General features: G+C 37.2%; 7 protein-coding genes across 7 annotated transcripts; 5 read left to right on the forward strand and 2 right to left on the reverse strand.

The window, feature by feature from the left end:
- Positions 1-6,767: 6,767 nt before the first annotated feature.
- spopla (speckle type BTB/POZ protein like a) lies at positions 6,768-15,960 on the forward strand. Its single transcript, XM_042763482.1, has 12 exons — positions 6,768-6,934; positions 7,576-7,705; positions 8,319-8,455; positions 9,506-9,627; positions 9,708-9,859; positions 9,994-10,121; positions 12,134-12,311; positions 12,721-12,776; positions 12,874-12,996; positions 13,888-14,030; positions 14,129-14,182; positions 14,658-15,960. The coding sequence occupies exons 3-12, from the start codon at positions 8,378-8,380 to the stop codon at positions 14,800-14,802; spliced, it is 1,179 nt and encodes a 392-aa protein (XP_042619416.1). The 5' UTR covers positions 6,768-6,934; positions 7,576-7,705; positions 8,319-8,377; the 3' UTR covers positions 14,803-15,960.
- A 1,188-nt stretch (positions 15,961-17,148) lies between these two features.
- Positions 17,149-32,336, reverse strand: nxph2a (neurexophilin 2a). The gene is made up of 3 exons (XM_042763483.1): positions 31,663-32,336; positions 31,420-31,562; positions 17,149-20,251 (listed from the first exon to the last, which is right to left on the reverse strand). Exons 2-3 carry the CDS (start codon positions 31,462-31,464, stop codon positions 19,493-19,495), a joined length of 804 nt encoding a protein of 267 aa, XP_042619417.1. The 5' UTR covers positions 31,465-31,562; positions 31,663-32,336; the 3' UTR covers positions 17,149-19,492.
- A 12,137-nt stretch (positions 32,337-44,473) lies between these two features.
- On the forward strand, positions 44,474-45,489 carry LOC122146100 (UDP-glucuronosyltransferase 1A1-like). The gene has a single exon (XM_042763485.1). The coding sequence runs from the start codon at positions 44,578-44,580 to the stop codon at positions 45,427-45,429; it is 852 nt and encodes a 283-aa protein (XP_042619419.1). The 5' UTR covers positions 44,474-44,577; the 3' UTR covers positions 45,430-45,489.
- A 4,915-nt stretch (positions 45,490-50,404) lies between these two features.
- LOC122134091 (UDP-glucuronosyltransferase-like) lies at positions 50,405-55,572 on the forward strand. The gene is made up of 6 exons (XM_042763484.1): positions 50,405-51,324; positions 52,158-52,289; positions 52,517-52,604; positions 52,792-53,011; positions 53,363-53,741; positions 54,031-55,572. Exons 1-5 carry the CDS (start codon positions 50,422-50,424, stop codon positions 53,640-53,642), a joined length of 1,623 nt encoding a protein of 540 aa, XP_042619418.1. The 5' UTR covers positions 50,405-50,421; the 3' UTR covers positions 53,643-53,741; positions 54,031-55,572.
- Positions 55,573-56,366: 794 nt separating this feature from the next.
- On the forward strand, positions 56,367-62,506 carry prmt2 (protein arginine methyltransferase 2). Its single transcript, XM_042763486.1, has 9 exons — positions 56,367-56,601; positions 56,924-57,100; positions 57,237-57,398; positions 57,659-57,823; positions 58,661-58,836; positions 60,927-61,056; positions 61,146-61,282; positions 61,463-61,625; positions 61,841-62,506. Exons 1-9 carry the CDS (start codon positions 56,518-56,520, stop codon positions 61,871-61,873), a joined length of 1,227 nt encoding a protein of 408 aa, XP_042619420.1. The 5' UTR covers positions 56,367-56,517; the 3' UTR covers positions 61,874-62,506.
- A 24,254-nt stretch (positions 62,507-86,760) lies between these two features.
- On the forward strand, positions 86,761-114,995 carry LOC109096697 (UDP-glucuronosyltransferase 1A5-like). The gene is made up of 5 exons (XM_042763487.1): positions 86,761-87,719; positions 97,109-97,240; positions 111,524-111,611; positions 113,633-113,852; positions 114,219-114,995. The coding sequence occupies exons 1-5, from the start codon at positions 86,877-86,879 to the stop codon at positions 114,496-114,498; spliced, it is 1,563 nt and encodes a 520-aa protein (XP_042619421.1). The 5' UTR covers positions 86,761-86,876; the 3' UTR covers positions 114,499-114,995.
- A 13,543-nt stretch (positions 114,996-128,538) lies between these two features.
- Positions 128,539-137,989, reverse strand: ttf2 (transcription termination factor, RNA polymerase II). Its single transcript, XM_042763488.1, has 23 exons — positions 137,841-137,989; positions 137,516-137,627; positions 137,277-137,363; positions 136,737-136,806; positions 135,640-136,620; positions 135,377-135,497; positions 134,648-134,827; positions 134,389-134,546; positions 133,938-134,019; positions 133,320-133,418; positions 133,019-133,169; positions 132,386-132,491; positions 132,079-132,263; positions 131,178-131,347; positions 130,833-130,908; positions 130,650-130,729; positions 130,370-130,506; positions 130,119-130,289; positions 129,974-130,026; positions 129,574-129,727; positions 129,312-129,394; positions 128,994-129,068; positions 128,539-128,849 (listed from the first exon to the last, which is right to left on the reverse strand). Exons 1-23 carry the CDS (start codon positions 137,866-137,868, stop codon positions 128,705-128,707), a joined length of 3,504 nt encoding a protein of 1,167 aa, XP_042619422.1. The 5' UTR covers positions 137,869-137,989; the 3' UTR covers positions 128,539-128,704.
- Positions 137,990-144,179: the final 6,190 nt, after the last annotated feature.

The raw sequence follows: 144,179 nt of genomic DNA on the forward strand, positions 1-144,179 counted from the left end.
GGGAGAAGTGATTTTTACTCTTACCTGCTCAGTAGCAGAAAATGATAAACTGCATTGTGGCATATACAGTAAACTTTAAGCTGCCCCTGTTTGCCTCGCTCCAGGGTGGAAATACAGATTTAGACAAATAAAATAAAATACAGGCTCTGAGCTAACCTGTCATCATGTGAGATTAGAGGGAGAGAGAAGCCGACAGGAGCTTGTCAGAGTGTAGTCAACCTAGCAGAAAGCAGCTACATGAGTCAGGCCAGAAGAAAGGAACGTTATCTCTTGGTTCCTTCTTAAGTAATAAGATGTACACCTGCCACAGCTCTGATTTACCATCTTCTCCTCTCCAACTGCTTGCATTCCTGCTCCCCGAGTGCTGAATGTGGAGAGACTTTCAATTTGCAACATACTTAGAGATGACAAACTATCTACCAACAGAGGAAATTTTCCCATCTTTATGAAACAGTAAATGAACTGATGGATTTTATGATTTTATCCCTTTATTTGATCAACGGATAATGGATGATTTAATTAAACGTCAAAGTTTCTATGTTGCTTGTTTAAAAATTGTAATAGTTAATTTTCAAATCCCTTGGTGTTTAACCTAGTTCTCACTGCTTAACCTACGTCATTAACAATCCTGTTATATAGTGACATTGCTCATTTTTAAATTAATTCGCCTTCATTTCAATTAACTTGACAATAATAGTAATAAAAAAAAGTATTGATTCATCTTCCCTAAGTATGGGTAAAACTAATTCAGAAGTGCAGTACATTACTTCTCTGGTAATATCAACTGGGAAAAACGTTCTAGTTTTTTTCAGCATTCTAGTCAAATTAGAACCTAATTTCCATATGAAGCAGCTCTATTAATAATAGGGAGCAATATATGCAATTTCTCTCATCATTCTATGGGAAATGAGCTATGAAGAATGATTGTAATTGTCAGTGGACATCTCATCGCGGTAGAGCATCTGCTCTGGTTCTTCATGCTACATAATCAGCCCTGTTATACCCCGAAAGAGCTAAAGGTTGATGGGGGGGAGCACAGAAGAAAAGGGTTTGTGAGATGCCAGAGAACAGCATTTAAATTAAACTTTTCTTAAATAAAAGTCATATAAACTTTCTCATAAATTCCCTTTTTAAAAAACCACGTTTTTAATCTTTTGTGTCAAAACCAGCAGATTTCTTCTGATAAGGAAATCACATCTGACTGCACAATCCATTTTTGTTTACATTGAATTCCAGTTCTTATTTAACACAGTGCAGGACCTGGGTCATTTTGAAAGGGACATTCTGCAAACGAATCTAGTGAAGACAGCTCATCTTAAATGAATAGTTACCCAAAAATGAAAATTTGCTGAAAATGTACTCAACCTCAAGTCATCCAAGATATAAATGAGTTTGTTTCTTCATCTGAACAGATTTGGAGAAATGTAGTATTTGCTCAGCAATTGATTCTCTGCGTTAAATGGGTGCCGTCAGAATGAGAGTCCAAACAGCTGATAAAAGAATCACAATAATCCACATGTAACACATCGCCAGACCATCAATTTACATCATATGAAGTGAAAAGCTGTATGTTTATAATTAACAAATTCAACATTAAGGCATTTTGACTTTAAACCATCACTTCTGGCCAAAATAATTGTCCATAATTCATAATAACTTTTCCTCCAGTGAAAAAGTCCATCCCTTGTTGTCTTCTAAATGTGTTTTTAAGTTTTCAGGTCTATTTGCTCAAATCCATTGACATATTTGTTTGGAATGTTTTCATACTTCTCTCCTGATTCAGACAAGATTATTTTTTTCACAAGGCAAAGCAATATTATCAGGTTCAGGACTGGTTATGCGCACAGTCCTCTAGCAATAGTTTATGATTTCAAAAGTCTGTGTTCATGCATCCACCCATCCATCCGTATATTTTGTTTCATTTCACACCTTGTGTTTGTCCACTGCTTAAAATTGTCAAAATGATGTGTAATATTTGTTCAGTGGCTTAAACCCTTGGTTTGGTCGAATCTGTAAATGTTTCTAATGCTGAGATGCCTGGGTTCAACTGAGGAGTGGATTAGGGAGAGAAGGAAGACTCAGATGATCTGAACACTGGGCCAGTCTCTGCCATGCTTCTCCACAGCCAACACAGTTGTTAAAGAGATTAAAGGGGTTGCATGCATGGACTCTGGGAATGATAGATTTAACAGGATCAAGCTCATTATACATGCAGAGAGCTGTTAGTATGTGTGTGCGCAGCTCTGCTAGCTCGGGTGTGAAATGTTCTGTGTGGCTCTGAGAGGCTGCAAGGCTCCCACTGATCCAGCTGTGCACATCACTGCCTGTCCACACTCAAAAAGAAACATATTGCTGCTTTATTTGCATATAATGATGGATGCACGGAGACGACCATCTTAAATTAGATGTGTGTGAATTGGATAAATATATCAGCAGCTTTATTTTTTTCATCTCACCCATAGACAGCAGGTTATTTTTTTTTCCCCTAACCAGGACTGAACTGTGTTTGTGTCCTTCATCCTTAGCCTTTTTAAACTGAGTTTTGAAACTCCTCTTAAATGAATTTAAATTAAATTCAGCTGAGACTTTCAAAGGGACATTGCTGAAATCAGGGATAATGAAATGTTCCTTCCAATAAGCAGAATAACTTATTTTCCTAGATATAAGGTTACCTGTCATGACACCTGCAGTCTGCATCTGAGTCATACATTTGTAATGAATCAGACTGTTTTAAACTGATTTTAGGACTGTCAATACATAACACTTTTTATACAATTAATTACATGATATGCAGATTAATTCATCAAATATATTGCATTTATTTGTCAAAATTATGATCCTGTCAAAGACAATACTGTGGCCATTGTGTAAATTAATAGACAAAAAGTTACTTAGAACTGGTTAACTAAGTTACCTTATCATATATAGTCAAATACTTTAAATGGTCAAACATCACATTATATATAATTTTACTGTAAAATACTGTGAAATGTTTGGTTTTTGGAAGTAATTACCGCATATCATTTATGGTGTCAAACTGTAAAAAAGGACATTCCCTGCATGACACATCACATATGATGATATTTTATTTAAATAGTTATACTTATTTATTTATAAAATATACCATAACATTTAACACTCAAGTGCGCATCATGTATTCTTTACTTTTAGGTGGTACAGCAAGCTTAAAGTGCTCTGAAAATTCCTTACTATGGAATGTAGGTACAGGTCAGAGGGCATGAATGTCTAAATAAAAAATTCAACAGAGCTTTTGCTAAAAATTACAGTACATATTCTCTTTGTTGTAGCTTTTATGAATGTCAGAAAACATTCCTCATTGTGACTCACAGAGGGATTACAAATATAAAAGACGACAGAGAGAGAAAAGCATTCAGAATTTATCAATGTTCATTTAGTTGGCTTAAAAAAAACATCTGTATTTTGCTGTTGTCTGACATCTGTCTGTGGCCTGATTAGGTCAGTCTAGGGTCAGCTGGTCACAGTACTCCTGTTTTCCATGGTCATCAGTGTCATTCAGCCTGAGGGAGGCTTTTTGCTACATATCAAAAATAATTAATAGCAATGTCTTGATAGCGCTGGCGTCCAGTTTTGATGTGGCACAGATGTTAGATGTACTTTTTATTTAGAGTTGTCATTCTGTATAACTCCCAAAAAAAAATATATATATATTGGGCAACACAGCTGTTTTCAACACTGATAACTTTGCATATTTCAATGTAATTGGTAAAATATTGCCTCTATTAAATATTATGAGGAAAAAAACATTGGTAATAAAATATCACAAGTCCTGAAAAAAAAATATATATATATTGAACAACACATCTATTATCAACACACACAAAATATATTGGGCAACACAGCTGTTTTCAACACTGATAATATGAATTGTTTCTTAAGCACAATATCTGGATATTAGAATGTTTTTTGGAGGATCATCTGACACTCAAGACGAGTAGCTGTAAGTGTATAATATTAAAAAACACATAAATTAATTAAGAATAAAATATCTTTCTTACCATAAAATAATATAACAGACCTCAAACAATATATTAAAAAATCTTTCTGACCCCAAACGTTTGAACTTAAGTGTATAATATTAAATTATTCATATTTTTCAGTAAAGACCATTCAACAGCAAGGATGTACTAAGTGTAAATGTTTTAAAAACATAGAAACCCATCTTGGTTGACCACTAATCTGAATATTAGCTGAAAAGGTCGACTCATAAACTCTGTTGACTGTATATTAAGCTTTTTTTTTTTTTTTTTGTTAACTAGCAGCTCCAGTATACAGATTACTTCCCTTGTCTTAGGCTGTAATTACTACAGCACAAGTTTAAAGCAACATCCAAGAATAAAACACACAATTACACATTTTAGTGCCTGTCAAACTGTATAATAATCATTTAACTGTATTCATATCCATTGTGACCTTGGCCCTTGTCAGCAGAAGATCTTCATTTCAATCTGCCAAGTGTTCAAAAATGAATGGCTGATCTGTGCAATTAAGACATTATTCTTCATTTCTGTTGCTTTGATTTGCACTTGTTTTCAGTTTGCAACTTTACAGTATTGGTAGATACTAAGTATAACCACCATTCTGTAGGTGTTGATGTTTTTTTCTTCTTCACTTTTCCATCTCTTGCGAACCTTTTAAACTCATTGAGATTAAAAGAAAAAAAAATATGTTTGTTAAGGTTTGTTTTTACATGAAGACAACATTTTCACATGCCAATGTCTAATGTGTATATAGTGTGGAATCAATATTTCAAAGACTTTGCAGTCAGCTAGTGGTCATTTTATTATAGGGCTTTGTCCAGCCTGTGTTGAAATGGCGAATATCTCAGTCAGATATCTCTAACTTTCAGTTCATTCTCGAAATGTAATCTCTTTACTATTCACAGTTAACAAAGAACTCAACCTCATGATCAAGGCATATTAACCATGAAACACTAGCTTTGCAAACCACGAGACCCACGTGAAAATGGTGTATCATTTCAGCAGTGAGACACTTCTATGCTGATGTGAATGAGAATTAGTTATCACAGGCCTCCAGGGTATAATCACAGCACATTGTTTCAGAGTGGCTTACCCAAAGCTCCTTTTTGTTTGTCAGGAGAATGACATCAGAGCACTGCGGAGGACAGCGAGAGGGAAGAGTCATCTGCACTCAACTACTGGCAATCAAAGCCACACAAGCAGAGATTATTTATGCTTCTTATTTTGCTTTCAGAACAGATTATATATGTCATGACGCACATTATCAAAATTATATTATATTCACAATGTATATCCAAAATTGTGTTATAAACTATATAGTATATATGCTATACAAAAATAAAGGTTCTTTACTGGCATTGATGTTTCCTTAAGGAACATTTAACACCCATGGAACCTTTCGGTTACAAAAAAGGTTCTTTATACACTTTATAAAAATAAAGGTTATAAAAAAGGGTGGGTTTTTTTTAAGGCAATGCCATAAAAGAACTATTTTGGTTCCCAAAATACCTTTTCAGTAAACAGTTCTTAAAAGAAACACGGTGGCACTCTCAGAAAAGAGACATTTACATAATTAAGATATATTTTAACTGAAATGTTGAATTATTTTCTGAGGGCAATGATACTTTTCACAAGTTGTCACATTTATACAAATTATACTATTTATTAAAATATAACACATTCCTGCAGTTCCACAAATTATTTTTGTTTTTGATTTGTTTTATTTTTTAATGATTGCTGAAAATTAAATGGCAGGTTACATTGTGACAACTTACCCCATAAAGTGTGGCAACATACTTTTATGAATAAATGTTAATAAGTCATGTAATGCATCTAATTTGCATATTCTTGGGGCTAATCATAATGAAAAAAGAACTGTAATAATGAAAGTAATAAATTGGCAATATTTTCATGAGAAGATCTCATATATGAATATTGATCTAATTTCATTTCCTATAATGACTTGTTGTGTTTCCCCAAAATGCCTGATTAGCATGTTGTTTGTCCTGGTGTCCTCTGCAGAAGACATGTAAGAAAATTATGCCCTGTTTCGTAACAAAAAGTCATAATTTTTTTCTGAGATGTTTATTTACAACAAACAAATTGAAAAGTAGCCAGGTTTAAATTATAATTACAAAACATTATCATATTTCCCTAAGAGTGCTAAATGTGATAATTCTGTCAAGATCAGTCATATTTTAAAGACCAAGGAGAGGGAGTGTTTGTGATCAAACCTCCAAACATTTGAAATCTCTAAAAAGCCCTGAATGTGCTGCAGAACATCCAGAAATAAAACTGTGGCATGTATATGGTCTCAGAGAAATTCACTATAATATATTATGTCCTTTACAAAGGACAAAATGTTTATGCCTGAGACCCAGGAGGATATTTCTGAGTGGTTAAATGGAAGACTGTTGAGTGGATAGATGTTAAATCGTTGTGCGGAAGTGTTACTTTTCTCAACGCTTGCCATTTTGAGCCAATCACAACTGACTAATGCTAAGCGCTGAGAGATAATTCTGAGATTCCTCAAGTTTAACAAACATGATATACGCTTCCACAATATTTAGTTATATGGAGAAAGATGTATATTATAAAGTAGTAACATCTCTTCTCTCTAACTCGTGTACCAGTTCATCTGTAAAGGGCACGTCTTTGTTGTTGGGCCGAGGCGCGCCCCCGCTCGGCGGATCTACGTACCGCGAGAGACATGAGTGGCGCGCAGCCATGTCTGCTCCCGTGCTGTCGCTTCCTTCATTGGCAGGATAAGCAGCACACTGCAAGCTACTGTGATGGGCTGCTTTTGAAAAGACACAAATACACTTCAGTCTTAAATAGTGCCGCTTAAACTTAGCAGATCCTCAAGGACCGTCCGAACCTTAAATTTAACAGTATTGACAGAATGACGAGAAAAGGTTTGTGATCTACTTTTGTCGGTGTTGTGGATATAGTTTAGCTTGCTAACCACATAGCCAACTAGCCGACAAGAATCTGACTAGCTCAAACAAAAGACTAGATTCCTTTTGTCCCTAAAAGACCACATTGTTTCATTGATATACTGGGCTTTCAGTTAATGATATGTAGCCAGCGAAGAATTAAACATTAGAAGCTGACCAAACAATTCTTTTCATAAGATTTGGTGTTTGCATTATGGCTAACCAGTTTCTTTTTGCCATGTTGACCAAGCCCAGAAAACATTCCGATTTTAACATATGCACATAACTGAACAACAACAAAAAAATTAAAACATCTGTTATGTGTATAGTAAACTTTTTAATTTCAGTGGCCTGAGATGAAGATGGTTGTCCTCTCAATTTAGGAGCTCACTGAACTTATGTTGTAAATATCGTAATGTTTATCATAATGACAGTCTAGAGTTCAGTCAGTGTTGTTCAGAACTCAATATAGCTGTGAATGTTGTGTATATGTCATACTATATTTTTTATTTACAAATGTATTTTTCCTGATATCTTATTTTAATTAGGCACTGATTAATGGTTAAGTGAGGACTGATGGCAAAGTTTATTATATGAAATGTATGTATTTATATTCACAGGTTGGGATGAGGAGCTCTTGGATCATGCTGTAAAGTCTCAGTAAAACACAAACTCATTTCTTCAGTTTTACCTGATACATGTGTACAATGGCATCAAGAAATGAAATTCAAGATAGTTACTGAAGCTTAGGTGAGTTGGAGGGTGTTGAGCAGTTATCATTTTAACTCAGAGTTTGTTCTGCAAAGTTTTTTGGCTGTAATGTTTTTTTAATTGTTTGATTAAGAGTGAAATATAATGAGATGGATTTGTCTGTTGGTTTACCAAAATACAACTAATGTGCCCTTGACTATACCTTGTCAACAAGGGCAAGTTCAGACCTGCATATCAGGCCTGTGCCAACAAGCCATGTAGTCAGTACATTGGACTTAACTGATTCTGATGTTTTTTTGGCATCATCAAGCACACCGATATTTAGAGTGCTAGTTTCTCGTAAGCATTTTAAAACACATGTTTGAGTTGGTGTTCTGTCACACTACAGACTGGATTGTGATATTGCATGCTTCCGGTGTCATAGGGTTCATAAAGCTTATATTATTTCATTTCCTTCCTCCACTTTGATGCCTAAAAGCGTCTTGATAGATTCTGTGCCCTGAGTTGGGGTTAGCAATGATTCTCATTTGACCACAAAATGGCTTGCTGATGGCAAAGTCAAAGATTTTATATTTTCAGGTCAGGAGGAGAGGCAGAAATTGCTGCCGTTTCTTTTTCTTAAACGATGCCTTTGCTCTGTGTTTCCATAAAGGTTAAGTGGTGAAAGCTTTGGGACCATCAGCGCTTCTTGTAGTGGGGAGTGAGCTGGCCATGTCAGGGGTCCCAACCCCTCCTCCTCCAGGGGAGATGTCCAGTGGGCCTGTGGCGGAGAGCTGGTGCTATACCCAGGTGAGATGGACTGACAGCTCAAGTAGTCATGAGCAGACTTTGCTGAAGTATTTTAGAAGCTGTTTATATAGCAGATCTCAGCTGTGTAATTGTTTATATCTTTGCAAATCGTAAACCGTATTATCGCACAGCTCTGTACGAGTATGTAAAGTTGAATATACGTTGAATACAACTTCATCCACATAAATACAGTACACTCATGTGAAGCAATGTATAAATATGTGTATACATATGGTATAGCCAAATTTTTTTTTTTTTTTTTTTTTTTTTTTTTAAATTGCATCGCAAAATGTTATCGCCTCCTCTTTATATGAAGTTGGTTAAATAATTATGTCCAAAGTTATCTGCGTGCATACAGCATATTCACCTAGGGTTATATGTACAGTACAATATAGCAAACCTTTACTGCTTGATTTCTTGTATTGTTGCAAAATGTAAACTGTCTTCGCCCAGCACTAATCTGCTAAATACGACTTTAAGAAATGAAGATATTAAAATATTAAAACACGGATTTTCTGAAAAGCTGCTTTAAAATCATTGTGAAAAGCAATACTGATAAATTTGACTTGACTTGAAATTTGACCATTTCTTTCAGTCTTAATATGGCTCTCTGAAATGACAAGTGTAGCTTGAGCAAATGCATATATTTTGATCTCTTGTTATGGTGCTGTGCACAGTTTGATCTAATGGAGGATAATCAGTGCATTAAAGTAGATAGGGTGACACTTCATTGTGCAAGTGATAATGAAACTCAAGCAGTCATCATAATGTGGTCATGCTGGTTTATCAGATACGGTAAAATGATACTGAGACAAATTTCCGACGGGTAAGACTTAACCTCAGGCAAATGCAATGCAAAGTTGAATAGCAGCTATTTAGTTGCTTACAAATGAATCAGATGTTAGTAAAAAGTCACATTTGAAATTGAAAGCTGCCTGTTCATTTGTTCTTGTGACATTTGGCGTGTTGTCGTCTAGGAATGATGGCACATCGCTTTGTTTGTTGACGGCTATCAGTTTTCACTGATGGTAATCTTTGATGATCTTGTAGGTCAAGGTAGTGAAATTTTCCTACATGTGGACCATAAACAACTTCAGCTTCTGTCGAGAAGAGATGGGTGAAGTATTGAAGAGCTCTACCTTCTCCTCAGGGCCTAATGATAAGATGAAATGGTGAGGAGGCGTGCATATGCATGTGTGTGTTATAATGTTGTCATGCTCAAAATTTATAAGACATCTTTGTCTATCTTCAGGTGCCTACGGGTCAATCCGAAGGGACTCGATGATGAAAGCAAAGATTATCTATCGCTATATTTGCTACTAGTTAGTTGTCCAAAAAGTGAAGTCAGAGCCAAGTTCAAGTTTTCTTTACTGAATGCTAAACGGGAAGAGACAAAAGCAATGGGTGAGAACTTTGGAGTCATGTTGTTTTAAGTCCTGCATACATTTGTAATGTCAAGTGTCTTGAACTTAAGTCATTACTGGCTGATTGCTTTTGGTTTGTAATTTATTTACCGCTTACTTCTCTACCCAATGCAGAAAGCCAAAGAGCATATCGGTTCGTCCAAGGCAAAGACTGGGGCTTCAAAAAATTTATTAGGAGAGATTTTCTGCTTGATGAAGCAAATGGACTGCTACCAGATGATAAACTCACGTTATTTTGCGAGGCAAGTATGCGTTTTCTTCATGATCTGTCCGGTTCCTCAAATTCAAACCTTCCATGCATGAATGTCTATTGGTTTGGATCAATCCCACATGAGTAATCATTTTAAAATGCATTATTTGTCCTAAAGCATTTTTAAGTGTTATGCAATAATATTGTTTTCTTTAAGGTGAAAAAAGTGGTGTAACTGTCCTAACAGTGTAAGTGTTTTAATATGAAATTAAATTATTACATTTCTAAAAACTTTACACTTGCATTTTGAACTAGATTTTTAAAAAATCTCTCTTTATCATCTCAGACAACCTTAATTGTTTTTGATCCATTTGGGCATTTGCTTGATCCATTTTTACCTCCGTCTTTTAGTTACTTTGACGTAGTCATCCAGGTGATTTATTATTGATTTTTTTCATAGAATAAATGGAAGTGTGGAGCCTGCTAAATGTTTTTCTCTGAAGTAGATCGCAGATTGAATTTCCTGCACGTAGCATGCTCTGAGTAGCCGTTTGACAGCTCGCCCTTCTCTTCAGAACATAGCAGGATAGAGACGTCACCTAGAGCAGCAAATGAAATGGGTTGTCAAATGAATTTACTGTAACACAATTATGAGTCTTGCTTGAAAAATAGCCGACATGCCTGTTGAGATCCGCTGCAGGGTTTAATATTTGCAGGGAAATTGGCAATATCAGAAGGCAAAGTTGAAACTAAATGCAAATTGCAGCTGATATGTTTTCCCTCATTAATTGGACAGTTTTTGTAGATGATTATTGCCAGAAAAACTATTAAACAACTGCAGGACGCTTGCTTTCATCAGCTGAGTTTCTGATAGCTGCAGTTGTTTTTCATTTTGCATGAAAGCTTTTTCTCCCTCTTTCTTTCACCTCCATTTTGTTCAACACTCTTGAATATTTTTGTAGCGGGCCAGATTGCTAGTACTCTAAGTGTTTGTCAACATTATGTACAGAGACCGTATAAATTGGAGCACTTAGTCAATTAGTACTTAATATGACCTGCATTTTTGCTGCAGTCACATAATTAAAGCAATAGTTTGCTCAAAACAATTATTTAGCATTTGAGGCCATATTTTATCATGGATGACATCATTGCTTTGAGTTGGTTCAAATCAAATTTGGCATAACACACTTTTACATAGTTCAGAGAAGTAAATGAATCCTGCAAATAAGACTACATTATATTGGGGAAAACGTGGCATTACGATATTTTGTTTTCCTGCGATATAATGCGATATGGAATAATACAGGAATTTTCACCTGACGACTTCACCAGATTTGGCAAAAACTTTGGGGTTTACCTTTTTTTTTTTTTTAACCTTTTCCTTTTTTTTTTTTTTTTATACAAGAACCAGCTCAAACCTCTTTCAGTAACCATTTCAGAAATCTCTTTTCACTTGAATTTTCATAAGCCACATTCCCACTGCTTATGACCTATTCAATGACTATAAAATAAAAATCATTATTAAGAAATAAAAAATATTAAACAAAAAAGAAACCTTGACATAAAACTAAAAATTTGAATAATAAAAATAATTGTAACTTAATGAAAAATAACTGTATTCAATTTCACAAAAAAAAAAAAAAAAAAATACTTTCATTTTCAAACAGTAAACCATGATTGCAACCAAGGTTACTGCTGTTACGGTGTCAGACTGAAGCTCGGCATCATGTGTTGTTTTGCAGACATGCAGCCCATGAACTCAGCCTCTCTGAATTCGATTCATATTTAAATGAACCAAGCCCTTCTCAGAAGCTAAAAACACTTTATAATAAATCACACATGTAAATGCCACACTTCACTCTGACAGCAAATATTCATTTAATTAAATCAAACAAGCCATATTGTGATATTGATTTGCAGCCCTAACTGCAAAGTAACATGCATAAAATATGCATTAAAAAAACATGCTATAATAAATAACAGAACAGTATGATGGCTTTTCAGTAAATCACATTGCGTAACCAGACCAAGTGGTTTAATTGGACTTATGATGTGTGTTGTTAGGTAAGTGTTGTCCAGGACTCTGTGAACATCTCTGGACAGTCCAACATGAACATGTTGAAGGTTCCGGAGTGCCAGCTGTCGGATGACCTGGGTAACTTGTGGGAATGCTCCCGCTTCACGGACTGCACTCTATATGTGGGAGGACAGGAGTTCAAAGCCCACAAATCCATCCTGGCAGGTGAGTTTAATCCAGACCCCCAGCCCTGCTGACCACATCAGCTCCATGTCCTCCTCTCATCCCAGCGACGCTAGCTCAGCACGCACCCTTCAGAGGGGTAGTGTTTTTGTGTGGGGAGACAGTTTGTGTGACCTTGGCGGTAGTGTTTTCTCTCTTACTTTCTGAGGTCGTAATTCTTCAATATGACAGATCTAGATTCATCACTGAAAATCCACAGTGTGATCCACCGCTAATGTCCTCAAAGGACGACTGGGTTCATGAATGTGACTTTTTGTTTATTTTTGCTGTGTAGATTGACTCACAGGTCAGGAATAATCTAATGAAAACCAGACACTTGTGTTATTTGTTTTTGACTATATCGAGAGATGCTCATATAATGTGACTGACAAATGTATTGCTTTCTTGACAGCGAGGTCACCGGTCTTTAATGCCATGTTTGAACATGAAATGGAGGAGAGTAAAAAGGTATGCATTTGATGCTCTTAATATATTGCAGTATTGGTTTAGTTATGTTTGCCGTTGTGCAGCGTACAATTACATAAGCTGCTTTGCTTTCTTGCAGAACCGGGTGGACATCAGCGATGTTGAACCAGAGGTTTTCAAAGAAATGATGGGCTTCATATACACAGGAAAAGCACCAAATTTAGAGAAAATGGCTGATAGTTTATTAGCCGCAGCTGATAAAGTAAGTCTAAAGTTTTGTTAAATCTTGAAATAATGTTAAATGCATTGAGTTTACGTTAATGTTCATCATCTGTTGATGTGTTGTTGTTGTTTTTTTCCATATTGAGATGCACTACAATTCAAAGGTTTGAGGAGTTTGAAAAATGATTACTATTATTCAGCAAGGATGAATTAATCAAAAGTGACAATACATTTATAATGTTATAAAAGATTTGTTTCAAATAAATGCCAAACTTTCTATTCATCAAAGAGTCCTAAAAAAATAAAATTACAAATCCCAGTTTTCAAAGAAATATACACTACACTGATAATAAGAAATGTTTCTTGAGCTCCAAATCAACATATTACACTCATTACTGAAGGATCATATGACACTCAAGACTGGAGTAATGACTGCTGAAAATTCAGCTTCACCATTACTCTTTAAAATATATTGAAATAGAAAACAGTTATTTGTAATGCTTGACTATTGCTGATTTTATTGTAGTTTTAATCAAATACATACAGACTTCGATATATATATATATATATGTGTATGTATGTCACTTTAGCCAAGTGATTCACTAAAAAAATATTTTTGAGCTGGATTTTCAGCGAATAAAGACTTAAATTTTGCTCTGTTTGTCTCAGAATATAGTCATATGGACTATTTCAGTAATGCTTTTATTGTGCGTTTTCCTTTTTGAAGATTAAAATCTTCAGAAAATTGACCAGTAAATGATTACAAATGTATTATTTTGTGTTGTATGGAGGAAAAAGTCATACAGGTTTGGAACAACATGAGGGTGAATAAATGCTGACAGAATTGTCATTTTTGTGTGAGCTAATGCTTTAAATGGCATCACAAACCTTTCAGTGTTGTTCTGAATAAGTCATGTGTGTCATTTTTCAGTACGCTCTCGAGCGCTTAAAGGTCATGTGTGAGGAAGCCCTTTGCAACAGCCTCTCGGTGGAGAATGTGGCAGACACCCTCATCCTTGCCGACTTGCACAGCGCAGAGCAGCTCAAAGCACAGGCCATAGATTTTATCAACAGGCAAGCTCCGCCAAAGAAACTCTGCTTGATAGATTCCTGCTGCCATAGCTGTTTACCAGCCAGAGAATGAGAGTATTTTTCTTCTATCTTATCCATAGGTGCAGTGTCCTCCGACAGCTGGGCTGTAAAGATGGGAAAAACTGGAATAGCAAGTATGTAATTAGCTGATATGTGTGACACAAGATTAATACCAAGCTCTTATCTGCTCTCTTAGATGCATTAGAATTCATTGTTTTAGGTTCTGGGCAGCCCGAGCTGCTTGGCTGGTACCCACAGCCCGCATATCTCCTGATACCAGTTATTAATAGACTCTGACTGTCTGAAACGTCAAGGAAGAGAACATTTCTGCATTATAAACACATCACAAAGTCAGTATTATAGATCCCTGGCGCCCTGTTGATCGTACTTTTCAGAACAGCAATAACTACTGCATTAGTGCATGCCTATTTGGAGGTAAATGGCTCTTTGTATAAATAGACAGTTGCTTGAGTCTGAATATGCACCATTGAATTGAGCCTCTCTTACCTTATTTTTTTACTCCATTAGACTGGATTAATCCACAGTGCTGTTATCGATTTTTAATGTGTCTTGTGTTAATACTGAAACGTCTTCACCCTCTCCTGACAGTCACGCCACGGACATAATGGAGACCGCGGGCTGGAAGTCAATGATCCAGTCTCATCCTCACTTAGTGGCGGAGGCTTTCCGTGCACTCGCATCAGCACAGTGCCCCCACTTCGGTCTGCCCAGGAAGCGCCTAAAACAGTCGTGACGATGTTCCTGCTTCTCTCTTGGGCCTGTCCTGGGGGCAAAAGCCAGAAAACTGCAGAGTTTTGACTCTATCCCATTGTCATCCGACCCGACAGCACGGGACTGGGACAGGCTGATTTCTCGACGGCAGCGAAAGCTGTTCACACCCTTCCTGAGAGATGGGTTCGGCATCTGAGCTTTATTTTGCGAATCTTTCTGTCACTTCAAACAGCCTTAAACTATCTGCCATGACTCTTGTGTGGATTATTGAATTCTCTCAGTTCTACTCTGTGCCTGCCTTGTCCCATGAGACCAGGCCTCTTCCCTGTTGCACTAGTTCCCAAAGTCTTGCTGTTTTATATGGCGCTTCCTAGGAATGCGTCAGGAGTTCAATGCACGGGAAATAGTATATATTCCTAATGTTTAGTTATGCGACTAGACATTAAATAAATGTTAACACAATGAGTGCAAGGTCATTTCTTTACACTTTTTGAAAAGATAGCTATGCCCCATATTGATGGCACGATTTCTATGTAAAGACACAGTTTAACCATGGGGGGGAGGGGGGAGAGAATACTAGTACTATTCCATATTGTGGGAAAATATGCATTTCAGATTTGTATTGATGTTTGTAACCAGGAATTATTGTTTGTGTCCTGCCCCTTGACCTGTGATAACATTCAAAGTGTCATCTATTCACAAGTTTACAAACGGCTACATTTTTTAGACTCATTAGTGTTGCTTCCCTTAAATTGGTCTGCCATATACAGACAAGTAGTTTGAAGTTGTCTGGCCCATAATTGCATTTGTGTAACCTGATTGAACTTGTCAAGACAATCCATCTTCGAACACACTATCCTCTGTTATCAGAAAATATTTGGATGCTGAGCATCAGTGTGTGGCATTACTGTGCATGTCATATGGATGGAATGATGAATGTGTGTTTGGGAAGTACAGATAGATTGATTGTCATCGATCTATCAGAGTTTTGTTTTGTTTTGAGCTGTGGTGTTCCAGTCGAACTGACAGTGATTTGGACGACTCTCTACATTGTGTCATGCTAGACTGTCTTGTTCTGTTAAAGGACATGTTTTGTGAAGATTCTGGAATTTGTTCCATCTTTTAAAAAATGTTGTCTGCAAGAATGCCTGCATTAACTCATTAAAAAAGTTTTTCAGCATTCAGTGGTATTTTTATGTATGATTTCTATAATACACTTCCACTCAAAAGTTTGGGGTCAGTAAGATATTTCTTTTTTTTTTTTTTTTTTTTAACGAGTCAATTAAGCTCACCAAGACCGAAAATACTATAAAAGTAGTAAAATGATTTATATTTTAATATATTTTAAAATGTAATTTATTCCTCTGTTGACAAAGCTGAATTTTCAGCATCATTACTCCAGTCTTCAGTGTCACATGATCTTTCAGAAATCATTCTAATATGCGGATTTGGTGCTCAAGAAATATTTCTTATTAATATTGAAAACAGATGTGTTGCTTTCTTCAGGATTATTTGAATAAAAGTTTCAGAAATACAGCATTTGAAATAGAAATCTTTTGTAACATTGTCTTTACTGTCACTTTCGATGATGCATCCTTGTTAATTAAAAGTATTAATTAAAAAAATCTTACTGATCCTAAATTTTTGAATGGTATAGATGTATATACATTAAATGTAAGTTTATAATAAAAGTAGTCTCTAAATTGGCAGTAGCAGTTTTTAAGTCATCTGCAGGTTTTTTATTTTTTTATTATTTTTTTCATATACATAAGCAGTTTATTATAGTACTATATAGGGCTTATATAAGGACATTTTGGTTTGGTTACTTGTGTTTAACACATTTGAAGAAGGTAAAAAAAGGGGTGTTGCAATGGCCAAAAAGAACAATATAAGAACAACCGGCCATCGAGTTGAACTGCAAATTGCATTTTGCTAAACATAATAGTCATTTTATAATTGATTAAACATTGCAGTGTTATTCTAAACACTATACAGCATTAGCACAATTGTTCCTGGTTCTGTAACTGCAGTGTAAGTTGTGGTACCACGACCATTCTGATCTCTGCAGCAGTCACAGCATATTGCTCTCGCACCCTCCATGATGGGGAAATCAGGGCTAATTAAAGCGAACAGCATGCAGTCCGTAATCCGAGCTATCGAACACGCATCTTTTTCCCGTGCCAACATGCCGCTTCATGCAGACCTTTTTCTGCGGCTCCTAGGGAACTCTGTGATAACATCTCACTATTAGAAAACCTCTCTCACACTGCTGTCTGTCTGGAAGACAATTTTTAAGAGCACCACTGAGCTAATGAGACACTGCGGATTCATATAGTTGTTCTTTTTTCCATCATAGGACAATTCAGTTTTGTCTTTTGTTCTTTTCTTTTCTTCTGTGTGAATCGGATGGTAGGAGGCCGTCAGTGTTGAAAGCCAAAAACATGACAATCCATTTTTGAAAGAAACAAAAGGTTCACATTTGAGGAAGAGTATGCATACAAACTATGCACCACTGGTCCATACATCAGAAAGCTTTTTATTGAAAATGATCATGTATTAAAACTTGATGAAATGAAATATATCACATGATGTAATTTTTTGATTTATTGATTTGCAGGATTTTTTTACTGATTGAAGAATGAGTGTTTTATGCTGTAATAAAAAGAACAAAGGATATGCAAATGTTTCACTACAAATCTCACTGTCTGGATATGTTTCATGATTAAATTTGTGATAGTGAAAAAAATCAATAAATTAACCCTCTATGGTGCAATTTTTCAATATGGCAGCATCATTTTTCCATCACTGTAAAAGTTAACTATAACAAATGAAATAAAAATAATGAAATAAAAGGACATTTAAAGAAAACAATATAATGTTTTTAAGCCACGACATTTGATATTCTCACCCGCAGGAAGGCACATCGAAGTGCTTTATAAATTGCTTTTTTGAAGGAGAATTAACTTGTTTTTTAGGGAAATATTTAAGTATAAATAATAAAGGTGTGCAATAATTTATAAAAGAAAGACAAGAAATTATTCACACTGTAAAAAAAAATTTTTTAAAAGCATTTTACAAGACTATTTCTGTCTTTTTTACTTACAAATTATTTAATTTAAAATAATTTGTGAAATTATTTCTGAGTGAAAATTGTTTCATGTCAAATCAGTGCAAATGCTTACCATAGAGGGTTAAAAGAAAGCTGGAAGCTCTCAGGTATTTTCTTTGAGTTTTTTCTTTTCTTTTGTATTTTACAGATATTTAAGACAAACATAAAGCATACAATTTGCTGAGAAAAAAAAAAAGCTGTGACAAGCTAGATGACTCAGCTCTACTTGTTATAACTGTCAAACACCAAAAGTAAAAAAAACTGTTTATGCTAGATTGACAGATTTAAGAAACAAATTCATCCTTAAAGGGTAAAATACACACGGTTTTATAGTCACATTTATACACTATTCACAAAATTCCACATGGGATTATAAACTAAATACAATTATAAACAGCTATCTTCATATCGACATGTTCTTGATAATAATGTTTGTGTGACAGACAATTAGAGTATCAGTACAATTAATTATCCATCTGATTCTTCACTTCGAGCAGAACTGTGATCCAGATCAGTGGCTCTTGATATGGGAGAAATGTTTGGCACACACACACACTCACACATATGGAACCTGAGAAGTCCAGTTCTGATGATCAGACTGTGGCATTTCAACTGGTTCACTGTGACACACTGACATTTAGACTATAATGTGCAAACAAAAATGATTCCTTCAAATGATCTCCATATACTGTTTTAAATTATGAAAGAATCAATACAAGGTAGACTCGCATATTGTATTACTTTACCCTCATGTGCGTTTGCGTAAACATCTGTATTTACTCCTTACACATTTTCACTTTTCCAGGAACAGAGGACATGAAAGAGTTTGAAGTCACTGGCATGAATAGATGTTTGCTAGCTACATGACTGACACACTAAATTTCAGTTTCTGGCTCCGGTCCCCTTTGTCATGGTTTGTAAGTGAAATTTCCCACTATAATTAATGTTAATTAGAGCCTGGAAATGTGGATCTCTGTGGCGAGACCATGACAAAGGGTTGTTAACCGGCTGCCAGATTCACTAAATCCACCTGTCCAATGAATTATGCTCTCGTGAGACGTCACAAATTACTCTTTGAAATTATACACATCTCAATTCACACATAGATCTTTTGTGAAATGCTAAATAACTGAGAGTAATTTGTATGTAATGTCTTTGCAGAATGATTTAACCCGTTCGCACTTATCTTGACAAATGCTTCACACAATTTAGTGCTGAACAAGAGGCCACATTGCTCAATATAACAAACACATACTAACACACACATAAACCGCACAATAAAAAGGTGTTTCATGTGTAATCTATCCTCAGTAAGTCTGTGATTTATTAACTTGAGAAGTAGCGAACGATGATGTGTTCCCAATGGAACTCAAACAGTGGGATGTTTGTGGGACCGTGGGATGTTTAAAGCCAAAAACAAAAGTGTTGATCAGTTATTTTGCCATCAAACGTTGTGACTGCCATATCACAAAAGCCCAAGGCAATGCCAATAGTGTAGCCTAATGTGAAACATCTGGATTTATTTTAACTGCTTCTAAATCAAATAAAAAACACATGCTGAAAATGAGGTTGACAGTTCTTACTGTCTAGGATGGACTGGTTCTTAACCCGTGGATGCATACGGCATGTCACTGTGATAGTTGTAATCTGGGCAGATTTTCTGCACCAGTTTATAGTCAGTGCTGTAAAAGGCAATGTAGATGCATATGACTTTGAAGGGCTTCGAGCAGAGCCAGGATACGTGGCTTTGGGTGGATTCTTGGTAACACGTGTTGGACGGGTCATAGCTGCAGTGTGAAGTCTTTTTGCTGCGGTCTGTTTTCTGGTACTCGATACGACAATTGAAAGATTTCGAGTCTTTCGTCTCCAGGGTGGACTGCTGGGCGATCTCAAACTCCACCACCTTGGAAGGCGGCACCAGGCTTACAGAGACGTTCCCCAGGCCCGTGGAGTTGTGGCGGAAATAAACACTGAACGTGCCGTTGCCGTGGTCCACTATCTTGCCTGTAATGAGGAGATTTAGTTTCACAGTTTTGATGTTGGAGTTGAAGTCACCCCAGCCAAACATTTTTTTAAACTTGCCCGTTTTCACGATTGGTCTGCGTTTAGTCCTGCTCTGCGCCTCTTTGACATCTGTCTGGTTAGATAACCAGTCCCAAGAGTCCTCGATGTTTTCCAAATATGTAATCTCCCTCCTGTTGCTCTTGAACCCAAGGGATCCCCGGGCGAAAAGGCGCAGGGGGTTGAGAACGCGGGGGCTGGCGCTTTTGGGGGAGGGGTGCTCCTCATTTTCAACCTCCCCCCAGTCCACGAGGCCCACCTCTGGAATATGGACTCTTCTGCATGTGACCTTCCAACAGCACTGAAAAGCACAAACACACAAACATGAAAATCCATAATACTACTGTATATTCAACATATATAACATCTATAACCTACTTATCTAAAATTAGGATCTTTATTATACAACCATAAAGTGCAATAGTGGGAGTCCACTTTCCTTGGCCTTGGTTCCAGAATTATTGTTGTAGCAGTTCTCTCTGGTGGAGGTAAAATAGACCCACAGCTGGGTCACAGCTGTCAATGTTGTGTCTAAAATGTAAGTTGCTCAATATTACCTTCATGATTTTTTCGCTTTAACTGTTTTATAAAAGCATTATCACAGCAATACTGCTGGTATGAATATTAGCACAGCTATTATCTTCGCTCAAATCATAGCTATAATTTAGGTTGCAGTATAAAGAGGAATGATGTTAATCTTAAAAATCTTTTAATTTGTAAACAAAAATTAACAAATCATAAATAGTTCTATGTGATGCTGGTAATATATTTGTATCTTTAGTGTTTAAAAAACATCCAAATGATATGCAAAGGGTAAACATGAAATTATTTCTGCAGTACACTGCAGTGCTGATCCTATGTGCCAAATAACCTTTTTGCTCCAGGATTGAGTTCTGGTCCACTTAAGATAAAGTCTTAATAATTTGTAGAAATAAGCCAAACTAGTTTTGCTGGTAATTAGCACAGGCTGCCATCCTGAGGCACGGCTGAGAGGATCATTTGCTGAAGCAGATGTGAAAGTAGGGCTGTTTGAAATCGCACAGACGAGCAACCCTGTATTTTCTCTATAATTACTAATTTTGCTGTAAGCTTAACGGCAGCATATGAGAACTCAGTCAGGAAAGGACTACATTCATGAAGACATTTCCATCTAAAATGGTCCAGAGCATATCAGTATTTCAGAGGCTGTGCTTTATCAAATATGTAAAAATCATATGTAAACAAAATAATACTTCTGTTTATCTGTGTAAACTTTAAAATGGATGTAAAATGCTGTTGTCAAATAAAGCAACAGTTTGAGAACATCATGCACAATATTATAAATGATGCAAACAGCCAGTAATAGCCCAGTAATTGAAAATTCCCTGTATAATGTGAAATCAATGTGTCTCCCATGGATTGGGGAGTCTGTTCACATATCATTCTTCACAAAACTTAATTAAAGGGGTCATATGATGCGATTTCAATTTTTCCTTTCTCTTTGGAGTTTTACAAGCTCTTGGTGCATAAAGAAGATCTGTAAAGTAGCAAAGACTAGAGTCTCAAATCCAAAGAGATATTCTTTATAAAAGTTAAGAGTCAACCATTCCTACCTAAAACGGCTCATTCTAACACGCCCCCACATGTCTACGACACGATGTGGGAAGATTTGCATAACGCCGCCCAAATGTTCATGCAAAGAAAGAAGGCGTAACTTTTATTCTCACTGTTATTGCTGCTGCCATGTGGTGGAGATGCTGTGTTTCGTTGTGAAAGCGAAACTACTTTGTTTGGCCTTCCAAAAGAGGACACAACTAGAAATCATTGGTTAAGTTATATTTACAACACTGTTCCAAAACAGTTCAACCCAAATGTACAGATGTGTGCAGCACATTTTATGGAGGATTAGGACTGTTTCCTGAACCAGTTTGCTGGGAGACGGCACCACAGTATGGTAAGGGGCGTAACATTTCTGTTACATGCATGAGGTATTCAGCCAATCACAACGCACTGGATAGCTGGCCAATCAGCGTACACCTCGCTTTTTTAGAATGATGAGCTTTGTAAAAATCGATGCGTTTCAGAAAGGCGGGGCATAGAAGAGAAACAATAATGTATATTATATGGAAAATAATGTGTTTTTTGAACCTTAAACCGCATAAACACATTGCATTACACCAAATACACCAAATAATGTTCTTTTTAGCAACGTCATATGACCCCTTTTAGACAACACCTCCACGTAAAAACAGAGAGTGAAAGAATGCAGTGTAAATTTCCATTATGAATTTCTGAGCTGCAGGTGAAACTTTCCATCATCTTCGGAAAGTCCACTGAACAAAGATTGAAGATAACCCTCAATGTTTTTTGTCTTTGATGAAACATTTATTCACTTTGGAGTCCCCCTGGTCTTGTATGATGTTTGGTAAACTTGAGCGCTCATATCTCTGTTCTCGCTCTTGGGTGTGAGTCACTTCATTTTTCATTTTGCAGGACTCAATGACTTGACAAGGGAAGATGAATACCATTCGCACTTAGAGAAATTGTGGTGAGAGACAACTTTAGGTGAAGCAGGAAGGAGATGATAATGCTAATGTGGAAGCAGTTAAAGGATGATGAACAACTGGGGAAATTGCTATGACAAGTAGAGGGATCACAGGCAAAATAAAACGCTTTACTGCCTTGAGAGGAAAACTTAAAAGGTTGTGCTGACAATCAGTCCCAATCCTTTCCCTCTCTACCTCACTCATTCTCTCTCTCTCCTACACGTAGAGTGGCAGTAATTCTACACATATTTGTTATATGTTTGATGTCTAACTCAAGGTAAGGACTGAAGCTGTGACTTTGGTTGAGGTAAGGCATACAAGGTTTGCTGAGGGGGAAATCTAAGGACTTTAATTAAGACTTTAACTAAACTTCAGTACTGTCCTGCAGGCTAGAGTCAGAGTAATAGAAAGACATTTACCTTTCATTTTCTTTCACAAACAGCAGTTGTATACAGTACTTCCTCAAGTTCATACAAGTGTCCTAACAGATTAACCACAATTCATCACATTAATAATGATCTAGTGATACAGATAGATTTTGTTGTTATTTTAACTGTATACAATAGTTGTAATGGTAATTTTAAACCTAAACTTTATGTGTGTGTGAGTGTGTGTGTGTGTGTGTGTGTGTGTGTGTGTGTGTGTGTGTGTGTGTGTGTGTGTGTGTGTATGTGTGTGTGTGTGTGTGTATATTTATACCCTTTTAGTGCTGATGTCACAATTACATCACAGCATTAGCTGGAGGCAAAAACAAGAGATAACTGGAGGTGGCCAATACAAACCAGCACATAAATCGGCTACATAAGGAGCTTAAAATGTCATCTTGTTGTGTTGTTGAGTGTCAGAATCAATTGCAATTGTAGCGAGAGGGAACAGTGAAGGCCCATGTTATGTGTCAGGTGTGTTTTTAAGTAGTTGCATTTGCCTACAATTGCCACTGTTAGTACATATTTATAGGTATCTAAAGATTTATATGCCCTCAGTTTCTATTTACTATACACACTCGGTTTCTCTCTCTGTCAGGTGTGTCAGGCCACTCCTGTCAGATCATCCATCCATTGAGTAAGTATGTACGAGTCGGCCAATCTGGTTCCTTCCGTTAAAGTTAACATTTTCAAATAATAATCACAATCCCAGACAGTGAGTGAGACAGGATCCCGGACAGTGGGACATTACATATTAAGAAAAAATAGAATTTTTCCAGTCATTGTTAAAAAACAAGCAAACAAAGCCTGCCAGCTAGCGTTAGTGAAGCAGTCAGGGGAAACGTTCTGCTTCCACCTAAGCTCCGCCCATAAAAAAATGTTACAATGTGTACTAACTGAAAAGGGGTCTATATATATACTGTACATAAATATATTCATTTGGTCAACATATATATATATCATTGTTATGTGATTAAAAACATTTATTAAAACATTTATTGCAAATAATCGCATATGAAATATCAGAGTAACGCAATTTCGATTCTCTGTATGTATGTACTGTACATGTGGAAGAATTGACAATAAAGCAGACTTGACTTGACTTGAGATGAAATATCAGCCTCCAAATAGTCCCCCTACAGTCCACAGTAATAGATTTTACAATTGAGTTTGTATCCATATAGTATAACCAATCTATAATATAAAAAATATACATATGGTACATGTGTGTGTGTGTGTGTGTGTGTGTGTGTGTGTGTGTGTGTGTGTGTGTGTGTGTGTGTGTGTGTTCTGGTGTATATCTGGTTTATGACGACACAATTGTGTATAACATAGTATTACAACGTGAACATGGTTTTTACCATCACAAAAGTTTTTTTTTTATTTTTTACTAAACTTACGAAAGTTTTGTGTGAGGGGTAGGGTTAAGTTAAGGGGATAGAAAAAACTGTTTGTACTGTATAAAAACCATTACGACTATGGAGAGTCCCTGTAATTTTTTTATGTTTCTTAAAAGTCTCTTATATTGTCTTATAATGTCTGTAATTTGTTAACGTATTGTACAATGTGTCAGTCACCCACACCGAAAGCTGGCCTATAGTGACAGCGTCATAATATGACATCCACAAAGTGAGAAAAGAATCAGTCTAGACGTTCATCTGTAATGAGCATTATGGAGCAAGCTGTCTGCCAGTCCCTGGAGTGGACATATCTTTTACGGCTTGACATAAAGGTAATTGCCTTGGTGACCAAAACTAGCCCTCTAGAAAGTTATTAAGAAGTCAGGGACATCTCAGTGGCGGATCATGGATGAGCATGCTGTTGAAATGCGTTTGCTTCGTCTGGCAGTAGCACACCACTGATGGCTGTGATGGCTCTCCAGCCCCGGGGCATGAATCTGTTTGGATGTCAGACCTGCACCTTCTTGTCATTATCCATCCATTTCTCTTTCTTTTGCTGTCTCCCTATTTCTCAGTCTGTTTGTTCAGCATAGTAGTGCAGCTGTGATTTGTACCTTATATTGAGAAATGACTTCCTTTATATTATATTCTGCCTTTGTTTAAAGTGATAGTTCACCCCGTGGTGAAAATTATGACATTGTTTAAGGCTGAAATACATTCTGACAATTGCCCTGATTTTTGCTTGGATTTGCAGTCTGGATGAGTGAACGCTAGTTGGATAATGGGCAGTCTGAGTTAATAGATTTCACAGAAAATCTGATTTTTAGAACACATTCTTTTCAATGAGGCACACATTTTTGTATAAGCTGATTGTGTTCGGGGACCATTTAAAAGTCAGGTAGTGTGTAATCTTCATTTGTTTAGTGTATGATGCCCAGTTTTTCTCTGTAACCAGTTTCAAAATCAGGAAGTGTATGATGCGTAGTGTACTAAAATCTGTTCTGATTTTAAAAGACCTGTAGTGCATTCCAGGTTTTGCTCACCCTCATGTCATATGAAAGGATTCTTCAAATATATATATATTTGTGTTTCACAAAAAATAGCGGCATACAGGTTTGGTACGACTCACAGGTCAGTAGGACAAAATATTAATTTTTGGGGTGAATTATTCCTTTAAGCTATTATTGTTTTAATACACAATTCAAGTAGGATAACATTTTATTTCATTTCATTTTATTTCCTTTTTATTTTATTTATAGGCTTTTTTTCTTTACTGTATAGGCCAATGACGAGTAGTACACTGTGCACCTTAGTACAGTCATTAAATACACAACACACAATATCCAGGCCAAATTGTCTATTGCACTACACACATAAAAGAGCATTTGTTTTAGACAAGTCTACTATAATTCAACCAAACTGCAGTTTCTTGTTAAACATTACTGAACATGGCAGCAGCTGCCTCTTCATTACACCTGTCCAACCAACTGTTCTTCCACAAAGTCTCTGCCATTTTATTCCTATCTTTGTCTCACTCTCTCTCTCTCTCTCTCTCTCTCTCTTCATCTCCCCCACTGTTTCTCATGTGTGGTGTTACATGGCATTTCATTTGTAATGATTCACACAAAGAGCAGTTTCAAGAGAAGGCTCCAAAGGCCTGGAGGAGGCAGGTGGAGGCCTGAGTCTACACACGGCCACAGAATAGATTGCTACCCTGATGGGTGAAACAGCCACACACCCAAAACACATCACTCTTAATCAAGAGCCGGGCTGCTAACAAATGGCAGGTGTTCAGTGGAGAGGATCAAAGAGAGAAATCCTCAGCCGGGACTGATCGCTGTAGCACTGTACGCTGTGCTGCATGTCTAATGCCATATAATCCCCCCTGTCATTAGCACCTGACCCTTACAGCGCCAAACGCTCATGCATAGCTGCCTCAGTCACCGGACCCTTAAATCATGGGGTCAGAACTGTAGCCAATCAGAGGTACGGTCGCTTTCAATGACTTGCAATTAAAGTGATATAAGGCCAATGAAATGCATGCTTGCACATTTGAATGGACTTCAGTATTAAAATTTTAATTCTGAACATTTCAAAACTCATGCTCTTTAAAAAGATGAAGTAAAAAAAAGAAGGATTAGAAGACCCACACATGTGCCAGTTGTATTTCAGTACTTTCACTTTTTCTGTTTAATTTCTCTGGTAAGAGTGTCATGCGGTTATGCATCATAAATCTATAACTAAAAAGTATCTCATAAATGTGTAGATTTAATATTTTTATTAACAGCAACTAAATGCTGTAAAGCAGAGGTTCACAACCAGGGGTCCAGGGCCCACTAGGGGGCCTCATCATAATACAAAACTAACTTCAATATGACTTTATTTATGACATAACAAGTATTAAAATAAGCTAAAAAATTAAATAAAAAAATAGATGTCTTATTTTAATTCACTTAAGTCAAATTTTTCTTTCTTTATTTTTCTTTAAATTGCTCTTGAAACTTCTGTAATTATGAATATGAATAATTCAATTACATTTTAATTGAGAAACTTATGTTTATCTACTGTATGGACACTTCCAGTTTCTGTAAAAAAAAAAAAAAAAAAAAAAAAAAAACAGCAGTTTTACCAAACCAAAAAAACTGTCATTACAGCAGATGTACCAGAGAAAACTATAGGGAGGGGGGCCTTCAAATTTTGTTGTGGTTTTTTTTTATTTTATTTTTTTCTGTAGCTAACATTATCCCATTTAGTTCCTTCTTGAGGATTAAAAAATCTTAGCCCTTTTAATTAAAAAAAAGCCTGTTCTTTTTTTGTCAGTTTTCTCTGCACGCCAATCATATCTAACTATTATTATAGGACAATTAACAGGAAATTAACTAATTATTAACCAATTATTAATTATTAACCAATTATTTTTAGTCTTTGGTGTCTGCTGACATCAGATTTTGTGTGAAGCATTTTTGCCATAGGGCATGCGGTTGAAATTAACAATGAAATGAAAAAGTTAGAACGACAAATTAGATAAATGCGTTAACAGCTTTTAACATTTAATTATTAGTTAGGTGAGGAGTGATTCTTGTTCTTTTCCCCTTTAATACCTGTCGGTTCTTTGTTCCACACTCTGCTGGTGTAACTATCATCCTATCAACACCTCTACAATCCCATTATACCCATCTGTCTGATCTTTGTTCCTACAAATGTGTTTGACATTTCCTCAGCAAGAATAACAGCTATGATCACAAGTTTCACATGCAAAAACAGCACTGGAGAGAAGCTTCCTGATTGGGAGCACTTCTGATGTTCCATTTGCAACGGCACTTTGTTCACCTTCTTAATTCCCCTCTTTGCTTTGGATGAAGACCATACAAATATAAATAGTGAGAAGCACGCGTGTGATGTATGTAGCCAGCCCTTCCTATCTGTCAGCGCAGTGTTAGAACTGACAGTGCAGATGTCTTTGTTTTTTGATGAGAATGAATCCTAACTGTTTTTAGACATACCAGTCTCTTTTGAAGACAATGAAGCAGCAGCAAAAAAAAAAAAAAGAGAAGTCTTTTGGTTTCTCATAGAGATTATAGATTCCTTATTGAAGAACACTGACATCACCTAATCAAAGTGACATAATAAGGAAGTATGAATAAAAAAAATGCAGGTGAAGAAAATATTATGATGATCATGATGAAATAGCTGAAAGTATAAAAAAGAGAGAATAGAAAAATGTTTCATTCTTATGACATGATTAACAAATACTAAATCTGCAATCTTAACAGATAGTTTACCCAAAACATTCTAATTCTGTCCTCATTTACTCACCTTAATGTCGTTTCAAACCTGTATGACTTTATTTCTTTGTAACACAATATTTAGAAATATGTCTCAAGTGTTTTGTTTTTTTCACTGTCCATACAGTGAATGCTAAATACTGTCATTTGCATACTGCAAAAGAAAAAAAGTCACACAGGTTTGGAACTCTACTGACAGAGTGTAACAAAGATGTCTAAACAAAGAAATTAGTGAAGTAAATAAATGACCACAGGTTGTGGGTATATGACCATACTAATAAATAACACACAAACACAAGCCAGCCCTCGACGAACACACCGGGTCACAGAGATGCTTCACAACACATCTATCATGATAAAAAGGCTGAAATATACAGGCCTGTCCTTCAGCTCTGGAACACTCCGAAATCACAGTTTCCAGCCCATAAGTGGAAAAGCATTGATTTTATATCTCAGGTAATGGATGACACTGACATTACAACCATGACAAAAATAAAAGTCAGAACTTCAACAAATGACATCAACATAAACTGTCTGCTGTGTGAGACACACATTTAGGATTGAATTTTCAAATATTAAACCTTTCAGAGAAACTGAAAAGTGACTAATGACCCAAAATAACAACTTAAGATTTTTTTGTACTTCATTTTAATTTTTAGTTTCCTAAAGTAATAAATGAATACCAATTTATGGAAATCTATTTTAAAAATTACACCAAAAATTGCACTGCATGCTAATTTGTAGAGCCTTCATTTAAATGACTGGAGTAGTGAGAAGTCCAAAAACACTGACTTTGGTCATCATGTTTCTCTACAGTATACCTGAATGTTCTGTCTGGGTAATCTAATTGAATCCCACATGTCTGCCTTCTCTATTTATTCACAATAAACATATCTAGATCATTTATAAAAACAAAGCAAACTAAAAATGATGGTAATGTAAATGGCACCTGATCTTGAATGTTTTTCCACATTAAATAAGCAAAAATGAGAAACCACACACTACCCAACATCACTGCTTGTAGTGGTAAATGTCACAGATAACACTGTTTATGTGGGATTACTGAGGCAGGCTTCTGGAAAGCAACAATGACCCCATTATAGACACAGATACACATCACTGGCGTATAAGCGCAGCACTGATAATGCCAATCTAGAGCGAAACACTCATATTTACAGACATACTCGCTGAAACACTCATGTAATCTCTCTCGCAGGAATTTCTGGGTTACTGGACCTACAAACACATTTCACGATTCCATTTTGGCACTCCTTTTTCCTCTCATTTGGTGTCCTCAGCCCAATTCTGAGAGCCTGATGTACGTTCTGCCCTCACATGGCAAATCCAGCAAGGGCTTGATGTGAAGTCTCGGGCTGCAGCAGGTTCTGAAGAATATAAACAGCGTTTTTATTGTCCGGAGGGACGGGTGTGTGAAAGAGACGAGGGCCTTATCACAGCCCAGCAGCTCTGTAATTCGCCTCCGTGATACAGCACCAGAGCAGAAAACCCTACACGGCTGGCACAATCCAAAGACGGATTAGTTTTTCTGACATAAGCTTCCTGAAAAACTAATCAATCAGGCCATGCGGCATTATCAGAGGCAAAAGATTAAAGCGTGGCTCCTAATCCGAGCACTGTAAATTTTTAGTGAATTCTCCACCGCTAGTTTTCCTCCCGTAAATAAATAATGAAATCAAAGCTAATTGCACACAAAGACGGCAGGAAAGCTGGATGACCTCGTGATAGGGAATTCACTGCGAATCATTATTCCGGCTTTAAATTTGCTATTCATAAACCATTTAAGTCTGCGTATTCAAATGTGCATTCTGAGTAAAGATTTTGGCTGAGGCAGAGTTTCTGATGAAATAACTGTGAAGACTTCATCAAAATTAGAGACATTTATGTGGTATTCTTACTGACCGACATCATGTAAGTGTTTTTCAATCATTTGTATGATGAACAAACACCTGTGTGATGCTGGAGTCAGTTGTATGGACATTACACACCACCTTCAAACAACAAAGAGGCGCTCTGTAAAAACCTGAGCAGAGATTGATGGCTGTAATGCTTCTTATGCATGAACAAGAGCAAAGCACAACAACGAACAACAGAGGAAGTGTTAAAGAGAGCGGCGCTCTGGCAGCAAAGGCCAAATGTGCCAAACTTCAGCTATGCAGACAACAATCATTATGTGTCTGAACAATAGAGTCGTGGGGTTGTGCTCAAGTGGATTTAGTGCTGATCACATTGTTCTCTGTCCTGCTCTCAGAGGTTGACTGCAGCAGATGTCATGGAATGAATAGTTACTAGTGTAAAGGCTCTGACCCTCTTATCTCTCCCCAGGGAGCAGCACAGATGCTGGGCTACTTCTCCAGTATTTGAATCACTGTGTGTGTTAGAGACAGAGAGAGAGAGAGAGACTGTAGAGACTCTAATCCATCGGGACCCTGCCTTTGGAGGATTGTACAAAAGTGGATATACTCATAGACAGAAGCCATTCCCACAGGTACTGTTTCTCAAGAGTGCAATGGGCTGCCAAATCTTAAAAATAACTATTAACTGAAAATGTTATTTGCATGCAGTTGTGTGACACTGGTGATTTTGAAGGGATTTAGAAATTTTCTGTATTACTTTTCAGAGTAATAAAATTACTAAATTATTTTTCTCCAAAAAGCGCATATGACTTGCCTTCTAATCACAATCTACTTGTTACTAAAATAAAGCATGGCAAAAGATGAATAATGAATAATACACTAATAAACTTTAATTTGTCTCCATAAATAAAAAAAATTAATACATATATACTCAGTTGAAATGATTTATAAACTACCTGTAATATTACACTTATTTTGTTTTATCTATATAAAAAAAAAAAACATTTAAAATGTTTAAATTTATAAAGTTGGTGCATTCAAAATTAAATCCTTGCTTCAGTTAGTTTCCATATAGTCGACATGGTATTGCACATTTAAATTAAATATAGGTATATCACCTCAGCTGAAACAAATCCTTTTGAAGTCATTAAAAGTATGCTGTTATTTAATTCCAGTATCTGAATATTAATGCGACAGTATGCATGAGAAATAAAAGTTGATAAATGTGTCTTTCTGCTTTCTACAAGAAAAAGCAAATAAAAATAGATTTGAAAGACTATTGCATGACTGACTTCCCCACCAGAATTATGCTTATACTTTTATTTTATTTGAATTAAGTAGCCTAGTTTCACTAAAACAGACAAGTATAGTGTTCTACACTAAATTTGCTGGACTGGTTTAATTTTTTTAAAGTTTGAACATCATTTTTTAAACATGAAAACGGAAAGGATGGTACTCACCTTGTGCAAACAGAAAAGGAGTAAAACAGCTGAAAGAATCTGCATCTTGACTACAGAAAATGGTCTTTGACTCTTACTTGAGGTGGGAGAAGCAAATATCCAGTTCACAGGGTTTACAAGAAAGTGCCATTGCTCTCAACTACCTGAACACGAAAATGACACGAACATTAAGGCGTTAATCATAAGATTACTGTCTGAAGAGTTTAATGGCATCAGATTCCATAAAGCAAAGTGTTTGCTTACCCTTGGCAAAAGGTGTTGATCATGTTGAAAAGTGACGGTAACCAGCGGTTTATGACGGCACAGCTGGAGAGGGTCCCGGAGGCGTCAGTGATATTGATAAATGTGCTCGGGACAGGAAAGGCTGCTTTTAAAATAGGGTTTTATTGTAAAGTAGTGTCCGGGTGACTGTTCAATAGATCGACGGAACGCAGCGATGACTTACGAAACGCGCCGATCAGCGCGAAGGTGTGAAGCCTCGCAGCATTTTGCGTGATTGATGCGACTCCTCGCTCGCGCGCAGTCCGCCGTGTGTCTTCTTGTTTATGGCAGCTCTAATTAAAGTTTTATACAGCCCCAAAGTAGAGTCGATCTTTTACCAAAAGCTCAATATATTAGTTTGTTCGTCTGTAGTTTGATTTGTGAGTGTGTATGTGTGTGGTGTTGCGAATCCCTCTTTGAAGTGCTCTTCAGATTTAGCGCCTGCGAGAGACTCTCAACTGAGAGACGTCAACTTGTTAACCCATTGTGGACACGTCTTTTCTGGTCTTTATCTGAGAAGAGGGTTTCTTAAAGTCAGAATAACATGACAGCATCTCATATGTATTCGCCTATACAGTAGCTGTGTTAGTGTTTTTAAAGTTGTTTGAAGATTCCAAAAGCGTTTTGATTTGAGGTGACGAACTGGTGTCCTGCAAGCTAGATAAAACCGTCCATAGCGATTATAGCAAGTTTGTGGTCTTGTTTAATAGGTTTCTTATTTAATGAATAGCCTACTCTATGTTTCTGAAGGCTGTATAAGCTGACTCAGAAAGACTTGCTGATGCGTTTTACCCAAGGTGAAATATAGCCTTGTCTAACTAGTGCAAAACGACAGTGAAACATTACAGCTACACCCACACACAGTAAGATGAAAGTGTTGGCATTGCTAAAAATTGCATGTGTGCAATAAGACATGTCCTCTGACTGTGTCTGGAGTCATTTTGTACTTAAACTGTAAGCCGTGCAACTTCAATGCAGTGGACGCAGTACTACCGTTCACATTGATAAATGTGTCAATAGCGCCACCACGTGTTTAAAATGCATCAAAATTATTTACAGTGCTGTAATAATGTATCATTTTCAATATATCAATTGTTCTTTCGATTAATTAATTAGAATATGTACTAAATGTAAAGAATGGGTGTTGTAGTATTTAAATGGCAAGGTAGGCCTACCTGATAAGTGAAATGTTTCCATTCCTTTAGTAGCCTACTCAGTAGCCTATTCAAAAGATAAATCAAACGCATTTTCTTAGCTTTTGACATTTGCAATCAAAGAGAGTGGTGAGATTTTACTATCAGAGTAACCTTACAATTGTGTTTAGTTACTACCTGTTTAGTTACTATTTTCTCAATATCCTGACTATGTGTCTCAAGAACACAGATGATCATTGAACTTAATATCCCCATATCATATCCTGTTACAAATGCACTTTTTCCTTCATTTGTGAAGCACACATTATTTCACCAACAATAGAGTAGTTTAGCCATTTTAGTTAACTGATAACAGTTGACTGCTTAACTACTGTTTTCAGTTTAAAACAGACAGTAAATAAATTAATAAATACACTGTCACAGCAGTAGGTGATAACCAAACAGAAACTGACCTGAACAAATTAAATATGTAACAAATACATTAAACATATATAACCTGAGCTCTGCATTTATCTTAATGAATAAGAAAGCCCCATAGTATCCTTTCAAATATAAATAAATTATGTACTGGGCAGCTTTACACACGGTAACGGTTGCCAGTAATCAGGAAACAGATGAATCGCTAAACTTTGTAACCTTTTTAATGTTGACTGAAAATATTTACAATACTTATTTTATATTTCTTTTCTTGTATTGTTTTGGAAACATGTCAAATTTTGTCAGATAAACACATTGCAAAACATTTCAACCATTTTGGCTCTGTAGTGCAAGCATGATCATGCACATTCAAGGCGTAGTATGTAGGCAAGAGGTGACTGATACGCTTGGAAAAATTTGTTAAGCAGGTCACAGAAATTGGGTCTGTGACTTTAAAGGGGTCTTTTGATTACAGTCTCAATTAATAGTTATAAAATCTATTGGGAAAAGGTGATCTAAAGACAGTCTTAAGGTTTAACATTTTGCTTAGTGCATAAATCAAAGTAGCTGTGAAAGGTCCGCACCTACTGTAGACTAAACACCAGGGACTATCTCAACATGATACATCATGTCTGGCAAAAAGAACAAAACTGCAGTTCCCTTTCAAGGGAACTTCGAACTGCGTCCTCTAGGGGTCGCTATGGGGAACACCTCGTCGTGACCCGTGTCTGAAGCATACAAATGAAAAAACACCAACGAGTTGGCCGGCGACAGCCTCTGACGTCACTACTGGTGCGACTATAAAACAGGCACTGGGAAAAACACGTCATTCTCTTCTTCGTCTTCACTGACTGTTTTGTTTGAAGCGTGCATCTGAAAGAACCGGTAAGAGCGCTCTTTCTCTGTCTATCATGGCGACTACTAGCAAGCGTTTAAACAATGTATGCATCCGTGTCGGCATTATTTGACACCCGATGACACACACGATCTTTACGTGATTTGTTTGGGTAAAGAGCACGCACGCAATGTCTTTGAGGAGGCAATCTGCGTGCATTGCGAGCGTTTTTTCAAGGAAAAAGCTCCGCTCTCGTTCGTCTCTCTTTCGAAAAAAAAAAAAGGCAGCCCATCTGCTTCCCGCGTGTTCAGGACCCGCCGCTGCTGAGGCACAGAGGAGAATGAGCTCGTGAGAATTTCAGGTGGATCTGTCTGAATGGTTTAAAGAGGGACTTTCCCTTTCGCGCTCATAATGGCGTCGGACGAGAGAGAGCCTCGGGAGGATGATGTTATATCTTTAACACTTTCTGATACTGAGGTTAGTGCTCTGCTGGGTTTTTTACCCAGATAAAGCAGGAGATATTTGAGGATGGTGAAGAAGCTGAGGCTGAGCCTTCTCAATTATCCTGCTCTGCGTATGTAGAGCTGTTGCAGTTTATGGATCGCGACTTCGATGAGCGTTATCTTTCCGACCATAGCCCTCCAGCTCAGGTGAGCCTTTCATTTCTGCCTGATCTCCATACTGAGATTGAAAGGAAATGAAAGAGGCCGTTTTCTTCTCGCATCCATCGGTTTCAGCATAAGAGTTTTGCCGACATCGAGGCGATGCGCGAAAACGGCTATGAGAGGATGCCCCCTGCAGAAAGAGCTTTCATTCTGCGGGGGAGACATCCTCTCTTAATTTCCCTCCTTGCCATCTAAGCCCCTTCAAGCAATGCATCTTGCTTAAAGCAGGTCAGGCACGCAGCAGCAGCAGGTCAGGCTGTGGCTTTATTACAAAATAAATGCTTCAAGCATATCAGACTGATCTGCTAAGAGACCTGGATAAAGGCAAAAGCCTTTTTCCTGATCAGGTAGCTGAGCTGCGCCGCACCACAGGCCTCTCTCCGGGCTACCAAGCAGGCCGCCTCTGCCAAGCGCAGGACTATGGCGGCCATGGTGGTGGCGGAGAGACATCTGTGGATGAACCTGGCAGACATCGGGAAGAAAAAAAAGGCTTTCTTCTCGATGCTCAGGTTTCGCCTTCTGAACTTTTCGGTATTTCCGTTGAGACGGTAATCGAGAAGTTCGGGGAGACGAAGGCGCACTCCGCTGCTTTCAGATCCTTCGTTCCACGAAGGTCCAGGTCTGAGCCCGAACAACATAGGGGTCCTGGCCTGTCTCGATCTGAGGATCAAAGACGGGCACAGAAGGCTAGTGTCGCGACTCACGCTCCTCCCCCACCTGCGGGTAGGGTTAAGAGGAATTGTGGGTCACAAGGGGGTAAGCAGAACCTAAGGGATGTGATCCAGACGAGGCAGCGTTCTCGTCTGAGTCAGAGTGATACTGAGGTATCTACTCGTTCCCTTTAGGGATTTTTAACTTCTGCTTTTATCCTCCCCTTCCTAATTCCCCTGTAACCACCAGCTCTCCACCTGATCGAGGTTAGGTGGAAACCTCTAACGCAAAAACAGTCTCCTATGCTGGACCTATAATGTTTTTGGCTGGTTCTATGTTCATAGCAACCACCTTACTGATGGTCCGGACTAAAAAGAGGCGCCCCTTGAGCGGGGCTCCAGCGCAGGAGGGTGGGAGTATAAAAATAACCCTTTCTGTATATACTTATGTGTGTAAATTGCTGGTGGTTATGTCTACTAATAAACTCTGTGAGTTTCCTTTGCAGTGCTCAGTTACGGTGTTTACTAAACACTCGTCAGCACCAGCCATCCGGCTTCATGTTCCGGTATTAGGCGGCTGAGATCACAGGTTTCTGCGGGAGCCTCCTTGATCATCAGGCCTGGCACAGCACTGCAGGGAAATTTCATGGATGTCCAGCCAGGTCACCCTGAGGGTCTCCTGGCCGCTTAGGTGCTGTCGCATCCAGCGGGAAGTGAAGGTGGCAGTTACAGAAGTCTTCTTGTATATGCTGCCTCAGGTGATGCTCCCCTCGCTAGAGGTTTATAAAATTTGAGCTTGCCTCTCCCGTGCGGGTTCAGCGCCTCTGCGATGCTTTAGGAACCTTTAGGTACACACGCTGAGCTCTGTGTACTTTCCGAAAACCACATGGTGGTCAGAGTGCACGTGAACATTTGCGCACTTTCTGAAAGATCCACATATTGGTAAGTGTGCACGCAAGACTCTGCGCACTTTCTGAAATCCTGTATGGTAAGGGTTACGCGCTCCGCCTCGTTCCCTTTCTTGAGATGGATTTAGACCTTGGTTCCTTGGGCTCCATTCAGCCAGTGTGTATTTTGTTTTATACACTTCAAGCATCGCTTCCCTCAACATGAGGGGCTATTCGGGCGATTCTCGTGGTAGTTTAGCAGCGCTCCCCTTTTCCAAGAAGGGTCGCCTATTAGCGTGCTACTCTGGATTCAGGAGTTCTCCTCTCATATGAGACTGAGTTCACTGTTTTTCCCAGAGCGCTCCCAGCATTATTTTCCACAGATCGAGGTGTTGACTCTCAAACATATTTTTTTTGAGATGCACCATTCCATCTATGAGCTGCTCTGTCAGAGTGCCACGAGAGAGCCCTTCCCTAGAACAGTATTTGAAAATCCATGATATGGTAAGTGTGCACGTGAAGTCTTTGCACACTTTCTGAAATCCACACTGTGGTAAGTTCGCACGCTAGTACTCTGCGTTCTTTTTTCTAAAATCCCTATATGGTGAGGGCTTCGGCGCGGTTGCTTCGTGCCCTTTCTTGAGTTGGTAAAAAGCCCCGTTCATCTTGGGCGCCACTCCACCCATGTATCCTCAGATACCTATCTAAACAGGGTGTTGCTAACTGGAGATCTGTTGAGACAGCTCCTTCAGCAAGCTTTTGCGGAAGCAAGCTGTAGCCCCTGTGTGACAGGCAAGACCTTAGTATAAAATGCTAGGTTCCTAGCCGTATCCCTTTAAAGGAATCTTTCCTGATTCCAAGCCTTAGCTCTACCCACCGGGCCGAGGCCCTAACAATTAAGTTGGGTATGTACTTAGGCCTTTGGCCGTAAGGGGTATTGTCACAGACAGCCGTCTAAACGTCCCGGGGGCAAACTCCATTGAAAATGGTAGAGTTGGTACTTAGTGTTCGCCATGATTCTGGCCTGCACTCCCCTCAGCATGGCGGCGTGGGTATACTGTTTTCCCCATAGCGACCCCTAGAGGACGCAGTTCGAAGTTCCCTTGAAAGGGAACGTCTTAGGTTACGAGTAGGGAACGAGGTTCCCTGAGTAGGGAACGAGACACTGCGTCCTCTAGCTCCCTGCCATGCTTCGAACGCAAGCTTCAGACGAAGAAGTGAATGACGTGTTTTCCCAGTGCCTGTTTTGTGTCGCACCGGGTAAGGTGACGTCAGAGGCTGCGCCGGCCAACTCGTTGGTGTTTTTTTCATTTGTATGCTTCAGACACGGGTAAACTACGAGGTGTTCCCCATAGCGACCCCTAGAGGACGCAGTGTCTCGTTCCCTACTCAGGGAACCATGGTTACATTCGTAACCTGAGACGTTTTTAAAAAGTATTTGGACACTCCTTTTTTTTGGGGGGGGGGGGGGTTTAAAAAGAGCAAAAATCTGGGTTACAGTGAGGCACTCACAAAGACGTGAAAGGGGCTGTAAATTTTAAAATATATAATTAAATATAAAATAAAATATAAAATATATAAATAAATATATATCCATAACCATGTTAACATGATTTTAATATGTTAACATTTACCTTTTCTATCAAGTCATATATCATTTTACACCTTTACACCAGAAACCCTACAAATACTTTAAAATTAATGAAATAAAATGTAATCAAAATTATTTATTTATTATATCTAAAATGTATATCAAAAACGTTTGTTGGTTTCTCTCAATTTTTGTAACACTATAACACTTTATATAAAAACCTCATATATCTTCATAAAACGCCATATAATTTTCTACCACTTTTTGTTTGATAGCAACCCCCAATTTTTGTCTCACTCGTGACACTTCACACCCAGTTTTAGTCATGAAGCTGGTTGCCCCTTCGGCTCTATATAATCGGCTAATTTCTTTTTCGTTCTTCGTTCATGTGGTGCCGATGTTTGGAACAGACTTCCCTCATCTCTCTCCGTTCAATTTCTGAAGCATAAAGCATATAACCCTATAGCCTACTGTTTTCTAACAACACTAACTAACTAATAACAAACAACAATTATTCTTCCTTCTTCTCATAGAACAGGACTTACTGACTTATACCTAACACTTATTTTGCTTGCTTGTGCTCATAGTTTAGTTTATTTAGGCTATCCCTTCACAACCAGTAAATAATTAGTCAGCCTGAAGCTGTTCTAAAGCTATATTAGGCTTCCTTATTTATTTACAAAAAAAAGCTTGCATTTCTCCACATAAAGTGTTCTGAATGTATGAATAAAAATGTAATCTATTATTAAGCGAAAATCTCCATTGCATTCGCACATTTGAGCTGCCAACTCGCAAGTTCTGAGACACACGAATGTATGAAGCGTGCATAACAAAAGCAAACAATCAAGAAACATCAAAACAAAAAAACTAACGAAATACATAGGCTATAGTGCACGGCAGTTCGCGCCGGCGCGCATAGGAAAAGTATACAAGCAAGTCATTTTGAAACATCAAGACAAATAAAATTACGACTTGAAACACAATACTTTCTCTACTGAGGTGAAAATTTCTGTTCTGAGATAGTCAGCCTAGAATGCATGCAAAGAGCGCTCCTTCTATAATCACTAAATCTGTCACATTTCACTTCATCGCAAACTCAATCTCTCTACACTGCACAATGAATCTGTTATTTAGGCTACATTGTATTTACACTTTTATAATGAAAAGATTCGGGTGCCTTGAATGTGGCCCAAATGGTCATCACTATGAAATATCCAGTACCCTACACCAAGGCCCAGCTACAGGAGAGTATGAATGCAGGCTTAGAGAAGTTGTTAAGTGCAGATGTATCTACAGGTCTGGCCAGGTTTCAGAATTTCATCAACACTATGGATATACTTAAAGTTATTGTAACCCGGAGGGTCAACAAAGAACTGAATAAAGAAACTGCAAGACTACAAACAACAAAGAATTGATGAAGAAACTGCAAGACTACAACTTTGAAGCAATTCACAGATCCATTTGAGACTGTCGGAGTTATTGCTGCCAAATATCTCTCAATTCCTGCCATTCATATGCAAACAAGCCATCCTTGTGGTGTTGATGCTCTTGTCAGTCAATGTCCAGCTCCAGCTTCTTATGTTCCACAACCTTTAACATATTTTACTGACCGCATGAATCTCTGGCAATGAAGTGTGAACCTAGTATGTATTCTGCTTCAGCCCATGGCTTGTGGACATATGTTTGCTCATGCAGATGAGATCGCTTCACATGTACTTCAGAGAAAAACATCAGTGGTGGAGATCATGATCTATGGTTTATGCATGTTGACTTTGCCTAAGAATTCCTACGCCCGTTGATTCCAAACATGATTGTAGTCGGAGGAATTGACAGCAAGAAAGCAGAACCTAAGTCTCAATAGGTCTTCTCATTATAAATCTGCAGGGCTTTTTTTTTTTTTTTTTTTTTGGAATTTGAGAGATTTTAGATTATTTGTGAAAATCACACCAGTAAATGGGATCAAGTAGTTCATAGAAGATGTTGGGAGAAGGGGGACTTCTTTTAGCAATTTCACAGGTCTGTGAATGAACCGAAAACAATAGTTCTAAAACATGTTTGACTGTTTCTGAAATTTTATCATAAAACTCTACAAACCAGTTCTTCAGTTTCTGTATACATGGGCAAAGCACAGCCTGCCCTCTGTTCTGCTCAATAAAATGTGTATCATCACCAGAAACACATTTCCCTTTTCTTACTGCAGATGTCATTGTAACTAGGGTTGCAAAGGGGTGGAAAATTTCCGGTAAATTTCTTTGAAACTTTCCAAAAATCCCTGGAATATTAAAAAAAGAAAAAAAAAAAAAAATCCTGGAAAGTTTCCACCTTTTTGCAACCCTAAATGTAACTAATATTTTCAGTCATACCATCCATTTTCATGATTTATTTTGCCAAATCTTTGATTAAATCCTAAGTACTATAATGATTTACAGTAATTCCTTTAGCCGTGAACAAACTTACTTTAAAACTGATGCAATTGCCTTGCAATTCCTATAGAGGGTATTCTAAGTGTTGGAAACTGAACCATACACGGTTTTGCATTGTTTATTGTGTAACTTTGCCAGTCATGCAATCAACGTCATGATTTGCAGGATTAAAGGAATTGTTCACCTTTAGTTGCTGGTCCCCATTGACTTGCATAGTGTTTTTTTTTCTCTCCATATTATGGAAGTCTTTGGAGACCAGCAACTGAAGGTGAACCATCCCTTTAACTGTTCAAAATTGCTTTCATCTGTATAGTAGGTGATAGGCCAACATCTGAAGGGAGATTGTGTTTGACTTTTTATCTTCAAGCGTATACTCATTCTGTGTTCAAAAAGAAATGTTTAAAAGTTTGCATTAATGAAATTTAATTACGCATTTTTCTACAGAATTTAGTATTTAGGTTTCAAATGAAATAAAGCGCCTTGGTTTTTGGATAGGGGATGTTTAAGAGGTTATAGATTGTTGATAAATATTTATCGGCGTTCTATATCAACTTCTGGTAAAATGTGAGGTAAAATTGCAAATATAAATTTTAACATGTGTCCCTGTCTTTTTTAAAACCTAAATTACTCTACAAACACATACATTATTTTGCATATCTTTAGGAAAAAGTCAAAACGTACACCTATTTGAATAAGAACACCTTATTGCATTTCATGTTTGCAATGAGTCAGTTTTGCATTTGACAAGAAGAATTTATTAAAAAAGCATTTATCTTTATCTTTCCAAACATTACACAATAATTTTTCTCCAACCAAAAAATTCTTAAATTTCAAGGTATCTAACATTTTGATATTTAATTTACATTATGTAAATATTCTTAAAAATTTAAAGTTTGTTTTCATTTTGAAGTGTGTAGGCCTTCTTGTATTATTATGCTGTTACATTATGATTATATATTTAATGGCATATATAATCATGGTCTTTAAAATGAAAATAATATCACTTATCGCAATTATTTCTGGGGCAATATATCGCACAACAAAAAGTTGTTATTGTGACAGGTCTTTCTGTCATCATCATGGACTGTAAAAATAGCCAGCAAATGCATGAGCAAACTTTAAACCAGCACTAATACTCATAACATTTATAGTGGTTAGTTTGAATTAATGGCATCTAATGCGCTGTGGAATAACAAGAAACTTTTTTGGTCTTTTCTTGTTACAGGTCTGTAAGAGGACAGAGCAAAATCATTATAGAAATGCATGAATATTTCTTTTGAAACATCTCTACCTTCAATAATATTACCTAATAATAATACATTTGTCTATTTCTGTACACTGAGGCAAAGTACAGATTTGTTGAAGGCTGACACCACCTCCTTGTAATATGCTGAAGTTTAACTATTTCCTAACCTGAACACATGTTATCATTATAGCTGATTAGAAGCTCTAGCTGGAGTGGGACATATTAAATAACACACTATAGCCTTACAGCCCAGTGTTGTGGAAGATATATTGTGCAATATAATCACAGTTCTTTCCTTTATTCAAATCAGCATTTATAGAAAATGATTTAGTTAGTATCAGTCTTAAATGTATTGTTTCCTCTCATCATTAAAGCTAGATAAACCAAACAACTGAGCATCATGTTAATTAACTTGTTTTTATATTGGTTGTAAATCGAGACAAATAGGTTTGTTTTATTCTGGAGATTTAAATGTAGGACAGGCTAAGTTTTAAAATGAAACCACATACATATAAAAATCTCACACTGTGGCTTTGTTAATGCGTTAAGATGGAAAATATTTAAGTTAAGATTAAACAGATTTACATAAAACAACTTTATATATTTAATAGAGTAAGAGTAAAGGTGCATGATAGCTCAGGCTGTGAGATTTCTCTGAATAAAAATATGTACTAGGGATGCAACAATACAGTTAGCCCAGGGTTCAGTACAGTTTTTTTTAACCATGGTTAAACCATCAGTGTCATGAGTCCAGACCCGGGGTTTATCCCTCTCGCCATTTCCCATCCTCCCGGACTCCTTTACCTTAACGCCACACACCTGTTCACATACTCACACAGCTGTTGCCCATCCTGATGGCTATTTATTCTCCTTCCCCACCCTCCCTAGGCTGGATTATCAATTGTTTATATGTGGACTGATGCAAGCACTAAGTTGCCGTAGTTGTGTCATATCCCTGTTTCTGTTTTTGAGTCTGTTATCGGATTCTGTTTCCGTACCCAGACCAAATTTTTTTTCCATTTAAAATTTGTAAATTTTTAAAACAAATTTCCTGCATTTGTAACAACAATAAAAATGAACAACTCTACACTTCTGTTTTTTTTGCCATTTAAAATTTGTACATTTTTAAAACAAATTAACAACACCAAAAAAATAACAACTCTACACTTCTGTGCATGGATTATTATTTGTCTACTTTCTATTGAGAGAAGTATTTTTACCCAAAATAGGATGGATTGGCCATTATTGAGCACTATTAACACACACAAAAAAAATCCAATATCAACACATGTAATGTCTGTTTCATTAAAAAAAAAAAAAAAAAAAATCCCTCATATGCATCACAGAAGTAATAGAACTGATTGCATTCCAGGAAATCCTATGGCTGTAACTGAATAAAAAGAAGACAGAAATGTTTTGAATGATGAAACATATGGACAATTAACACTCAACAATTTATAGTTTATCTGTGTTCTTCCAACCATTTCGGTTATTTTCATAATTAAGTGTAGCCTATTTGTAATCCACTCCTAATCGACATATATTCAAACATTCAACTGATGTTATGGAGTAAAAACATGTTATAGTGTTCTCTTTTGTTAGACAACAAGTTTAGAAACACTTCTCAATATAAATCATTACAAGGGAAGATGTTTGGCGTGTGTTGCTTTTTCAAATGCACATCGGGGAGGCGTTTCCTCATCACAGCGGGCACACACACACAGGGCCAAGTTATTTAAACGCAAAACCGAAAAACCCGCAATTGGCAAGCGCATATTGAACCGGATGGGATGTCAGTTGTACCGATCAGTTAAATTTTATATTGAGAAGGCATACCTAATATATGTACAGCTTGGTAATGAGAGGTCCAAACTACAAGCACCTACAACAGGATAAAGGTGCTTCTTGTTTTGGGAGAGGCACAACTTGTCTGTGAGTGCTCCAATTGAGAGCGCGTATTTAGACAGCGTTATGTTTGCCGAGAGAGGCTAAACGTCGGAAAGCTCTTGTATGGAAATGTTTGGGTGTGCTTATGCAAAAAAAATATAGGGTGTGGATGCATTCTGTACTGCTAGCAAGGGTCTTTGAGTATTTATAACAATCTTTAACAGCACATTTTTAAGTACATTTTAAAAGAATATGCTAAAACCGTTGGTAAATATCTGACTGTTTCCGCCTGCATCATAAAAGTGCTTTGTGATATTGTAGGTGTTTTAATTATAAAAGAATGTACTCTGTAATCTTTCTCTCAGCACTATCCCTTACTCTGAGCACACGCTAATTGACATGTGTTAGAATTAATATCTGAGAGTGCACGATCTCCTATGTGAGAGTTAATGTCTTTGCGTGGCTGCCTTGTGTTCCCATGTGTATGGGGAGGAGCTGGGAATAATCACTGAGTTTGCACGAGATGTGAGGCAATCCTACTACTGCCAATTCATTGTGACTTGCAGAATTGTTTTGAGAGTAGCATACTATTTATGTCAAAAGGTAAAGATAACCAATAACAACTGGATGATACAACTGTGCTGTATCCATAATGTAGAATGAAAAGAATAAAATTCTTGAAAATTATTTTATTAAAGAAAATGCTTATTTTCAACTCATCACAAAACGTAAGTTCTTCTCTATAAGACGACCCCTGCAGACCCTCTAAATATCAGATAAGTTTACCTTTTTTATAAAAAGGCAAAGTTAGTTTAGTTCATGTGGTGCATTTCCCCAAATGCATGATTACCTTTGTTTGAATTAAGCTTTGTTTAAATAAAGCTATCTCTAGATAAGTCCCCTGACAGTATGTACGCTCCTGAAACCATTAGCATTTAACCCACTTGCCAGACTTTAAACTGCATTGCAATGATATCATGACAGAGAGTAAAAGTATGAGTTCATTTGTTCATTTAAATCATGCCAGTGACCAATCAACACTCACTCCCCTTTTGTCTAGTTTGGTCCCTCCTCTTTTTAAACATTGCCAGCCCTCTTAAATATATTGTATTTCTGCTGTCTTCTGTAAGAAAGTTAGAAGGATGGTGAGAGCCCTGACTGTTCATGCTCTGGGGATTCTAGCTTTACTATGCTTGTTCTCCTCAGAGACTGTGGATGGCAGCCACTGGTTGAGCATGAAGATCCTGGTGGAAGAGCTTTCTCGGAGGGGACATGAGATGGTGGTCCTGGTTCCTGAAACCAGTGTTCTGATTGGGAAGTCTGGTAATTACACCACTAAATATTTTTGTGTGCCCTACACCCTTGCTGAACTGAATGCTAACTTGGACCACATAAAGAATAATGCATTTGAGAAGCCTCCGCAGTTAACTGATATCTTTGTAAATTTGGGGAACCTGATGCGGTTCACAGATATGCAGGTGAAAGCCTGTGAAGGGCTGCTGTACAATGAGTCCCTGATGAAGAGTCTAAGAGAAACAGGATTTGATGTTGTGCTCACTGATCCTTTCCTGCCCTGTGGCACAATCATTTCTGATTCCTTCTCACTTCCTGCCATTTACTTCTTGCATGCAATTCCCTGTCGGCTTGATGAGGCAGCTGCCCAGTGTCCCTCACCTCCATCTTTTGTCCCGCGCTTCTTCACTGGTTTCTCTGATAAGATGACTTTTCCTCAGCGAGTAAGAAACACGCTTATGACAGTTTTCCAAAAGTATCAATGCCACCAGCTTTTTGCCAGCTTTGGTGAACTGGCCAGTAGATATCTGCAGAAGGACACTACATACAAAGAGCTATTAGGTAACGGTGCAGTCTGGCTTCTAAGGTATGACTTTACCTTTGAATTCCCCAAACCTCAAATGCCGAACATGGTCCAAATAGGGGGCATCAACTGTGCTAAGAAGGGTCCACTGACGAAGGTAAGATGTTTATCAACATAGTCATTCTCAGTTGTTCTATGTTGTCTGGTGCACAAAATGCAAATCTTTCACACTGTCACAGACATTATACAAAATGTGTAATGCACTTGCTGATAAAACTTTACAGTTTATGCAATGTGTGTGTGTGTGTGTGTATACAGGTCCTTCTCAAAAAATTAGCATATTGTGATAAAAGTTCATTATTTTCCATAATGTAATGATAAAAATTAAACTTTCATTTATTTTAGATTCATTGCACACCAACTGAAATATTTCAGGTCTTTTATTGTTTAAATACTGATGATTTTTGGCATACAGCTCATGAAAACCCAAAATTCCTATCTCAAAAAATTAGCATATTTTCATCCAACCAATAAAAGAAAAGTGTTTTTAATACAAAAAAAGTCAGCCTTCAAATAATTATGTTCAGTTATGCACTCAATACTTGGTCGGGAATCCTTTTGCAGAAATGACTGCTTCAATGCGGCGTGGCATGGAGACAATACGCCTGTGGCACTGCTGAGGTGTTATGGAGGCCCAGGATGCTTCGATAGCGGCCTTAAGCTCATCCAGAGTGTTGGGGTCTTGCGTCTCTCAACTTTCTCTTTCACAATATCCCACAGATTCTCTATGGGGTTCAGGTCAGGAGAGTTGGCAGGCCTATTGAGCACAGTAATACCATGGTCAGTAAACCATTTACCAGTGGTTTTGGCACTGTGAGCAGGTGCCAGGTCGTGCTGAAAAACGAAATCTTCATCTCCATAAAGCTTTTCAGCAGATGGAAGCATGAAGTGCTCCAAAATCTCCTGATAGCTAGCTGCATTGACCCTGCCCTTGATAAAACACCACAATTGGCTTTCATCCGAAAAAGTACTTTGGACCACTGAGTCACTGACTGTGGGTACTTGACACTGGACTTCAGGCATTTTGGCATTTCCTCTCTCCCCAGTCTTCCTCCAGACTCTGGCACCTTGATTTCCGAATGACATGAAAAATTTGCTTTCAGCCGAAAAAAGTACTTTGGACCACTGAGCAACAGTCCAGTGCTGCTTCTCTGTAGCCCAGGTCAGGCGCGTTCTGCCGCTGTTTCTGGTTCAAAAGCACACGCCTGTGCACGGTGGCTCTGGATGTTTTCTACTCCAGACTCAGTCCACTGCTTCCGCAGGTCCCCCAAGGTCTGGAATCGGTCCTTCTCCACAATCTTCCTCAGGGTCCGGTCACCTCTTCTCTCGTTGTGCAGCGTTTTTTTGCCACACTTTTTCCTTCCCACAGACTTCCCACTGAGGTGCCTTGATACAGCACTCTGGGAACAGCCTATTCGTTTCAGAAATTTATTTCTGTGTCTTACCCTCTCGCTTGAGGGTGTCAATGATGGCCTTCTGGACAGCAGTCAGGGTCGGCAGTCTTACCCATGATTGCGGTTTTGAGTAATGAACCAGGCTGGGAGTTTTTTTAAAAGCCTCAGGAATCTTTTACAGGTGTTTAGAGTTTAATTAGTTGATTCAGATGATTATTAATAGCTCGTTTAGAGAACCTTTTCATGATATGCTAATTTTTTGAGATAGGAATTTTGGGTTTTCATGAGCTGTATGCCAAAATCAGTAGTATTAAAACAATAAAAGACCTGAAATAGTTTTAGTTGGTATGCAATGAATCTAAAATATATGAACGTTTAATTTTTTATCATTACATTATGGAAAATAATGAACTTTTTATCACAATATGCTAATTTTTGTGAGAAGGACCTGTATAGATAGATAGATAGATAGATAGATAGATAGATAGATAGATAGATAGATAGATAGATAGATAGATTATTGCAAATCTGTTTTTAACATTTTCAAGTTGTAATGAATTATCAATGATCAAAAGTATACTATTAAATTAACATTAACCTAGATTTAATAAATGCTGTCATACTGTAAATGTTTATTGGCAGTTACAGTTTAAACTTTAAATAAAAATACTTGTAATAATCAACCACTGGATTCCTACATAGAAATAAATATATAAAAATAGCGACAATCTTTCAACTTTCATATTATATACATTTTTTATAACCGGAGAAAAAAAATAGATACTAGATTTGATGTTAAGTATGTACACATTCTGAATCTGTACTTCATGATAGCAGCAAGTATCTATGCATATTCATGACAACACTGAAATTTTTATACAGTCTATGGTTTGAACCAGATACTGAAGCAGTCACGAGGTTTTCAGACAAATGAAGTTTCAAACATCATAGATCACATGCTTCTGGTAAAACAAATCAAGCTCTGATACAGTGCTTTGGTGTGAAATGTGTTGCTTTTTTATATACAAGCTTCGGAGCTTCCATGTTGAGCGTAACCTCACTAGTGAACAGGTCCTCATGTGTTAAAACATGTGCTCTGTAATCTTTCTCTCAATTTCTTTCTCTCTAAATATTTATTGTCAGTTACAAATTAACCTTTTAATAAAAACACTTTTAATAATAGATCATTGGATTCCTACATCAGCACTATTGCATTTTCATGAAGTCCTAATAGTTAGAGATTTGGATTGGTAACCAGAAGGTCGCAGGTTCGAGTCTCGGTGCTGGCAGGAGTTGTAGGTGGGTGGAGAGTGAATGAACAGCGCTCTCTTCTACCCTCAATACCCATGGCTGAAGTGCCCTTGAGCAAGGCACTGAACCCCCAGTTGCTCCCCGGGTGCTGGATATAGCTGCCCACTGCTCCGGGGGTGTGTTCACAGTGTGTTCACTTCTCACTGCTGTGTGTGTGCACTTGGATGGGTTAAATGCAGATCACCAATTCCGTGTATGCTTGGCAAATGTCACGACTTTCACTTTCACTTTATCATGAGAAGGAGGAGGCGGATTGTCAAAATTTAACCACGTGATTGCTGTCTTTAATCTGTGATTCAGATGAAAATCATTTTGACTTAAAGGTGTGTTGGTCAAGTTGTGAAATCCGCAACCTTGCAGTACTTTAACAATGTTTTACTTATATTTTGCAAACTTATAACAATTAAAATGTTTTAAATCAAACCATAAAGTAATTTGCATATTTTCATTTCAAAGATAAAAGTACTGCTTTTGCTGATTAAAGACAGCAACTGATTCTGGGTTAAAAAATGTATTATCAGATGTGGTGAAGTCGTTACATAAATGACATTTACAACACACCTGTTAAAAAAAAAAAAAAAAAAAAAACAGGTGAAAGCTACACAAGTGTCTACTTTGTATAGGTGTTTAGGGATAGGCCTACTGATTAACACAGGCAAGCACATGTCATAGGATTTCGGTGGTATGTAATATCTCTTATGGATCTAAACCCCAACCACTTGATTGGCTCTATCACTCTCTCTCCTCTCCACCTGTAGCTGGTGTGTGGTGAGCGCACTGGTGCCGTTGTCCTGTGGCTGCCGTCACATCATCCAGGTGGTTGCTGCACACTGGTGGTGGTTGAGGAAAGACCCCCCACCCCCACATGATTGTAAAGCGCTTTGGGTGTACAACAATTCACAATAAAAAAGCGCTATATAAAATGCATCATTCATTCATTCATTCATTCATTCATTCATTCCTCTAAAACCTGTTACAAATTCCTATATGAACAACAAATGGCAAATAGAGTTTTATAAACCGCCAACAAACTCAATGAAATCAGTCTTAAATGTTGGGAGAAGAAACATACCTCCAAATCAATGGGATCAGATTGTTCATACCCATTGCAGAATAGGCCATTCAAGGATGACCCACATGTTTTTAATATGAGTAGAATATCCACCAACATGTTCTTTTTGCCAAAACCCTTTTTCCATCAAACATGTTTTATTAGGTTGTGCTTGGTTTGATTACCTTTGATTATCTTGATTCCAAAAGTGTGGATTTCAGGAACAAAATGTAGTAAAACTTTAAAATTGACCAAATAATATAACATTTGCATCATATACCTAGTATACGTGTTATTTATTTTTTGCATTTGATTTGTTTAACTATTACAGTGATAAAGTACACATTCTTTTGGTCATCATACAGTACACACAATCCACCATTCACTGCATCGGATTAAAAAAAAAAAGTTAATTCTGAGGACGTTTACCCATGTCTTCATGTATGCAATAGTGGCCTCATATATAACATGAGAAAATTAAAGTCTTCCACATTAGAAGTGCTTCTGCAAACTAGGAAAAAAAATAACAGGCAAAAGTGCAAGTAGCAAACTCTGATTTGTAACAGATACATTAATTACAAAAAAAGGGCTTCTCCACATCAACTGCAATCTGATCAGGCTGTCACTTCCATGTGACATCTTTTTAAGGAGCGAGTTTTAATATGCCACCATATATAGGCTACATACCTTAACGAAATAGTCTACTTTTAATAGCAAAACAGAGGAATATAAGAAAATATTTAACAGCTGTTGGCCCATTTATTTGTAACGATAAGCTACCTCTGGCAAATCAGAGGCTGCAATCGTTGAATAAACATATAACACAGGAAACAATTTATAACATTTTGTGCACAAATGAACAATTATATGCTAAGCTTTGTTCGGAGCTGAAACGTAATTACCTGGTTGAAAAGTTTTTATGATCCGGTGAAAACGCACTAATATTTTCAGAGTCGCTTTAACACGAAACAGGAAAAACATTAATATTCATGTATGCTCCGCCCAGTGACACCGAATACTTCAGAACACTGGCTTCGCTCCGTTCCCACGGCTCTCGGCCCCGCCCCTCTCGTCACAGAAATCCTTGCCAGAAGCCTGACAGGTTAGAGTTATAGGTGTAAGTCAATATACCCTGGTACTTTTGATGCCACGAATGCATTAATTTATGTTTAGTAATACTAGAACATGTATGTTCTTTGAAAGAGAAATTTTCCTGATATCATGACACAGCGTAAAAATCTGAGTTCATTTGTTGTGCTGTAGGAACATGCTGCCAGTGACCAATCAACACTCACTCCCCTTTTGTCTAGTTTTGAGGTCCCTCCTCTTTTGAAAACATTGCCAGCCCTCTTAAATGTGTCGTATTTCTGCTGTCTGCTGTAAGAATGTTAGAAGGATGGTGAGAGCACTGACTGTTCCCGCTCTGGGGCTTCTAGCTTTACTATGCTTGTTCTCCTCAGAGACTGTGCGGGCTGGAAAGGTGCTTGTCGCACCAGTGGATGGCAGCCACTGGTTGAGCATGAAGATCCTGGTGGAAGAGCTTTCTCGGAGGGGACATGAGATGGTGGTCCTGGTTCCTGAAACCAGTGTTCTGATTGGGAAGTCTGATAATTACACCACAAAGTCTTTTCGTGTGCCTTACACCCTCGCTGATCTGAAGGCCAACTTGGACAACATAGAGAAGAATGCATTTGAGAAGCCTCCAAATTTGTCTGACATTGTTGAGAATGTGGGGAACCTGATTCAGTTCTTGAATATGCAGGTGAAAGCCTGTGAATGGCTGCTGTATGACGAGACCCTGATGAAGAGTCTAAGAGAAACAGGATTTGATGTTGTGCTCACTGATCCCTTCCTGCCCTGTGGTACAATCATTGCCGATTCGTTCTTGATTCCCGCTGTTTACTTCCTGCGATTGATTCCTTGTTTGCTTGACGAGGGAGCCACCCAGTGTCCCTCACCTCCGTCTTTTGTCCCGCGCTTCTTCACTGGTTTTTCGGATAAGATGACTTTTCCTCAGCGAGTAAGAAACATGCTTATGACCATTTTTGAAGCTTTCCTTTGCCGCAAACTGTTTGCTGGCACTGATGAACTTGCCAGTAGATATCTGCAGAAGGACACTACATACAAAGAGTTATTAAGTCACGGGGCAGTCTGGCTTTTTAGATATGACTTTACCTTTGAATTCCCCAAACCTCAAATGCCGAACATGGTCCAAATAGGGGGCATCAACTGTGCTAAGAAGGGTCCACTGACTAAGGTAAGTATAAGATGTTAATGAACATAGTCATTCTCACTTGTTGACTGAAATTTATAGCATTTATTTATGCAAATTCATCGGTTTTAAACTTTGAGCAGTTAAAGTTTTTAGGCTATGTTTGCAGTAGGCTATTTAGACACTAAGTAAAATATTATCCACTACATTTTTAGAGCTGTTGGTCAAATTAGAAACTGTTGGTCCAGGTCAAGATAACATAATCCATGATTATGCCATGAATTTATGTGTGGGGTAATATTAGAACATGTGATGTACTCTGTACTTGGAAGTAGATGTGTTATATCACATGATGTTCATTAAACAGTTACAGTTACTCAGAGCTTGTCTGTACTGACATTGTTGAAGAGTGCCAACCTGCACAATCATGAACAATGTTTAAATATCTATTTGCAGTCTACTAGGTCATAGTCTTAGTTTTTAGTCATAGTTTTTTTTTTTTTTTAAATCGCTATGATCTTTAAGAAGAAGTGAGGTGCCTCTCTGTGTTTACAGCATGAAGCACCAGGGGAAAGGAGACACTTTTTGTAATGTTGTGCACTAAGGAAAACAGTTAATTATTATTTTACCAAGAGGTAGATCTATTTATATATTAATAACTAAAACAGTTGATCTCAGAGTGTTAGGTCAAAGAAAAGCATTGCTAATTGTTGCAGTATGCTTCTTTTGAACAAGTTTGAACATGCAAGTTCATGTGGTTATCTGTGTGAGCAAAACAATAGAAGGAAGGAAAAGGGGTGTTTACAGTGAAAGCTTGCTCCATTATGTCCTTAGAACATGATACTGGTGTTCAGTGCTGACATCTGTTCTCTGTGCAGGAGCTGGAGGAGTTTGTGAATGGTTCTGGAGAGCATGGGTTTGTGGTCTTCACTCTTGGCTCCATGGTGTCACAGTTACCCGAGGCCAAAGCCAGAGTGTTCTTTGAGGCTTTTAGGCAGATACCTCAGAGGGTAAGTGAGGACTGACTTTTAAAAAAATAAGAAAATAATTTGAAATACAAACTTTAATATTACATTATGATGATCATGTTTGAGTAAGGGTCATGTTGGGTCAAAGTAAGGCTAGCCATATATTTTTGTGAAACAAAATAATGTTAGGCAAATGAATGCATGTCAGCATATGTTCAGGATTGCATGGCTGCATGTTATTAACCTTCATGATTTTCTTTGATTTGTAGGTGCTATGGAGGTACACTGGACCAATCCCTGAAAATGCTCCAAAGAATGTCAAACTGATGAAGTGGCTGCCACAAAATGATCTCTTGGGTATGTTTATATTCTCCTTTGACCCTCCTGGGAGACATTTTATTTATAGAAATGAGATTTGTTGGCATTGCTGACAAGTGTCAGAGAATACACGACGTCTGAATCATCATGCCAGATTATAATTGACTACACAATCAACTGCTGCTAACACACTAATACACTGAATGTGTTTTCCTTTACGTTGTAGGCCATCCTAAGGTTAAGGCTTTTATTACACATGGTGGATCACATGGAATCTATGAAGGAATCTTTAATGGGGTGCCCATGGTGATGCTTCCTCTGTTTGGAGACCAAGGGGATAATGTTCAGCGCTTAGTATCTCGAGGAGTTGCAGAAACCCTGAGTATCTATGATCTGACCTCAGAAAAACTGCTGGTTGCACTGAGAAAGGTCATCAATGACAAAAGGTAAACAAAAGAAAAATGTTCAGCCTCTGCATGAAATCAGTTTATGCACTGATGCAATTGATTATATTCACGAAATAGTATTGAACTCAGAGTGGAATATTAGACTGTAAAATTATTTTTCATAGTTTTATAAAAGAATATTGCAGTATGTATTATATAAAAAAACGCTATTTCGTTTTATTTTTTATTTTTTTTCATGAATTTCCATTTCAATTTGCAATTTCTGAGTGAGAATCGTTTCTAAGTATATCATACACCAGTTTTCAGTGTGTAGTTTATTGTAAATACTGCATTCCTTTTGTAGACCTACCACAAAATTTAAACATAATTACTCCATCTTTGACTCCACAGCTACAAGGAGAAGATGACAGAGCTTTCAGCTATTCACAGAGACCGTCCCATTGAGCCTCTGGACCTGGCTGTGTTCTGGACTGAGTTTGTTATGAGACACAAAGGGGCAGCGCATCTCAGACCTGCAGCACACGAGCTGAACTGGATTCAGTATCATTCTCTGGACGTCATTGGCTTTCTCATTCTCATTCTAGTGACTGTTATTTTTGTGACTGTCAAAAGCTGCATGTTCTGTTTCAGGAAGTGCTTCAAGAAAACTCATAAAAAGAAGAAGGAGTAGATATATTTAGTCAATTTTGTGTTCTGTTTTTGTGGTGTGATTGTTTAGAGCAGGGGTCACCAAACTTGGTCCTGGAGGGCCGGTGTCCTGCAGAGTTTAGCTTTGACTTGCCTTAACACACCTGCCTGGAAGTTTCAAGTATAGCTAGTAAGACCTTGATTAGCTGGATCAGGTGTGTTTGATTAGGGTTTGATGCTAAACTCTGCAGGACAGCGGCAGAGGCGGATTTAACCATAAGGCAAAGGTAGGTGACTGCATTGGGCCCCCAAAAGCCAAGGGCCCCCTAAAATGCTTTTTATATATGAGATGCGTGTTCGGTGCGGCCGCAGAAGTGGATGCTTTGATTTTTCATTACCACAACAACCATCTGCGCGTCTGTATTGAATGTGCTTCTTGTAGTATTCATAGGGCCCTATGATTTCCGAGATGCAGGAAACAGGGACGGAATCCCAGAATCCATTCATAAAACGGAATTTACTGTGTAACGCGGAATGTCATGGAATGAATGGACAAACGATCTACAGAAACACATGTAATCCTTGACATTCTACGTTATACAGAAAACTTCTGTTGTGTGACACTTTGAATGTACAAAAATTATAGGGTTTGTTTAATCTCATTGGAATAAAAGATAGATTACTGTTTTTGCCTTCATTTGATTACCAGAAAAATTTAAATACACAACACAGAATTTCTAAAATATAAATAAATAAAAATAATAAATAAAAAATTCATAGGGCCCTATGGTTGTACTGTATAAATAGTAATTAAATTGAAGTTTGGGCTACTTTATTAACTGTAACTTTATAGTAATGTAAAAGAGCTCCCTATAGTTTAGAGCATAAGCTGAGGTAGTTTTTTTACCAAGAAGAAAATTTGAATTATAACTGAATTTATTTAAAGAAAGAGCAATTGTTCAGTAAAGAATTTTGTTTAGTTTTTCTCCCTGCTGTACCGAAACTGTACCAAAACCATGACATTAAAACCGAGGTACGTACCGAACTGTAATGTTTGTGTAGCGTTACACCCCTATTGTATACAAATTAATAAATTAAGTTGTTTTTATGAATTCAATTAATTAGTTATGTTTTTGATTAAACCATTAAAATGTCATTTTTGTTCAACTTAATAAATTGCTGTTAAACAAGTTTAATGATTTCAGTTAAGTAGGCATGCTTTTTGATTAAAATTTAATATAACCATCCAAAAAAATAAAAAAAAATAAAAATGATTTCATAGGGCACTACAAATGAAAATATCATGCATCTGAAGCTATAATTCAATACTAAGCAACAGTGTATTACATGTTTTAAATGGCGCTCACTTGTTTCTGTGAAGGATCAAAGTAGGGGACGCCTGCACAATTACTTTCCACACAGGCACATTTAATGTTTGGTTGAAATAATCCTTAAGCATGTACATATATAATTTCCTTCTGTTTAATTTACATTTGTATTTAAAATAAAGAAAAAATATATGGATTTTAAAATTTAGAATCAGACAGCCTTACGTTGTGTAGACAACTGCTTAGGGAAAATTACCCCAAAGCCCCACCTATTGTCTAACTTACTCTAATACTATTATAATTTGTTTATGTGAATAAGGGTCTACAACATGAAATACATCTTTTATTTATAACATGTAGGCTACATGAAAAAAATTAAATAAAATTGGACACAACTGTGGGACAGTTGTGCAGCAGCGAGCATCACAACAGCGAAAGGAACCTCAAAATTGTAAATGTGTGAAACTGTATAGGGCCCCATTCCTGTATTTTGTCTGGAGTTGGTGACCCCTGGTTTAGAGACTTAATCTGTTTTTATAACTTGAATACCTCCATGACCTAGATCAGTGACTAAAGCCTCACAAAACCTAGTGTCAGGTAAACATTTACTTTTTTTTTATGTTTTAGTTAGAACTGTCTATGTTATTTCAAATCAGAATAAACAAATTCATAGTTTTAGGAACAGCTAATTTTTTATTCTATTCAAACCCCCCAAACTTAACCAACCCCCTCCTTGCTGTTTTTACTAGAAATTCCCCTAATCCCGTCTTTGCCTGCCCCCTAGTGTCCTTTAACATGAGTGGGTAATAGTGAAGTCTAGGGCTGATGTACACATTTCAAATGTGTACACCGGTGTGATGCTCAGGAACATGCACTGCACCTTCAGTTTGATGATAAGAGAGCATGAAGTGATCTGCCTTTGCAACTGGTTTGTGATCAAACTTCCAGTTCTGAGGTAGGGTGACCAAATATCTGAAATGGAAACCAGGGACATATCTTTGGAATCACTTGTGATTCAAAAACAGGGACAGTATATATTATGTTTTTGTTTTCAACTGTTGTGGGTTTCATATATTAATATTATAATTAATAACTAAAGTGAAAAATGTAAAACAGTAACTCTTGCAAACAGCAAACAGATCAGTAGCCTACAATAGTATTCTACAATAGTATTCTTTGGTACACAGGAGTTTTAATAAGAAAATGCTCAGCTGATGAAATTTGCACATGGTTGTCTGTAAGCAATAATCATATAAAACACCTGACAGACATTTAAACAACGTTACAACTTTTAAACCATGACCTAGTTTATTTCTGACCATTTTCGTAACACATATGATCACTGCAATTACTAACTACCAGTGATTTTACACAATTATCACATTTCATCTAAAAACCTCTTAATCACATGTGCATCACATGCAGCATCGTTGTTTTCACACGTCACACACAGGCCTCGCAGCAGGACTTTGATTTTGAAAATCGTGCGGCGGGCGGGGCGCCGTGGAAATAATCAAACAGTTCCTGCTACTTTTTGCGGTAGCGATTTAGTAAGTTCGCGTTCCAAACGCAACGTTTTAAGCTGCTGAAATGCTTGAAAATGAAAACAGTGAGAGTCATGAAGCAAAAGAGTATGTCGGACTTGCAGATTTTGTGGCTGAAGGAGATGAGCAGGTACATGTTGTGCACATAATGATCGCCTTTCACATGAAACACTGATTTCACTGCCACTGAGTGAGTGAGTGAGTGAGAGTGCATTTACTCATTAATCAGAGTATTTTATTTTGGGGGATAGGTGACTGACCAAATGATCTGTCATCAACATATGATTTGCCCTATATTTTTAGTCTTCTAAAGCCATACAGTAGCTTTAGGCAGATCGATTAAAAATTACAATTACATGTCTTCACAAGATACACGAAAAACAAATAAATAATGAATAAACAGAAGTGTATTTTATTTTCTTTCTTTCTTTTTTTTTTTCTTGAATCAACAGCTTAGTTTCTCAGTTGGTGATAAACTGAAGGTCCATGACATGAGTTCAGACGTGTGGTGGTGGGCTGAACTGCAGGGTCACTTTGGGTACGTCCCATCCAGCTTTTTGCATCAAACAGCTGAGGGAGAGGAAGATGCATGGCAAGATGACGAATACTTTGGCAACTATGGGACATTGGTAAGTACTGAAATGTTAAGCTAGTCGGTCTAAAACCTAACATCAATGAAAAAAGGTTTTGATCATTAAAATCAAAGGATTCCTGATTCAGAAGCAAAGTTTTGGTTGATATGTATTATCTGCATCCTGCTGTCAGAGGCTTCATCTGGAGATGCTATCAGATAAACCCCGCACAGAAACATACAGGCAGGTGATTCTGAGTAATAGTGCCGCCCTGAGGGGGAAGGTGGTCATGGACTTGGGTTGCGGGACAGGAGTTATCAGCCTCTTCTGTGCCCGTCTAGCACAACCTGCAACGGTGAGACAAACTAAATATTTGCTTTCAAATCATTGAACCTTATAATGGGTGTAAATTCATAGCAAAGGTCAATAGAAAGAGCTTTTTTTTATCATTGTCACTGTATTGACATTTGTATCTTTATGGCTGTTTATATTTAAATTATAACACAAATAGGCTCTAATGTCTGTCATATTGCTGTTAAAACACCTGAGTCCATGTTGTGTCATGTCTGTAGTAGAATCACATGATGTTTAGTGCACTTGTTTTTGTTCCTGTAGGTATATGCTGTGGAGGCCAGCTCAATGGCAAAACACACTGAGGAACTAGTGAGGCAGAATGGCTGTGAGGGAGTCGTGACAGTGTTTCAGGACAGAGCCGAGAATCTCACTCTGCCTGGCAAAGTGGATGTTCTAGTGTCAGAGTGGATGGGCAACTGCCTTCTGGTATGAATATGGCTGTTACGGCATATTTCAGTTCAGGTTTTACCAACAAAAATCAAATGCATATTACAGAACACAGATAGTAGGTCTGTTGAGTGGATAAATAATGTCACTTTTCTCTGGGAAATTATTTTCACTTTAACTGTAATATGACTTTGCATTCTTCTAAATAATGGGTTTTAGTAAAGGCAACCGGCCTTTCTCAGTGGCTGCTTCTATGCTCTGGAATAGTATTCCCCTCCATATGTGACCCTGGACCACAAAACCAGTCTTAAGTTGCTGGGGTATATTTGTAGCAAAAGCCAAAAATACATTGTATGGGTCAAAATTATATATATTTTTTATGCTAAAAATCATTAGGATATTAAGTAAAGATAATGTTCCATGAAGATATTTTGTAAATTTCCTACTGTAAATATATGAAAACTTAATTTGTGATTAGTAATATGCAGTGCTAAGAACTTCATTTGCACGAATTTTAAGCCGATTTTCTCAGTATTTAGATTTTTTTTTGCACCCTCGGGTTCCAGTTTTTCAAATAGTTGTATCTCGACCAAATATTGTCCTCCTAACAAACCATACATCAATGGTAAGCTTATTTATTCAGCTTTCATGTGATGTATAAATCTCAATTTTGAAAAATTGACACTTAAGACCATTTGTCTGTTTAAATCCTCTTTGAAGACCCATTTTTATTCATGTTTTAATTATTTTTTAGGGTGTAAAAAACATTTCTAGATTTTAAATTTGTTTTACATTTCTTGTACAGCACTTTGGTGTCAACGTCTGGTGTTTTTAACTGTGCTTTATAAATAATCTAAACAAAACTCTGTTTCTCAGTTCGAGTATATGGTGGAGTCAGTGTTGCTGGCACGTGATCGCTGGCTGAAGGAGGGTGGAATGATGTGGCCGTCCTCTGCCTGTCTGACTGTCGTTCCTTGCCAGGCCTTCTCTGACTACAGGCAAAAAATGGAGTTCTGGGAGAAACCGTATGGCCTAGACTTCAGCTACCTACAGTGAGGCCTTACATATTGATATACAACTCTTTCTGACCCAATTGTAGTGTGTAGTTAAGCAGCTTGCCATTGCATTAGGTGACAAAATATCAATCAAGTGGGTTTGAAATGTAGGGCTGGGTATCGAGATACTTTTTAGGCACCAACCGAATTGCCTTGATACCATCGAGTATCAAAAAATGTTTTGTCGTTCTGTACCAAATTTCGATACCTAATCTCATCGACGACAGTGACACAGTAAGCATGCTGCATGCTTAATGTGCCTAAATCAAGTGCTGGTGATTGGCTCTGGTGAGGCATCAAGGAAAAACACTCGTGGCTCACACTTGAGGCTGTAGTGTGTAAGCATCAGACCCCCATAGATGTAAGGCTACGTTTACACTAGTGCATTTTAGTTTTAAAATGAAAACGATTCTCGTCCATACTGGCGTTTCCTCTGTGTTTGAGAAAAGATCCCCATCCACACTACATACGACCGAAAACGCATATCATGTGACCATTCATGCACATTGTAGCATCATGCTACATAAGACAATTTAAAGATTTATACTTCGCTTTTACTCACTTTAAACCACCATTGAGTGTTTGCAATAACTTCTGATTGTGATCTAATATAGGGGTTTTGGCCATATAATGTTGTTGAAATATTTTTATTTGTAGCCTTTTATATCAAACTAATCGCTGCACCTGCTTAGCATTTCTCATGTAAACACCCTGTATTGTTATGAAAATATGCAGAATCTCATGAAAATCACATACAGATCATATACTGTCGTAATCTTTTGTTTATTAGCTCCATGTTTAATCTGTAGAAATGTTTTCCTGGGTTTCTTCTGTACAGAACTGAACACGGAAGTGACATGGACGTTCGTCATCGGAGACAGGGCGAGATATGAACGCGTAATATGATTGACATAATCAACCGTGAGCAATAAAACAAAACAAAACAAAACAACACAGCAATCAAATAATCCAAATCACAAAATCAAATCAAAATAAAATGAATTGAAAAGACTATTCTGTCTAAGCCGGGGGGGACCCCACCCCTCCACATTTTGTATGTCACCCTCATTTATCACACCTGATTCAACTCATCAGCTAGTCAGCAGAGACTGCAAGACCTGAATCTGGTGTGTCTGATAAGGGAGAAATACAAAATGTGCAGGGCTGGGGTCCTCCAGGACAGCTTTGAAAACCCCTGGTCGAAGCTATGCATTTTAAAACGAAAACACACTAGTGAATGGAGCCTGAAAGATGTGGAAAAGATCAAAAGTGTGGCTGCATTTCACCAATGCTTGTTTGTCTCCTGAAAAAGCAGACACGCTAATTTTTTTGAAGAACTCTTGAGTGACTTAAAGATCTTAAGTATGCAGCTGCGAGCGTCACATACTGACTTGAAACTCTTCATTTTGCACTTAAAACTATTTGCACTGAATTATTGTGTTGGTTATATTTTGTTCATTTGTGCAGTGGCTCAGGAGATTAGACTTTGAGTCTGTAAAAATGTCAAAAAACTGAAAAAAAAAATAAACCCTTTTTTTTTATGTAATAGTTAAAATGTAAAATGTTGTTCATAAAATTGGTATAGAAAAGTATCATTCAGGAACTTGTATCAAAGTCAAGGTATTGGTTTTAAAAAAGCTAAAATTTTGAACAAAACCCAGACCTATTGAAATTATATTTATAATGAAAGATAAAATTGTTGTTAGACTTTGTGATTGTCAAACATTAGGGGAACATTTATTTATGAATGTTTATATTCAATGTGATGAACTACAACTGTGTTTACTCCGATAGGACACCAACTTCACATATCCACTAGAAATCAACTTGGGACCATTTGGTTAAAAGTCTTTGCAGCAATTATTCAGAAGTTCTTAAACTACTGCGCAATAAATACATATTAATTAATTAACAATTACATTTTGTATTTAATAAAAGTATTTAAATCAGTTGTTGAATGAATAAATAATTAAATAAGAGTAATTAAAAACTGTATTGTGATTTGTCACAAAGTGACCAAATTCATAAGCTATGTATATCTCTGTTATGATAACTGCTAAAAATGACCATTTGTTAATGTTTCGCAGGTCACTTGCACAGAAGGAGTTTCTCTCCAAGCCTACATTTAGCCATCATCTCCTGCCTGAGGATTGTTTGTCCACACCAGCCGATGTTATTACTCTTGATATGGTCACAATACAGGTCTCAGACTTGGAGGTAAATGTTAGAACTTGGGTTAGGTGAAATAACCATTATTTAAAAGGAAGCACATGTAAATTATGTTTCTTTTCCTGACTTCTGCTCAGAGACTCAACGGAGGGTTTAGTTTCAATGTTGAGAAGTCAGGCATATTTCATGGCTTCACTGTCTGGTTCAGTGCACATTTTCAGAGTTTAGAAGAGGATGGACCATCACTGGAGTTGAACACCGGACCATTTTCAGAGTATGATGCATAAAAAAATAACCAAATAAACATAAATGATAGCATACTTCATATTCATTTCACAATTTCAGATGTGAATGCAAGTTCTACTTTTAAATTTACAGTTTACAGGACAATATGTATGTAAAACATTAATCTGAACCCTGAAATGTAAAACCTTAAAGCCTTCATTATTCCCAGGATCACTCACTGGAAACAGACTCTCTTTATGTTAGATGCACCAGTGACAGTTGAGGAAGGGGACATTATAGTAGGGTCCATATGTCTGCAGAGAAATCCAGTCTGGAGACGTCACTTGTCAATCACATTTTCATGGAACATAAATAGCACAGAAGATAAAAAGGTGAGTTTCTACATGTATCATTACTTGATCTCCTTTAAATCAATCATATTACTTGTTTTACTGTTGTTTTGATTCATTTTGGCAATTGCTTTTTTTATATTTTTTTTTATTTAACATTTACCTGTGGATTTTTACCTGGATATTACAAAATCTCAGATGTAATACCAGCATGAACGTTTAAAGCCCTCTTCATTCAAATTCTAATATTTTTGCAGGTCCAGACAAAGTGTTTTCCTATGTGGAGATGACCCATGACCCATTCATTAACATTTTCAGTAAATAGAACCTTTTCTTTCCCTTTGCAGTAACACAAACAGCAGTGCACAAAACATGACACTACCTTCACCTTATAAAATGGATTTTCAGGTTTCTTTTCTCTCAAAACTGACAAAAAAAGCTGTTTTTATCAAATACTTGCTCTAAAAATCTTTGAATCCAACAAATATTATTAACAATTCTAGAAAACATGGATTTTTTGCAGGTCTCAGTAATTTTATATTTGCCTGTGATTTTTTTTATATAATAATGAGTATGATTATGAATAACAACAATGGAGTAGGGCAGAGTCACATTGTTCTGTAATTGTTATATCAGTGGCAGTTCAGCATTTTATGGAGCAACAGTACACTAGTGTGTGCTCATGAATACTTGATCTCACTGAGTGCATGTGCCAGATGAATTGCAAATTAAGGGCTCATAAATGTGGTGCTGCAGCTTTGATTACAATGTTTATGATTAGCTGTCTTATGGTGCTTTTCTACTGCATGGAGGTACACAGGGTTTTCTACTGTGTACAGTACCTGGTACTTTATTCAGTACCACATTGGCTGAAGTTCCAAGCGAGCCATACCGTTACCAAAATGTGATGTGTAAACCCTGCTGATCACCTATAGAAAATAGACAATACCCACAACACTCAACATTAAAACATCAACACGAGACACTAGGGCTGCGTTCCACTCCACTTTTAGACATGCACTTGCAAACATCCATAAGCAATTCCCCTCGGGGGAACCCCCTCTGCCATTTTGAAGTGCGTTCCACTTAGTGAAGTGGACGAGGGAAGTTTATATGGACAAACCCTCGACCCCTCAATTTTGACCGAGGGAGCGAGTCTGCTTCATATGCACACTTCAGGCCGCTCTATAGACCACAATGCAACAATAATATCATCTCATATCACATCAAATTTAACCAAACACCAAACAAAACAACAATATAAAAAATAAATAAAATTTTTTTTTTATACAACAATAACAACCAGAGCATACCTGTTTACATATAGAATGCTGAACCAAACAAATTCGTAAGGGGGAAAATGTAAATAATAAACCAACTCCATAGCGTATTCTAAGGCTGATGATACATGGTCCAACTTTTTGAGCAATGTTGCTTGGGCACTTTCCCATTGAGAATGGGTAACAAATTTCTATCTGGATACTTTAGATCAGTCGTGGGCCCTGTCTCTCACCTGGTTGCTCATTGATGGTAACATTGCCCAAAGTTGCCCAACAACATTGCTCCTAAGTGATCAAGGACTTATGACCTACCAATACAAAACAATACAAAGGTAATTCAACAAGTGAATACCATAAAAAAAAAATTATAACAAAATATCCGAGTAAATGAGATGGAGGGAAGTTAGCGAATGAAGGGCATAAAAAATGGACTGGAACGCAGCCCAGGATGGAACACCAATTTTTTTTTTGACCGAACGCAACAGTTTCAAACCAGCACACCTTTTTTTAAACAACAAAATAATGGCTGTTTTGTGGTCTGTTGAGGAAGTACAGACGTTCCTCTCATTGATAACCAAGGAGGGGATCCAGTGAGATGAATACCATGCAGTGGAAAAGCGCCATTACTGATGTTATATAATGATACATTGCATGTATTTTGCCATTTGAGCAGTAGTGTTTTCCTTGTTCTCTGGCATTCATGCCAGATGTGAATCATGTGAATCATTTGTCACTAAGCAATTTTTCTGGTGCCTGTGAAAACAGATTTAAAAAAAAAAAAAGGAAACCTATCACAGTGGTGGGATCAAACATTATTTGGACTGGCAGATCAAAGTCATGAAATTGATCAAATTATCTTTATACCATATTCTTTTGGTGAGATAATTTTTTTTTTTTATCTTATTATACTAACTGTCAGAGATTGTACACTGGTTATTATACCTTTACTGTTGCATCTTTTGCAGTCTATTTTCTGTACGCACAATGTCTGCAGAATCAGAACTACTGCCTGTTCCATGTGGCCACTTTCAGCAGACAAAAGCTCCATAAAACAATTTTGAAATTTCCAAAATGGCATGATATAGTACCTTAATACCAGTGGTGGTCAGTAGCCTTTGAAATGAAAACAAACGATTTCAGACTTCATGTACATTTTAGCCTGTTTGTTAAGTGCAAAGACATATAACACAGTCAAATACACCTGTTTTTTATATTGTGTCGTTGCCTTTGCTTTGTCTTTACCCTCCATCTGGATGCAGTTTTAAAAGTTACATTATGCTTTTTTTGCTTCAGCACTCATCAATGTCAAAATGATTGAGGTGGCCAATCAAATCAAAGAAGACGTGGCTTTACCGTTCACAGAAACTGAGCGTGATCGCTGTAAAAGAAAAACAAAAGATTATCAGATCTGCAAGATGAAATAGAAAAAAATAAACATCGAACAGAAAGACAAATATTGACTTGATTCGACAAAGTTAGACAAGACAACAACTGCCACATGATGAGTAAATAGAAAAATGGCTAAAATCTGTCAAACAAAAGGTATAGCCTACTATGAGACAAGACCTAAAACAGGGGTCACCAACCTTTTTAAGCCTGAGATCCCTGACCTCGACAAGATCTACCTATTGAAGAATTGATAGGAAAAGACAGCCCAGATTGTACTTCCAATTTGAGGCCTTTTATTTAGTAATTAGTGATGCACAGATCATGATTCTTCATGGCCAATTCCTATTCTTTTTTCAAGTAAATTGGCCAATTCTGATACTTTTTTCTTTCTTTTTGAAGCATTTTTTAAAATTCTTTATTTGCTCTATAACAAGCAAACTGGCCTTAAATAAAAGTATCTAGCCATTTGAAATTAGAGGCAACCACTGAATTTTAATCACAATCCAAGCAAAGATACTACACACATTGCATGAGCAGTTGATTTTTATTTTAATTAGATTAAATAATTTTAATTATTAAATAATTTCTTGATTTAAAGCAAAAAACGTACAATCTGACTTTATCTTTGTGAAATTATTCTACATAAAACATCTCCATGAAATAAAAGCAGCAGATGGGCTGAATGCTGAATGCAAATTCACTCTCTGACATCAGGTGGCGATTACACAACAGCAGGGATACAACATTTCCTTGGTTAGCGTTGAAAACAAAGCAGTGCTGCGCTTATAAATACTACTTCACGCAGAAGAAAGAGAAGAAAATTCCATTGCCATTGAAACTTCTGAAGACAGTCAGTTCCCTTCAGTGATACATTCATATAACCCCTCGCCTCCAGGTCAATATTTTTTATTTTCATTCTATATTTCGAGCATCATGAACAGTGAGCTGCTTTGCCTGATACAGTAGCTATTTTCTCCTCTTTGTGTCCATCTTCAGCGTCTCTGGCCTCTGTTAAAGTCCTGTTTACAGACTCAGGCATGATGTATTTTTCTTTATCACTGACCCAGTAGCTCCCGAAAATAACAGAAAAAGAAGCATAAATAACAGAAAAAGAAGCATAAAAAAGAAGTATAAAGACTGCAGAAATGTAATATTAGATTAGATTCAACTTTATTGTCATTATGCAGAGTACAAGTACAGAGCTAATGAAATGCAGTTAACATCTAACCAGAAGTGCAAGAATATAGTGTTTTATATACATAAAAGTGCAGAGTAATTGAAGCTATGATATACAGAATGTACAGTGGGGTTGCTCTATACAGTATTGAGCAGAGTTTATACAGAAAATAAATAGGAATGCAGTGTAGGATTGTATGTACATTATGAACAGAGCAATGTAGGATTATATATACACATTATGAACAGCAGCAACATGAGAACAGTGGTAACAGTTGGATGAGTGTGCAAAAGTATTGTTAAAATGAATTCTATTCAAAATAACAGTAGTGCAATTATATTTTTATAGAATAGTTTACTGTGCTTTGTACAGTAACAACTTAGTTTACAGTGCGATAGCTAGAACAGTGTGCAGTCTGTGCAAAATATGAGTGCAAATACATGTATGTAAGGTACTTTGACCAGTGCAGTAATAAAGCAGGTGCCGGTTAGATTGATGGTGTGGCGTTCAGAAGGGTCACGGCCTCGGGGAAGAAGCTCTTCCTGAGCCTGCTAGTCCGAGAGCGTAGGCTCCTGTAAACGTCTGCCGGATGGAAGGAGAGTGAAAAGTCCATGATTAGGGTGAGAAGCATCCTAGATGATGTTTCTTGCTCTGCCCAGACAGCGCTTGTGATAGATGTTCTCAGTGGAAGTTAACTGGGTGCCGGTGATCCGTTGAGCAGTTTTCACCACTCGCTGGAGTGCTTTGCGGTCAGATGCGGAGCAATTGCTGTACCATACTGAGATGCAGTTTGTGAGTATGCTCTCAATGGTACAGCGGTAGACTTCCACAAGGATCCTGGGATTCAGGTGAATTTTCCTTAAGGCTTCGTTAGAAGTAAAGGCGCTGCTATGGGACCAGGGTGGAGGTGTTATGGGACCAGGTGAGGTCATCAGAGATGCGGATGCCAAGGAACTTGAAACTCGACACACGCTCCACTACAGCTCCGTTGATGTAGATGGGTGTGTGTGCATGACTCCTAGTCCGCCTGTAGTCCACAATGATCTCCTTTGTCTTCTGGGTGTTTAGTTCTAGATTGCTGGTGGCACACCACACAGCCAGGTGCTGCACCGCATCCCTGTAGGCTGACTCATCATCATCTTTGATCAGACCTACCACCGTGGTGTCATCTGCAAATTTGATTATGGTGTTGGAGACATAAACAGGAACGCAGTCATAGGTGAATAGGGAGTACAGGAGAGGGCTCAGTACGCAGCCCTGTGGAATGCCGGTGTTCAGGGTGATGATGGAGGAGGAGAGGTTATCTAATTTAACAGAATGAGGTCTGTTAGTCAAAAAGTCTAGAATCCAATTGCAGATGGATGTGCTGATTCCAAGCTGGCTGAGCTTGGAGATCAGCTTGGGAGGGATTACAGTATTAAATACAGAACTGAAATCAATGAACAGCATTCTCACATGTGTGTTTTGACCATCCAGGTGGGTGAGGGCAGAATGAAGTGCCGTTGAGAAGGCGTCCTCTGTTGATCTATTGCGGTGATAGGCAAATTGAAATGGGTCTAGTGTAGCAGGGAGACAGGATTTTATGTGGGATGCAACCAGCCTTGAACTTATTTTTATATATTCTTGAACTTATTTTTCTGTTGTTTTTGGTTGCTACTGGGTCAGTGATGAAGATCTACCAATCGAGATTGATGGGTTGGCGACCGCTGACCTAAAACCGAGAAACTCATATATCCTGGAGAATATGAAAACAAAAGACAAAGGATATAACCTTGTACCAGACACTTACTTAACAAACTTCAAGAAAACATTACATGGGCCAGGATGAAGATCAATCAATCTAAATCCAGGAGCATTTCCATCGTCGCAATAAAACTGGTTGACCAAAGGTTCTGTATTAATGATGAACCAATTCCAACTATTCTAAAAAAGCCCATTAAAAGTCTGGGAAGACACTACGATAGAAGCCTCAAGGATTGTGAACAGGTACAGCAACGCAATCAGGAAGTTAAGAGGAGCCTAGAGACCATCGATCAGTCCATGCTTCCAGGCAAATTAAAACTCTGGTTCTTACAGTTTGGCCTATTGCCCCAACTGATGTGGCCTCTTACTGTTGCTGATACGCCTCTCAGAAAAGTTAAGAAGATGGAAAGGAAGATCAGCTACTATGTGAGGAAATGGCTACGGGTACCACAATGTCTAAATAGCATCAGCCTGTATGGACAAGGCATCCTTGACCTGCCTCTCTCAAGATTGGTGGAAGAGTTTAAATGCACTAAAGCAAGGCAAGTGATGACACTTTCAGAATCCCGAGATCTTTTAATATAGGATATTAGACCACCCCTGACAGTGGGACAAAAATGGACACCAGGCTATGCAGTACAACTAGCAAAATCAGCACTTAATCATGCTGACATTGTGGGTCATGTCTAACGTGGGAGAGGGGGCCTGGGCCTATCTCCGGGAAGACCCTTATGGAACAAGACAACACCATCAGAATGGCAGAAACTAGTGGTCCAAGAAATCTGTCATCTGGTGGAAGCGGCAGGACATGCCAAGGCTTTTGGACAAACACAACAGGTTCAGTGGACCAACTGGGAGGGCATAGAAAAAAGGAAGATCAGCTGGAAATATCTCTGGGAAATTGAGGCAGGAATGATCAGTTTTCTCCTCAGAGCTACATATGATGTTCTTCCGTCACCAAAATAACTCCAGCAGTGGTTAGGAGAAGATCCATCATGTCCTCTTTGCTCATCCCAGCCACCCTCAGACACATCCTCACCATCTGCAAAGTGAGCCTTTCCCAAGGCAGATATACATGGAGGCACAACCAAGTGCTGAAATGTCTGGCTGCAGCAATTGAACTCAAAAGAACATCTACCAACTCCACACCTCTCATAATATCAACTGAAGAGATGTTGTTCATCCGGGAACAGGGGTGGAGATGGGCCACTTCACTGGTGAAGATTGGACAGTTGGAGGGAGCCAGAGACTGGAAGATGCTGGTTGATGTAGGCCAGCGACTCACAGTCCCAGCCGAGATTGTGACCATTACTCAAAGACCAGATCTAGTACTCTGGTCTGACGCCCTGAAGTCTGTCTATTTCATCGAGATAACAGTATTCTGGGAAGACGCTACAGAGGAGGCAAGTGAGAGGAAGAGATTACAGTATGCGGAAATGGTAGATGATGCTCAACAGCATGGCTGGAAAGTGTCCGTCCACCCTCTGGAGAATGGCTGCAGGAGCTTTAAAGCAACATCCACCGTCAAGTTGCTTAAGGAGCTGGGAATTCTTGGCCAGACCCTTCGCCAGACTATCAAACAAGTATCAGACTTGGGCAGAATGCTGCAGCCGGTGGCTCTGGTTGAGAAGGAATTTGGTAGGATCCATGATGCCAATATCTGATCAAGATGCCCAGGATCTCTGGCAGAAAAATAGGCCCACAACATTAAAGATCCAGCAATATATTTAACTTTGGGCATGGGGTACTTTTTATCCATGTTTGCACCAAACCCTGGTTTGCTGCCAAAAAGCTTATTTATTTATTTTTTATTTTTATTTTTTATTTTTATTTTTTCATCTTTCATCTGACCATAGAAGCCAGTCCTGTTCAAAGTTCCAATTATGTCTGACAAATGAATATCCTGGAGTTTGTTTTTGGATGAGTGAAGAGGATTTTTCTTGAAACCTTCCCGAACAACATGTGATGAAGGTTTTTTTTTTTTTTTAAGCTTTCTAATCCCCAGACTCAACTAATCTCTGCAGACTCTGGATAGTCTTTGGCCACTCGAACTCTCCTCCTCACCCTGCATTAGGACGATATAGACACATATCCTCTTCCATGCATATTTGTAACATCTTTAGTTGATAGTAACTTCTTAATCATTGCCCTGATGGTGGAAATGGGGTTTTTAAATGCTTTAGCTATTTTCTTGTAGCCACTTTCTATTTTGTGAAGCTCAACAATCTTGTTCTGCACATCAAATATATTATTTGGTTTCACTATTTTTGATAGATGAGTAAGGGAATTTGGCCTTTGTGTCCTTCTATTTATTATCCTGTGGAACAGGAGGTCATGGCTGGAGAATTTCATTCTCTTAGTCACCCTGGTGTGCTAAAAAAAAATGTAAATATGAATAGGAATATACTTAAGAGATATTTTACTGATAAGAATTTCAAGGGGTGCCAATTAATTGTGGCCAACATGCATTGGAGAAAAACATTTATTTTATAATGTGAGTTTCCCCCAATTTCAATTGTTTTACTTCAATTATAGGTTAGAATTTTGTGAATTTTTTTAATGAAAGATCAAAATGGTAAACTATGCAGATTTATTTTCACAGCTACCTTTGCTCATATTTTCTAAGGGTGCCAATATAAGTGGTTGGCACTGTAGTTCAAAGATTTATACACTCAAATGCTGCTCATATAGATCAATACCAGACCTAAATGTACTTTACACAAAAAGGCAGACACAGGATAATATAAGGAGAGCATTACAAGTTATGAACCATATTACAACAGAAAAGTGCAATGCAGTATTGTGTATTTAGTGCAGTGTTGGTGAACCCAGATTCGTCATTAACCCTTTACTGTTGCATCTTCCATCTCATCAGATTTCAACGTCTATTTTCTGTACATGCAGAATAATGACTGTCTGTCCCATATGGGCATTGAATTTATAGACCTTAATCAGGGTAGTGCCATATTTAATTTTTGACCGTAATGAATATAAGGCTGTGAGGGATAGAAATAAAATGTGTTCAGTATATTGTACTGTAGTTTAACATCAAACCAGTTGTTCAGCTAGCAAAAGATCTTTTCAAAAACAATTTCAGTAGACAAAGGTCCATAAAACAAATTTGAAATTTGTGAGTTAGTTTCCAAAATTACATGATGTAGTACCTTTATATTAGTGGTGTTTTGAAATGAGACTTTTGTTTAATGACAATTTTGTTAAAATTATATATATAATATATATATATAGTATATATATATATATATATATATATCCAAACTATCTATAATAATATAATATATATATATATCAGTCATCATATATATCTATATATATATATATATATATATATATATAATATATATAATGTATATTTTAGCCTGTTTGGTGATGTTCAACTGTTGTTCATGATAGTCAACTTATTTTCAGATCATCAGTCATCAAAACAGCAGGTTTCTAACACAAATTCCTGCATTTGCCAGATGTCAGTTAAAAGACATAAGATATACACCTGCTTTTTATGTTGTGTTGTTGCCTTTGCTTTGTCTTTCCCCTCCATCTGGATGCAGTTTTAAAAGTCACATTATGCTCTTTTGCCTCAGCACTCATCAATGTCAAAATGATTTAGGTGGCCAATCAAATCAAAGAAGGTGGGGCTTTACTGTACAGCTTTACTGTTCACAGAAACTGAGCAAGATAACTGTAAATAAAGAAAAACAAAAGATTATCAGATCTACAAGCAGAAATAGAAAAAATAAACTTAGAACAGAAAGACAGACCAATATTGACTTGATTCAACAAAGTTAGACAAGACAACTGCCACATGATGAGAAAAAAGAAAAATGGCTCCAATTCCTCAAAAAAAAGTAGCACAATAAGACAAAACACAAAAAATAGAAAAACAAAAATACCCTAGAAAATAAAAAAAAAACAAAATATAAAAAAACAGAACCAAAAATTAATCAACCACAATGAAAAGACATTGTAAAATAGTTCAAAGACTTATACTCTCAAACAGTCAGGGTACTCCAACTCTGGAGAGATTTCTAGACTCTATGCACCTGCCATCAACAGAAGAACAACAGAACAAAGCACTGGCGCTTGAGATTACTACAGAAGAGCTAAATAGTTTATTTAGCTACCAAAGAAAAGGCAGAGGACACAGATGGCCATCCATAAAAAAATCTTTAGACCCCAAATAACACCTGCAGTATGTGGCTTAATTACTTTAACCATGCATATAATGTCAACAGGTGAAGCCCCACAATCATGGAGAGAGGCAGAGGCAGCAAGATGAATCTTTATGATATTACACAGGGTTAAGAGTTTAGCGAAGAGTAAATTGATACAGGATAAATTGATTCCTCTGCAGCTGTAAGTCATTGACATTATACTAAAAACCCCACCATTAGACTATTTACAAACTCAAGTCTACTACTCTGTATGATCTTACAATTACCCATTAACCCTCTCAAAAATGTAGCATTTCGTTTTGTTTGTTTAAGTGTTCAGTTGTTCAGTAAGACCCATTATAAAGTTACAAACAATATACAAGAAATATTTTTTATTGTCAAATAATCATAGAATAAAATGTTTGATAATGAAAAAATTATTGTATATTTATTTTTTACTTTTACTATGATTCATTTAATGTGCCAATACTTTCATGTCTTTAATTTTAGAATATAGATCAATTAGTTACTTATTCAAAAATGGATTTCATTGTTCTGAAAAAAACTTTTTGTAAGAGCAACGATTGTAAGAGCAACAATAATAAGGGTATTGTAAGGGTTTTCTTAACTTAAAGGGGTTTGTTGCAAATGAATGTTGAAAACACTTAATCCACAATTACATATTTATACATCCTCTTGGCATTATATAACATAATATCAAACCAAGTGGCATTCATTTTAAAGAAAAACCACAACCATGCTTTTCATTCAAAACTTTCATTCAAAAATTACCTTTGTTAGATTTCATAATATGAAATGATAGACCTTTTTTTTTTTTTTTTTGTACATTTTCTGGTAGTCCAACTTTGTGGAACATGTTTATTGTTGATACAGTAAACTATACCTGGTTAGGACACCTGTGAATTTCTAACTTCAAGTCTAACGAAAGTCTAATTTAAAAAAAAACTTTCAATGAAAAATTACATTGAGACCAGCTGGTTAAAAGTTATGTAAAGGGTGGCTCAGAAAAAGGTTAGTTTTGATTATTTATTTATTTATTTATTTATCAGATGCTACTTGATTTTACATTCGGGCACGTATGAGCTTGACATCAGTGTCCAAAAGTGTCAAATTCCAGATGCTTTTTGGGTCCACTATATATTTTCTTTTTGTATTTTGATGTTTGCATATTTAGGTTTTATACTTGTTTTTATAGTTTTTTTTTATATTAATCTTGTTTTTATAGTTTTGTATGCTTCATTACAATGTAATTTATATATACAGATCAAAATTAAGAATCATAATTCAGAATCATAGATTAAAATATTGTTATGCTATCTGTTTATAGAATTGGTCCAATCAACTTCCTTGTAAAGAGAAACTTACAGCCATTGAGTCTAAGAATATTACAAAATGTCAGTCTGAATCACTGGTACGTTATGAACCATCCAGTAATATAAATTTTAATACTAAATTAACTGATATTTATGGTAATTCAATTGTCATTTTATAACCAAGCCTTCTGTTGTATATAGTTGTTTGTACCCAAATGATCGTTGTCTTCACACCAACACAATAAATATAAATAAATAAAATTATAGACCTGGGTTAGTTGTTAGACTATTTTATTCCTTTGCATATTTGTCAAGGTGTCAAGGTTCTTTTTGAAATGCACACATTTGTAGAACTGGCTTTTTGAATCAAATATTTATGGAAATAAAGCCCTTATGAGATTTTCCCTTGTGACAACTTTTTCCCTTGTGACTACTATACTTTTTGTCTATATGTAATCGGCTTGGCTTTTCTCTTTATCTTACCAGTAGTTATCTTGTTGATTTCAATAATCCGCTAGTGTTGTTTAACACCCTACTACAAGTCACTATTTGAAGATGTAGATGAAGAGGAGACAATAACTGCTGTGGAGGTAAAAATCCGAGAGAACATAAAGAACAATGCTAAAGAAACACTTAAGAATTTTTTTAATGAATGCAGATTTGATAATGAGGGCTGGAAGAACTTGTCTGATCAACTGACCAACTTCATTTTTGAGTATAACCCTACATCACTGCATGACCCACCTGAGGACACTTCTCGACTCCTTGTGGACATGTCTTGATCTGACCATTCTCAACACTTCTAGACTCCTCCCTCCACCACCTCTGCACACTCCTTTTCACAGATTCACTTATTTAACCACCTAAGATCCAATAAGTACACAAAATTTAGAGCTTTTAATTGATACAAATATATTCTTGATTAATAGTATAATTTTGTAGATAATACTCAGAGCGCTTTTTTAATTTCTCTTACTTATACACAAACACACACAAACAGATTCTGTATTATTTGAATATTATATACTTTGCATCAAAAATAGATAATGCTTTTGCATCCAGGTATCATATCTGCATTTATAGTCCCTGTTATATTAATTGTAAAGATGATACTCTCAGAAAAAAATAAGTACAAATGTTGTCATAAAAGGTATACCTTTACCATATTTACCCCTTAAAGGTACATATTAGTACCTAAAGTGTACATATTAGTGCCATTTGAAAGGGTACAGCCCCAGTGACAGCTTTTGTTCCTTTTTTTTTCTTATAGTTTAATGAAAAAATTGATTCATTGTAGAGGTCAGAAAGTGCATTTAATGTATACTGCAAAAATGATCAATTTAATGTTATTTAATGGCAGTGATTCCTAACAAATGTGTCTGTTCCTGCTTTAATGTACCTTTCTTCACTCTTTCCTTTTTTTCTGATAGTGTAATGACAAAATGTATTCATTTTAGTAGCAAAAAAAAGTGCATTTAATGTATACTGCAAAAATATGTGGTTACATCCCACTTCCTTTTTTTTATTTTTAGATCAATTTAATGTTGTTATTTAATGGCAATGATTCCTCCTAACAAATGTATCTGTTCGTGCTGTACCTTCTTTACTGTTTATTGAATTGTATGTGAATTGGCATTATTTAAAAGAGAAGAGAAGAGAAGAGAAGAGAAGAGAAGAGAAGAGAAGAGAAGAGAAGAGAAGAGAAAAGAAAAGGGACTTGCCGAGAAGAGAAGAGAAGAGAAGAGAAGAGAAGAGAAGAGAAGAGAAGAGAAGAGAAGAGAAGAGAAAAGAAAAGGGACTTGCCTTAAAGAGACTTTGGGCCAGTCCAGTTTTGAGTGAAATCTCTCCCCATCAGACCATTTCTTCAGGAGACAAGAAAACTGAAAGTGAGTGCTAATAAATAGAACAAAAAGTCAATCTCCTTCTCACAGCAGGGGACAAAAAAAGAAAACAACCACATCAACCAAAAAAACTGTAGTAATAATTACTACAACAATATTATTCTACAACATAAAAAACCAATAAAAAATATTTGAACTTAATGTTTTTGCTTTGCATTAGTTATTCACTAAGATGTATGGGAAGAGCAATCCTTTAATAAATAAATTATTATGCATTTCTCAATGTAATACAGTGAATTACATTATACTTTGCACAGAAGTCTGTAACAGCTCCAGATGTCATGCTTGGAGATCTACTATGGAATGATGAAGAAAAGTATAAAAACACACCCTAAAAAAATTCAGGAGTATTCTTGCACAAAAACACAACAAAAAAAAAAATTCAAAACTACACAAAAAAAATTAAATCAAAGTTATAGTTCTTGTTTTGCATATGTTGTGTGTTCTATCTTTAAAGTGTGAGGTCTGTTGGTCCGTGGTGCACCAAGATGAAGAAAAGGAAATGTAAAGTAGATGTGGCTGGTTAAATACACACACTTACCTGTCCAAATACATTAATATCTGCAATGAATAAAAGTGGGAACTGTAGAAACCACATCTAACATATCCACTATGACAATCAGGCTTTGCACAGGGGTCATGGGTCATTTGGGAAGCACTAGTCTTGACCATTTGACAAAAACATCATATAAGGTGGAGAACTCCTCAAAATTACATCTACATATTTGTTAAAAAGTCTATTTTTTAAGTTGTTCTTTTGTTCATGTTTACTATTGAAACATGTTACATTTAACTGCATGACCATATGGCCTCTTTTTTCTGGACAGATCCTGGCTGGGATTCCTATATTGCCAAAAAAATGTCTTATTTAAGTTCCCTCCTTAGTTCCTTTTGTTGTTGGTTATTGATGAATGTTATTCTGTGTGTTGGACCATCATCATCTTGCGGATTACCATTAAAAGGATTTGTTTATATGATCTTCATCATCTGAGCAGCAGAGGTGTGACAACTGTAGGTTATTCCTGCTTCCCAAGTGCTGTTTGAGGCAAGTGTCTTAAATGTGGTGTAAAATGTTGTCAAACCAAGTTGGCAAGCCGAGTTGCTAAAAGAATAATGAGGCAGCAGCATTTTTCTCACTGCTTAGAACATTAAGAAAGTTAAAACATCTGTCATAGTAAGGGCATTCACTAATTTGTGGTGAGAACAGATATCTAGGCAAAACAGTGATAACTAAGGATGGGACTGAGCCTTGGAAAGTCAAGATATGTCATATAACTCAATCATGGAGTTGACTAAAAGACCTTCTTTATCTATTCTTTTGGTTAAATTCTTATTTTAAAAAAATATATAGTTTCATTTAAGGTATCATATTATCTGTTTCAATATAGATTTTTCAAACTGTACACTGGTCAATCAACGTTCAGTCCTTATTACTGGAGTGTTTTCCAATTTGGTAGCTGGCTCATCTTGTGGTTTAAATGCTATTTCAGGGCATTATATGTAGTGTGTTTGAGGAGATTTTGGTGTTGGGAGTTTTTTGTATTTATTTTGGCGCACATGTTGCCGATTTATTTAGTAAATATTGTGTGATATTAATTATTTTTTTCAGGCCCAGTAGTTTAATGAGTGGCACGGTAAGCAAATTAATTAAGTTTGTTTTTGTTTTAATTTGTTGCATTAATATTGCTTGGGTTTAAGAATTAAAGTTCGGTGAGATTTGGTGAAATTTTGTTAAAATACTATATTTGTATAGGAGATTGAATTCAAAATTGATTTTTTTCTGAACTTTGGATCTACAGTATATGAAGATTCGTATTATACCTGTTTTTTCTCCAATGTGGTTGACATTATTTTATTTAGATTTTTTGTTCCTGAATAAGATTCATTGCATTACATTTAATTGTTTGAATTCAGTTATTTTCTGATTTATTTGTCACTCATTTATTATTGTTGTAAGGTATTTAAAAGGTAACTGTTCCTGGGCCTGGAATTAAAATAGTTTTTGTGTGTGTGTGTGTGTGTGTGTGTGTGTGTGTGTGTGTGTGTGTGTGTGTGTGTGTGTGTGTGTGTGTGTGTGTGTGTCTGAATAAGTACTGAATTGAGATGTGATGTAATATGACTGGAATTGAGCTTGAATAGAAAAGTTTTAAATCAACTTTTGTTGTTCCTTGTCCTATTTGATTCTTATAATAGAACTGATTAAGTGCCATCCCTATATGAAGTGTCTTTCATGATGAATTTAATTAAATAATTGCGGTGATTTTTAACCCTGGCACCTGAAACCAACCTTTTAAGGCCAAACACCATCACAGTTTGAGTATATTAGATTAGAAATCTTTATTGTTCACACATGTGGAAATTCATCTTCGACCCTACAAAAACATAACACAAATACCTTTGACTTCACAGTCCAATACAACAGACACACAGAACATACAGTACAAGAACGTCTTTCCCCAAGGATTACAGACAAATTAGACATAAAATGAGTATATAGAAATTAGGCTAATGGTACTAAAACCATAAATAAAAAACTAAATACATTTACATTTAATCATTTAGCAGACGCTTTTATCCAAAGAGACTTACAAATGAGAACAGTAGAAACAATCAGATCAACAAGAGAACAACAACGGTATACAAGTGCTATGACAAGTCTCAGTTAGTCTAGTACAGAACACGTAGGCAGGGTTTTTTTTGTTTTTTTTTGAAAATGAATATGATAGACAAGAAAAAGAAAAGGTAAGTACTAGTATTAGTTGGTTAAGTGCAGGCGAAAAAGATGAGTCTTCAGATGTTTTTTGAAAATGAGTAAAGACTCAGCTGATCGAACTGAGATCGGGAGGTCATTCCACCAGCTGGGCGCAGTCCAGGAAAAAGTCTGTGAGAGTGATTTTGAACCTCTTTGGGATGGTACCACAAGGCGTCGTTCACTTGCAGAGCGCAAACTTCTGGAGGGCGCATAAGATTGAACTAATGAGCTTAGGTATGTTGGCGCCGTGCCAGTGGTCGTCTTGTAGGCAAGCATCAGTACCTTGAATTTAATGCGAGCGGCTACTGGTAGTCAGTGTAACCTGATGAGGAGAGGAGTAACATGAGCTGTTTTTGGCTCATTGAAGACAACCCTCACTGCTGCATTCTGGATCAGTTGTAGAGGCTTGATAGTAATGCAGGAAGGCCCACCAGGAAAGCATTACAATAGTCCAGTCTGGAGAGAACAAGAGGTTGGACAAAAAGTTGGGTGGCTAGCTCTGACAGGAATGGTCTAATCTTCCTAATGTTGTATAAGGCAAATCTGCAGGACCGGGTCGTTGTAGCAATATGAAGCTTAACTGATCATCCATCACAACTCCTAGGTTTCTGGCTGTCCTGGAAGGAGTTATGGTTGACGAACCCAGCTGTACAGAGAAGTTGTGCTGAAACGATGGGTTAGCTGGAACCACCAGCAGTTCAGTCTTAGTAAGGTTGAGCTGAAGGTGATGGTCATTCATCCCAGCTAGAAATGTCACTCAGACAGGCTGAAATGCGAGCAACTACCGTCGGGTCATCCGGTTGGAATGAGAAGTAGAGTTGAGTGTCATCAGCGTAGCAGTGATAGGAAAAGCCATGCTTCTGAATGACAGATCCTAATGACGTCATGTAGATGGAGAAGAGAAGTGGTCCAAGTACTGAGCCTTGAGGAAATCCCAGTAGCAAGTTTTTGTGACTTAGAAACTTCACCCCTCCAAGACACCATGAAGGATCTATCAGAAAGGTAGGAGTTAAGCCACTGGAGTGCAGTACCAGAGATGCCCATCTTTCTGAGGGTGGATAGGAGAATCTGGTGATTAACAGTGTCAAAAGCAGCAGACAGGTCGAGCAAAATGAGTACTGAGGATTTTGAAGCTGCTCTTGCCAGTCACAGGGCTTCAGTAACCGAGAGCAGGGCAGTCTCAGTTGAGTGGCCACTTTTGAAGCCAGATTGGTTGCCGTCCAGGAGGTTGTTCTGTACAAGAAACATAGAGAGCTGGTTGAACACAGCTCGTTCGAGTGTCTTTGCAATGAATGGAAGAAGGGAATACCGGTCTGTAGTTTTCTAGAAGTGCTGGATTTAGAGATGGTTTCTTCAGCACTGGGCTTACCAGAGCCTGCTTAAATGCTGAGGGAAATGTTCCAGAGTGAAGAGAGGAGTTGATAATGTGCGTAAGTGGAGGTATAACTGAAGAAGAAATCGCTTGAAGGAGGTGAGTGGGGATCGGATCAAGTGGGCAAGTAGTAGGATGACTGGACAGGATAAGTTTGGAAACGTCCATCTCTGAGAGTGGAGAGAAGGAGGAGAGAGAGTGCACATTAGTCGTTGTGAAGTTATTCTCAGTCTGCGGTGTGGAGAATTGGTCACTGATGGTTCTTGTCTTATTTGTGAAGAAAACTGTGCAAAGTCGTCAGCTGTAAGAGTCGATGGAGGAGGAGGAGGAGGAGGCGGATTAAGAAGAGAAGAGAAGGTTTTGAAGAGTGTCCGAGCGTCACAACAGTTGTCAATTTTGTCATGGTAGTATGATGTTTTAGCAGTGAAGACGTTTGCAGAGAAGGAGGAGAGGAGAGACTGATACACACTGAGGTCGGTAGAGTTTCTTGATTTATGCCATTTCCTCTCTGCATCCCTGAGTTTAGAGTGATGTTCACGGAGAACATCGGACAGCCAGGGGGCAGATGGGGTGGAGCGTGCCGGTCTAGACGATAGTGGGCAAAAGTTGTCCAAGCAAGAGGTAAGAGTGGAGCAAAAAGTGACCATAGCACTGTTCGTGTCCAGAGCTGAAAACTGCGAGAGTGAAGGAAGTGAGGATGAAACCACAGAGGATAGGCGAGATGGAGAGAGTGAGCGTAGATTCAGTCGAAAGGTGACCTGCGTAGGAGCATGTGCCACTTCAGGAGTAAGTGCTAGGTTAGCAGTAATGAGGAAGTGGTCAGAGGTGTGCAGTGGAGCAACTGAAGAGTTGTCCGCTGAGCAACAGCGCGTGTAGATGAGGTCCAGTTGGTTGCCCAATTTGTGAGTCGCTGTAGTAGACACTCGCTTGAGATCAAATGAGGCGAGCAGAGTGTTGAAGTCAGCAGCCTGGGGTTTATCTAGGTGGATGTTGAAGTCACCAAGCAGTACCAGAGGAGTACCATCTTCAGTATAGTTTGATAGCAGCATGTCCAACTCCTCCAAGAAGTTTCCCAATTGACCTGGGGGACGATAAATGACCACAAAGTGGACTTTAACAGGGTGGGTTACAGTAACAGCATGTGATTCAAATGAACCGTTACCTGTAGGTGGTGGTTGAAGCTCAAATTTCCAATCTTTCGATATAAGGAGACCAGTACCTCCACCCCTCCCAGTCGTACGAGGGGTGTGGGAACAAGTGAAATGAGTGGAGAGGGCTGCGGGAGTGGCATTGTCTTCAGGTTTGATCCAAGTCTCAGTCAGTGCCATGAGGCTGAGACCGGAATGAGTAGCAATAGAAGAAATTAAGTCTGCTTTGTTAACAGCAGACTGGCAGTTCCAGAGACCAACTGGAATAGAGAGCGTAGTAGTAGAGGTCAGAGGGACAGGCCTTAGATTTGTCAGGCAGGCCTTCCTTCGACGTACATAGCGTGCTCTCCGAGTGTTAGTAGTGATAGTAGAGATCTGAAAGCACATAGTGACTACAAGTGACCAAAATAAGTATTTGAGGACAAGCTGTACAAAAATTGAAGGGGAGAAAAGCAATACTCAAGTGCCCTTTTGGTGTCCTTGCTCGGTGGAGTCGCGCAGGTAGAGTCGATGGTCTTCACACGAGGAGGCTTCACACGAGGGCTGGCGCGGTGACACTTACCAATTATATATTTGCCTGATTACCTGTGATTGAAGTCAGCTGGTCACGCCTCCCTATTTAGCAGACCGAAACTGTCCAGTCCCGCGATAGGCAAGCGCAAAACCAGTCGCCACTTCACACGTATTTACCGTATAGATGGTCCAAAAATTACGACTTTATTCCACTTTTTCTTCTCTTCCGGGTCTGTTGTGAGCGCGTTCACAACACTGTAGTGACGCCGCTGACGTACGACGCTGCTGACGTGTTATCTTTGTTATTGGGCGCACCAGAAAACACGTCAACAGCACAGCAGTCCCACGTTCACGTCGTAGACAGCCGTGCTTCAAGTCGAACGCACCTATTGCTCCCACAAACGTCACGTTCATCAATGTTGCAGACGCAATCGAAGTCGATGTTTTCAGACATGAAGGTGTTTGCTAGTCTCAGTTAGCCGTGCTTAAACTGACGAAAACCGAGTCAGTACTGAGCTTGTCTGAATTTGTTATGCAATGTAAGACAAAAATAATGTTTTCAGACATGAAGGTGTTTGCTAGTTTCAGTGTGTTTGCTAGTTTCAGTCCGGCGCCGTTCGCATTTTCCCGTCCAGCGCCACGTCATTTAATTAGCAAATGCATTTGCGCCCATTTGTGCACCCATGGGCGTGCTGGTCTAAAAAAGAGGTGTGTTCAGGCGCATTGCTGGCGCATTGCTATTTTAAGGAGCTGAAAATAGACTGTGCCATAGACCAACTCAAACCTGGTCTAAAGTCTGGTGCAATGTTTTTTCTTTGTTATTTAAAGAGTGCGTTAGTATATACAGGTCCACAACACATGTACACACTGCTTATTAAACACACAGGGATGCACAGCAGCACACAAACATGCCAAATATTAAAAATGAAAGGATTGAAATGCATAAGAATTTTTTGCAGGCTAATTAAATATAAAAGTGCCTACATGTCATAATGGATAGTCATTGCATGCATCAGAATTAGGCTATCTATTTGCTCGCACACGAGCAGCTCCGTTTCATCTCGGAGACACGTTCTGTCTTTGCGCTTGCCAAATTCCGCCGTGTAAATAGCAAATCCATCATGGCACGAGCGCAACTGGCTCTTAAAGGGAATGGAAGATGAGACTCTGATTGGTTTATTGCACATTACGCCCAAAAAAACACCCATTACTCATTAAGAGAATAGGGACAACCGTTTAGACCATGCTCCCAGGCACGCCAACCGTTTTTCCGTCGTTAAAATAGCAAAAGTGGATTTGGACACGCCCTGAGTGCACCTGCGCCATGCGCTTTACACTTTGCGTTTAGATCATTAAAATAGGGCCCGAAAGGATAGATGTTATCTTTTGTTTTGGTGTAAATTACTTACTTAATGCTAAACTGCCAATAATTTAAGCCACGGGGAGACTAGACAACTGTGATTCATTGTATTGCATTAATAGAAAGCAAAAATTTTTAAAGATTTGTAATACAAAGTATTTTTCCAAAACTAAGTTTTATTAGTGTTTTTGTGCCATGACAGTGAGGAACATATGTGAAGTAGCCATGTGCACTTACTAGACTGTATCATTCTAGCGTTTAATTCCGAGGAGGAGTTTAGCCTACAATAGGGTGACTAAACGTGCCATTTTCCCAGGACACGTCCTGGCCAGGATTTCTATATTAACTAAAATATCCACGTTTTGGCTTTGTTTGCGCTGCGCAGACCAATTGTTGTATGCCAAAGTACTGTACAGTACTTTGATGTCATACACCGATCAGTATGCTCAGTGCTGCTTCAAGTCGAACGCTAATAAGTACACGTATTTGCATCGCTTTGACTGTTCTCAGTAGATCCCACCTTCTCACGCACCAGATTTAGTCGATTACGTACAATGTCTGCATGTTATTGGTCAAACAATCATTACCTTCATTAAGTGTGAAAACAGGAAACCAAAGCCAAAACCTGGATATTTTAGGCAATATAGAAATCCTGGCCATGACGTTTGAGAAGCACCCAATAGTTGCTCACAGTATTTCCATTAGCAGTGTACGATTTCACTCTAAAACTAATGCAGTTGCCTTGATGTTCCTACAGAGGGAAGTCTCAGTGTTGGAAACTGTGAGCCATGCAAGGTTTTGGATTGTTAGTTGAATAACCAATCATGCCAAACATTATCACAATTTGGAAGATTACCTGATCAAAAATGCTTCTATCCCTATAAGTATACATGTTCATAGGCCAGTATTTTAATGCTGTTTGTTTTTTATCTTCAAGCTCATACTTCACTTTTTAAAAAGAAATGTTTCAAAGAGCCCAATTTGCATCAGTAATGAACTTTAATTACACATTGTTCTGCTGAATTTAGTGTCTATGTTTCAAATGTACATTTTAAAGTGCATTGCTTTTTATTTAGTAGGTTATAGTTTATTGATAAATATTTAAAAGTATTCTGTTATATTTTAGTTTCTGTTCAAATTGGACGTAAAATTGCAAATATACATTTAACATGTCCTCATTCATTTTTAAAACATTTGTTGCTCTGCAAACCCATCCAATATTAAGCATATCTCAAATATACACCTATTTAAAGGGGTCATATGATGCGATTTCAAGTCAAGTCAAGTCACCTTTATTTATATAGCACTTTTAACAATACAGATTATGTCAAAGCAACTGAACAACATTAATTAGGGAAATAGTGTGTCAATAATGCAAAATTACAATAGTAAACACTCATTTTTCAGTTAAAGGCAGTTCATCATTGAATTCAGTGATGTCATCATCCAGCTCAGTTCAGTTTAAATAGTATCTTTGCAATCAAGTCAACAGTATCATTGGAAATGAAGTGTCCCCAACTAGGAAGGAACCAAAACTTCATCGGTGACAGAATGGAGAAAAAACCTTGGGAGAAACCAGGCTCAGTAGGGGGGCCAGTTCTCCTCTGGCCAGACGAAACCAGCAGTTCAATTCCAGGCTGCAGCAAAGTCACATTGTGCAGAGGACTCAACTGGTTCCTGTGGTCTTGTCCTGGTGGTTGTCTGAGAAAAGGTCTTTACAGGGGATCTGTATCTGGGGCTCATCTAGTTGTCTTGGTCTCCGCTGTCTTTCAGGGCTGTAGAGGTCCTTTCTAGGTGCTGATCCACCATCTGATCTGGATACAGACTGGATCTGGTGGCTATGGTGACCTCAGAATAAGAGAGAAACAGACTGATATTAGCATAGATGCCATTGTGTTAGGTCCGGTTGACCTAATTAATGCAGCCTAAAAATCCTTTAAAGGATTTGGATATTAGAAGTGTATTATTGTGTTATGTGTAAGCCAGGTTAAAGAGATGGATCTTTAATCTAGATTTAGACTGCAAGAGTGTGTCTGCCTCCCGAACAATGTTAGGTAGGTTATTCCAGAGTTTGGGCGCTAAATAGGAAAAGGATCTGCCGCCTACAGTTGATTTTGATATTCTAGCTATTATCAAATTGCCAGAGTTTTAAAAATGCAGCGGACATAGAGGACTATAATGTAACAAGAGCTTGTTCAAATACTGAGGTGATAAACCATTCAGGGCTTTATAAGTAATTAGCAAGATTTTAAAATCTATACGATGTTTAATAGGCAGCCAGTGCAGTGTTAATATGGGCTAATATGGTCATACTTCCTGGTCCTAGTAAGAACTCTAGCTTCTGCATTTTGGACCAGCTGGAGTTTGTTTATTAAGCGTGCAGAACAACTACCCAATAAAGCATTACAATAATCTAACCTTGAGGTCATAAACGCATGGATTAACATTTCTGCATTTGACATTGAGAGCATAGGTCGTAATTTAAATATTATTTTGAGATGGAAAAATGCAGTTTTAGAAACGTGGCTTTTAGAAACGTGGCTTTCTAAGGAAAGATTGCTATCAAATAGCACACCTAGGTGTCACGGTTCATAGATCTATGGTGTCATCTTGTTGTCTGTGTGTAGGTTGCGGGGTGTATCACCTGATTGTTCAGTGTGGGCGTCGCCGCTGATTACTGATCAGCGGCAGCTGCGGCTTATTACATCTTGCCTATTTAACGCGTTGTCTTTCGTCTCATGTTTGTCAGATCGTTGTTTGGAGTCCGGGTGTTTGTTCGTGTCTCTCGTGTTTGTTGTACCTGCTCTGGATTTCTCGTCGCTGTTTCCTGTTGCCTGTCTGTTCCTGTGGATTATCGTTCTGGAATTCCTCGTTCATCACTTCAACCACGTTGACTTCACGGACACCACTCACCACGGATCAGCACTCACCACGGACACCATCGCCCATCAAAGTCCCTGTGTTACCATCTCTCCTGCTGCTTATTTGTCTTGTCATTTCATGTACATCTGACTTTATCTGGCGTGAAGCTCTATTAAAAGAGATAATTAACTTGCAATTGCATCCAGTCGTCTTTTCCGTGACACCTAGGTTCCTAACGTATGACGAAGAATTGACAGAGCAGCCATCGAGTCTTAGACAGTGCTCTAGGTTATTACATGCAAAGTTTTTAGGTCCTATAATTAACACCTCTGTTTTTTCAAAATTTAGCAGTAAGAAATTACTCGTCATCCAGTTTTTTTTATATCGACTATTCAGCTAGTTTTTCAAATTGGTATGTTTTGCCGGGCCACAAAGAAAAGCTGAGTGTCATCAGCATAACAGTGAAAGCTAACACCGTGTTTCCTGATGATATCTCCCAAGGGTAACATGTAAAGTGTGAAGAGTAACAGCCCTAGTACTGAGCTTTGAGGTACTCCATACTGCACTTGTGATCGATATGATATCTCTTCATTCACTGCTACAAATTGATTGCGGTCATAAAAGTACGATTTGAACCATGCTAATGCACTTCCATTAATGCCAACAAAGTTTTTGACTAGTCTATGCAAAAGAATGTTGTGGTCAATAGTGTTGAACGCAGCGCTAAGATCCTATACCACTAATAGAGAGAAAAAACCACGATCAGATGATAAGAGGAGGTCATTTGTAACTCTAATTAGAGCAGTCTCAGTACTATGATGCGGTCTAAATCCTGACTGGAAATCCTCACAGATACTATTTTTCTCTAAGAAGGAATATAATTGTGATTTCAAGTTTTCCTTTCTCTTTGGAGTGTTACAAGCTGTTCGTGAATAGATACGATCCCTAAAGTAGCAAAGACTAAAGGCTCAAACCCAAAGAGATATTCTTAATAAAAGTTTAGACTCGTCCACACCCTCCTAATGTCTTTGTCACGATGTGGGAAGATATGCATAATGTCGCCCAAATGTTCACGCAAAGAAAGAAGGCGTAACTATGATTCTGCTGTTGCTGCCGGCGCCATGTCGTGGAGACGCTGTTTCATTGTGAAAGCGAAAATACTTTGTTTAGCCTTCCAAAAGAGGACACAACTAGAAATCAGTGGTTAAGTTGTATTTACTGTTCCAGAACAGTTCAACCCAAATATTCAGATGTGTGCAGCACATTTTATGAAGGACTGTTTCCTCATCCTAGGAGAGAAGACTACAATGCCAGCTGTTCTGACTCACAGTCAGTAAGAACGTTTACATATTTAAAGGATTTTCCACTGATGATTCAAACGTGAGTTTTGAGCAGTGTAGAGTAGCACTTGTTGTTTGTCGTTTCTCCGATCACAAATGCAGACATGGTTTTATGTTTACGCAGTGCGATGCAACGCGTAAAAGGCAGTATAAGTCATTATAATCCAAAATTATGTCCCCAGTGGATGCAACAAATGGCTCGTTTGTAATGGGTTTTATTGTTTTTGTCTTGTTGTGCCGGTGTTCTGACCGGAACACGCATCACAATATGGCAACATTTCCGTCACACGCTTGAGGCATTCAGCCAATCACAATGCACTGGATAGCTGGCCAATCAGAGCTCACCTCGCTTTTCAGACTGATGACCTTTGTAAAAAACAACGCATTTCAGAAAGGCGGAGCATAGAGGATAATAATGAAAATAATTTAACCTTAAACAACATAAAAACACATAAATAAAATTTCCTTACACTAAATACACAAAAAAAAAAAATTTTAATCTTTTTAGCATCATATGACCCCTTTAAATAACAGCACCTTATGACATTTTGTGTTTGCCATGAGCTTTGCATTTGATAAGAACAAGAATCATTTATAAAAAAAAGTATTTATTTATCTATGCAAAAGTTAGTTGTAATATGCTTTTCCTTTTTTTTTCTTCTTTTTTTTTTTAATTTTCATCCATGCCATTACAAACTATATACATCTGTTCCTATTTAATTTTTTGCATGACGTAACATGTTTCTAGACTTTCACCCCAATTGGTTGCTTTCACTGCCTTATATAGACATAGTCACACCTAGCTGCTTGGATCTCCACCTCTGCTAACATAAACCAGATTCATTGTGAGATATTAGAGTAGTTTAAGCTACACATGACCTGGTCATTTCTCGTCTACATTTCCTATAGCTGGAAAAAGCCACAGTAAAAGATTTTTTTATACCATCGATATAATGGCTGGCGTGTGGTTGCTCCTGAGTCTCTTTGTCTTTGGTTCAGCTGAAGCTGGGAAACTGTTGGTTATTCCATCAGATGGCAGTCACTGGTTAGGGATGAAGCCTATTGTGGAGGAGCTGGGGAGGAGAGGAAACCAGGTGGTAGTCGTTGTTCCAGAGGCAAGTCTGAGTATGGGTCCTTCAGAGCATACCACCACTCTGACATATCCAGTGAACTACACCAAGGCTGAATTAGAAGCGAACTTAGCAGATCAGTTAAACACAATTCTGAGCATTGATGTCTCTACAGACCTGGCCAAGTTTCAGTCATTCATCATCTCATTGGATATTCTGCAAACATATTTATTGAGGAACGCAGATGGTCTGCTCTTCAACAAGGATTTGATGAAAAAACTGCAAGATTACAACTTTGATGCAGTTCTCACAGATCCATTTGAGCCCATTGGAGCAATAGCTGGTGAATATCTCTCAATTCCAGCTATTTATATGCAAATAAACCTTCCTTGTGGTGTCGATACTCTTGCCAGTCAATGTCCAGTTCCAGCTTCTTATGCTCCACAACCTTTTACTCACTTTACTGACCACATGAATCTTTGGCAAAGAAGTGTGAACCTGGTCAGAGCTCTGCTGAAGCCCATGGCTTGTAGACGTTTGTTTACTCTTGCTGATGAGATTGCCTCACGGGTACTGCATAGAAAAACATCAACAGTGGAGATACTGAGTCATGCAGCTCTCTGGTTTATGCGTTTTGATTTTGCCTTTGAATTTCCACGGCCACTGATGCCCAACATGGTCATGATTGGAGGAATGGCAACCAAGAAGCCAAAATCATTGTCACAAGTAAGTTCTTGTAATTACATTTGCATGTAAATTTGCATTAACATGATCAGTGCCATAGCTCTCTTTTTCATGTGACTTTTCTCTATCTTTGTCTGTCATTGACTCATCATCATGGACTGTGAAAATAGGCAAATGCATAAGCAACTATTAAAACAAGCATCTATATACCATATAGAGAGTGTTTTGTCTAAATTAATGGCATCTAATTGGCTGAGAAAGAGCAAGAAACTGTTTGGGTTTTTTAAGAGGAGGTCTGTAAGAGGACAGAGCATAATCATTCCAGAAATGTGTGAATGCCTCTTTTGAAATATCTCTGCTTTAAAAACAATATCAAACATTTTATCTCTGGGCACTGAGGCAAAGTACCTGTGTAAAGGGCACAACTTAAATTATATATATATATATATATATATATATATATATATATATATATATATATATATATATATAATTTAGTCAGGGACCCTGCCATTTTAAGGGCTGTCTTAAAGGAATCTTTAAAGATCATTATTTTGTGTATTTGGTGTAACAGAATATGTTGACGTGCTTTAATGTTCAAAAAACACATCATTTTTCAAATACTGTACATTACTGTAGTTCCTCTTTGCCCCGCCTCTCTTAAACATGTTGTTTTCTACAAAGCCCCTCCTTCCGACAAGTAAAGTCTGCTCTGATTGGCCAGCTGAATCAGTGCATTGTGATTGGCCGAACACCACAAGTACATGTCGGAAATGTAACGCCCCTTTCCATAATCGCGAGCTTCAGCTTTCAAAATAAATGGAAAGGCAGTAAAAAATTTCCTTAGTTTTACCATCAGTTCAAGCCTAAAAGGGAATTTTCTTTCCTTTCGGAGGATGCATTCCAAGGTAGGAAGGCATCAAGGCATGTCCGAATTCAATGTCAGCTTCAGTTCCTGTCTCCTGAGATGCCTTCATCTGGCTGATTTTTGAAGGCAGCACAGATATATCCTTCGCTGCCTTTGATATCCCCCAATTCTGTGCGTTCAATTCTGTGACAGTTAAGCTGAAAAATAAAGATGGCGTCTGAAAGTTGCGGTCAGTGGTCAGTTTATGTGTAAATTTACATTTTTGATCAACGTTTTTCACTTTTGATGTCATTTCTAGCGAGAAATTAATATTGCAGTAAAAAAGTTATCACCAAAGCTCTCTCTATATTTTGCTGTAGATCATTAAACCGTTACTCTGCCTCAGAAGTCTGTCCGAAATCAGTTTCATGAGGTGCGCTGCCTGCAAAGTCAATGCCTCATATGGCAGTGAGGCAGCAAGTCACCTGCCTAAGTTTTCGGATGCAGCCACAGTGAAGATGCTCATATGTATTTGCAGTACACAAGCCACGATTTAGAAAGCTGACTCCACTGTGAGTGACACTGTCTCTCTCTCACGCACACGCACACACACACACACACACACACACACACACACACGACGTGATACTCTACACGGCGCAAAACTCGGCATTTAAACAGTCAATAGCAAATACCTAAACTATTAAGAAATAGTTGATTCAGAATAAGCACCAGATTGTCATAGCAAAGTCGGAACTGACCCATTTTTTTTTTTTTTAATAGGCTTTGCACAGCCAGCCTTGTAGGTTGCAAAGTTTGTAGCCTTGAAAGTTGAAAGCTAACCTCTTCTAGGTTCACAAAACTGTCATTCATAAAATGCGTTGCACAAATTCGAACGTCTGGGTTGTGCTGTTCTGTTGTAAATAAATCTTAACCAAAGTTTCCTTATTGCATCTGCTTTTGGAAAGCCAAAAAAAGTGCTTTTGCTTTCGCACAGAATCACACAGTGTCTCGCTGACATGGCTGCATCAACACTACTGCGGTTCCTGAAACCACACCTTCTTTCTTTGCATGTACATTTGGATGGCATTAGACAAATATTTCCACATTGTGACGTAGAGATGTGGGGGCGTGTTTGAACGAGGCGTTTTAGCCTGGTCTGGATCAGCCTTCTCTTTTAGATAGAATAAATCCTTGTGTGGGAGACTTTGAGCTTTGTAACTCTGCAGATTGTATACATGCACAAATAGCTACATAACACACTGAAGAAAAGGAAAAATAGAAATCGCATCATAGGACCCCTTTAATCATAAAGGCTTTCCAGTGTACTGAAACGTTTGGTCCATAAAAAGTCCCACAATGCACCGTGAAAAAAGTGAAACCCTTAACAAAAACTATGAATATCAAAACATAAAACACTCCAGCCAACACAAATTGAAACATGCTTGATATTTTGAAGAAAAAAACAACCACAATTGTTTAATTATATTTTAGCATAAACATACATTGATAGACAGGTACTGAACATAATCTAGCTAACATTTACACTTAATTTACAACTAGATCATTGCAGATATATTTATATAAATCAAAGTATTTATCACAATGTACTTTAAATAGCATTTAAAAATGTCTGAAAAATATTAGTTCTGCTGTTGTTCAAATAACAGTAGTGACGTTGTACAACGATCAGTGTCCTAATCTGTAATTAGAAAAGGTCCTTACTGTCCTTACCAGTGCCTGAATTTTGTTACACAATATAGTGTTTCACAACCTAGGGAGCTGATTGAGAGACACCCACAATTTGCATGATATGTGACCTTGGAAATTATTCTTTATGCTTAGTTCAGTTTGTTAACATTTATGTCAGTTACCTGACATTTATTTTCTGATAAATTTATTGTTTTTTAGTTTTTTAAATTCAGTTGTCAGGGTGATAAATGTTTTTTAGTTTTTTAAATTCAGTTGTCAGGGTGATAAAACTGTCCTGATTTCATAATGAAGAAAAAAATAGACATTAAGCTTAATCTTAATATTTTATTAATTGTCATCAGGTCAGTGTTGATTTTTAAATACTTTACTTGAATAATAGAATTATATTTATACAGTTTGAAATATCACAAATGTCAAATATATGTAGAAATTAACTTTAACCTATATTCATATTTTCTGTAAAAGTATTGTTTACTGTTGGTTCATGATACCTAATGCATTAACTAATGTTAACATGTTGAACGTTACTAAAAAGTGTTACCAAAATCTGTTGCTGACATTTGGTCCTCTACCTTTGTATGAACAAAGCTATCTCTAGATAACTTGGACAATTCTCATATCCTCGTATGTTCTTGAAATAATTAACCTAGAGCTACATTTCACCTACTTGTTAGACTTTAAACCACAGTGCAGCGACTGTGTCTGAGCTCATTAGTTGTGCTATACAAACATGCTGCAGTGGCCTATCAACATGCACTCCCCTTTTGTCTAGTTTTGAGGCCCCTCCTTTTCTGAAAACATTTCCAGGCTTCTTAAATGTACCGTATCTATGTATGCTGTATACTGTACAAACATTAGAGGGATGGTGAGAGTACTGAGTGTTTCCACTCTGGGGCTTCTAGCTTTGCTATGCTTGTATGCCTCACAGCCTGTGCAGGATGGAAAGTGCTTGTTATGCAAGTGGATGGCAGCCGCATGAAGATCCTGGTGGAAGAGATGGGTCAGATGGGTCATGAGATGGTGGTCCTGGTCCCTAAAACCAGTGTTCTGATTAGGGTGTCTGGTAATTACCCCACTAAGTCTTTTCATGTGCTTAAGCTGGATGCTAACATGGAACACATCAAGAAGAATTTGTTTGAGAAGCTTCCACAAGTATATTTGTGAATGGGGAACCTGATGCAGTTCACAAATCTGCAGGTTAAAGCCTGTGAAGGGCTGCTGTAAGATGAGTCCCTGATTAAGATTCTAAGAGAGACAGGATTTTATGTTTTGCTCACTGATCCTTTCCTGCCCTGTGGCACCATGCATCATTGCTGATTCCTTCTCACTTCCTGTCATTTACTTCTTGCCTTTGATTCCCTGTCTGCTTGATGAGGCAGCTGCCCATTATCCCTCACCTCCATCTTTTGTACCACATTTTTTCACTGGTTACTCAGATAAGATGACTTTCTCTTAGAGAGTAAGAAACACGCTTGACATTTTTCAAAGTGCCACAAACTGTTTGCCAGATTTGATGAACTGGCCAGTAGATATCTGCAGAAGGAAATCCCCAAAAAATTTATCACACATACCACTAATAAACCACATAGATGTCAACACAGATTTATAAAAAGGGCGGTGTGGTTAGGTTAATGCATAGTGTACAATCAGCAGATTTTTATGCAAAAGGAACCTCTTTAGAGTGATTCTGCTAAATTATCCTTCTTATTTCCTGGCTACTTGCCACATAAGCAAATAATTGGACATAAAATATTAATTTGTATGGCTGACACATGGTTTCTGACACAAATTTCATGATTTGATTCTATTTTGATTCACAAACTTGCGATTCAGTTATCCCTGATAGCATGCGTACATCACAGAGATGTCTATTTGACGTCTTCAAGACGTATTTTTTAGTGTTTGCTCATCTGCAATATGTCTATAGGACATTTCCTACCAGATGTCAAATAGACATTTAGAAAATGTCTTTAAGATGTTTATTATTTAGAATGTATATAAAATTCAGATTTTTGTACACAGCAGATGCTTTCCAGATGAAGCAATATTTAACAGACATCTTGCAGATGTACATGTAATATTCTGATTCAATTTGATTTGATTTGATATTGATTATTTTGGATATATAGCAGGTATAGTACATGGCAAATTTTCTCAAGGAAACAAAATCTCTCAACTAATGCTGTAAAACATACAGTATGATAGTCATTTGGTACTACAGTACTGCAATATTGAAGGTTAAAAATAACTGATTTGCATACAAATACTTAAAATACACTCAACTGAGTTTTTATAATAATAAAATGTAATTCTATCGTTACAATTTCATGATTATATTTCTACTCTAGTTCATTGTTTAAAATATAAATTTTAAATGTTGGCTGTCATAAAAACAGACTGATAAAAACGGATGTCATAAAAACAGATTGATTCAAACTAATTCAATATTGGAAAAAAAAGTAAAAAATTATGTTATATGGTGCATATATTTAGCTGCTCTCTCTAGTGTAAATTATTCTTGCTGACTAATATGTTCATTCTCATTGAATGTTTCTGCTGCTTCTCTTGAACTGAGATGCTAACAGTGATCACTCCAAATTAAACAGCGCCAAAAGTCATTGGTCACCTCCAGTGTAGATAGCCTTGCGTCGGGTGTAGACAGTGTGTTTAAAGATTAGAAAGTAAGACGTAGCATAGCTTGCCCTTGGATTTACCAGTTCAACACCAGTGTATTGTGTGCCTCAAAATAGCTTCTGATAGTATGAAGCTGAACAAGTTAAGACACCACTTATAGATTTCACATCACAAGCACAAAGAGAAGTCTGTTGAAGTTGAGAAGTTGTAGTACTGTATTAATTACAATGTTTCAAAAAAATCCTATAGTATTTTGCAAGCAATGTCATGTCTGAGATTGTTTTTATGGGTGCCTGTAGGTGAAGGGCTTGAAAATATTTTTCTCTACAAAAGGGAGGTCCGGCAGAAAAAGTTTGTAACGATATTTCACAGACAAGAATTTGCTGAACTCGTGCAGGAGTTTATTAGAACAAAAGCACTGGAGAAACAGGCAGTTAGAAGTAGGCGAGTTTACCAGGTAAGTTAACACTTCTCTTAAATAGTCGTTCCGTCTTGGGTTACAATTTAGGCACACAGTAAATCACAAATAATATTTATTATCCCCAGCTAGGCATGGCAGATAACATAAACTTCACTTAAATCTGAACAAAAGCAGATGTAAATACCTTGAGGTAAACAGAGAATTTAGGAATCACATAATCCCTTATTTTTCCATCTAGGACATAAAAAACACAGGTAAGTCTATCTTTCACGGGGAATCACAGAGAACGACTATCCAGAGGAACAAATGTAACATCAGGTAGGTTAACACAGGTAAGAAACTATCTTAAAAATCTTCCATGCAAGAATCAGAAACCCAGGTAAGTCTTTCAGGTAGTTATGTTATGCCTGATACTGAGGCTTCGAAGCTTGTGTCTATAACATCAGGTAGAGGTCTGCACAGGCTTTGAACAGCATCAGCACAACCAACATCTCATTTAGAATTCTCCAAATTCATTTGAATAAGGTTAAGAACAAATTAATGTGTGTGAACATTTTGTATTGGGTGGAATCTTTTTGTGGGAAGTTTTACTGTGTGCATAAATATGAATAATCCACAAACAATAGTGAATAATTGATTACTTTAATGCCATATTTAGATTGAGCACATCCTTCTAGCTGCAAACATCTTCACCCTTTGTACCCAGTCCTGCCTCATTTATGGTTGTACTTTAACCTGTGTGGTTACACTGCATGAGTCTTTCCCTTCCTTAATCTCCTTCAACTGTCACTGTACTTCACACCGATAGAATGACTGTCATGTGGTTGCTTCTGGGAGTGTTCCTCTTTGGTTCAGCTGAAGCTTAAAACCGTTGGCTATTCCATCAGATGAGAGTCACTGGTTAGGGGCGAAGCCCATTGTGGAGGAGCTGGGCAGGGCTGGATTAACATAAGGGCTAGGTGGGGCTGAAGTCCCAGGGCCTGGGCAAGGAGGGGGCCTGTGATTGGCTGTGGACAAAAGGAAAAGTAGGCTTAGATTGACTGACAATCGGGAGCACCTGAAGTTTTTCCGGTGGGCCAATCACAGAAACTCTACCACACCCCCACATATTAAGTGCTGTTATTAACCCATCAACCCCTGAAGGCAATTTTAGAGTTCTTTTTTTCTGAGTGAATACACAAAAGTAAAGAGTTATACCTCTAAAATTATAGCAAGGAGAGTCAAAAGTTAGGTATCGTTTGAAAGAAAACTTCCTACATTTTAGAAAAAAAAAATTCAATATATTTCGACATTCTCATGCTGAGAAACTGCTGATAAAAGACAAAAAAAAGTGTGCTCAATCTTTCTTATTTGACGTGCAATATCTCAGGAAATAAATAAGGTAGAAGGAAAATTATTTTTGGTGAAGTTCACCTACATGTAAACTGCATCTGGATCAAACATCCATTAGTAGAGCTTCTCAACCTTTTTCAAGAGAAATTGCAGTGCGATTGGACAGGTTTCTTTTCAGTGTCTCTGATAACTGTAGCATATTGTAAAATGCTGTACATTTATCTGGGGTTGGGGGTGGAATCGTGTCAGTGGTGTATCATTTAAACTGTATGATTTACCTGACAGTGGAAAACAGGTTTTGATCAGTTTATGCCATAATGTATTTTGTTAAGCTATAAAACTTACTCCCCTAGAACATTGACAATGACTCTGAAACTATCAACCCATGGATTAAAATTAGATAGATAGTGTTTGTTAATTAGTATTCACCATGGCTTTGATAATGAAGAATTCTGTATTCTTCACCTCCCAAATGGCAGCATTATTGACCCATCCTGATCTAAAGTACATATAACTGTCGGTACTTTTGTACGCTTTCAGCTTGGCTTCAGTGTAAGATGAGAGATTCTCCACAAGATAGATGTAAACATCACAAAGTGGAGCTCTGGCTGGAACTTGGTGGGTTTTTTAATGACCCAAATATGGTGCTGCATATGGATCGCAAATGCCCAAAACTTAGAGTTTTTGTTTTTTTTCTTCTATTGACAGGTGATGTTGGCCCATTGTTTTGCCTGCCAGGTCACTCACCACACATCATGTGACTAAAAACTATGATTGCTTGAAAACAGGATTGGTTGAAAATACACACACAGGCTTACTGAAGCAGGATGGAAATAAACTTTGCAAGCCAGTGGGTCACCAGGAACAGGTTGATTTGGGGGGTTATGAGTGGTTATGGACGAATGACTGAAACGCCTTTGTCCATGTTTCACTCTGTCTTGAATCGCGCTCTCGGAAAGCAGGATCTATTCTGCGGCTCAGTTTTTCAACTCATTTTTTTTTTTTTTTATAATATGTTTCATAATTTCAACATTTCCTGGTTTGAGGCATCATTGATCTAACCGGACTAGTGTTAATTTAGTTAACAAAATCTATGACGAAAAATGTTCGTAAATGAACATGCAATATCATTGACGAAAAAAGACAAGACTAAAATGTAGTTAAAAGAACAACAACAACAAATATATATATATATATATATATATATATATATATATATATATGTATCTTAAAGTATGGGCTGAGAAGCTGTTGGTGATGTCCATAGATGGCAGCTGCTGGACACTACCAAACTACTCTTACTATTTTTGCTGCCATATCTTTATACAGAAATAGTAATTAAATGAATTCAGCAATTTAATTTAAAAACACTGCTTGTATTATTCCACTTATTGTCTTTGTGTTTGTCAGTCTGTAGTTTAGTGGTGGGGATTTTACAGTGACTCTTTCTGCAGGATGCATAGATGCGCCAAAAGGTTGTACTAAAGTATATAAAAATTACTAGTCATTTGTACCTTGGAGTTAAGTAAATAATTGTTGTTACTATTATTGATGACAGCACCAGATGTTGGCATTAGATTTGAATTCAGTATGCATAAGAGAAAGAGAGAGATATTAGATTAGATGTTAAGTAGGGTGTGGATACAGTCTGAATCTGTACTTTATGCTAGCAAGTATCTGTGGGTATTCATGACAAGCTTAAAAGTACATTTAATTAGTAGAACATATAAAAACAGAACATCATGTATAAAACATGCTCTGTAATCATTCTCTCAGCACATTCTTTCTATCAGAATACTGTGCTTTTGACTGCTAAGCCTCTCATGCTGTAGCACTCTTGTATGTGAGCATTCATGTCTTTGTGTGACTGCCTTGTGTTCCCATGTTTTTAGGGAGGAGCTAGGAATAATCAGTTGAATAAAAAGTGAGGCAGTCCCATGGGCGTAAATTTCATCTAACATTTGGGGGTACAATAAGCATACAATTTCTCAAGAGCAATTTCTGAAGGGGACACAAAGATGTATTGCCTAAATTAAGGCCAAACTGCTAACTAATGTGGACCTAATATGTGGACTTATTGTACTTGGGGGGATGTTTTTGAAATGTGCACTGAAAGATGGCCAGTTTATCCATTTTTCCTTTAATTGACATTTTTAATATCTGGCAAACAACACAAAAAACAATTAGCGTTGTGTTTCGAAAATAGGATCGTATCATTTTGAGGTTCATATGATGGTTTTTATCACCACGCAGTCATATTTAATGTTACAGTTAAATCATCTTGCATCTTCCACATAGTATTTTAGGTTAGATCTGTTTAATGTTACAGTATGGTGCTTTTCAATAGTTCATGTAGGTATTTGTATGAATGAGCGATGTAATGTAAGGAAGAACTGCTTTGAGGAGTCAACAGTGAAAGCTTGATCCATTGTGTCCTTGAAATATATTACCTATGTTCAATTCTGACATCTGTCCTCTGTGCAGGAGCTGGAAGAGTTTGTGAATGGTTCTGGAGAGCATGGGTTTGTGGTCTTCACTCTGGGCTCCTTGGTGCCACAGTTACCCGAGGCCAAAGCCAGAGAAATTTTTGAGGCATTTAGGCAGATACCTCAGAGGGTAAGTGAGGAGACACTTAAAAAATAAAAGACTATTTTTAACCCTTAGGTGCTGTTCAGGGTCTTTTGTCCCCAAATGATGTTTGCTGGAATAAAAAACAAGTTCCCTTTGTCTAAATGGTATGAGACTTTGTACTGTTTTCAACACTTGGTAGTTCTACAAATAAGAAAAATTAAACTGCATTGGTATCTGGTTGTATGTTATTGTGAAAAAAAGGGTTACGCTTTATTTTAATGTGTCCTACTTATGCATTAAAATATTACATTAAAAAAAAAACTGTCAAACTTTGTCAACTTGTACTTTATGAAATTAAACTTCTGTTTTAATTAATTATATGCAGCAAATACGAGACATGACATGTAAACGAGAGCTGCACGATTTTGGATAAATTGAGAAATCATGTTTTTTTATATAGGGAAATTGGAGATTTTAGATTCTGAAGAAAAACACAAAATTAGAAAACGAAACAAAAAAAAATAAAAATAAAAAAACTGAAGGAAACAGTGTACTCAATGAAAGACTTCTGTTTTAATTAATGAATATGCAGATTTAATGACAAAACTAGAGCTTTTTTGGATAAATGGGAATCATGTTTTCGCCACCACCTTGCGGAAGAGGAAAAAGATTAGAACAATAAATACACGTGTTAAGATACTTTTCGTTGCTTAAGATTTAAAAAAAAATCGCTACTGTGTACGGTGCCCGTAAGTTTATACCCAAACTATAAACTGTTATCCCAGTACTTCTGTTAGTTAAATGTCTGTAACACAGAAATAATGATGTGTGGTTGAAAAGTACGGTGCCCGTAAGGTGACATGTCCGGTTCACTTAGTTTTGTCATTGTCGTGACATAATAACTCATGGGAACTTGATAATATGTCGTGACCAAGAGATATTAATTTGAGGGAACATCATATTAACTCGTGGGAATGTGATATTATGTCGTGGCCACGAGATCATTTTGTCGACGTAACGACATCCTTATGTCGTGGCCTCGAGATTTTATGCTGAGGAAACGACATCCATTTCTCGTGGCCACGACTTCTTATATTGAGGGAACAACATATTTTTCTCGTGGCCAAGAGTTTAATTCATAAACAAACCTGTGTAACCATAGCAACACGAGATTATCAGAGATGGATTCATTAATATTTTATTTTGAATTTAGAAATTTTTATATTCATTATAGAAATTAATACATTATTAAATTATTATATAAACCATAGGCTTTGGCTATTGGACTGAATTATGTGCGATAGTCAGCGTTCAAATTTATCATGAATAAATGTTACATAAGGTGCATTATATAAAATAGGCCTGCAAGAAAACATTTTTATCCATCCTACATTAACTGATAGTCTTTTTAATGTAATATGTGTATGTTATTATTATTATCCTATTATTATTGGTTATATTTTTATATTCGTTTATATTCATTTTCCCCCTTCATTTCGATCTCTTTACTTAACATTCTGAATACCTTTGTAAATAATAGCCTACTGTAAATGCTTGAAATGCCTATAAAGCTTTGATTATGCTGACTATTTTGGTGGAATGCAGTTTAAATTTAACATATATTTCATTTTATTTTGGCTAATTAATGGACCATAATTATAAATATTATAGTATTTCGTTGAGGAATTAATCATTTACGTAGTTTCACTTGTAAATGAAAACACAACATGCTCATTTATCATCACACATGGGCATAATACAATCATAAAGTCAAAACCTTATTGGCATAATGGTCAGGCGTTTATTTACAAAATATATGTTAGGCTAGCAAATACTAACACAATTATACAAAATGTTAACTAGGTAAAGTGATACACAAATTGAAAGGGGAAATAGGCATATATAACAATAAAAATACAAATATTGTCCTAATAAGTTAATGAAATAATAATATACAAATATATAATTAAATGTTTAATGTTAATAAAAAAAATAAAATTATTATATTTTTGATAATCCCGGGTTTCTATGGTCTATGGTTGTTTACCCATTAAACTCCTGGCCACAAGAAAAATATGTTGTTCCCTCAACATAAGAAGTCATGGCCAAGAGAAATGGACTTTATTTCCTCAACATAACATCTTGAGGCCACGACATAAAGATGTCATTACCTCGACAAAATGATCTTGTGGCCACAACATAATATCATGTTCCCACAAGTTAATATGACGTTCCCTCAAATTAATATCTCGTGGCCACAACATATTATCATGTCCCCACAAGTTAATATGATGTTCCCTCAAATTAATATCTTGTAGCAATGACATATTATCACGGTCCCACGAGTTATTATGACAAAACTAAGTGAACCGACCATGTCACCTTACGGGCACCATAGAAAAGACTGTTTGTGTTGATCTTTCTGGATCAGCAGCAGCATGAATGATTCATTAACATAGGCAGCGACAAAACATGCTTCTCACGCTCCATTATACTCGCAATGTGAAACAGTCTTAATAGACATAGCTATATTGTTGTCATTCAGGAATAGGCTGGCCTGGGTGTTTGAATTGAGATCGCCATCTTTAAATGATTAATTGTGCAGCTCTAATGTAAACACTTAAAATTGTTACCAGTCGGATCTCGCGAGATCTCGTAGTACTTACTATATTGTCAGGTTTAGGATTTGGGTTTGTCTTAGGTTTACTTGCATGTGATTTTGCATAATTAATTGTTATTATAATAGTAAGTACATGTAACAAGGATGATGGCGATCATAATGTTTGGGGTCTGGGGAGACTCTACATTGAAATGAATGGGGAAATTAAAAAATCAATACTTTTTTCCTTTTTAATTTGTCAAATAAAAATCATTAAATCCACCACAATGCAGATCACAAAATACACGAAAATGAAGTGCCAGCCCTTCCACACGTTCACAATGTAAATAATGCAGACAACACAAAAACATAAAGGGGTCATATGATGTTGCTAAAAAGAACATTATTTTGTGTATTTGGTGTATCAAAATGTGTTTATGCGGTTTAAGTTTCAAAAAACATTATTTTCCATATACTGTACATTATTGTTTCTCCTCTGTGCCCTGCCTTTCTGAAATGTGTCATTTTTTTTTACAAAAAAAAGAGCTCATCGCTCTGAAAAGGTGGTGTGCTCTGAATGGCCAGCTATCCAGTGCGTTGTGATTGGCCGAATACCTCAAGCGTGTGACAGAAATGTTACGCCCCTTACCATACTGTGAAGCGTGTCCCGGTCAAAAAAGTCGCGCGACAAGACAAAAACAATAAAACCCATTACAAACAAGCCATTTGTTGCATCCAGTGGGTACATAATTACGGATTATAATAACTTTTACTGTCTTTTTACGTGTTGCATTGCATAGCGTAGCATAAAAACTAACCATGTATGAATTTGTGATCGGAGAAACGACAAACAACAAGCGCTACTCTACACTGCTTAAAACTTGCGTTTGAATAATCAGTGACAAAACCTTTAAATATGAAAACGTACTTACAGACTGTGAGTCAGAACAGCCGGCATTGTAGTCTACTCTCCCAGGATGAGGAAACAGTCCTCCATAAAACGTGCTGAACACATCTGAATATTTGGGATGAACTGTTCTGGAACAGTGTTGTAAATACAACTTAACCACTGATTTTTAGTTGTGTCCTCTTTTGGAAGGCCAAACAAAGTAGTTTCGCTTTCACAATGAAACACAGCGTCTCCAAAACAGCGAGAACCAAAGTTACACCTTCTTTCTTTGCGTGAACATTTGGGCGGCGCTATGCAAATCTTCCTACATCATGACGTAGACATGTGGGGGGCGTGTTTAAACGAGGCGTTTTAGGAGGGCATGGATGAGTCTAAACTTTTATTAAGAATATCTCTTTGGGTTTGATACTTTAGTCTTTGCAACTTCTTTTTTACAAAATCTTATCTATTCACAAACAGCTTGCAAAAAACTGCTAAACTTTAACAAAGAGTCACTTTTTGCAAGATGGCATCCCCCGAGACAGACATGTTTGCTCGCACCACTCTTGAATGCCGGTTTTTCTTTCTTTTTTTTGTTTGTTTTCTGTTTTATCTGCCACGCACAAATGCAGGGCATTGCTAACTTGCAACAGACAGGAATTACTGGACATCGCCAATTCAGCCAACCATCTTGAATTTACTGGTTTTATACCTCTGGAGCTACAACACATTAGTCGCTCCCACAGTCACCGCCACCACCCCCAGGAAGGCCGTGAAGCACCGAGCTCGAGCGAGGTAGCTGACCCGAGGAGAGTGCTCCAGAGAGGGCAAACCAAGAGGGGAGGGCTTCATGATAAGCTAAAAGCGCGCACTAGCCGACCACCACAACCTAGCCTGTTGTTAGCTAACATGCGGCCTCTGGAAAACAAACTGGTTGAGCTGAGAGCAAGAGTTACATCACAGCAGGAAATAAGAGAATGTTGCACTCTGATTTTCACCGAGACCTGGCTCTCAGAGAAAGTCCCAGAATCCTCTGTTCAGCTACAGACTCACTCCATACACCGAGGAGACTGGACCGCAGCCTCCGGTAAGGCAAAAGGGGAAGGTGTGTATGTGTTTATTAATAACTCTTGGTGCGGAGACATACATACTGTTTTTAAGCACTGCTCGCCAGACATGGAGTTTTTATTGCTGAAATGCCATCCCTATTATCTACCGAGGGAATTTACTGCTGTGTTTAAAGCTGCTGTGTTTATAGCTGCAGTTTACATCCACCCTGCTAACTCCAAAGTAGTGCTAGGCAAGCTCCATGAAGTACTAAGTGAACTAGAGACGGCTCACCCTGATGCCGTTTTTATTGCAGCTGGTGACTTTAATCAGTGAAAATTACGGACTGTTCTTCCCAAATATCACCAACATGTGGACATTCCCTCCCGCAATAAAAACACACTGGATAATGTTTATAGCAACATACGCGATGCATACAAGGATGCACCCTGCCCCCACTTTGGATACTCAGACCACATCTCTTTGTTTATGTACCCGGCCTACAGACAAAGACTCAAACAAACAAACCCTGTCACCAAACAGGTTAAGCTCTGGACCCTACAAACTGAGGGCATCTTGCAGGACTGTTTTGCTCTGACAGACTGGGATGTGTTTAAGGCTGCAGCAACTTTGGAGGACTCTTCTGTCAGTGTGCAGGATTATGCTGAGTATGTGACTGGGTACATTAGCACTTGTGTTGATAACATCATACCCACCATACAAGTCAGGAAGTTCCCCAATCAGAAGCCCTGGATAAACAGTCAGGTACGCCACATGCTGCGTGCTCGATCTCTTGCATTTACATCAGGCAACAAGACAGAGTACAAAGCTGCAAAGTATGGACTGAGAAAAGCCATTACAGCAGCAACAAGACAGTACAGAGAGAAGTTGGACAGTTTCTACTCAAATGCTGATGGTGTGATGGTGTGAGGACAACAACCTCACCCTCATCATGGACAAGACAAAGGAGATGATAGTGGACTTGAGGAAAAAGAGGAGAACTCACCAGCCACTGGTTATCTGAAAGCTTGAAGTGGAGAGGGGGTTAGCAGCTTTAAATACCTGGGGGTCCACATCAGTGAGGACCTCACCTAGACACTCAACACCACCCAGCTGGTTAAGAAAGCACAACAGCGGCTGTACTTCCTGAGAAGGCTGAGGAAGTTTGTCACCTAAGATCCTCCACAACTTCTACAGCTGTGTAGTTGAGAACGTCTTGACCAACTGCGTCACTGCGTGGTATGGCAGCACTACTGTAAGGGACCGCAAACGTCTGCAGAGAGTTGTGAAGACTGCTGAGAAGATCATCAGGCCATTTACCACCGCAGAGTCCACAGAAGAGCTGCATCCATCATTAAAGACCCCACCCACCCCCAACACAGACTGTTCACACTCCTACCCCAGGATGGAGGTATAGGAGTGTAAATTGCAAGACTTCCAGATTAAGGAACTCCTTCTTCCCCTCAGCTATTAGACTCTTAAAGAGGTAGCTAGCTAGTTGACATATCTATCTCAGAGAACAATCGGTTCAAATTGTTTCTTCTCATTGAACATTTGTAATGTTATTGCTGTTATTACTACCATTGTATATTTGTTAATATTACTCATGTAGCCTCATCTTAATTTTGCACATTTGTTACAGTTACAGCTGCTATTGTTATCATGTAGTTGCACTCAATTTGCACGTTACTGCACCATTGTTTTTTGCACATACGTTATTACTGTACATTTGCATATATAGATATAATATACATAGTCTATATTTCTATTTTTCACATTCTATATTCCTACTCTATCCTTGCATATATAGATATACATAGTCTATACTTCTATTGTCATAGTCTACATTCCTACTACTGCAGCATAGTTTTTATTATTATGTTTCTTACATTGTATGTGTGTATAGTTTGTATAGTGTATAGTTTGTGTATGTGTGTTATAGTTTTGCGCTGTCTTGGCATTCATTGTGGACAGCAAAGTAAGAATTTAATTGCTCACTGGGTATATGACAATAAACGCTTTGAATCCTTGAATCCTTTTTATTATTACAATAATGATTTTATAAATTCTTAACATAAATCTAAATAAAAAAAAATAAAAAAAAACTGAAAAAATGTGGAAATGGCAAATTAGTTGTTGAGTAATGCTCTAGAGCCATCTGATGGCTGTAGTTGAAATTTAAAAGTGTTTGTTTTCAAGTACAGTAGATGGAAACCATTTTCCATTATGCTATGGCACATTAGCTATATTATTCCCATGAATTAAAATTAGGAATGTGGGTCTTTTATAAAGTAAATTTTAGATAAAAAGTAGAAAAAAACTATTTTAAATATTTTTTAATTTATTTAAATAAATACAAAAAATACCATAAATCCTCCCAAAACTGCACAAATGTAGAGTAAAAACATTAATAGATTGAGTAAAATTACATTTTTTTAAAGCTTTATTATCAAATTTTGTTATCTTGGGTATAACATGTGTGTATATGACTGTATACACCCCAAACGAACAGCACATAAGGGTTAAATGCTTAAATACAATTGTAATGCAAACTTACTTTAATATAACACTATGATGGTCATGTTTAAGGATCCTTTAGGGGTCAAAGTATGTCCAACAGTGTTGCCAATTTTTTTTTTCTAGAGAAATAAGCAACCTGGTCTAAATAAAACAAAAAAGCCCAAAGCGTCCCTTGGTTTTGGGTGGTGGGACATATGCACATCATGTAGTCTGCATAAGGAACACCTTTGAAAAGGATTTTGTTCCAGTTTTCTAATTTCTTCTGCCAAAAAAGTTTTCATTGCTTGAACTGTTTCTAAGCTGTTTAAAAAGAAAAACTCCCCCAGCATGTTATTCAAAGACCAAATGGCCATCTCAACATGCAATAAACGCACTGAATTGAAAACTGTGATTTTATTGTCCACAAACTCATAAGACACAACTCTTCCACTTTATTGTCTAAATACGATTATTTACAAATATGTGCGGATTGACAACTATGAATTTTATTATTTATGAAATTTTGTGTTTCATCAAAAGCAGCTTGTAATGGCATGACGATGCTAAATCAGATTACTTCAGTTCTCAAAATATTCTGGTAAAAAAAAAAAAAAAAAAAAAAAGTTAGTCATTTTGTGAGTTATTTAATGTTAAATGCATGCAGCTCTGATATGGAAGAAAAACAATGACAAATCTCTTTGAAACAAAAACTGACTGACACTAACTGAAAAAATAAACAAAATAATGCATTGTATTAACAGTGCTTGCATTTTAATGAACATTATATGATATAACATGCCAGAAATCCAAAACAGTAAAAATGCTCTTTTAAAATACACAGTACATCACATGGTCTAATATTACTGCTCATAAATTCATGGCATCTAGATTCGAGCATTGTCACATGTGCACTCTGACTCTGCCCTGTTCTCACTGTCACTCACCCGCCCTCACACTCAGAGTGCAAATAAACACACCTGTTGCTCATTACCTGAGTGTTTGGACTTGTATGTGAGTGTGTATATACAGTATACTGCTCCTTCACAGTCTTCAGGTGGCTGGCCTTGAAGTAAGATACAGTATGTACTCTTTTGCTGTCAAAACGATTAATTGTGATTATTTGCATCCAAAATAAACATTTGTTCACATAATATGTGTGTACTTTGTCTATATGTATAAACACACACACACACACACACACACTTAAGATGTGTAATATACAATCCCGATTCCAAAAAAGTTGGGACACTGTACAAATTGTGAGTAAAAAAGGAATGGAATAATTTACAAATCTCATAAACATATATTTTATTCACAATTGAATATAGTTAACATATCAAATGTTGAAAGTGAGACATTTTGAAATGTCATGCTAAATATTGGCTCATTTTGGATTTCATAAGAGCTACACATTCCAAAAAAGTTGGGACAGGTAGCAATAAGAGGCAGGAAAAGTTAAATGTACATATAAGGAACAGCTGGAGGACCAATTTGCAACTTATTAGGTCAATAGGCAACACGATTGGGTATAAAAAGGGCCTCTCAGAGTGGCAGTGTCTCTCAGAATTCAAGATGGGCAGAGGATCACCAATTCCCCCAATGCTGCGGCGAAAAATAGTGGAGCAATATCAGAAAGGAGTTTCTCAGAGAAAAATTGCAAATAGTTTGAAGTTATCATCATCTACAGTGCATAATACCATCCAAAGATTCAGAGAATCTGGAACAATCTCTGTGCGTAAGGATCAAGGCCGGAAAACCATACTGGATGCCCAAAATCTTCGGGCCCTTAGACCGCATTGCATCACATACAGGAATGCTACTGTAATGGAAATCACAACATGGGCTCAGGAATACTTCTGGAAAACATTGTCGGTGAATACAATCCACCGTGCCATTCGCCGTTGCCGGCTAAATCTCTGTAGGTCAAAAAAGAAGCCATATCTAAACATGATCCAGAAGCGCAGGAATTTTCTCTGGGCCAAGGCTCATTTAAAATGGACTGTGGCAAAGTGGAAAACTGTTCTGTGGTCAGACAAATCAAAATTTGAAGATCTTTTTGGAAAACCGGGATGCCATGTCATCCGGACTAAAGAGGACAAGGACAACCCAAGTGGTTATCAGCGCTCAGTTCAGAAGCCTGCATCTCTGATGGTATGGGGTTGCATGAGTGCGTGTGGCATGGGCACCTTACACATCTGGAAAGGCACCATCAATGCTGAAAGGTATATCCAAGTTCTAGAACAACACATGCTCCCATCCAGACGTCGTCTCTTCCAGTGAAGACCTTGCATTTTCCAACACGACAATGCCAGACCACATACTGCATCAATTACAACATCATGGCTGCATAGAAGAAGGATCCGGGTACTGAAATGGCCAGCCTGCAGTCCAGATCTTTCACCCATAGAAAACATTTGGCGCATCATAAAGAGGAACATGCGACAAAAGACCTAAGACAGTTGAGCAACTAGAAGCCTGTATTAGACAAGAATGGGACAACATTCCTATTCCTAAACTTGAGCAACTTGTCTCCTCAGTCCCCAGACTGTTATAAAAAGAAGAGGGGCTGCCACACAGTGGTAAACATGGCCTTGTTCCAACTTTGAGATGTGTTGATGCCATGAAATTTAAAATCAACTTTTCCCTTAAAATGATACATTTTCTCAGTTTAAACATCTGATATGTCATCTATGTTGTATTCTGAATAAAATATTGAAATTTGAAACTTCCACATCATTGCATTCTGTTTTTATTTACAATTTGTACAGTGTCTCAACTTTTTTGGAATTGGGTTTGTATATTTTTAGTTATACAGTATATAATATACATTCATATTTATATGCATGCATATATTTCAAAGCACTACAATCAAACGTGCCTTCAGATATCACCATGACATCACTTCACTAAAACGACACAAACCTCAATATGGAGCCCCAGCTGGGAGTACCCGAGCCGACAGCTCCCGAAATACTCTCGGGTTCAGGGTTCAGGTTAATATTTAGTGAATAGCTTCGGGTTTGGGTCAGGCTCTGGTTTGTAGCTAAAGAAATACTATAGGCTATGCGGTAGGCTACACGGTTTTCATTGATGCAGACACACAAACTTTTCTCAATAACTTCGACACTGACATGCTGCATTATATTTATAAGCAACGAGGGGTTTAAAAAAAATAATAATAATAATCACTGTTTTTGAAGTAACTAAGCTCAACTTATTTGTAGAGAGAGATACAACTTTCATCCCTCTCACTCCTGATAATTATTTCAAATAAATGATATAATTCATTCAAACATGGTATTACCGCACTACTTCATATCTGTCTGATTTTAAGCGGGCAGAATGTTAGAACAAGCCATAACCGACAAAAATGACCATAATTTTTTACTCTTTGCCTCCAAGTCAAGCATTAAAATCTTTTAAGATACATGCTAGCCCTGAATTACCTTACGTATAAGGTGCATGCCGTTTTCTGTATAGGCTATTTAAAACAAAACTTGTTTTGCTTTTGTGCCTGCTCTAGCGGTTTCTCTGTCACAACACAGCAAACAACATGGGCACATTAGTTACAAGGACAGGCAGAGAGTTCATGGACGGCCTCCTTGGCCGTACAGATGGCCTCCATAGCCGTGACAGGACAGGCAGAGAGTTCATGGACGGCCTCCTTGGCCGTGACAGGGCAGTCAGAGAGTTCAAATGTGGGCACCACCACCTCGGGAGGATCTGCAGTGGAAGTCACCACCTCTGGAGGTTCTGGAGTGGATTCACTGTTAGGAGAGGCCTCAGGAGCAGACTCATGGACAGGAAAGATCTCTGGAGCACAGTGTGCAGCCCACACACTGAAAATGGCAACTGCCATAACAGGAAGCACTGAGGTCAGGGGAATAGTGACAACCATTGCTGAGTCCCTGGGGATGCCAGCTGCTCGCACCGACATCAATGGTGAGTCCATCATACTGGCAATCAGTCCTGGCCCAAAGTTATTTTCCCAATGGAGCCAGCACAATTACAATTTCTTGTGCAGCGGCGCTGGGCTGGCGACCATCTTGTGATGAAGCTCAGGTACAGGGACCACAGAACGGAAAGGAGCTGGACACCTGGGAGTACTGACCTCAACTATAAAGGGAGATCCACAAAACAGCAAAAAGTCAATAAGCTGCACCAAGGTCCAGCTGGGGTCTTCCTCTGGTAAATTTAAGCTAATATTAGCATCAAGACCACTCCAGAAACAGTCCTTTACCAAATCCTCATCCCCAGGCATAAGGTGGCTATACTGAAGGAATTCCTCCACATAAAGTTCAATGGGTTGGCCATTTTGAAAAATGGAACAGAGCACACTTACAGGGTTGAATGAACTTTTAGGTTGTAGGCTGATTATTCTGTGAAGTGGGAGGTGTGACAACAGAGTGAGGATCAAAAACGCAGCTTTACTTCACAAGAGTGGTCAAAAACAGGCAAGGTCAAACACCAGCAAAACAGGTACAATCCAAGTCAAAGACAAAAAGAGTAATCCAATAAGCAATCCAAGGTCAAAATACATGGCTAGGCTAGGCTAGGCTAGGCTAGGCTAGGCTAGGCCTAGGCTAGGCTGAAACTAGACAAAGTAACACGTTAACAGGCTAAGAAATAATCAGCAATGTGTATGGGAGTGTGCAACTTTTATAGTGTTCCTGATATGAAACAGGTGGGCGCAATAATGAGTTCCTAGGCAGGGGTTAATGGGAAATGGAGTCCCAGAGAGAGCCAAGACAAAACCCCTTGTCGTGACAGTAATGTGATGCTGCACCAATTGTTGATAATGTTTTATAATTGATAAGTGCTTTTTTTTTTTCTATTGCCTCTGTTCTGAACTGGCTGCTGTGCCTTGAAGTCTCTTTACATGTATCTGCTTACTCACCGTTGCATGCAATCATGAAATATAGCATATTTCAAAAGTTTTGGCTATTCGTTGTGAAATCGGGTTTGGGCTCAATTTAATAGTGCAGCTCGGTGCGGGTTGGGTCAAATTATCTCAAGCCGGGTTCGGGCTTCAGTTTTAATGCCTTGTTTTTTTAGGGTTTTGCATTTTAGGGGCTGCAGTTTCAACATAGTTGTTTTATTTAAGCTTTGAATATTTCAGTTCAAAACATATTACACACATTTTCATAATTAAAAAAATTCAATAATCCATATTCACCTTCCAGAGTTCACTTCCGAAATATTCAATCAGGCAATTTTTGGTTCATATTATCTTACTTTGCAAAATTCACTTCCACAAATTCAGTGGTTCAAATTCGGAAGAAAATTCAGCATTGCAAATCCAGAAATTGCAGGTATTAGCAGTAAAGTACCAATGCATGATCTCCATCTGCTGTTAGTCGCTCACCCAGCATACAGCAAACCTCCAGTGTTGAAATCCTGGTGTAAAGGACTCTGAGAGTATAGAGTAAAAGTTCTGGTGTTGAATTTCAAGGGATTAACACAGCTAGTGTAAAACAGCAGCCTCTGGCTGGAGAAGTTACAGAGAGTTAAATCTTATTTAGTGTTATTATTTACATCCAGGATATTTATGCGCCTAAACCATCTTAAAGATTTCTCACAGACGTCATTTCTTTGACTTGCGATGCAGAGCATATAAGCTGGAAAACAAAGACGTTAAGTGTTTATCTAATTTACAAAAATGTATTTTGTAACATCACATTTATGTGCTGTGTAACCCTAAACTTTTCTCAGAAACATTTTATTTTCACTCGCAATGCAGAACAGACGAGGAGCTGCTTTAAACGCAGACAGTAAGTGTTTTTTTCTCATTTATAATATGTATTTTTAAAACAGTGATTTTTAGCGGTATTTATGTGCTGTGCACTCATAAACTTTTTCTCGGAAAGATTGTAAGTCAATTCTCTTATTTACAGACTTCTCAGATGTATGAGTAATCCCTACTTGCTCAGAAGACAACGTTATGTTGCCTAGAGGGGGTAGAAAAAAACATTTAAACAAATCATAACCATTTGCTACAAACACTTTATTCTTAACAATACAAAATATCATGGACAATTACTTATAGATGAGCTTAGAACTATAAAATTCCTCAATCAGGGTACAAAGACTCAAACCACCATGAGGTAAGCTTCTCCAAAGAAAGTAGAGAATTAACTTCCTGCAATAACTCCCTCTTTGCTACCTTAAATAGGTGAATTCATTAATTACTTGAACAGAGTGCCCCCTAATGCATAGGTGAGTAAAGACAATGCTGCTCTAAGTGTTCTGGTACGCATTCATTTTGATATAAGTCCAAAAGACAGATTGTTTTTTGTATGCTTGCACTGCCCCATACGTGCATTCATTTTGATATAAGTCCAACCTCAATGTAGAGAAATATGCACTTGGAATTGTGACTGTGTCTGTTGTTAAAAGACCCATTTTCCAAAAAGTCTGACTTTCTTTTTACAAAATATATATTTACAGTGAATTAGATGCTTTTCCTCAAACAAACTGTAACCCGAATTGTCTTAATAAATGTCTTAAATTGTCTTAATAAATGATGACAGAATTTTCAGTTTTGGGTGAACAGTTCTTGTTTTGTAATTGACACTTGACTCTGACATTTCACCTGTTAAAAGATAAGTTCACTTCCAGAATAAAAATTTACTGATAATTTACTCATGTCCAAGATGAAACGACTGGTATTTTTCTTTTAAAAAATACAAATATATACTTTTTTATACGTAGTTAGCTCTTTGTCTGTGTACTTCAGTTCAAAAAGGTAGGGTAGATCGAAAAATAAAATTTTCTCCTCCAACTTCAAAATCGTCTGACATTGCTGTTTTACTTTTTTTTGTAAAGGGTAAACCTTTTTTGACTTTCTTTGCACATTTGCTTTGTAAACACTGGGTCAGTACTTCCGCACTGATTGCACACAGCTGTAACCCATCACACATTCAATATATAACACTCACTTAGATCACTTTCAAACTGCCGAGTATTGTTCTGCTTTTTGTTTCAAAGACATTTGTCATTGTTTTTCTTCCATACTCTGACATGAACAGCACAATTTCAGTGGAAAAGAGTGCTACTTGACTTTGAGTCTGAAACATTACAGTGCTAAAGTGGTCATACATTTTTCTCCCTAACAATAACAAGCTGTATACAAACTGTATTCTCCACCCCCCGTTTCTGCTCAGACTTGGCAACTCTCATGGCCCGCAATGTATTTTCTGAAACAAAATAATGTTTAACAAAATAATCAATGTCATCATATGATTAGGTTTGTGGCTTCATTTTATTAACCTTCATAGTTCTCTTTGATTTGTAGGTGCTATGGAGGTACACTGGACCAGTCCCTGAAAATGCTCCAAAGAATGTCAAACTGATGAAGTGGCTTCCACAAAATGATCTCTTGGGTATGTTTATTATTATTTGGGTTGTCCAATCCTGCTCCTGGAGGGCCAATGTCCTGCAGACTGTAACTCCAACCAGCTACAGAAGTTTCTAGAAGTTTCTAGTGAGCCAGAAGACCTTGGTTAGCTGGTTCAGGTGTGTTTAATTAGGCTAAACTCTGCAGGACAGTTATGGACACCCAAACAGGTGTGGACACCACTGTCTTTGGCCCTTTAATCTTCTTCAAAGACATTTGAAAAATACATTCTCTTAACACAGTTTATGGTGACTACTATTAGCATGCAATCCATGGGTTTATCTCCCCAAAACTATAAATATTAAGCCTCCCAGGCACCATCAAAACATCAAGAGCGATCTGTTTGTCACTGACACAATAGGCTTTCCCTCTGCACAAACAGCAGTGTTTAGCCAGTACAGGACCATTACATGGGAAAAACTTCAACTTCGGTAACAGAAGTATAAGCCAAAATTTGCTTCATTTACACCTTCAAAGATAAAACAGGTCATGACCACATCAAAGCAAACGGGGCATTGTGATGCTATGTGCTACAATGGACACTTTAATACCATACAACAACATCAACCACCCCATAAAAAAAAAAAACGCCTCAAGAAGTACAAAACACTCATACAAACAACGATCTCACTGACTGACTGGCTGAGAAAAATTTTCTCTGTGAATATTTCAGCAGTTATTACCTGTTTGTGTACCATATTTCTGTCAAATGAACCAGCGATGCCAATTATTCATGATTTAATCATTCTTTTGAGTCAGTTCTCTCTTTTCGGTGAACTGGCCGAACACATTTGGACTCCTCTCTCACTGAATCATATAGCTTCGCTCCGGCCTCGGGTCGAAAATTAATAGTGGCTTGAGGAAAAAATACCACCAAATTGGACAAAAATGCCCCTGCACAATTAACTGAATCTATTACCGCTGTCGCAAATAAAGTGAAATGAAAAGTGTTGATTGCGGCATTACATTTAGAGCTGATCATATTGCATTATATTTCTTTTTAAGCATTTTACAGCATTGTGCATTATAAGCAATCACACACGATTCTGTTAAATTTATGAATGCAATGACCAGGGCCGTAGCTGGGGTTTGTGGGGCCCCAGTGCAGGATGTACCAGTGGGCCCTGTTTGAAATTGTTTAATTTGTATTGTATGTAAAATAACTTTTATCCATCAGGCAGGAAATTATATAAAATAATAATAAATTAAATGTTAAATAAATCAAAGTAATTGAGAAGCGGCCAAATCAGTCAGCAGGACACCGGGATTTTTCTTAACTGACTCGTGGGCTGCAAGTCCAGTCAGGTTCAAAAATAAATGCAGTTGGGTTGCATTCGGGTCTAATTTCATTGGGCCTCGGGTCGGGTTTTTCTTTAAAAAATAAAATAAAATTGCACATTGGGTTAGGACTCAAGACGTCCAGTTCAGACTCCAGCTTAGTGAAAGAGTCATCCAGCATCTTTTGTGTGTGCCGACCTTTTACTGCAATGACTTCACAATGTGTTTAAGCAAAGCCCCATTTGAAAAGTCAGGTAACGAATTCTAGCCTTATTCCAATCAGTAGAATCATCCGTAAAGTCTTGGGAATGGTCCAGCTTGTTCTGTTTTGACGGCTTGGGCATGATCAACTAGCAGTAAAGCGACCAAATAATGACTTAAAAAAAAGATGGATGACGGTAGATAATAAACAACAGGAACATGAACTGGGAGAAAAGTGACTGTTCACTACACTTCCATTACCAGAAGCCAATAAGCTTTATTTTTGTAATTCCGCTAGATGCCACTTGTGTCGCAGAGCCCAAATACTTCATCTTTAATTTATTATTATTATTATTATTATTATTATTATTATTATTATTATTATTATTATTATTATTATTATTATTATTATTTTGGCACTGATAAGGAGTCAGGGGATGCATGATATTTGAATTATCATGCCATATTATAATTCACTACAAAATCATTTGGGAACACTAATATACTGAATGAAATGTTACATTGTAGGCCATCCTAAGGTTAAGGCTTTTATTACACATGGTGGATCACATGGAATCTATGAAGGAATCTTTAATGGGGTGCCAATGGTGATGCTTCCTCTGTTTGGAGACCAAGGGGATAATGTTCAGCGCTTAGTATCTCGAGGAGTTGCAGAAACCCTGAGTATCTATGATCTGACCTCAGAAAAACTGCTGGTTGCACTGAGAAAGGTCATCAATGACAAAAGGTAAACAAAAGAATTACGTTCAGCCTGTGAATGAAATGCAGAACTGATGCATCGTTTTTATTCATGCAACATTTATTACTGAACTCAAAGTGAAATATTAGACTATATTTAGAGTATTGCACTGTGAAAATGATGTTTCTAAGTCGTAAAAAGTTTGTTTTACAAAAGATGCTATTTCAGTCTTTTTTTTTCAAAATTCCACTTGTAATTCAATTTATATTTCTTTGCAATTATTTGTGAAATTTACAAGCAAATTCTGAATCAAAATTGTTTCAAATTAAAATGTTAAATGTGTAGATTATTTTAAGAATTGCAGTCCTTTTGATCGCAACACAATATAAACATACTTCATCTTTGACTCCACAGCTATAAGGAGAAGATGACAGAGCTTTCAGCTATTCACAGAGACCGTCCCATTGAGCCTCTGGACCTGGCTGTGTTCTGGACTGAGTTTGTTATGAGACACAAAGGGGCAGCACATCTCAGACCTGCAGCCCACGAGCTGAACTGGATTCAGTATCATTCTCTGGACGTCATTGGCTTTCTCATTCTCATTCTAGTGACTGTTATTTTTGTGACTGTCAAAAGCTGCATGTTCTGTTTCAAGAAGTGCTTCAAGAAAACTCAGAAAAAGAAGAAGGAGTAGATGCATTAAGTCAATGTTTGTCCTTTTTTGTGGGATGATCATGTATAGACTTGGTTAATCTGTGATTTTATCCCTTTAATCCCTCCTGAATCCTGAATCAATGACTTCAATAAGGCCTCACAAAACCTACTGAGTGTGCCAGGAATCACATATTTTTCTGCACTAGCCCAGGTTTTTGTCAGATCTGGCTATGTTATTTAATATGATGTTTCCTCATTTCCTCGTTCCTCCGTCCCACACCCCATGACCCAGATATTGATCAAAGTTAGCCATCTTGAAAGACATCTCAGTTCTCTAATTACACTGCAAGGAGGTGAGGAACAAGGAGTAAGGACGTTTTCAGAGCAGCTATGAGCAAAGATACACAGGTGTATCCTATGTCGAAATGTTTCTTGTCAAAAAAACTGACAGGTTTAAATTCTCCTCCCTCTTCACATTTTTCACAATAATTATGTTTTACCATTGCGGTTTAAATAAACAATATATCTCATATTTTAGCAGAGCATCTTGCTTTATATTTATTTGAAGTTTTAGTTTAATATTATCTTAAATTAAATTTTAATTTAATTTTATTCGATTCCTCATTTTCTTGCATCCTAAGGGGAGTGGGGGTAGGGGAGGTAAGACACAAGGAAAGGAAGCAAGAAAAGGAAATGAGGATGAACAATAAGAAATGAGAAGCGCCCATTGAATGATGGAGCATTGATAGAAGAAACAAAGCATCTTAAAAAAATAAACAAACAACATACATAAATAAATAAAAAAAAAAATAAATGCAAGTCCTCATTCAGGGTATAGTATATATATATATATATATAAAAAATAGCTGCAAGTCCTCATTCAGGGTATAGCTAAATGACCAGGGATATTACAATACTACTAAAGGTTTACTGTTTTTAACAATGAGTATTTGTATGTGTAAGTAAGGTGTTTTTGTTTTCTGTTAATGAGAAGTGTTTCTAGAGCAGTAAATTAGCATATTAGAATCATTTCTGAGGGATCATGTTGTTGGTTTTAATAAAGACTCGGAGCATTAATTTTTCAGTAAAATGCACAGTACAAAATAATTAAATAAATAAGCCACTTGATACTTTGTATTTGACATGTACATCTTTGCTTCAGTGAAAACAGCCAGAATACAAAACATAGGCTTAGAGCTCCTCCTAATGGTCATAATATAAAACTTATATAAGGAAAAATAAATGAGACACAATCTTATTCTGGTAAGTTGCATTCAAACGGCTTCTTGAGCTGAGCTTGCCGATGCTATGTACTCAGCTTCAGCAGCAGAAAGAGCTACACATCTGTTTCCTGCCTCTCAAACTAACAGCTGCTCTGCTGATTCAAAACATGTATCCTGATACAGATTTGCAATCAACTTGGTCTCCAGCCCAATCTGAAAAACCAATGCATTCATTTGGCTTGTCTTTGCTATACATACCTAGATTCAGAGTGCCATTCAGGTACCTCATGATTTGTTTGACAACAGTCCAATGATTCTTTGTGGGTTAAGCACAGAATTTTGCAACATTGTTCACAGCATAAGCAATGTCTGGTCTTGTTTTTGTCAACAATTATAGCAGGCTACCAACAACAAGGAGATCTGTGAAATAATCCATGTGACATCAGTGGTTCATCCGCAATTATACCAAGCTACGAGAATATTTTTTGTGCGCAAAAGAAAAAAAGAAATTTGTCTACAGATCTCCTCCTTGGTACATTTCTGGACTTGGGAACATTTCAGTTGCGTTGCTGTCTATGCAGGATCAGACTGCTCTCAGATTCCATCAAAAATATCTTAATTTGTGTTCCAAAGATGAATGAATATCTTAAGAGTTTGAAACGACATGAGGGTAATTAATGACAGAATTTTATTATTTTTGGGTGAACTAACCCTTTAACTACATATTTTAAAATTCAAATAGACATCAAGAATTATGTTTTTTACTAGCTGAAATTCCGTTTTTGATAAGAATTTGTATTCATGCGAGAGATTCACCAATTTCTGATGTCAAGAATTCATAATTTCACTAGTGGAAATGTAATTTCTGACATCAGTAGCTCTTTTACTAGCAGAAATTAAATTTCTGATATCAATAATTTGCATTTTAACTTTAGTAAAAACATTTATTGTTGATATGAAATGAATACCCTGCAAATTAAGTAAATTCAGTCTGCAAAGGTATAACATATCATTGCAAAATTCTACTAGTGAAAATGCAATTAGAGTTAGTTACATTTTAGGACTTTACTATGCCATGTTACTATTGCACCTGCCTGAGATAAGTAGGGGACAGTGTAGAGCAGTTTGAATGATGGTAATAGGAATGGAGAGGAGAAGATATAGAGGGAAAGAGGTCTCAGCTTCATTGGGGTCATCAGGTAGCCACCCTCCTTTTTTGGTGTTTTTCAATTATATAAGCCCACAACACCTCCAGAGGGCTCATCGGCAACAACTGGCATCCCAGGTGTGCCCCCCTCTGCTTTCACCTCTGCCATCTACTCTTCTTGTTCTGCAGCACTGGAAAGGGCCTTGACAGCTTGCTATATATATAAAACATTACAATATAACATTTCTGTAATCTATATAGCCTACCAGTCAACAGTTTTTGAACAGTAAGATTTTTAATGTTTTTAAATAAGTCTCTTCTCCACACCATTTATTTGATCCAAAGTACAGCAAAAGCAGAAATCTTGTGAAATATTTTTACAATTTAAAATAACTGTTTTCTATTTAAATATATTGTAAAATGTAATTTATTCCTGTGATCAAAGGTGAATTTTCAGCATCATTAATCAGTGTCACATCCTTCAGAAATCATTCTAATATGCTGATTTCCTGCTCAATAAACTTTTTTATTATTATTAATATTATTATTATCAATATTTAAAACAGTTGAGTATTTTTTTTTTTTTTTCAGGATTCTTTGATGAATAGAAAGATCCAAAGATCAGCATTTATGTGAAATAAAAAGCTTTTGAGGCATAATACACTATAATTCAAAAGCTTAGAGTCAGTATATTTTTATTTTTTGGAAAAGAAATTATAGAAATTAATACTTTTATTTAGCAAGGATGTTTTAAATTGATCAAAAGTGATGATAAAGAAATTTATAATTTTACAAAATATTTCTATTTCTGATCAATGCTGTTCTTCTGAACTTTCTATTCATCAAAGAATCGTGAAAAAATTATACTCAGATATTTTCAACATTTTTCATTATAATAAATATTTTTTGAGCAGCAAATAAGAATATCAATGTTTTTCTGAAGGATTGTGACTGGAGTAAATGCTAAAAATGTAGCTTTGGTGAATCACAAGAAATAATTTAAAATAGGCCTTATTCAAATAGAAAACAGTTAAAAAAATACTAAAAATATTTCAAAAACACTGTTTTGCTGTACTTTGGATTAAACAGGCTTGGTGAACAGAAGAGACTTAATTAAAAACTTATAAAACAATTTTGTTAAAAAAACTTTTGGCAACTTTATTTTTTCTCTAATTTCTAGATTTTAATTGGTTTAGAAATCAGATAACTGCTGTACAATAATCAATAATAATGATTTGTTAATGTTTATATACTACAAACACTTTTTTACATCACATAATAATGTCAGTTAGCACTGCATTGTTATTTATCAACTGGATAAGATATCAAAACAACAAAAAAAACCAACTGGATATGATATGAAAATCACAAATAAACCATATATTGTCGCAATCGTATGTTTACTGTTTCCAAACGTGTCTGTTTGTCTGATATTGCTGTGTTCATATAGCTGGGCCCATTTGTCCATTTTCCTGGTTCGACTTTCTGCGCGAGAGCGCCCTGCGGCTTGAATGGAACACACACTGCTTGAGTGTTTAGCGCGTGATGTTCATCTCGCCTTATTCTGGGTCCGAATAAAATATCAGGACAGGTTAGCGCAGACTATTCTGTCTCTTCAGTTTAAATCTATATTTATTCACACCAGCTCTTGAAACCTCTAGGCGAAACACACTTGGCCGATAAAGTGAGGGGGACAAATTTACGTGATATAAAAGTGGGGGGGACACGTCTGCGCCCCTATATATTTCATATAAATTTTTATATTTAAATATATATATATATATATATATATATATATATATATATATATATATATATCTTTTATTGAATATTCTGTAAAAATTGAACACTGCGTTTATGCAGGTCTATAATTAGTTCTGTCAGATTTACTAATACTTATATATTTTTTTTCTTTAAAGTTTATTGAACATATTTCCTAATAAGAAAAAATCATAGATTTGTTCTTAAATTCATGGGGGTCCATGCTGAAATGTTTTTATTTATTTTTTTATTATTCCTTTGTAGTTGGCCATATAAAAATTAACCATATAGTGTAGAATTTAACCGTGGTATTAGTAAGACCATGGTAGTCACAGTTAAAACTATGCTCCATCACCAATAACCAAAATACAAACTATATAAAAAATAAAAAAAAAAAGAAAAAAGAAAAAAGAAAAAAAAATCCCCCAAAAACCCTCTATAAAAGTTGCTTATATTCCCTTGACATACAATATAATAAGTATAAGGATAAAACAAAGAGTTTTCATTTATTTGACTGCACAGGCTGTCAAATGCATAAGATATACACACATAAAGAAGCACCTGCATAAGGAAAACCAATGTTATTTAGATGGAATCCACAATGTTTAAACTTATAAATTGTAGAAATACCTAAATCAACATATTCTAGTTTTGAAACAGCTGAAAAAAAATAAAGAAAAAAAATAATAATACATCCACTACCACATGCACAACAAATTAGCACATAATGACCACATACAATACATAGAACATATCTGTGGCTTTCTATGTGAGTAAGATGCTTGCATCTCAGATGGCATCAAGATATTTGCACCAAGACAATCTAAATTAGGTGGGTGGCAGTTCCACTGTCCGTGAGAAAGTCTGCTCACTGCTTAATGTTTCATTTTACTAGTGCCAAATATTTAATATCTACAAGATAATGGTAATATTGAAAAACAAAATAAATTGTGAAATGTACAAGGTGAGTCATTATCGCAAGGGGAGGAGACACAAGAGGAGGAAACAGCAAATTATGAAGCATCCACCAAGACAATCAGCTTTCATTATCGCAAGGGGAGGAGACAGTAGAGGAGGAAGCTGCTACTTTTGGAGTATGTTTTAACTACTGTACAAACCTGTAATGTACTACTACAGATCTGTCTGAGCTGCAAGGATCTGCCAACATGGTGCATCCAGAACATCCAATCTTTGAATCCACCTTGCTGGACAAGCTGACTTCCAGCAGTGCATTTGCACTTGCTTTTATATTTCTTGTTTTTCAGTACACTTTCAAACTGGACTTTCAGTGCCCATGTAATCATTTTTACCAGTGGTTCTGCGGACTATATATTGGTCTTCTATTTGTCTGACTTTTTTTAATACTGACCTTAACCACTACAACATTTACAATAATTTCTGCACTGTGGTGTTTTATTCGTGTGCTCAGGTCCCATGAAGACTGCACCCTTGGGAACAGTCTCCATGTATCCTGCTCCTGTTCAGCTTGCTCTCGTGCACGTTTCTTTCAGGCATGCAGAAGATTTTCCTGTAAACATTTTATGAGAAACCTGTTTCTTTCTGCGTTATGGATCATAACAGTTTTGATTGATGGTGACGCTGTGGTGTGCTGGAATCTGACAGAAGAAAACATCACACGAACAAACGATCAAATACCTTGTAAAGATAGCAACAAACTTACTCCTGAATAATCTGACAAGATTAAATATTATCTGGCTCTATAACAGGTATGTTATTTACTAGTTACCATATCAAATCTGTACTGATTGATCCATATTTTATTTTATCTAATAATCATTTGTGGTACTTTTGAAACAATAAAGAATTTATTTATTACTACTACTGCTAAGCAATGTTTTCTTGCAGCTGTACATATAGTCATTATTGCCATCCAATAGCCTACAAATATATAGAAAAAATTGCACAGTAAAACAAATTATAAACCACAAAACAATTCACCCTTTCTGTTAAAATCCTTTTATATCTTATATCAGTGTTTCTGAGGGTGGATTAATTATGTTTGATGGTATACTTAACAGGAATAGCAAAAATATGAGAAGGATGATTTAAATAGTTTTTGAACCTGGGTGTTTGAGACCAACATACTTTTGTGTATTTTGACTTTTTGACCAAAAATCTTTGTATTCTGGTAGGAATATGTGCCTATGTGACATCTAGCCGTGGTTGTCCCTTTAACAAACTATCCTAAAGAGGTTCATTCTAAAACTTTGTAATAATAAAACTCTGTAATAACTATGCATATTTATGCTGGAACATTGTTTTGTTCAAAGGCGTTCGGGCTGGGATTCCTTTTTGCTCTACCATTATTTTGGCTGTAGGTTTCTATATGTTGTCAGTTTTTGCACAGCATCCTATTAAAAGTCTCTATTTGCAGACATATATGAAGAGGAGACAATAGGATATGCAAGGAGGAAATGCGAGAGAGTGAGTGAAAACAAGTTCTAAAATAAAATGTATTAATGTTTTAAATGCAGAACTGATGGTTTAGACTGGACATCCTTGTCTAACCAAATGATTGACTTAATCATGTCAAGAAACTCTGAATCAATGAATGAACTATCCCAGAAACTTCTTTCAGCAAGGCAGGGGACCCTTCTCTGCCACCCCAGAAAGTTCCTCGGCAAAGACCAGTACCCTTCTCTGCCACCACAGAACCTTCCTCAGCAAGACCAGAAACCTTCTCTGCCAGCCCAGAACCTTCCTCAGCAAGACAGCCCTCCTCTGCCAGCCCAAAACCTTCCTAAGTAAGACCAGTACCCTCCTCTGCAAGCCCGGAACCTTCCTCAGCAAGACCAGAACCCTTCTCTGCACCCCAGGAGCTGTTTTAGCAAGACCAGAACCCTTCTGCCAGCCCAGAACCTTCCTCAGCAAGACCAGAACCCTTCCTCAGCAACCACAAAACCTTCCTCAGCAAGACCAGAACCCTTCTCAGCAACCACAGAACCTTCCTCAAGCAAGACCAGAACCCTTCTCTGCCAGCCCAGAACCTTCCTCAGCAAGACCAACAACCCTTCTCAGCAACCACAGAACCTTCCTCGCAAGACCAGAAACCTTCTCTGCCAGCCCAGAACCATCCTCAGTAAACCAGAACCCTACTCAGAATCCGTTTCTGTAATCTTAAAGGCAATCTAATATATGGAAGAACAATTTTAAAGGCAATCTAATATATGGAAGAACAATTTCAAAACAAATGAACTTTCACAAAAATAATAATCATGCAATATAACTGAATGACACAATAACTTGTGATGGAAAAGGTTTACACTAGTAGACCACTCCAAGCGCTTTTTTTTATTGTTGTTATGTATGTGAAATATTCAGACATTATGTCTTTAGGAGACAAGAAACCCAGCGAAAACCAAACTAATTTGAACTTAGTGAGCTGAGCTGAACAAAAAAATATGAAAACATTATGTCGCCAGGTGGTAAGAGGACAGAGAGAGTGAGAACAGAAATACCAAGAAGAGAACTCCTCCAGCAAACTGTTAAAGCAGTGGTTCCCAATCCTGGTCCTGGAGAACCCCCAACACTGAATGTTTTTAGTGTCTCTCTTATCTGACACACACATTTGAGGTCTTGGAATCTTCACTAATGAGCTGATGAGTTGAATCAGGTAGACATCTAAAATGTGCAGTGTTGGGGGTTCTCCAGGACCAGGATTGGAAACCACTGTGTTAAAGGATTAGTTTACCTCCAGAATAAAAATTTCCTGATAATTTACTCCTTAAGTCCCCTTGTTATCTCTGTGTAAACATACTCCCTGTTCTGTTCAGTTCTTTGTCTGTGCTCGTCATGTATTAGTGCTGTGTAAGTGTCTATTCTCCTCTTAGTGGGTCAAACGTGTCTCCTGTGAAGTACCTAGGTCATGCATCTTCTTTACACTGGTGCGATTGTGACAGAAGCACAGACCAAACTGAAGATGAGCACTGCCTTCTGCAGAATGGCCGGATGCTGGAGGAATATGTTGAGGGCTACCTACAGCTCTACAGCAGGCATGGTGACCCTGAGGATGAGACCCTTAAAGAGCTCTTCAGGAGCGGGACGGATGACATCCTCGGCCAGATGCTGCTGTTGGGGGAGGATCAATGTCCTTTCATCGAGTTTGTTGATTACACCTTGTGGGTATGCAGATCCGCCCTCATTGTGGGAATCACTGAGAACAACACCATCCAGGACTCCGACTTCCCAGCACATGTTCCATCACCAGCAGTCATCTCTTCGTCCGCTCCAGCTAGGATTCATCATCCCAGTCCGGAGAGTCCTGGACAACAAGAGAAAGCCTTCACTGCAGTCAAAGTGAAAAAAATAAAATAAAAAAAAGCCTCCCACCATGGAGCCAGAGCCTGCCAACATGTCTGTGAACTACCTGCATCATGCATCTTTACATCGATGCAATTGTAACAGCTAGCTGAAACAACTTTTTATTTTTCATATATAATCAATAGTCTGTGAGGGTTGAAGGTAAATCGTTGTAGTATTTCTTGAAATTTAGTGTATATAATGCTGTGAAGCAAAACTAAAGAGTTGAAATATTGAGATATATTTTTTCAAAAACCATAATTCTTAGATTATAGTTTCTCTGTACAATCTAGGAATTATTGCTTAAACGTGCATTGAGGAGAATATGTTAATGCACACCTGATGACCACTCATTTGCCTTCAGGTTGATGGTCTTTTTGTTTTCTTTCAGTTGGTTTTGGTTTTTACATTCCACTTATGTTTAACTAAACAAAACAAAAAAAAAACTGTCTATAAAATTGGCCCTGATAAATGCAAGATCAGTACAGAACAAAACAAATTTACTAAATGACTTTTTCTCTTCAAATAACCTGGATTTTATGTTTATTACTGAAACTTGGCTCACTGAAATGATTTAAGCCCCTTCTCAGAATTTTCTCCCACAAACTGTGGCTTTTTCAGCTGCCCCAGAAAGTCAAGGAAGGGTGGTGGAATTGCTGTTACATTTTAAAACATGTTTAAGTGTAGGCTCTTACCAGTAGACAGTTATGACAGCTTTGAGGCTATGTTATGCAATGTTGAATCTCCATGTCATCTGGTCATTGCAGTGGTGTATTGACCACCAAAATCAAAAAGTGACTTCTTAAAAGATTTCTCAGAATTTTTATCTGATATAGTCACAACTAATGTAACTTGATTGTTGGTCATTTTAATATACATATGTGTTGTCGTTCAAAGCCTCTTGTAAAAGAGTTTGTACATCTTATTGATTCTTTTAATCTCAAGCAATCGGTATCTGTCCCTACTCACAAGCTAGGACACACACTTGATCTTGTGCTATCCTCAGGCTTCTCCAACAAAGACATTGATGTAAGAGACTCTGTTTTTTCAGATCATTGGCCTTTTGTGTTTGACAGTGATATTACTTCTTGCAGTTCTGTATACCAGCCTTCTACTTTTCTTGCTCGCCCCTTAAATTCATCTACTGCTATGCATTTTAAAAAGCTGTTTTTAGTTTCTGCAGCAGATAGTACTACTCTGGCATCACAAGGCTTGGATGTGGAGGATATGGTTTCTAATTTTAATGCTTCCTGTTTGGAAGTTTTAAACACTGTAGCTCCTCTTAAAGTTAAGAAAACCAAACAAAATAAGCAGCCCTGGGTAAATGAAGATATTAAATCTTTAAGAAAAAAATTGTAGAAGGGCAGAAAGAAAATGGAAACGAAATAAATCAAATTCAGTTGAACAAAAATAAGATCGAGATTATCCTATTTGGCTCCAAACCACAGATTGACAAATACAGTGTTCTCTTGGGGCATTTTCAGTCAAAAAAATTACTCCTATGTGAAAAATCTGGGGGTCATTTTTGAAGCCGACCTGAACTTCGACAAATAAAATAAATTCAGTGGTCAGGGCCAGCTTTTTCCAGCTAAAGCAACTACGAAAGTTAAAGCCCCTCCTTACCTTTCAGGATTTGGAGTGTAATTCACGCTTTTATTTATTGCAATGCCTTGTATGCTGGAATTAGTCAGTCATCACTCTCACGATTACAGATTGTCCAAAATGCTGCAACTCGTTTCTTGACTGGGACAAAAAGAGAGAACATATTTCACCTATATATTGGCTTCCCGCAAAACAAAGAATTGATTTCAAGGTTTTAACATACGTTTTTAAGCTCTACATGGACTTGCCCCTAACTATATATCAGAACTTTTAAGTTTCTGTTCTCCTCAGAGATCACTCAGATCTTCAGTCCAGCTGTTTTTAAATGTCCCAAAATCTCAGTTGAAAACAAAAGGAACCCGTCTCACTCGAAAAGCCCTCTGCATTGCAGGTGATCCCACTCACCCGTCACACAGCTTCTTCAGTCTGCTGCTATCAGGGAGGAGACTGCGGAGTCTCCAGGCCAGGACCAGCAGACTGAAGGACAGCTTCATTCATCAGGCTGTCAGGAAGCTTAACTCGCTCCGCTCCCGAATTTGCTTGCCCCCCCGTCCCTCTTCTGCCTCAGGCACCACTGAACTATGAACCCCCCCCCCCCCCCAGGTCCCACATCCCCAGGTCCTTCCACCCCCCCTCCCTCTAACATACGATGTCATGCACCAGTCACTTTGTGCAGCAGTGGTCTGCTCACTACCTCATTCACTCATTCACCATGGAACTGACATCATTCTACCACCTCATCAGTCAGTTTAATAAAATAACTGCTCTTGAGCCCTTTGTCACTTTGTCACTTTTAATCAGACTGAATAAGCTATTTTTTTATGCACTAAAAATCTTTTTATCTGCACTGTTTGTTCACTGATTTGCACTCTATCTGCCATGTGCCTTGCGCTGCTTTTATTTAACCTTATTTTTACTTAATTTTTTTCTATTATGTCTTTTTTTACATTCCCTTATTGTATAGTTTTTAATCTTATATTTTATATTTGATCTAGATTTTTAGGCTCTACTGTTAGTGTTATCTGTATGCACCGGGGTTCTGATGAGTAAAACGCAATTTCGATTCTCTGTATGTATGTACTGTACATGTGGAAGAATTGACAATAAAGCAGACTTGACTTGACTTAAAAGGCGACAGGTCTTTTTCAGTCTATGCTCCAAAATTTTGGAACACACTACCCTTAACTTTCAGAGCTTCTCCTACATTAAGCCTTTTTAAAGTATTAATTAAAACCTACCTCTTTTCTCAGGCTTATTCTTAATTTGGGTTTATCTTATGTATCTCTTAAATGCTAGGGGTTGTAGTTTTTTGGGGTATAGTAGGTTTTGATCTTTTCTTTTTAATATATATTAAAATTTTGTTTAAATTATCTTGTTATGATTGGACTGAATACCTTCCAGCTCTGTTTTATTTGTGTGTACTTGCTCTGCTTGTGAAGCACTTTGGTCAACATTCTTCTTGTTTTAATGTGCTGTATAAATAAATTTGACCTTGACCTTGACCTTGAACTATGATTTGCTCAAGGTATAAGTGTAAAGGTTATTGTTGATTACAGAAAAAGACTTTCACTGTGCCACTCCTGTGTTCTGATGAAAAATGCTACTTAACTACCTTCCTCAGATTATGCTACCAACATTTCCATTGTTTTAAGGTTAGTGTTTGGGGCAGGTTTAGATATAATTAAAGCCTAATAAATGTGCTACCTATTGTTTTAACTGCCGGTAGCACAAATTAACAGAACAGCGGCACACTCCCTCTTTTGCACAGCAGTGCATTAACTGTTACAGCTAAGTTTATCTATTCAGTGTATTGTTCCATTCTACTGTCATATATTTAAAAATGCAACTTAAATACATTTTCTCACTTTAAAGGCTTTGAGAATATTTCCTTTCACTGATAAGGTTGAAAGCTAAAAGTGTTTGTCCATAAAAGTGTGATCTAAACATCCAGGTTAGATCATACATTTTCCTTTCAGTTCTAAGAAAGTCTTTTACCTTTGAACAACAAGAGTTTAAGGAAATTTAATGGAGTCAGATTAATTATATTTTAAATAACTGAATTATGCATCATCCATCAACTGCCTTTTGTTCCGGTTATAGGTTCAAAGTAGTAACACAAACTGGCTTAACACACTGAATTTAAATTTCTTTATTTCTAATTGCTTTATAAATCAAAACACGTTTATTTCCATATTATAAACCTCAATCATTCAATCTGTCCTAGGTAGACATAGGGCACATACACAATAACTTTATGGATGGCTGCTGGATGAAAATATAAATAAATCTTCTTGAATCTACCACACTGGTAATGTAACATCCAAGCTTCTTGCAGTATTTATACTGTACCTACTAAGATGGGTATAAAATCCGATCTGCCTAAGAATCTTGAGTAGAATCTTGGTCAGAAGCTTGCCAACAAGTCTTGCAAGAAGGGAAAACGTCTGTAACTTCTCTTTTTATTTATTTTTATTTTTTTTTTTAAACATGAGTCTTAATCAAATTTTCTACAAATTACATTAAATGAATAGTTCTTGTTTTATACTTGTTCTGGTTTGTCTTTAGACTATATCGCCTCACAGAACAAATGATTGTCCAGTGTATTGTTCCTAGTGTCATCCACATGCACTACAAATGAAGTTTAAAAATGCACTGCATCATGAAATGTTTTGCTTAGTATAAACATGAAGCACTGAAACAAAGTCTTTGCTTTCATGACACTTTTAAAGAAATACAATACAGGGTGCACTACAACAGCAGAAGCAGATACAATAAAGCTGGGACTATTGTATATTTATTTTTTAGATTAATACAGACATCACACACCAACAATGAGCATGAGATCTGCCAGAGACAGTTTAGTACAAGACAGTTCCTGATAAAACTAATTACAAGATTTTCCAAAGGTTGCCAGGCAGATTAGTGGTGTCAAATATTTGAAAGATATTCAGAGTTTTGTTTGAGGCACTTAATTTTAAATTGCACAGATACCAATTTTGCGTGATTTAAGTCTGTGAAATAATCAGGCTTGATTATTACTGTATATACTTGATCTATATACAAAGTAAAAAAATTGTTTACATTTCCATTAATTTCTTCTGCGTTTTCTGTAGAGCTGATAGTCTTATTATTTTTTGCAAGTCTACTATTGTGCTATAATAACCTGCCTAGAAACCAGTATATATTCCACAGCTATTCAGTAGCAGCACATAAAGCCTGCATTTATTTGATCAAAAATACAAACATACATACAGTACAGGTCAAAAATTTGGAAACATTACTATTTTAATGTTTTTGACTGAAGTCTCTTCTGCTCATCAAGCCTGCATTTATTTGATCAAAAATACAGAAACAGTAATATTGTGAAATATTATTACAATTTAAAATAATTGTTTTTAAATGTATTATACTTTAAATTATCATTTATTTCTGTGATGCAAAGCTGAATTTTTATATATATATATACTGTATATGTATATATATATATATATATATATATATATATATATATATATATATATATATATCTATATATATATATATATATATATATATATATATATATATATATATATATATATATACATATACTATATAGCTGTGTAACTTCAAGTGTCTTAATAAATAATAAATATACAGTAGTAACATCCCGGGACTGTCTCACCCTATAAATACGATCACAGGCCTGATCCTCTAGTGCTGGGTTCCTGTGAATGAAGGCCAAGTCTATACTTTATATGTCAATCGAGTCTCTTCAGAACATATCAGCTTGCAATATGTACTGAAGCAGTTGTATTTGCGTTTTGTACAGTTAATTTTATGAATTAGAAAAAAAAAAAAAAGAGATGTGGCATGTGCATTTTATTAGAATTTATTCCCTTGCAGAATATAAGTTGGCCAGTGCAAATATCAACCTAATGTGTTTAAAGATGCACTGTGAAATTTAATCTATATTTAAATGCCCTTTAAATAACTGAAAAGCTATTAAAACAGTAAGAATATTGTATGATAGTAAACAACTACCCAGTGACATCCTTTAAGTTTATTCAGTATAAACATGCAGCATTTGAATATAAAGTCTTTGCTTTCATGTCATTTTCCAGAAAATAGGATACAGGGTACAAGACAACAAAAGTAGATAAAATAATTTTGACACTGCAGATTAATATTTACTTTCTAAAACAAAATGCACATCACACACCAAAGATGACCCTGAGATCTGCCAGAGACAGTTTAGTGAATGATGATCCAGTTCCAGACAAGACTTTCTGAGCCAGCTCCTTCTTCTTCTCCTGCAGCGAAGAAATCTTGTCTTCCACTGTACCTTCACACACAAACCTGTGGAGAGATTGACAAGTGGAGATTGAAACTATGCTGAATGCCAAAACCTCTATATATTCAGAGAACTTTTACTCGCAGTATGAAACACACCAAGACTGTCTAACAGTCTATTACTGAATACAAGCAGCATTACATTCTCACCTGTGGATTGTAACATCCCGGGACTGTCCCACCCTATAGATCCGATCACAGGCTTGGTCCTCTAGTGCTGGGTTCCTATGAATAAATAAATGTCTCGTTTAATGTCTTTGTTTAATGTACATGTCCCTGTAATCCATCCAAATAATACCAGCTTGCAGTATGAACTGAAGCAGTTTTGCTTGTTTTCCTGTTCATCCAGTAAAACAGTCTTCAGACTGATGGTCTTAAAGCAGCTGGAGGTTTGTGCAACTTTGACAGTATTATTAATACATAATTAAGCACTATTAAAACCTCTTGAGGATCTATGAAGCGGCTTACCAATGCATGTCAATGAGAAACAAATGATTGCCTCCAATCAGATTGATGCCCACACCTCCAGCACACAGAGACACCAGCATCACCTACAATATCAAAACCAACAATCAACATAATGCTTTCTAATTTCAGTGGGCAAAGTCACTAAACACATTAGCAGTCACTCACTAAGATTACAATTATTAAAATAAATTACATTGATACATCACAGTAAATGAAAAGTCAGACCCTCTGTGATCTGAATGTGAAGGAATAAGCCACATGCCTGTGGTCCTTTAGGGTTAGTGTTGAACTCCTCCACTAGGTCCATTCTGCGTTTGGGATTGACGGTGCCATCAATTACCGCAAACTTCAGACCCATTTTCTCTAAATGAACAGCAACAATGCGCAGCATGCTGGTCCACTGAGACACAATCACACTGCCAAGCAGGGTTCAAAATGGACAAATTACAAAAACTGGCGTTGGGTAATGGGTATTTCAATATAGTACATAGATAAAGTCAGAATGATAGTCTGACTATTTAATTAGTCATTCAGATAAAACACATAGAGAAGAAAACATATGTTGCAACTTGCGACTTGTCTTCTAATGACTTCAACCTCAGTGGAAAAACGCTATCATAAGTTTATCTTATTTTTTTCCAAAGAAACTGCAGTTGACATACCTTTTTTGATTTTTCTTTCTAATTTCTCTCATCTCAGTCAGAATGGCTGACACCTGAAATAAATAATGTCATCACAAAGAGCATATTTGCACATGGCCATAAACCAGAAACATTATACCCGCATTATACAACTGAGGATACTGACCTTAGTGCTTTCACGGGTGTCCTGGAAGAGCTCAGAGGAGAAGCGGCTGCCGTTGAGGGACACAGTGTCTTTGGGGTCAGAGTCTGAGGGTTCAGACAGAGACAGAGCACACAGCTGCTCTTCTAGAGACAGAGCTACACCATCCCCCTGCAGCTCCGACTGATCTAGAGTCTGGAAAAACACATCATACACATTGTGTCAGTTCGTGAACAAGTGTAGAAAGTGTGTGCGAGACAGAGAAGGAACATCACCTTCCTGAGCAGAGACAGGTGGCAGCAGCACTGCCTGAGTCGCAGCAGCAGTGACAGGATGTGGATGGTGCTGGAGGCCTGAGGCGGCTGAGAGGAAGACAGCGAGTCCTGCTGAGACATCCCAAATTCCCTTGCAACTGAGACAAATGAGAAACAAATGAGCTGCTGATTACCTTCTTTTCCTGTATCATTACATAAACATTCCCACACAAGCCCTGAATTATGTTCAGCTATATTCCATATTTGATTATGATATGGAGTGGTGACAGAGAGTGCTAACCTTTCTCAAAAGGATTGCTATTGTCCCCCTTTTTAGTGTTTCCTTCTTCGTGTCTCTTAAGATAGTTCTGGAGTGTAGACCTGAGGAGTTAGAAGACAAAACAATGACATCATGTATACAAAATCCAACAAATCTACAGAATATACATACAGATGGTGGTCCAGTGACATGGTATAGGCCTACCTGGATTGTGCAAACACAACATCATATACAGCCTGTTCATCTTCAGACAGCTTCAGCCTGTGAACCTCACAGGTCCATTAAAGGAATTAACAAGAAAATACATACTTATTATAGAAATTTCCATGACATTTTCCACAATTTCCAAACCTAAAATGTCCTTGACAGATATAGAACGATTACCAAAGACAATGTTTCCACAAAGGAATTAACAAGAAAATACAAACTGTCCTATAAATTTCCATGACATTTGAACAATTGGGAAACTAAAAATGTCCTTGTATTTGTGTGCTTCTGAGTCCTGCGAAGAAGCAGTGCTCTTTTGTCTGTGTGTGTGTGTGTGTGTGTGTGTGTGCGTGTGTACCAGTGGTTTTCCAGTAGCATCCAGCTGATATTTGGTCCTGCGAAGAAGCAGAGCTCTGGTGAGGATGTTCAGTCTCTCTCCACCTCTCTTTGAGCCATTATCCACCTGAGCCTTCCACAGCTTATACTCATCAAATGGAGAGCATCTCAAAAACCTGCACAAAACGTGTAAAAACAACAGCAGCTCAAGTAGTCTGCTACAAAATAAACCACTATGATGGACTGAATCATTTAATTAATCAACATTATCAGATTAATCAAATTATTTCTCTCCCAAAAAGCATTTTTACAAACTTTATTCCTTTTCCTTAATTCCAATCCCATCTTTTACTGAGTTTACGAAGAAATGAAACATGAGAAATAATAAAAACATTTTGAATTACCCATAGATTATTTTAAAACTTGGGTAAATGTCTGAGACATTTTTCACATTCATACACATGTTGTCTCATGCTCCAGCATGCTGTGGCCACAACCATTTTTTTCAGATCATCATATGAAGAAAGAGTGAAAATTTGTGTACCCAGACAGTATTGAGCAGAGTGTATTGCCTGAACTATGATAAAAAGAAAAGAAAAATAGTAAGTCAGATATGACTGTTCAGACGACGTGTTGCATGAGCATGACGCCAGCAACGCCAAGATCATGTGCTAGATATCTGAGACAATGCAAGAACTGATAAAAATTATAGCTTGAAGTCGCTGGATAAAAGTGTCTGCAAAAACAAAATGGGTAAGAATATAACAAACATTTTTTGCTGCCTCATGTCTACATATTTTTGCTACCTATCTGAATAAAGTTCTGTGATATTGTTAAATTTAAATGTTTTAAAATATAGCTGTAAAGGGCTGGTTAGTGTGATTATGTGGTGGCAAGCTGAACGTACTTGAGCAGTGAATACATATCCAGCAGGTTGTTCTGAATGGGGGTTCCAGTGACAGCCCAGCGGGAACGGGCCCGCAGCTTACACACCGCCATGGACGTCTGGACTTTAGGATTCTTAATGTTATGAGCTTCATCAAGAATCACACGTGCCCAGGCAACACGTAAAAGAGGAGGCAGGTCCGAGGTCTATAACCAGAAGAAAGTACCTACTTAAGCTGGAAGATGGTCTTATGAGTGGTGCTGAGACAAAAAGATTAACAGGTCCAGGCTCTCAAACATCATTCAAATGTTAAGGTCACTATCCATACCACATGATCAGAGTCCTGAGAGGGTTTCTCCGCATCCTCCTTCTGCACAGGGATCTCCTTAGAGACCAGACTGTATGTGGTGATCACCACGTCATGCTCAGCAAGGCTGGTGGAGACACAGATTGACAAGAGAGGATGAGAGATTAAGCAAAGCAACAAACAAAAGCAAAAAGTGAGTGACAAAAAGTTATACTTATGACAGCTTATTGCCATTTGGAAAGGGGCTGATATGTGAAATAACCAACAAACCAATTGAACCCAAATTTAAAAAAAACCAATTAAAAATGAAGGTGCTGACTTCATAGAAACAATAAACATGCTACATGATAAAAAAATCATTAGATTCAATAAATTTGGGACATGCTGCTTGATGGAAAGGAAAGACGGACAGAAAGAAGAATGGAACGAATGAAGGAATAAATAAATAAATGTCACATGTTGTCAGATGGTTTGATATTTTGTATTTAATGTAATAGCAATTTTAAGTCCAACTGAAGTGCCCAGATCATTTTTGGCAAATTTTTGGAAAAGCGTTTAGGTACTCAGATAGCATGTATGGTTTGCGAAATGCTTCACAGATATATGTGTGTGTGATCAGTCTGTTGTTGGTGTGTATGTAAGTGTTTGGCCTACATGCTTGAACTCCTCTGTCGGTTGGGGCCATGGTACAAATACACACTGAGGCGACTACTCTTCACACGCTTGTCAATCTCTTTCTTCCAGTGATGCAACAGAGAAGCAGGACAGATGATCAATGTCCCCTGAGAAGCCACTATGGTTGAATCTGAGGATGGTAATTATGATACATTAAATCTTGAATCTGTTAGAGTACACAACAACTTTGCAAACAGCAGACTCTCTAGAAAGTTCTAATCAGATAAAACAATCACAAAAAAAACACTAAGATTGTGAGCTATTAATCAGTGATGGATACCATTTTTAGAGATCCATTCCTCCAGTTTTTCATCCTTCTTCTTCTGAGACAGAATGAGGGAGATCATTGTGAGGGTTTTCCCCAGGCCCATGTCATCAGCTTAAAAAATAATTAATAACAATTAATAAATAATAAAAATAAGTCTTATACATATAATATGACAACTTGTGTCTCTACAAATCCTGGAAATGTGAAAAGGGTATATGGACTTTTTTTCTTTTCATAGTGGAGAGTGAACTGAATCAGATGTAGTTTAACAATAGGCCTCAGGAGTTTAATGTATAATGGATTATTACACAGCTCAGGCAATTACCATTAAACCATAAACTCAGGCAACCATTTTTCTGCATAGCTCAGCGAGTTGCATTACTCTCATATCACTTTTTTCATATAATAAAAAAGCTAAAATCAAGATTTAGTGTCCACTCTTTTATTTGGCAATTATCCATTTAATAAGGGAGCTAATAATACAAAACACCTCCGCGTCACAATGGGGTCCTGATCATCCTGTCAGGGCTTTTTTATATAAGGACCAGCTAAATAAATAAAATATTAAAAAATACATACATGTCTTAAATTAAAAACCTCAATTAATCATATAAGAGTATTGAGTATTACCCAAAATTCCTCCACATGGTTTCTGTGTCTCTCTCCACAGCAGCCAGGCCAGAGCTCTCCTCTGATGAGGCAACAGCTCCACCGTGAACCAAGATCATGACACAGTTATAGTTTACTATAAATGATGTGAAGTGACATTTACATCATTTAAACCATCTTACTAACCAAAACAGTGTTTTTTAACCATTCCAATAATTGCACAAAAATGTAAAGTTAAAGTAAAATTAACAAATTATGCTCATCTCTCTTAAAGCTGTTTCCAAAACAAGTTTTTAACACTTAAAAAAATTGGGACGATACATACCATATACTAATCAATATCATCAATATTTTGCTTTTGATGATATTATGTCTATACAACTTTAAAGTTGAATACTGATTACTCATTTAAATATTTTAATAACGAAAGGGATTAACAAAATAATACTGTTTATAGCATGAACTGACTGACTTTGATTCCTTTGGGATCCGGTGCCACGGTGTCTTCTGTAGGGCAGGACTCCAGCGAGTCATGCAGATGGTCGATGGTCTCAGTGGTGGCATTGCGGACAGCCAGCAGTCTGTTCTCAGTCATCCTGCCACCATAGAAAGCCTGGTTCTGAGCATTCACTGCAGAGACAACCAGAAAATTAGTACATCAATACACTTACTAATGAAACTGGCACAGAAAACACCAATTTGCAGGAGAAGAATGAGATTAAACATTATACCTCCAAACGTCTGGGAGTAGCCTTGGCTCAAGTTCAGGCCCAGTGAGCTACTAGAGGATTCCTTCAACATGGGAGCTGAAGCTGTGGCCAGGAGGATGGTGCCTCCAGGACGACTGAACGGATTGGAATGGCTGTGTGCTGCTTTATGTTCTGCCTGTGATTTGTCTTTATCTTGAGACTCTATATTTAAATAATGAAATGATTCCATTTATTTCAATAGTTCCTCAGTATTATTATTAACTTTATCAAGCTGAATTATTAATTATCTGATGATCTAAGAGGCTTATTGATGTTGACAAAAGATCACAAATAACCATATCACAATAATTACTAAAATCTGATGATCTAAGAGGCTTATTGATGTTGACACAAGGTCACGAGGATCTGTATCACAATATTGATGATAAATCAGCATATCAGAATGATTCCTGAAAGACCATGTCAAACTAAAGACTGGAGTAATGATGATGAAAAATCAGCTTTGATCACAAGGAAAAAAAATATATTTCAAAGTATATTAAAATAGAAAACCATTATTTTAAATTGTAATAATTTTTCCCAATATTACTGTTTTTATCTGTATTTTTGATCAAATAAAACAGCCTTGATTAGCAAAAGAAACTTCTTTAAAAAACATTACAAATCTTACAGATCCCTAACTTTTGAACGGGAGTGTAGATCTCGACAAAATAATGACTTTCAATGACTCAAAAATAAAATGAGTCTCACCAGACAGAGAAGCTGTGGTCAGGCTCAGAGACTCCAGAGCCTCTTCCAGCTCCTTCACCTGACTCTTCAAACGCTCTCCTTTATCCGGCAGAGCTGACACATTCACCACTGAAAGAGTGGCCTAGGAAAGATAGAGTACATACAGCGGTGTTGAATCTTAAGCACAACCAGCTGAATTAAATTTATAATTTATCACTATTACTTTAATTATCACATAATATTAACAGTAACTAACAACAACAAAACAGTAAAGGATGAGAAACCTTCTTCTGCTTGAGCTGGGCTGTGAGATGGCTGTGGAGGGCACTAGGGTCCTCAGACCGACCCTGGGCTTTAGAAGCAGGCTGGAAGCCAGGATAAGAGGTGAGTGTTTTCTGAACAGGTGCAGCTGGAGTCGGAGCACTCTGCTGGGTGGGAGGTTGTACCGACACCAGCTGAACATCACCTTCCTCATCGCTCCACTCACCAAACCGCGCTATACCCTTCAGGTCCTTCTCTTGACTCTGGTTTGGTACTGTCTTCTGAACATTAAGTGCTGTGGGCTTTTCAGAAACTGGCACATCCTGTGATGTGGAGCATGAGGGTGAGCTGCTCTTGCTCTGCAGGCTTTGAGTTTTAACCGTAACTGATTTTAAATGATCTGTGCTTTGCTTGCTTGAGCCGTCATCCTTTGTTTTATTCTCTACTGAGGCTTTCTTATCACATGCAGCTGAGCTCTTTAAGGGTATTTGTGGAGAGCCGCCTGTTTTTGTAGGCTTCTTCTCTTGCTGGTCTTTGAGGCTGGTCTTGGATTCATTTGGTCCTTGAACACTTTCGTTCACAGAGTTTGGACTCTCAGGACATGCCCCATGCTCTGCTGTAACCCTTAGCCTCTCATCATCAGACACTCTCTTCTTTATCTTCATCCCAGCAGGAAGTGTCTTGTTCCTCCAAGACTCTGAACCTTCAGAGTCTTTCCCCTCTCTGTCCAAGCCACTTTGACCATCTGACCCAGTCCTGTTATTCCCTTCTACCTCTGTCGGCTTGGATTGCTCTTCTTTCTTTTTAGCACTACCATGATATTTACCGTTCACGTGTTTATTTTCACCACTGATCTCCTCTCTATCCTTTGCAGCATCTGGATCCCTCTTGCGTTCTGAAGATTTGTTGTGTTTTGTCTTGACTTTGAAAGGGTTTCTGACAGGAGTGAGGCTGGAAGATTGAAGATCTCTGTCTGACAAATCAGTCCTTTTCTCAGGGTCTTTCTGCAGGTGGTAAAGAATTGTGGTAAGAAATATATTCATTCATATAAATATGTATGTATGCATGCTAATAACAAACATGCTAAACGTTAAAATAATTTTAGATAATACACGTCTACCTCTCTCCATGGAACACAACCACACCACTTCTGTCCTTCAGATTTTCCAAGCATACAGCGATAAAACAACCTGATTATGAAAGAAATTAAGTATTAACGATGGATTCAGAATCCTTTCCTCTTTAGCTTGCATTTTTCCATCTAATAGTCAATTACAAGGATTGTGCCTAGAAAAGTGTCACTTGCTTATGATTAGTAATGTTATGAGTAATGGTTCTTCATTGTTCATATCGATCTGTGTAAATTTATTTATATTAAATTAAATTAAATTTATGCATTTAGCAGACGCTTTTATCCAAAGCGACTTACAGTGCATTCAGGCTATCAATTCTTACCTATCATGTGTTCCCGGGGAATCGAACCCCCAACCTTGCGCTTGGTAACGCAATGCTCTACCACTTAACCTACAACAACCTACATTATGACACTTGCTTATGATTAGTAATGTTATGAGTAATGGTTCTTCATTGTTCATATCGATCTGTGCTCCCCAACACTATGAATTTTCATTCTCACAGCAGAGAGCTATATAAGCCTTACTTGTATTTCTCCTGTTTTTCATTGTAAACTAGTGACTGAAGTTCCACCATGGAGTCTTCATGCTGAAGGCAGTGAGATGGTGGGATCCTGAAGAACACACATGAACTCAGAGCAGGGCGACACACACTGGCTCATGCACATGTGATTTAAATAAACAAATCCACTTGCTCTGCGTCCATAAATATTGTGAAAATAAAATTAGACACTATTACAATGCATATATAAAGGTGTGTACTCACTCTGTAGGCAGTGTAAAGTTGCAGGGCGTTGCATCACGCGTGGCGCAAATATAGAAACTTTTGCCCTTATTCTTTCCTTCCTTTACACCAGTCTTCAATAAGCACGTACTGCCTGAATAACACAAGTCGAATTAGCCCTTTGTCTTGTTAAACAAAAATAAACTTAACGTTAGTCTGTACTTTCGCATTCATGTAACGTTAGGCCTATCATCAGAAGTCAGCAAATGGAGCTATAGGCTACAGCTTAAGAACACAAACTTATTACAGAATAAAACTGCTCAGTGCCAATTCTGTACAACGTGACAAGCGAGAGCACGATACTTACCGTGTATTTCACACAGAATTCTTTCCATCTTATGATATGACAGCGCCTTGTTTCATTTAAGACGCCGGCTTCTCTTTCACTATGAACACAAATACCCGCCGCTGTCGCGGTTCTGATGACGTGAACTGCACTGTAACCAATAAATGCCTTACTTAAACTACTGTACTAATGTAATTAAATGTGTACATCAAGTAACAATAATAGTGGTGTTAATGGCACTTCGGTAGACGTTATTCTTACCATGGTAATATTTGTACAGGTATGTTGCCCTATACTGACCAAACAAATAAATTCCTAATGTTCTTCAAATCGTTCAGCTATTCCAGCAGGTGGAGCCATGGTCACATGCATGGACATGAATGGCGCATCTTATTGTTCTGAATATGATTCATAGGATCTTCATTAGGATCTTATTAGGTAAATTTCATATTCACAAAAGTAGAATAAACAATTCCAAACCTTGTTTGAAGGCTTTTTTGGCTGATTTACAGTTGTATATTGAGTTTTTTTCAAATGTATCGATAACAAAAAATGTAGTGATACAATTGTATTTGTTAAAAAATTGAAGCTAATTGAAAACTGAATTAATATATGCTGTTTCTTTCTTTAAGTAGTATAAATTACTTGTTTCAAATTTTATTTTAAGTTATTATATTTTACACAATAGATACCTCTTCTTTTTATTTATTCTTTTTAATTCATCCTGTTTTAATTTTATCTGTCTCTTATTCGTTTATGTAAAACCAATACTGGTGATTGTTATCTTTTTGGATGTCATGTTATTGTTGTAATTATTGTATGTTATGTCTATTTTCTAATAAAATAAAAAATAAAAAATAGGATCATCATTAGATACTGACCATGAGTCACAGGAAAATCATGAATTTTAACTACTTGAATATGCATTTCCATATAAATATGTCCAATCATATTTTGCTTCAAAGAAAATCATCTCCCAAACTTCTAGGAAAAAAAATAATCAATATACCTTCAAGGTTCATCACCACCCAAAAAAAGTATCTTCAAATGATCTTTATCCAGCTTTCTTCAGAAAATCTTTTCACACAGATGTCCTTCTATTAGTGGCCTTCTGTCCCTTCCAGTTTTAAAAAATCACTGCTTCATCAGTATTATCCATTTTGTAACTTTCTTTCTTCCTTCCTTTCGTTTTTAGCACTTCTGTGTTTTTCAGCTTGTTTATTATGTGCAAAATAGCCAAATAATCTTAACCACATTGTGATTCCACTTGCACCCCTAGGTACCATTAAAAGCATTAAATATTATAATTCTAATTGTTAACTTTAAAAAAAAAAAATACATAAAAGAGGCTTGCTTTATTTTAATTCATGATTGTGAATCTTTTTATGCAGTTTATCTAGTTCATTAAAACATTACAAACAGCATTTGTCATTTACAAGCCAGCATTTTTTTTATTATGTAAAAACAACTAAGTGTACCAGTCTCATATTCTCATGAGTGTATAAATGTCTCAGATGAAAAAGCATGCTGACAATACAAATGAAAGCGTCTGCTCTGCTTACACTTTTACGTTTTAAGTTTCTTCTAACCAGGCAGGTAGCTATTGTCTCTTCATGCTTTGCGAAGAAAGATTTGTTGAATTATGTGACATGCCATCTGGAGCAGTAATATTTCTCAGCGTCATGAAAAGGACACATGAGGACAAGGGCTACTCATCTCAAGGATGGGTAAAATGATAACCCAACAGTAATTCAGTTAATAACTGCTAAACCCATTCACAGAGATACAGTACATGCACAGAGTGACATCTAGAATATAGCTATTAAGTGTTATTATATGACATGTTTTGACTTTTCTGTGCTGTTATATGAAGAATAACTTACTGTCAGAGTTGTTGATGATTACCTATTGGCCTACTGGCATGAGAACATACTCATGGCCAACACAAACACATAAACAGAACAACTGTTGGTGATGACACAGTGATGAAATTGTTGTATTTAGGCAGACAGTCTGTTTGTGCTTCGCTTTGGGAGTCAGATGCTCCCAGAAAGACTAGGAAAATGGCAAGTACAAAAACAGAGTTTTGCTTACAGCTGCTGTGCTGAGGGACCATGAGCGCTAGCACAACAACTGACTCTTTAAATCCTAACATGTCCCCTGAAGTTTGAGCTGGTCACAAAGTGTTTGACTGAACTTAGCTGAGTGTATGTTAGTCAATGAATTGAATAAATGAATAGCCTTACCCAAATTGCTACTTGTGCTCAATGAGAGTGAAACAAATTCAAATTCAAATTCATGTCTATCCGTCACAGCGAGCACCCCCCCACTGCCACGTCCACATATACATCACCTGTGGCTGCTCAGAGTGTGAGGTAACACGTTTATTAAGAATATGATCCACTCATGAGTGGAGACAGCACGGTCAGTGAGGGATAATCCTGTTAGGAAGAGTGACAAGTGCTCTCAGCTTCTCACTCATTGCTTCCCTGAGGTACTACAGCCCTGGAGGAGCACAGGCTGCAGTGAATTGTTGGCTTTGACTCTGGGGAGCGTATGAGAGACAGGACAAAAAGAGAGTGTGTAAATTAGAATATTAAAGCATTACATTTTCTTAAAACTGCAGCCACCCAAGCTCTAGGCGAAGTCCTTTCTGTATACGGTGCTTTGTTTAGATGTTATCATAAAATGTCACACTTTTTACATATTTTTACATGTTGACCCACTTTGCTGCACTTTTCCTCATTTCCATAACTGTGACTCGCAAACCTTTCTGTTTTTGCTTTGCTGCCATAATTAACAATACATAATACATCATGTAATGTTTGAATGACATATTATATAGCATGTTTGTACATTCTTAATTAAATATAGATTACTGATAAATTTATCAAAATAAAAGTAATTATTCCAAGAGGTGAGAGAAAAAGGCTTGCTTTTCTTTCTTTTTTTTACCCCATTATAAGCACTTAATTTTGATAAATTTCTCAGAAAATAAGATGTGTTTGACATCTTGATTTGTTTAGATATTTGTACTAGAATACAAGAATAGCAAAAAGATACTAATATCTTTTATATCTTTTTTATCTTTTTTTTTCTGCATAGTGTACTTGCTGAAGGCCTCTTTGCCTTTCCAGTAGAAAACTACTGAACAAAGCAGTTGACAACTAAGCTTCATCATTTTTTGTTTTTGTTGACAGAACAAGGAAATTAGAACATGCTCCAAAAATATGAAGTAAACAGATGATTGTTGATGATGTCAGACAGCTCAGGCAGAAACAGTAGAGGCTTCAATATTTGGCTCAGCAAATACTAGTGACTACTGGTCTTTAGTCTTATGAAACTAGCCTGGCATGTACTATTAAGACATTTAATCTTTGTCTCTATGTTAGTAATGACTTCAGAAATATTTATTGTTGTATTATGGAATTCATTAAGACTCTTAGCAAAAGTGATCAGTAGATTTATTATAAGCATATTATCTTATTCACGTTCATTCAGAATAGTAAATAATAAGTAAATATAACTCAGATTATAGGTTTGCTGTTGTGACAACATTTAATGTAGAAACATTACTTTAGGTTGTGCCAGCAGAGTAAAATGAACCACATACAACATTACAGAAGAACTGTTAAACATACACTGATTGAATATCATGCAGAGAAAAGCATCTGCTTACCCAGGTACAGTATGCTAGTAAGTCCAAAACCAACGGCTTATCTCTTCATATACCTTTGTGTGAGTGTGTGGAAGACAGAGGGAATGTAAGTGTAAAATCATAGAGGGATCATGCCAGCGATTACACAGCCTTCAAAGCCTCACTTTATAGCTAAACTAATAATAACTAATAAGTCTTCTGATGTGTCATGGATTGATCATGATCTGGAAAAATTAGCATTTTGGCCAATAGATGCACCCAGGTGATCAGCTATCACCCCAAAATGAAATTTCTGTCACAATTTTGATAACAAAAGAAGATATTTTGAAGTATGTTGGTAACCAAGCAGTTGGCACTAGCCATTGACTTCTATAGTATGAAAAAAATACTGTGGATGTCAGTAGCTACTGACAACTGGTTACCGAAACTCTATAAAGTATATTTTGTGTTCAACAGAAGAAAGAAACTCATTAAGGTTTGGAACAACTTGAGGGTGAATAAACGATGACAGAAAATTCATTTTGGGATGAACTATCCCTTTAAGATGACTCATTTATAATATCTATTGTTATGATAAATACAGCCCAATAAGGTTGGTTTTAGTTGGTCTTTCAGCATAGCCAAGCTGGTGTTTAGCTGGTTGTCAAGCTTGGCTGGCTGGTTGCCCATTCTGGGGTGCATTTCCCAAAAGCATTGTTAGTCAACTATGGTCGCAAGTTCAGTCATTAGCAACATAGTTCAATGATATGGCATTACCCAAAACATGGTTTCAATGAACATTCAAAAACAGTAGCACAAGTTGTGTGGTTGGAACTACAGCTCATGACCTTTGGTTAGAAATATAGTTTCTTTTAGTATGACATGGACATGCTCTTAAGTAAAATAAGCAGGCTAACATATGCTATGCTATACATAACATGCTACTCTATTCATTCTATATACAAATTTAATTTCTCATCTTTTAGCTTGCACAGTTTTTGAAGAGTGTGCATGTGCTCTAGTATCCCAGGGGAAACACAGGGTACGATGCATAAGGGAATCTGCGACTGAATCAATCATCTGTAAGCATAGCAAAACAAAGGGGAACAAAAATAGCGAAGTCGTCCACAGCATGATTGTTATTTATGGTAATAGCCAGACATTAATTCAATTCTGAACTGATTATTTGCAAGTTACTATTCTATTAAGGAGTTAATACTGCAACAAGGAGAAATGGTTGTGGCTAGCAAGTTAATTACTACATATATTAATTATATTTAAACAGTGAGTTTTGTCATTGTATGAAAAACGGATTTCTGACCATGCTTAAAAGTACCCCTATAAAACTTTTCTTTTTTTTTCTTTTTAGCATAGAGTGGCAAATTAAACTACAATAAATGAAAGTGTTTCTGATCTCTAATACATGTACTACTTAACTTCAGCTGCTCACTTTGGCCTCCTCTGGTGAAAATTACAGGGTTAGCAGTGTACCTGTAAAGGGTAGCTGAAGTAGAATTCACCTAATGACAGCAATATTGCTAAAGAAAGGCATGTCTTTCTTGAGAAGACCATTAATTAGGATTTGTAAGAATGTAAATCAATCAAATCTAGTATTTCAAGCGATTTTATATGACTGTGAACTCTCAGAAGGGTTTGTGTGGATACGCTTCATATCTATGTAGCTACTTGAAGCTCAGGTTAGCGGAGACCACTGTGATGCACATAAATCAATACAGTGCAAGTATTGATACAATACTTAGATATTATACACATAGATCAATACAGTACAAATCTAAATGACCACAATTTCCTGATAATGAAACCCTTCATTTACATAACACTTAACACAACAATAGCTAATTGGAGACTGGATTTAATGGGGAGGTTAATAATGAAACCCTTCAGTGCAATCTAAAACATGTCAAGCAGCAAAATGAGACGTTATGAACATTCCCTTTGTAAACAATAACAACTAAACTAAACACTTGCTCTGAGGCAAATTAATAATACAGTAATACTCACCTGAAATGCTTCAGATTTCACATTGCTTGGAAGTAGAACTCATTAAAGCGGTGCTGAGCCCCCATAGAACAGCACACATTTTAAAGCTCATCTATTATGGATGGCTGTAGATTGTGGTGAGAGTTGGGTGTACAACAACCGAGCAAAATCAGAGAACATGAAGACAGCAGTAGCTGGAGTTTTCTGTGATGTTTAGCATTGACTATAGCATAGCTGACAATGTGTGTGAGACATGTTTATTAATATGTTAGATATGCTTTGAATTTTAATGATCACCATATACTGTTATTTAGCGTAATTAAACTGTATACACTACATTTCAAACATTTGTGGTCGGTAAGATTTTGAAAGAGGTCTCTTTTGTTTGACTGATAATACATTAATAAACATACAATTGTGAAATAACATTACTATGTAAAACCATTTAGTTGAGTTTATTTCTGTGATAATAAAGCTGAATTTTCAGCATCATTACTCCAATCTTCAGTGTCACATGATCCTTCAGAAATCATTCTATCATAATCTGCTGTCCAAAAAACTTTTATTGTTATTATTATTATCAGTGTTTTAAACAGTTGTGCTGCTTACTGTTTTTGTGGAACTTACTTGTTCAAAACAACTGCATTTACTTAAAAAATTTTTTTAAACAATGTATAAGTCTTTAATGCCACTTTTGATCGATTTAATGAATCCATGTGAAA

The sequence above is a fragment of the Cyprinus carpio genome, chromosome A9 (genome assembly GCF_018340385.1).
Source record: "Cyprinus carpio isolate SPL01 chromosome A9, ASM1834038v1, whole genome shotgun sequence".
NCBI classification, from domain to species: Eukaryota; Metazoa; Chordata; class Actinopteri; order Cypriniformes; family Cyprinidae; genus Cyprinus; species Cyprinus carpio.

Bases quoted from the DNA above. Each gene is read 5' to 3' on its own strand.
- spopla (XM_042763482.1), top strand. From the start codon at position 8,378: ATGTCAGGGGTCCCAACCCCTCCTCCTCCAGGGGAGATGTCCAGTGGG. The intron at 8,456-9,505 runs GTGAGATGGACT...ATGATCTTGTAG, and splicing joins AGAGCTGGTGCTATACCCAG to GTCAAGGTAGTGAAATTTTC. The intron at 14,183-14,657 runs GTATGTAATTAG...CTCTCCTGACAG, and splicing joins GGGAAAAACTGGAATAGCAA to TCACGCCACGGACATAATGG.
- nxph2a (XM_042763483.1), bottom strand. From the start codon at position 31,464: ATGCAGATTCTTTCAGCTGTTTTACTCCTTTTCTGTTTGCACAAG. The intron at 20,252-31,419 runs GTGAGTACCATC...TGTGCTTTTCAG, and splicing joins TCCTTTTCTGTTTGCACAAG to TGCTGTTGGAAGGTCACATG.
- LOC122146100 (XM_042763485.1), top strand. From the start codon at position 44,578: ATGGTGAGAGCCCTGACTGTTCATGCTCTGGGGATTCTAGCTTTACTA.
- LOC122134091 (XM_042763484.1), top strand. From the start codon at position 50,422: ATGTGTCGTATTTCTGCTGTCTGCTGTAAGAATGTTAGAAGGATGGTG. The intron at 51,325-52,157 runs GTAAGTATAAGA...TTCTCTGTGCAG, and splicing joins AGAAGGGTCCACTGACTAAG to GAGCTGGAGGAGTTTGTGAA. The intron at 52,290-52,516 runs GTAAGTGAGGAC...TTTGATTTGTAG, and splicing joins TTAGGCAGATACCTCAGAGG to GTGCTATGGAGGTACACTGG.
- prmt2 (XM_042763486.1), top strand. From the start codon at position 56,518: ATGCTTGAAAATGAAAACAGTGAGAGTCATGAAGCAAAAGAGTATGTC. The intron at 61,283-61,462 runs GTATGATGCATA...CATTATTCCCAG, and splicing joins AACACCGGACCATTTTCAGA to GATCACTCACTGGAAACAGA. The intron at 61,626-61,840 runs GTGAGTTTCTAC...ATATTTTTGCAG, and splicing joins ATAGCACAGAAGATAAAAAG to GTCCAGACAAAGTGTTTTCC.
- LOC109096697 (XM_042763487.1), top strand. From the start codon at position 86,877: ATGGCTGGCGTGTGGTTGCTCCTGAGTCTCTTTGTCTTTGGTTCAGCT. The intron at 87,720-97,108 runs GTAAGTTCTTGT...TCCTCTGTGCAG, and splicing joins AGCCAAAATCATTGTCACAA to GAGCTGGAAGAGTTTGTGAA. The intron at 111,612-113,632 runs GTATGTTTATTA...GTTACATTGTAG, and splicing joins TCCACAAAATGATCTCTTGG to GCCATCCTAAGGTTAAGGCT.
- ttf2 (XM_042763488.1), bottom strand. From the start codon at position 137,868: ATGGAAAGAATTCTGTGTGAAATACACG. The intron at 134,020-134,388 runs GTCAGTCAGTTC...TCTTGGTTCACG, and splicing joins CGGATCCCAAAGGAATCAAA to GTGGAGCTGTTGCCTCATCA. The intron at 133,170-133,319 runs GTATCCATCACT...TACCATCCTCAG, and splicing joins GGAATGGATCTCTAAAAATG to ATTCAACCATAGTGGCTTCT.